General features: G+C 43.4%; 1 protein-coding gene across 2 annotated transcripts; it reads right to left on the reverse strand.

The window, feature by feature from the left end:
* Positions 1-12,515: 12,515 nt before the first annotated feature.
* On the reverse strand, positions 12,516-111,875 carry SCN10A (sodium voltage-gated channel alpha subunit 10). Of its 2 annotated transcripts, XM_032270674.1 has the most exons (27): positions 111,584-111,875; positions 109,981-110,108; positions 106,898-106,978; positions 86,051-86,179; positions 77,989-78,080; positions 75,710-75,901; positions 75,200-75,266; positions 71,289-71,430; positions 70,946-71,143; positions 70,074-70,244; positions 66,458-66,745; positions 64,822-64,933; positions 57,149-57,387; positions 54,393-54,566; positions 42,499-42,858; positions 40,540-40,986; positions 39,083-39,223; positions 37,340-37,463; positions 36,186-36,340; positions 32,675-32,848; positions 29,243-29,365; positions 27,417-27,701; positions 26,136-26,189; positions 25,090-25,227; positions 22,970-23,074; positions 17,536-17,806; positions 12,516-14,288 (listed from the first exon to the last, which is right to left on the reverse strand). In XM_032270674.1, the coding sequence occupies exons 1-27, from the start codon at positions 111,851-111,853 to the stop codon at positions 13,072-13,074; spliced, it is 5,877 nt and encodes a 1,958-aa protein (XP_032126565.1). In that variant the 5' UTR covers positions 111,854-111,875; the 3' UTR covers positions 12,516-13,071. The 2 variants fall into 2 exon arrangements, with proteins under 2 accessions (XP_032126565.1, XP_032126574.1); XM_032270683.1 differs by lacking the exon at positions 66,458-66,745.
* Between the last annotated feature and the right edge of the window lie 32,304 nt (positions 111,876-144,179).

Here is a 144,179-nt window from a genome sequence, read left to right on the forward strand (position 1 = left end):
CCGTAGGTGGTTACAGACTTGCTGAGAATCTTATCAGTTTACAAGAGGCCGTGAGAAGCTGGAACTTGGGCTTCTACCTAACCTTGTCTTCCTCACAGAACAGTTGAGAGGGGAGATGAGGCTCTACTTGGTCCCAAAGCCGTTGTCACCAAAATCAAAGCCTTCAGCAGTGTTTGAGAGGGTACAGAGAGGAGTGTCACCTGCCTCCTTGGTCAGAAGCAGGTGGGTGAGAGGTGGGGAGCTGGAGGTGACAATGTTATTTCTGGGGGGGACCCTTCAACACCCCTCACATAAGCTGGAGGAAGTGATTTCCTTTCTCCAGGAGCCATCTGTAGCAAGCCTGAGATGGGGGCGTGGGCATGTGGATGGCATGGGAAAGTGACTTCCCAGTTCTGAGCAGGGGCATGTCTAGGGTTTGTCTTAATTTGTGCTTCTTCCCAACAGGAGCTGAGACAAGAATTTGGGGAGAGTTAGCCATGAAGGAAGAAACTCCAAGAAATGCTGGTTAATGCCCTGGGTAACAGGGTAGGGCAGGGACTACAGTGAGCTGAGAGAGTGGCCTGCGGTACAGAAGTTAGTTAAGAAGGAGGCACTCACTCTCAGGTTCATGAAAACCTAGCCTTACCCTAGAGCCTAGACTTGCTGGGGATTCTCCGAGGAGTTCAGCTCAGAACTGCCTCTCCACGGGGATTAGGATATTTATATTCCAACTCTTGTCCTCCATGAGTAGAGGGTTGTCCTTAAGAGTGTCGACACCCCGCTGTACTCGCCCTGCCACCTGGGGCTTCTGGGATGCTGTGCCTGAAAATCAGCAGTGAGAAAAGCCCAATGGCTTTGGAGAAAGCCCTGAGGCAGAAGAGCTGCAGAGTTGCATCCCAAGTCAGATGAGGCCAGGGATGTCACCCACCCAACTGCCCTCTACTCAGTGGGGCAGAGACAGCTGAATTGCTCCTGGGTGGGGGGCACAGTGTGGCAGAATGTCTAATTGTCCCTCCTTTTATCTTCTGGCTTCTTTCTTCTGGGCAGGAGTGGAAGGCATCTCTTAGCATGAGAATGTTTAGAAGTTATGCTAATGGCAAGAAATGGTTGGCCTGTAGGTGCCCCTCCCTGAAGAATGTGGGGTGGGGGCCAATGGGACTCAGTGACCTGACATAAAAGGTGAGGGCAAAATGGGGCCATGGCTGACCAACTCTGTGTGAACTGCAAGGCAGCACTAAGTGGGCAGCGAAGAAGCGCCAGCATCATCCTCCGCTTTGGAGCAGTTTAGGGTCAGCTAGAAGCAAGCTTGGCCGTGGGTGGAGTGGGCAGGACTTTTCAGTCACTGTGGGTTGGGGGCAGAATGATGAGAGTTACAGCACTGGACTGAGGTGGAGGTTGTGAGGCTCAATACATTTCTAGGCAGTAAATTTAATATTTCAAAGAGATGGGGGGCATTAATCATAGTAATCCAGAGAGAAGACAAGACCCTGGCTTAGAGCAGTAAAATAACAGATGGAGAGAGGTAGAGACCCCAGAACCTAGTGGATGGAGTGTGTGGAAAGGCAGCGCGAACGGCTAGCTCTGAGTGTCCAAACTGGGTGGATTGGGAGGTGAGTGGTATCCTGAAAAGGGCAGGGAGGCGGCACTGGAGGCTTGTTACGGGAAAAGAGGAGCGAGTTGGAGTGATCTGAGGACATTCAGATGGACGTGACCAGGTGGCGCTGGAGCCAGGGGACGAGCGGTGACTCTGAACTCTGGGGAGCACTCACATTTTTATTCTGTAGAGACAGTGTCTCACACTGACACCGAGGCTGGAGGGCAGTGGTGCAATCATAGCTCTACTTCACTAGGAGGAAGCTCTGGGAATTAAGCACTCCCTTATCTGCTGAAGAATTTCATAATGATCTCACCATAACAACCCCTCCCAAAGTGTTTTTCTCCTTCAAATCTTACGAGGCATTTTCATCCCCTTTGAACTTCTTTCGTGGGTTTGGTAGGGCAGTAATCTTTCCTCCAATTGTGTAGACAAGAAAATTTGCTCAAGGAACTCATGACATGAGCAACAGAAGGCCTGGAATCAAATTGGGACCATCTGTCCTCTCATCGAGAGCCCTGTCTGGAGCGCCATACCGCTTAGCAGATGAGTTTGAACGCTTCTGCGTGGACCATTTGCGGACATCATCAGCTTCCAAGTGTTTCTGAGGCTCCCTGTTCTAGCTTCAAGAAGCATCATTATTCAACAGGTGGGTACACACGCACACACAAACACACCCATGTTTATATTGCTTTATAATGCAATTAAATCTGTAAGCTGGAAGTAGGGACAGCCACATTTCTAATAATCAATTAACTCAATTCTACTAAGGGAAAACAATGAGTCTTCTTCATGTACCACGTGTTAGAATTTATCAATGAAGCATATGGACCAAGTTTTGTTGTTGGTTCTGTGGTCAGAACTGGGGTTTAAAGGGTTAACAGTAGACAAGAATTTCCTTGGTATATATTTGATGCCCCCAGCAAATCCTGCCTTTTTCCACCTGAACTCAGGTGAGTCATGATTTATCTGGGTCTCCTCAGGAGGACACATTTTAAACATTTCAAGCAAGGTTTGAATGACTTTCTGGAGCCAAAGTTCATTGTCAGTGTTTGGGGCCTAGGGAGCGTTTATCTGGAGGAAAAGTACTTGGCTCTCTCCCCTTAGGTGACGATGGGAGAGGGAGCCAGTCCATGTCCTTGGCACCCTATCTGAGCAGGCTTAGTGGCTTTTAGTTTGCTTGAGACACTCAAAAGTCCCTAGATCAGGTCAGCACTAGACACAACCTCCTCCCTAATCGCCCTGCTCCTAAGCTCGGCTTTCATGTAATTTATAACTGTGGCCAGAAGGGTCTTTACAAGACATGAATGCAGCCTGTAACTTGTAATACTCACGGGGAGTTTTTGCCTGCCAGCTTCCTTCCTCCTTTTGGTAACAGCATCTTAACGTTTTTGTTGGGGGTGAGGGAGGGGGTTGGAGAGAGGAGGTGATTGCACATGGCCCTGTTGGAGCTGTCAGTCTAAATGCCCCTCTCTTCCTCACTGGAGCTGGGCTGATCAGGTGCTTTCTCCCTGAAATTTGAATCCTAACTGGGAGACTCACAAGGGAAAGCACTGGAGCTGATTGGTCTTGGTCTCCTAAAGAGACTTTTTATTTATTAGTGCCTGCTGCCCAGAAACCTACCTAGCCTGGGGTGCCATCCTCCTGGTTGTTCAGCATTTTGTTTCATTCTTGGAGCTTCCCATAGCCTTATAGTAGATTCTTTCTATGCTTGTAACTGAATAATTCTGATGCAGAAATTGATACCTGGAGATGAGTGTTACCGTTAGCAGATCCTAAAATGTGTCATTGGCTAATATGTCGTAGAGCACGGAGACTTTCCTATCCCCAGATCCAACTCTGGAAAGCTCTATTATGCCGTTAGCTGTAGCCCGTTGTATCTGGAGACTCAGATCACCTGCCTCCTGCAGCAGGACTTTTAGGACCTTGATGGAAAGATTCTAGGACTTGGAAGGGTGTGGGCTTTCTGTAGGCTTAACAAAGTCGTGCAAAGAAAGACAACTTACTTTGCCTAAGTTGGGCCATATTGAAGCAGAAGGAGAAGCCTTTTCTCTTTATGGCAAGAAACCTAGATCTTCTAGGCTTATGCGTTGTAGAGTGGAGAAAACAAATTTCTGTCCCAAGCTAATAATGGTAGAGAGAAGGCAGCGGAGTTGGAGATGGCGGTGTGCCAGAGCCAGCTCACAGTGGCTCAGGTCGACCGTGCACATCTCTTCCCAATTCTACCTTCAGGGAGGTCACATTAGTAGTTTCACATGGGCCATGGTGGAAGTATTTACACTGGACAAGTCAGAAAATGCTACATAGCGGGCTTTTTTTTTTTTTTTCTCCTGAAGAGCTGATTTTTTAAACTCTTACCAGCATACCACTGATTGGATACATCGAGATGGGGTAAGAACAGGAGCTGGAAGAAGCTGACACCTCCTCTCATCTTTTGCAGTCTCTGTAGGGCAAAGGAGACATTACTCCAATTTACAGAGCTGTCCAGGGGGATACCGACTATGGTTTTTCAGCAGTATTTTTATACAGTGGCTGGCTAAGGCCAGGATGAAGGCCACTTAGTTGAGAGCTGGAGGGAGGGAGGGCAAGAGGTCTATTGTCAAAAGACAATAATGTGCAGGTATAAGTCTAGATTGAATGGCTAGATCTGACAAGTTGGTAAAATAAAACAGAAAAATTCTCTTGTATTTTAAGAGACTGGGGTTTTGAGGGAGCTGCACTGCCAGAGAAGCTTCAGTTCAGATGAGAAACGGCCCACGATTGCTCAAACCTGAAGACAATTTCTAGGACCCATTGGTGCCAACAGAAAGTGCGGTAAGCTGCCTATTCCCAAGAAGGAATCTCTTCCCAGTGCTCTTGTTTCATGAGGCAATAGGACAGTGGATAAGGAATTCTTCCATCGATCAAGACCAAGAAGACCCTCCACTGCCAGGAAAAGGAGTACATGCTTCAGGGTACACTGTGGATTGGCACTTCAGGCTGTGGTGCCTCCTTTTCTAAAGAGGGTTTTTAAAAGGGAAGCTGACATGTTTATCCTATACTATTGCATATCGATTGCATGGTTAGCTTTTGGGTACTGGGCCATGAGGGGCTACCTCTAAACTGATCAAGAAGAAAGCATTTCACTCATTTGACAAATATCTTTGAATTTGCTTTGACACTGTTCTGGTGGCTAGGAATATATTAATGAGTAAAGTAGAGCCCTTGCCCTCACAGAGCTTACATTCTAGTGGAGAAGACAGGCCATAGCCAAGTTCATGTATGAGATCCTGGAGGGCGCTGAGTGCTGTGGGTGTGGCTGGTGATTAGCTGGGCTGGTCAGAGAAGAACTGAAGAAAGGGCAGGGCTGAGTGATATGGTTATACTGGCTGAGGGAAAGCAAGTTCCATGAGCTTGACACTGAGGCAAGAGCATGCCTGGTGTGTTTAAGGAACAGCAAGGAGGACAGCATGGCGGAAGCGCAGGGAGTGAGTGGAGGGGAGATGAGGTCAGGGAGGAGTGAGGGCCCAACGATGTGAAACAGTTGTAATGACATTTGCTCAGAGCATCTTGGAGTCAGGAGTGGATTTTGAGCTCTGGCTGTGGTTTCAGAATTGACCGTTGAGGGGTAAGAGTAGAAATTGAAATAAAACTTGTGAAAAATGATGGCCACTTGGATAAAGTTGAAAGTTAAGGTGGCAAGAAATGGTCAAATCTAGGATGGATTTTGAAAGCAGAGTTGACAGGAGTTGCTGATGTCTATTATTGAAACAGGCTTGACTTGCAGCTGAATGCGATACTTAGACAAGGCTCTGGAGTGTATGGTTTTACGTGAGAAAGCTACATTCGTGTTAGGAAGTTACTCTTATCACATGTCTGGAAAGAAGGAGGTTTGCTGACACTGGGCGGCCATGAGGTGGAATGCGGTGGGCAGCTACTGTTCATCATCGATTCCCTCTTCTTATGGCCACAGAGCTCTTTCATGTGGGAACTGCTCTCCACCCAACTTCTGATTCTGACTGAGCACATGATCCAGGAGTGGGCAGTGGGCTGCATGTTCTGGACACGTTTGCTTGGGAAAAGGGATGTAATACAGTCTGGGCCACTGACATGCCTTCCTGGATTTTTGCTGGAATCATTGGGTAGGAGTTAACTTTCTCCTCTGGGATCACAGATATGAACAACATATAGGCGATCTTGGCTACCCCATGGAGGGAGCCTGCCTGATGATGGAGCCAACATAGAAGAAACCAGAGTCAAGGGGGAGAGATGATGACCTGACGGCATCATGTGAGCTCCTGAATCCAGCTCAGCCTGAATCCAACCGCATCTTCCAGTTTAGTAGAGGAAAATGTCTTCTTTTATTTCTTCTTTTTCCTAGGAATTAATGTAGGTTGGATTTCTATCACTTGCAAGATGAGATAATATCTGGTCAGTATACCCAGGTCTAATGAGATATTTCTATACTGATTAGGAAATAGCAGCTGCTTCAAGTCTTCCAAGTGCTCCCCACTGCCCAGCTGTCCTGGTCCCTTCTTTGGGACCTCCCTCTAGACCTCCCCACAAGCCAACAATGAAAGGGTTAATACCTGGCACAGCAGGGGGCCTGCTTCAGGAATGTGGTCAGTTCCTGCAATTTTTTTTTTTTTATTTTTTTTTGAGAGGAAGTCTTCCTCTGTCGCTCTGTCCCTCAGGCTGGAGTGCAGTGGCATGATCTCGACTCACTGCAACTTCTGCCTCCCTGGTTCAAGCGATTCTTCTGCCTCAGCCTCCAGAGTAGCTGGGACTACAGGCAGGTGCCACCATGCCTGGCTAATTTTTTGTATTTTTAGTAGAGCTGGGATTTCACTGGTTTAGCCAGGATGATCTCGATCTCTTGACCTCATGATCTGGCCGCCTTGGTCTCCCAAAGTGCTGGGATTACAGGTGTGAGCCACTATGCTGGGCCTGTGAAAAGTTTTAATATCACCCATAGAACCATCCAAAATAATTCAGAGGGATACAAAACTTTGTCCCCCTTGTGAGCATATTCTACTCACTCCCACACTCCATGACATACTTGCATTACAATAGCTTGGTTACCTTTCCTCAAACTCTTCATCCACAGGCACATCTTCTGTGTCTTTTGCAGGTTTTATTCCTTTTTCCTAGAATTTTCTTTTCTATTACACACTATGGAACTCGTATGCCGTCTCTGACAACTCAGCTCTGATAATCCAAGTCCAAGGCATAAAATTCACCATGGAGAGTAGCAAATACTGACTACTTCTGTGAAGAGGGAGAAGCGTCCAAGCTGAACCATTTAAAATTTCTTTTTTTTTCTTAAAATTGTGAGATAGAGCGCCCATGCAGAAAATGCATGAGGTAAGTGTTTAGCTTAACGCATAAAGACAACACTCGTTAAGAGAACCACGAAGGTGAGTAATTTGAACATTGCCGATCTCCTTCACGAGCTCTATCTTCCCTCTGCCGGTAACCCTGACTTGTATGTTCACCAGTCCTTGCTTTTGTTTGTACATTCCTGAACAATATAGTTTAATGTTGCCTGTTTTTGAAACTCATATAATCATGGAGTAGATATAATTTTGTGTCTGGCTTCTTTCATTTAATAAGATTCATTTTTAGACTTGTTTGAGACTGTGTCTTACCCATTTTCATTACTGCATAAAATTACATTTAAAAATACCACAATTTATTAAATTATCCTACTGTTGAAGGACATGGGGGTTGTTTCTAACTTGGGTCCATCGTGAACAATATTGATAAGAAATCGTCTTGTAACTGTCTCCTGGAATATGTGTGCATGGATTTCTCTGGGTTTCATACCCAAGAATAGAAAACCTGAGCCATGGGCTTTTGTATCTTCATCTCTTCTAGGTAAATTTAAGCTGTTTTCCAAAATACAGTCATGCTCTGCATAATGACATTTCTGTCAATAACAGGCCACACATAAGACAGTGTGCCATAGATTATAAGGAGCTGAAAAACTCCTGTTGCCTAGTGATGTCATAGCCAACAAAACCTGGAAGCACAACTCATTACTCCTGTGTCTGTGGTGATGCTGGTGTAAAGAAACTTTCTGTGCTGCCACTCACATGAAAGTAGAACACATGCAATTATGTACAATGCACAATACTTGGTAATGGCAATACATGACTATGACTGGTTTATATATTTACTATACCATATTTTTATTATTAAAGTATATGTCTTCTACTTTTTTTTTAAGTTAACTGTAAAACAGCCTCAGGCAGGTCCTCCAGGAGGTATTCTAGAATAGGGCATTGTTACCACAGCAGATGACGGCTCCACCAGTGTTACTGCCCTGAGACCTTCCAGTGGGACACGATGTGGAGGAAGAAGCCAGTGATACTGACGATCCTGACCCTGTGTAGGCCTAGGATAATATATTTGTATTTTAGTTTTTAACAAAAAAGTTTAAAAGTTAAAAAAAATTAATAGAAAGAAGCTTGTGGAATAAGGATATAAAGAAAATACTTTTGTACAGCCTGTACAATGTTCTTGTGTTTTAAGCAAAGTATTATTTTGGAGTAAAGACATTAAAAAGAATTAAGAAGTTTATAAAGTAAAAAAGTTACAGTAAACTGAGGTTGATTATCATTGAAGAAATAAAAATATTGAAAACAATTTAGTGTAGCCTAACTTTATACAGTGTTTATAAAGTCTATAAGAAGCGTACAGTAATGTCCTAGGTCTTCACATTCGCTCCCCACTCATTCACTGACTCACCAGAGCAAATTCCCGTCTCACAAGCTTCACTTATGGCAAGCACCTTACAAAGGCATGCCATTTTTATCTTTTTTACCATATTCTTACTGTACCTTTTCTATATTTAGATACACAGTGTGTTACATTGTCTATAGTATTCAGTACAGTAACAGGTTGTACAGGCTTGTAGTTAGGAGCAACAGGCTACATGTGATACAGCCTAGATGTGTAGTAGGCTCTATCACCTGCGTTTGTGTAAATGCACCCTAGGAAGTTTGCCCAACGACAAAATCGCCCAATGACGCGTTTCTCAGAATGCATCTCCGTCGCTAAGCTACACGCGACTGTAGTTGTACCAATTTACACTCTCTTTAACGGGAATTCCTGTTTTCTCCATCTTTGCCATCATTTGATATTTCTTAGACCCTAACGTTTTTGCAGATCTAATAGATGTGTGCTGGTATTTCACTGTGATTTTAGCCTGCATTTCCCTGATTACTTAATTAGGTTGTGCACACTTTTATATGCTTACTAGTTGTTCAGATTTTCTTTTTTGTGGAGTGCCTCTTCCTGTCTCTTGCCATTTTTTTCTATTGTGTTATCTCTTTTGCAATGATTTGTAGAAGTTAATAAAAATCTCCTCTGAATATTATTTTGTCAAACATAAGTGTTTTAAATAGCTTCTTCCATTCTGTAGTTTGCCTTTTCATTCCTAATGGTGTATTTTAATACACTGATGTTCTAGACATTAATGCAGTCAAATTTATCAGTCTCTTCTTTATTCTATGATCATGTAGATGTTTTCCTCTCTTATCTTCCAAAACCTTTATAGATTTACCTTTCACATTTAGGTATTCTCTAAATTGATTTTTGAGTACAGTTTTAGGTGGGGGTCTAATATTTTCCTTTTTCTCCTGAAAACACACTCATCCTAGCAGCACTTACAGGAAGACTAGATTTTCCTCACTTCATGTTATCCCACCTTTACCATACATGAAGGGTCCATATATAAGCTTGGGTCTGCTTCCTTTGGTGATTGATTCTCAGCTAAATTGTACTATGATCTGAAAACATGCATATACTTTTAATCCCTTGAACATTGTTTGAATTTTATTCTATGGCCAGATACGTGAACTATTTTTGTAAATGTGCCCTATGTACTTGTATTTGGTAACCTTAGGTTAGGTGTGGCTCTCTGTAAACAGAATTTATTTGAATTTTTACAAATCCTGACTGATACTCTATTTCCTGGTGTCCATTTACATTTAATGTACTTCATGAATATATTTGTTTTTGAATATGCTACTTTACTCTGTCTTTTCTGTTTCTTTCTTTTATTCTGTATGTCTCTATATCCCATTTTTTCCCCTTACTTTTTTGATTGGCTAATTGTTTCTTAGCATAGTTCCCCCTTGTCCTACTTTGGAAATGATATACTCCATTTCTGATTTGTTACTGGCAACCCTAATAATTAAGCAATTCATTCTTAAGTTACACAGTCTAATGATAATAAAAACCTTTACTTTTCTTCTGGATGATAATAAATTCTTAGAACCCTTACCCTAATCATGTCCTCCCAACTTACATGTTTTTGTTGTCTGGTATTTAGCTAGCACTTCTGATATTTTAAATGAGAGGGGGATTCAAATGACCTGTGCTGTCACTGCTAGAAACCTTGGAATTGTCTTTTTAATGTATTTGCGAACCTTCAGCCTGTGTTCAGCTCCAGACTGAAGATCAGTCTTATTTTGCATCTCTAGCACTTAGGACAGTCTTAAGCAAATGCTTCAGCACACCAGGGCTCTGCCTATACCTACTATTCTGTGTTAACTGGATGTTCTGAATGTTCTTTGCCATTTGTGTCTATATGTTATGCAGTTTAATGGTATAAAAAGTTAAGGCAGTGTTTATGGTAGAGGCATATTTTTGAGAACTTGCAGGTTTCAGATATTTGTACAATCAGCATCGTTGTCCTGCCTCTTATGTCCCCTCGGTGCTAAGGTATCCTCCCATATTGTGGGCCAGAGAGATTCTAGTATTATCTCCTATGGGTAGGTTGAGAAGTTAGCTCTGGCTCTCACGTTGGCTCCTACAGAAATCTAGCTTCTACCTTGTAACTGCACCGCCAGGTGAACTTGGAAACTGAATATAGTGAAATTTTCAAGAGGTAATCTTGCATTTGCATTGGATATATTTCCAAAAACTCTGTGTAATGCAAGGCACATAGATTGCATTCGTTTTCCAATGGTTCCCATTACAATTCAGGAAATGCATTTGTGTAGAAAAAATTAGAGATGCATTAGTTTTCCTGGGATGCTGTAACAAATTACCAGAAACTAGGTAGGTCACAATAAGATACATTTATTCTTTTACACTTCTGAGGCTAGATGTCTAAAATCAAGGTATTGGCAGGGCTGTACTCCCTCTGAAGCCTCCGGGGGAGAATCCTGCCTTCTGTGCCTCCTCCTAGCTTCAGCAATCCTTGCCATTCCTTGGCCTGCAGATGTGTCTCTCTGATTTCTTCCTGGGTCTTCACACAGCTGTCTGGTGTGACACAACTGGTGTCTCTTTGTGTGTTTTTTCTGCATCTTCACATGGTGTTGTTCTCTCTGTGTGTCTCTGTTCAATTTTCCCTCATATTTTAATGATGCCAGTCATTGGATTATGGCTCACCTTCATCTTAATTTTCTTATATCTGCAAAGACCTTAATGTTAAATAAGGCCACAATCACAGGTAGTATGGATTACGACTTCAACATACCTTTTAAGGGAACATAATTCAACCCAAAGCATATTGTTTAGGGAAGTTGAATTATGTTCCCTAAACATAGGAACATAATACTTTTGCGAAATAGTATCATCTACTTTAATAGAACCAGTTTGATGGTTGGGCACACTTAACTCATCCATATATCATTGTAACAATAAACTTGTGCCCAAACACTCTGTCTACTTAGCTGTCTTATAAACACTTGGGCTAGTATCTCAGATGGCTTCTTCATCATCCACATGGGGTTTAGATGTTGAAGAAGCTGCACAGTCAACATCTGTGCTCCCTGGGTCAGTGGTATGACACAGGAAGAGCCGTTTCGTTGAACCCACCTTTTAGGATAAATCAGGCATTCAGAGAGTAGCTGATTTGTGATGAGATGGCTTGGGCCCTCTGCCATCCCATCATCATCTTATGCATCTGTGGGTGCTGCCAGCTCCCAACAAGCATCTTGAAAGCCTCTTTGGCTTCTGATGGGGTAATAATGACAGAAGGGGGAGCAAAGCCTCAGTAAATCTCTATCCTTGAGGCATGTGAGATGTATCAGCCACTGCGCCTTGTAATTATACAAATGGAAAATCTTACGAAATGATCAAATATATATCTGATGAACTGGCCTGGTCTTTGTGATTGTGGCTGGGAATAGCCCAAGAGTTAATGGAAGATCATGGTTGTTATTACAATCCCTATGTCCTGTGTTGTCATAGGGAGTCTTTGCTTTCCTGCATCTCAAAATCTGCAACATGCCTTTGGCCTAAATAAACTCCTCTGACAATTCTTACTCCATTCAACCCATATAATTTATCTTTTGGGGCTTAACTCCTATTTTATATCTTGTTATTAAGTACCATCATCTAGTAGGTACTTAATAACATTTGCAGGATGCGTGAAAGGAACTACTGGCCATACCTTATCTATGAATCATCATTCTCATGATTATACTTTTCCTTCTGATTATATGAACTATGGAGTTCTGGCCCCACGGTAATGTAAAAACTCTCCTTCTTAACATCTGATTATGAAATGTGAACGGACTCCGGAATGTATTCAAAAGCTGCCTTTTTGGCTACACAACAGAAAGGTCTAGCCATTTCAGCCTCAGAAAAGAGTGTTTGTCCCATATAAACGGGGCAGGCACCATTGAGTTCTACAACATGAGATGCGAGGGCTATAGAAAGCATTCACTTTCTTCCCTTCCCACCAATTTTACGAGCGAGGGAATTGGAGTTAAGAGGAGAAAGACTGACCCTGGTCAGCCAGGCAATCAGTGGAAGAGTTAGGATTCCAACCGGCATTTCCAGATGTGAGAGCAGTGCTGTTTCCTGCTCCACCCAGGCTCAATCTCAAACTGAAAAATATCAAAATCCCATAAAGTGAAAGGTAAGTGATTCATGATACATGTCAGTATCATAGAAATAAGAGAAAAATAAAACGATGCTTTAAGGTATAACATCTGGACATACCTTTAAAAATATTAATTTTAATGGATATCTCAAAGGCTTTTCATGACATAGGCCACAGGTGTGACCCTGAGTCACAGAAGGTGTCCGACAGCTCTCAACATGCAATCATGCAAAATCCTAAATAACATTGCCAATCTCTATGTGGTGCTTCACAGAGGACTACTTTGGACCTTCAGCAATGTTCCTGTTCTGTATCTTTGGAAGTTCTGGTCCTGAGAAGTTTGTCTCAGTAAATATAATCTCTGATCACAACCAAAATAAAAGGACCAGGGATATTTTCTATAGAGTAAGAGAACCCATCATCTGATGTTGAAATGCAGAAGGGAGATCACAGTGGAAGTGCTCGTGGCTTCTGACTCCTTTTTGTGTTTCTGACTCCTTTTGTATATGGGGGCTTTTTCAAAGGTGGCTACCAGCTGCATTCCCTGCCCAGTTTTGACATTGTGACCAGTGGCATGCATTGGTGAGGCTGTAGCTGGCTGTGATCTGTGGTGGGAAAGAGTTAACACAGAGCAGAAGCACACATCAGAACTGTACATGTCCAGGCTGGAGTGTCCTCACGAGGGTCCAGGGGCAGTCACCTCCTTACTGGTGGCTTTGTCTTCATTTTGCATTGAGCTAGATGTGCTCATGTTGATTCTGTCACTAAGGCCTCTAGTGACACTCTCATAGGATGGTGGGAAAGATGTGGCAGATGCAGTTTCAGATTTGTCTGGGAGGACACAGTTTTCATTTGCCATGAAAGCAACAAAGCCTTCATCTGGGAGTGACGCAGCCTCCTCCTCAGCTCTGGGCACATGTGGGGTGTTGGAGAGTGCCATGGAGCGGTGCAGCACATAGCTCCGATAGGCCTTTTGAATGACAGTGGCCGAAAGGTCTTCTTGCTTCCATCGGAGAGTAGTTGCTATTGGTTCATAGGATGATTTTGAAAGATTAGTTGCCATAAACTTCTCCTCCATATTTGCCTTCAGAGAATCCAGCTCTCCGGATTCTCCTAGGACATTCTTGGTGAAAGCAAAAAGGATGTCCAAGCAGTGGATCTTATCTCCAGGGACCAAAGGCAGGTCCATCTGGCTCAGTATGTTTCGATTGGGTTTTGGGATTCTCAGGGGGCCAGAGAGCGTGTCTGCAAAGTCTGAGAGAGCCGAAAAGGTAATAAACTGAGTGGCCTCTGGGTCGAACTTCTCCCAGGTCTCATAGAACATGTCAAAGTCGTCCTCACTCAGGGGCTCAGTGCTCTCCTCCGTGGCCACATTGAAGTTCTCCAGAATCACTGCAATGTACATGTTGACCACGATGAGGAAGGAGATGATGATGTAGGTGGTGAAGAAGATGATGCCCACGGCTGGGCTCCCGCAGTCCCCCCGAGAGCCATTGCTGTTGGGCAGATTGGGGTCGCAGTAGGGGGGCCCCGTGTTGAGGATGGGGCTGAGGAGGCCATCCCAGCCGGCTGACGTGGTGATCTGGAAGAGGCACAGCATGCTGTTGGCGAAGGTCTGGAAGTTGAACATGTCGTCGATGCCGGCCTCCCACCTCACATGGGGAAAGCTGGACATGCCGAAGATGGAGTAGATGAACATGACAAGGAAGAGCAGCAGCCCGATGTTGAAGAGGGCAGGCAGGGACATCATAAGGGCAAAGAGCAGCGTGCGGATCCCTTTGGCAGCTCGGATCAGTCTGAGGATGCGGCCGATTCGGGCCAAGCGGATGACTCGGAAGAGCGTCGGGGAGAAGTAACTCTGCAGTGACTTAAGAATTGCAGAGAAAACCAGGCCTTTAAAAGAAGAGGAAATGATCTAATTAGCATCTCCAGCCATGAGTCCTGATAAAGTTGGCCATGATGGCACTCTGCTCGGCGTGGTACGGACTGCCACTTGGGCATCCGTATATGAGGACTCTGGGCCCTCACAGCCTGGCATGGCAGGTAGCACAAAGTAGGAGCTCAGTAACTGTCCATTGCATAAGTCCTCTCTTCCCCATCAGTCTTACCCTTCCTACCATGTAATCTTTGCCTCCACCCAGAATATCCTCTTGGTCACCCTCCACAGTCAAAACCTTGTCTTCTGCAGCCAAGTTCAGCCGGAAGTGATTACAGTTTATTCCACAGGCCCACAGTCTTTGGCCTGTTTTCGCCTATGACTCAGACCCTGCTCCTCCCTGAGATTGCAGCCTTTGGGTCATGCCCTTTCCTGCACCCTGGTCCTGTGCTCTGGGAAGGCCGGGACCCCCTATGATTCCTCTCCCTACCTCCTACTGTGAAGACTGACTCTGTTTCTGGCACCCAGGCCTGTGGGTAATTGTACAGAGCCTGGTGTTAATTACAAGGGGGCCTCAGGAGTCATGCAACTTGATGACCGCCAAAGCAGAATGTCTTTGAATGACCAGCTGTCTGCACAATGGTTTAATTTGTTTCTTTCAGTTCCAGCTGTGTTTGAACTTTATGTTAGGGCCTGGAGGTAGGTTTTTCGGGGGAGCTCAGTTTCTGTCCCCGACTCCAACTATGAACAAAGTTGGAAATATAAAGAACGTGTATGTCCCTCGATATGATATCTAGCTTGAAGATTTTTGAAGCTTGGTCTTGGGGACCTGGGGAGTCCTATTGGTACCAAAGGCCTCCACCAAAGATGAGACAAGGCCTTTGGGTATGAGAGGGTTCAACATCTCGCAGGAAGAATGACGAGGGGTGCAGCAGCAAGCTCTCACTCCCTGCTGGGTTCCCTGGGCCCGCTCCCCTACCTGCCCTTTGCCATCGTGCACATAGGTCATAATATTGTGCTGGAAAGAAGAAGAAAGTAGAAGGAGACTTGGGAAATAATTATAATTTTGGATCATAAAATCTTTGTGGAAGACCTGTGAAATTCCAGTTTATCTAGGACATGTTCCCACAATGTAGGGTATATTATTTGTCTATATACTCTGGTAAAATTTTCTGTCAGACAACTAGTCTACAGTATATTTTAATTTGCTCCAGGATCTTATTTTAAGGGATAATGAGTCCTCATACTTGTAACAATTAAATACTCATCACCTCTTGCTGGTGGGAGGGAAGAAAGGGAGGTAAGGAGAGAGGGCAGAAAGATTGATATGTGGGTTTTTCTGCTTATTTTCCAGCTCTATAAGGGATTCCTACCCCAGCAGATGGTGCTACCCTGTAAGTTACGGGAACTGGTAGTTAAGGTAACCCCATCACATAACTAAGCACTTGGCTATGTTTTATTTCTATATAAATGATACATAGGCAAGCTCCCTCCTTTAATATAAAATCAAAATTGGAATCTTGGAATCTCTCACTTTGGAAGACAAAACAAAACAAAAATGAAAACAACCAACCAACCAAAACTCCTATTGTGCTAAGTGAGATAAGCCAGGCACAGAAGGACAAAAGCCACATGATTCCATTTATATAAGGAATCTAAAATAGACTCAGGGAAGCAGAGACTAGATGGTGGCTTCCAGGAGCTGGGAGGAGGAGACGTGGTGGAGGTACTTGTCAAAGTGTACAAACTTTCAGTTATGTGACATGAGTAAATCCTAGAGCTCTACTTACAGCATAGTGCCTATAGTCAGCAATACTGTGTTGTCTACCTAAAAATTTGCTGAGAGAATAAACCTGAAGTGTTCTTAGCATCCAATAAATAAATAAATAAGAGGGCAGGAGGAAATATTTGGAGCTGATGGACATGTTTCTGGCATTGATGGTGGTGATGGTTTCATGGGTGTATACTTAAACTCATAAAAAGTTGTGTACATTAAACATGCACGGCTCTTTACATGTCAATCATACCGCAATAAAGTGTCAAAAAATAGAGCAGCAATATCGAAACAAAACAAGAACAGAAACAAACTGAAATCCCCAGAAACACATGCAACCCAAGGCTGTGTTTCTGCACCAAGGTGGGGAGGCTGGTGACATGTTGGCAAGTTGTATTTAGATACCATCAGCTCTTGATAGTAAATCAGTGGGAAATTAAACCCAGGCTATGCCCTGACATAAAAAGTAAGCAGGTCAGGATATAACCAATCAAGACACATTTATAATTCCAGGTGAAGCTGGTGAGCTGTGATTTGGCCGTTATAGAGTCAAACTTCAGCTAAACCACAAGAAGTCCAGGGACAGTCTCTCGGCTGTTGGTGACAGGCAGAAAGTTCATTAGAAGAACAGAGCCTGGTCTAAATTCAGCTTCACCCCTTGGAAACTCTGTGACCTTGCATAATATTCTTGATCTCCAAGTCTCAATTTTAAATGTATAAAATGAGGATAATAACACCTGCTTCACAGGGCTGCTGTGAACATTCATGGAGCCCAGCTCAGTACTCAGAACTTAGTAAGTACTCAATCATGGCACCTCCATTCTCCCATGTTAGCCTCTAAGTCTAGTAATTCTCTCTGAACACCACTGGACCCAAAATACTAGGTCTGTCGTTCAACAGCACCCAGATTGGGCCTTAACAGTATTAATTTCTTGGCATTGATATCTTGACTTTTCCATTACTCATGTTCCCTAACAGAACAGTTGTATAGAGACTTAATTCCAGACTCTAGACTTGAGAATCTCCTTTGAACAATCGCCTCCTGGTCTTTCTTCATTTTGATGGCAATCCACCTCCTTTTCCAGGACATATTTTAAGACTCACCTCACATTACACCACTCACCCCCCTGCTTTCAAGACTGTAAAAATAAGGTCTGCTGGAAACTCCATCATCTTACACTCTGAGGTTCTCAGGAGGAGTGATTATTCCCTGTCAGCCCCTGAGGTTCTGGCCATGAGCTGCACACAGTAGGCGCCTGAAAACACTTCATGTGAGCATGGAGAAGGCCAACAGAACCTCTTCATTTCACTGAGAGAGAAGCCTAAGGCATTTAAAACCTGCTGCTCTTGGAAAGCTGCAAATACAAGCTTCTTCTAACATATAACATGTATTTCAAAAAGTTGGTTGGCTATTTCCTTGGTTTTAAAAGAGTCTCCAAAAGACCCCCAAGCAGAGGTGGGGCTTCCCCACCATGTGGCTGCCCACTTACTCGCAATGGAGAGAACCACGACAATGAAGTCAAACACATTCCAGCCATTGGTGAAGTAGTATTGCCTCAAGGCGAACATCTTCATGACACACTCGCCTGTGAAGACGGCCACAAAGAACTGGTTGATTTTGCCCAGAATTTTTGTCTTTTCTTCACTCTGCCCATCAGTCTCCACCATCATGGTGATCATGTTGAGGCAGATGAGGACCATGATGGTGATGTCAAAAGCTTGTCTGGTCACGATGTCAAAGACAAAACCCTGGAACTTGTTCTGAGAAAACAGGAGAGAGTGGCATCAGGGCCTTTCGGCCAACACAAACCAGGCACCTGTGTTATCCGTAGATGAGTTTTGTCTCCATCACACTCCACATCTGAACAGAAGCCAAATACTAGCCTTACCTCTTCCAAAATTTCACTTTCCGATGACTCTACCTCACTGCCCCAGTTCAAGTCCTTAATACCTCTCCTGGCCACTTGATGTCACCAGGCCGTTCCTTTGTCCTGGTCTGTGCCCTTACCTCTATTTTCAATGCCCTCCCAATCCTCTCTCTTGGCTGTCTAAATTCCAACACTCTTGAGTAATATACCTCTCTTAGTCCCCACGTACTGCATGGAGCTTCCCTTAGTCATGTGACACCACACTTTCCTGTCCCTTCTGGGCTCCCACAGCCTTTTCAACCAGCCTCGAGTTCTAGCATTTCATGTACGCATTTCTTCTTCTCTACTAGACAATGAGCTCTTTGAGGACAAGGGCTGTACCTTCCTCAACTTTGTTTTCCTGTAGTGCCCTGCACATTGCAAGAGTTCAAGAGCTGCTTGAAATATTAATTTGAGCTACTTTGCTGGGAGTAAAGTCAAGTGCAAAGGGGAAATTTATTCTTATAAATGTTCTCTCTTTATTTCTGGTGCTGGGCAAATGCCTAAGCAAATGCAGGTATAGGGCGTGGGGTCAGGTCTTGGTTGTTTACATCTTGGAAGGAGGCAGAGTGGTCTGGATAACCAAGAGATCATTTATGTCTGGTTATTTTTATGGTGCCTTAAAAAGGGTCCTAGTGTGATCCTCTATTCTTTTAGTGCTGTGAACATATTACTGCTCTGTGAGTCCTTAATCCCAACCCCATTCCCTGCTCTTCGACCTTCTCCAGACCTTCTCCTGACCTCTATGGAGCTCACTTGCCTTGGTCAGTACCAATCTCCCCCTTTTCAAAGACTGCCATTCTCCTCTACCCCATGTGCCTCTGGGGTTAGGCCTGGGGTCCTCCTTGTTCACCACTGGCCCTTCAACACCACTGCTCTTCCTGTGTCTTGTAAAACCCCTTCCTGTTTTGAAGCTTTGCCACCTCCTCATTACTGTTGCTTGCCAACACCCTGGTCCCTCTGCCTCATTACTGATGGGTGAGGCTCTTGGCCACATTTGCCCACACTTGGCTATCGTCCTAGGCAACATTAATGTCCATGTGCATTACCCTTAGTCTCTTGGTTTATTGTATAAATCTCTAATGACCCAGTTACTCCTAACTTAAAGCAGAATCTTCCAGAAACTTACATCTCCCTCCAGTTACCACCTTAGATCTCATCCCACCATCAAAGCAAAATTTCTTGAAAGAGTTGTGCACAATCGCTGTCCCTCATTCACTCTTCAGCCCATGTCAACAGAGCTTTTGCCCCTATCCTGACATTGAGATGGTTCTCACTAAGATCATGAATGACTTCCCATAATATTAGATCCAAGGACATTTGTCTGACATTGCCTAGTACCCCCTCCACCTTCAAATGTTTTCCTGGTTTCCACCATGCCTTATGTTTCCACTTCTTTTCTTGCCATTTGTGATGCTGTTTTATATTCAGTCTCCTTTATCCAACTTGTAGACATCAGAGCTCTTCAAGGCTCAGTCTTGAGCATCCTTTGCTCTTCACCTCAGTTTTTTGTCCCTTGACAATTTCTGCAGCCAGGAATTAATATATATGTGTAACTTTTGGCTGTTAGCCTCTGTCACCGGACTGTAATCCATGTAGGAGTGGGAACTTTGTCTATCTTGCTCACTGCTCTAACCCTAGCATGTGCATAGTGCCTGGCTGCAATAGATGCTCTGAAAGTTGGTAAATGAATGGAAGACAGAATGGGCAGCTCTGATTTAACCATAGCTCAAATAAAAATTTAAAGTCACCCTACCGTATTTGTTTAAATTCAATTCCGTAAAAAGGGTACATACTGAATGTATGAGATGTATAGGCCTCTGCATGAGTGGCTATGAGGGAGGAAGAGCGGAACCTGTCAGATCCCTGCCAGGGAGCCCACAAGAGCTGCACAGCAGGCAGAGGGGAAAGTGCTGTGATGAGGCTGGTCCCTGTCTTCTGCTTCACCGTGGGGATGGGTTGCTACCCTGTTAAGTTAGCCCAAAGAATCAGACCCAAGTGGCCCTGGCTCGGGGCACAACTTCTGGCTCACATCTTTCCTGGGGTGGGAAGGGGATTGCTGAGGCACTAATCCCTTCCATTTCATTACTGAAAATGGTGAAAGACTACAGGCCCATTCAGGGTCACATGAATTCTAATTAAACAGAGCAGGCAACAGCATCACTGAGTGGCTGGGTGTCAGGTTTGTCCTGGGTATTCTGACTTCAGGGAATGGAGCAGCTTGCTGGCTGCTCTTGGCTTAGCCCATGGTCAGGGGTCACACCTTTACAGCCCTTGGTGCTCTCAGAGATGATGAAGTGGGTGTTGGTGATGTGATATTCTCTAAAGCTTATTATGTTTCAGTAAAGTAGAGTATGTGAAACCTGCTTTTACTGATGTAGCAGGGAATGTGCTAGAACAAAATTTCCCAGTCTTGTGGCATCCTTAGGCTTTGCTTTGGAAGAAACAAGATTTAGAGCCTGAGCATCATCAGAGGTGAGAGGAGGCATGTGGGGCCCCTATGTGCTCCCAGGTAAGCTCTGTCATGAAATGGCACCATGCCCGGATGGGGCAGCAGTCCTGTGTCAGTGCTTTCCTGGTATGACCAGCTTGACCCCTGGGGCTCCTAAGGGGAGAAGGGGAACATTCCAGGGCCAATAATCTGGCCAAGAGCAAGCTGGGTCTGGGAAGAAGGGTCATAGTTGGGAGGGGGAATTTCTTTTTTCCTTGGGTTTCTTTCTTGGTTCTGGACTTTGAAGATGGAAGATGGTCAGGCTTGTGCCACTGGGCATGTGGGTGTCAAAAGATGTTGCCTGCTGTATGGGTGCTGGTGAGGAGGTAGGATGGGCCAAAGCCTATGGGTCCTGGAGAGCAACCGTCTGCAGTTGCTGATTGGACTCTGCTTTGTGCTGGTTTCTCTGTTGGCATTCTCGCGACTTCAAAGTTTTGTTTAAATGTTCCAGCCTTGCCTCAGCTGTGCTAAATTAGGGACCAAAGAAGAGAGTGTTTACCTTGCTTGGGCCAGAATATTAAGGGGAGAACCATGTTCCTCCATGAAGGCTAGCATAAGGTTGATAGTTAATTGGTAATCCACTCCCCCTTCATTCAAAGGAAGGAGAATCTCAGGAACAGACTTGGTTGTGAGGTTTCACTCCCCCGCCTCCACTGTGAAAGGGGGCGTCTCCAGCAGTACCATCCTCAGAGGATCTTGGTTAATTAGGAGAAATGGTGATTTTGTTGCAGGTCCTCCTGCCTGACCACTGGCTCCATCTCCCATTCCTACTTACTGCCTGGAATTTTAACATTAGCATCATGCCTTTGTAGGCAGATGCCCTCTCCAGGGTCCTTTGTTGAAATATGACTTATCTTGTCCTAAGAATGTTGTATTCCTTGAGAGGAGGAAGCTTTCTTTGGCAGCCTATGAGGTTGGGCGATGAGAAGGAAGAAGCGGGCTGTCAAAGAGCAATTGAGTGGTGTGTGGGGGAACGTGCTAAAAACCTTCATGATTTTGCCAAGGGTTGCCCCAAGCACACAACCTCCTTGGGCATCTGGTTCAAATCTGGATTTGAATTTGCTCCAGCCACCAGTAAAGGCCAGTGTAGACTCAGCTGCTTGCTTCTGAGTAAGTCTTAGGGTCCTCCTCGCATTGCCTGTGACTTGAATATGGTTGGGACTCAGCCCTTCACTTACGTCATATAATTTTGAGTGTGCTCCTGCGCATTGAACTTGTTGATGGAGGGATACCCAATGAGCCTAAGGACTGTTTTTCAGGTCCACTTCAATCCAGTTATCTTAGTCGTATGGCGGATTTAGGAGGAAAGCTCTGTCCCTACAGAGGTCTGAACCTCCTATCACTCCCCACTTCCCCTTGTAACACTTCTCATCAGAATCTAGACTAGTAATAAATTCATGACCACTATTTCGAAATAAAGTGTCAAAAGTCATCCCTTTTTTTCTCTTGTAAATGTTTTTGACTTTGTTCTGACAAAGTTTGAAGTAAATTATGCAAATCTTGTACCCTGATTTAAAAATTCTAATACCTTGGCCAACGAAATGCATGTCTCTAAAATTCATTTAGGGAAAGGCTTGTTCCTTTCTTAAAAGTCTTTGGACTTTTCCCTTGTGTGGGGAAGGGCTAACGAAAGTGTGCCACAAGCAATACCTGTGGTTTTCTTCACAAATACTGCATCTTAGCCACAAAAAGCTTATGTAAAGGGACACAGTGCCAATTCCATTCACTGGAGTGGATGACTCAGAAATTCTTTGAAGAAGATCAGCAATAATTGCTGACACATCAACATCTTCACCCCCAAACCTGTTCATCCATTCCCCCAAAAAGCACTATTTTGGGGCCTCTCAGAGGCTTGATGTTTTCTATCTTCTGGCAGAGGGCTGAGAACTTAGGTGATATTGCATGTGGTATGGGTAGTGGGTTTAGTGGAGGAACACAAAGCCATGTCTCTTGAGATTTTTATGAAAAAGGGAGTGAAACTAGGGTCTGCTCCTAATTTTTGGCCAATCTTTAAACTCCAGAGTGGGTTAACTTTTAGTTCCTATTGGGCCACTCGACCATGACCGTGACTGCATCTTGGGTTCTGGGTGGGGCTGAGCTGTGGCCATTTTCTCTCTGTACCTGTAGGCATGGGGTAGAATATACTGGAGATCAAAACTGTGACCTAGACCATGATGCATAACCACACAAGTTTCATCTCTGGGCTCTGACCACCCTTACTGTCAGTTAGCTTCATCTGCCTCCAATCCTGGGCTCGAAACCTAAAACTGTCAGAGAAACTCAGTGCTTCCCCAAACAGATTCATTTGAAACACCTTAGAAGGTATGTTTACTCCAGAAGACCAGGGTTGCTTCTTTTGAACTTCTCATTCCTTGGGCTTGGGAACCCTCATCACCCTCATCCCAAAGTCAATCCACGTCTTCCCCTCCACGAGCAGCATTCCCTCAAGCTCCTGCCTGGCACAGGCATAGACTGTCATGCTTGAATCACAGACAGGCTGTGCTAGAGGAAAGCTCTGAGGCTTACCAGGGGCCGTGGGATGGGCTTCTGGGGCTTCTTGGAGCCCAGCTTCTTCATGGCATTGTAGTACTTCTTCTGCTCCTCTGTCATGAAGATGTCTTGGCCCCCTAAGTGCAGAGAGGGCCACACTGTTTATTAAAGCAAGAGGAACCCCCCCAGGGATACCAAAATCAGAACAGGCAGGAGAGAAAGGATCACAGCAACCTTCTCCCCTCCTCTGCAGATAGACACACCAAGCCCAGCATCAAGCAGCATCTTGCCATAAGCAGTGTCAGAACAGTGGGACTCCCTGCCTGGGCCTCTAAGGCAAAGCCAGTTTCTGTTCTCCAGGGATCCAGAAATGCTGTCTGGATAGAGGGTGGGGAGGATTGGGAAACTGGACTCAATAAGGTACATGTTCGCTGAAGTCTGAGCCTCGGATCTGGTCTGTCCATTCAGGTGAAAGTCTTTGGGCTTCTAGAGTCACAGCCCCTTCCAGGGAGCAAGGGATTTCCTGAGGACCTTGAAGCAAAGACTCTAGGACAGAAGTCCTCAAATCCGTTCTGGAGAGGAGGAGCTGAGGATAATTACTGCCTTATCCTTGGGTCGTTGGTCTCAGAGGTACCTTTGGTTCACTTGAGGCCCTGCCAGTCACACTGCCCTCTGCTGTACCGTGCCAGAAACTGCCCCACCAAAGATGTCTTCCTCCCTTAGGGTTGGGCATGAGTTTTTCTTTAGGGACTCTTTGATTTTCCTTCATTCAAATTCTCACTTTTAACTTCCTGACATGATTTGAAAGCCACCCATTTCAACAGCATGCTTGTGTAAGTTAGTCCCTGCAAATGCTGGGAAAATGGGTTGAGATCTGTGGAATCTGAGAGGAGGTCTGAGAAGATCTGTGGACACAGAGTGCTTCCTGGGAGGACCATCTTTGTGGGGCAGAGAAGGAAAGAGCAAGGGCAGGGCGTAGGTGAGCTCCGGGTGAGGTCATGCTGAGAATTCTGACCAAGGATTCAACAGTTTATGAGTGACCCCAGCCCTGTCTTTGGCTCATCTCCCTCCATGACTAATATCTCCCTCTGTAATCTGTCTCTAGGCCTCAGTTTCCTCATCCTGTAAAGTGGGAGAAACGATTGCTTGAATAATCTCAAACTTCCCCAGGGTACTCGTCACACTGATCAACACTTCTTGTCGCAGACCTATCCTGCCCTCTTCTTATGCCCAGAACCCTGGGCAAGGATTTCCTGTGAGTGGGATGCCTGCCCCACTAGGTGTATTTTAAATTGTTAATAGTAACAGGTGCTCACTATACGCTTGGTCTTAATCGCAGTGCTCTTTGTTCAGGGTTTTGTTTACCCCGACCACAATCCAGAGAGTAGGTATTATTAGCCCCCATTGAATGAATGAGAAAACTAAGACTCAGAGAGGCTTGAAATATTGCCAGCACGAGCTTTCCACAAGTAGTTGAGTCAGGAATGCAAACCCAGGTTTGCATGTGCTCCGTGACTTACCCATACAGCTCCTTTTCTCTCTGGATCTCAGTTACACAAATCTAAAACAGCGCGTGTCTACTTCAGGGGTGTGGAGGGCGTTAAATGAAAGGATAATATGAAAGTGCTTTATACCTTTATTGCCCTGCTATTTTCTTGTAAACATAAGAGGTTATCTGGAATTCGATCCCTATTCATCAGAGTCGGCACCCTTGGAGCCACAAGCCTTCTTCCTCATCCCAAGGAGGGTTGGGATTTTGCCAGTGCTGGGCCATCGCCTTTCCTGAGGTGTCCTGACTCAGTCCTTTGTGGGGATCAGAGCCCCCAGCAGAGCAGCAAGTTCTGGATCCCTTTCTTTCCTTGTTTGTATTCTCCCAGGGCTTACCTGGAACACATCTAATACACCTGGTTCCAGCTGGGAGGACCGAGATCCCTTTGGGGTGGGGACCCTGGGTGAGGATGTTAGGGGGCATTGCTGGCAGACAGAAATGCTGCTCTTCCAGCAGCAGCAATTAGGGCGCAAGGGTTAGCCCTGATGTTAAAGTGAAGGGCTGTGAGGAGTGTTGGCTTTTGTTGGGAGGCCAGACCTGGCTGAGGAACAGGAAATAGATGGCTTACCACTACAGCAGAAACCAGAAACCCCTGAGCCCCACTTATCTTTTTTTTCTGTTGATTGAAGTTGTCAATTATGACCCCAACAAAGAGATTCAGTGTGAAGAAGCCTCCGAAGATGATGAAGATGACGAAGTACAAATACATGTACACGTTGTCCTCCCACTTGGGCTGCATGTTGACCTGTGACCAGACAAGGTACAGTGGGAAGGAGGGTGGGTGTCAGTTCAGGCACACTCTCAAAGCCAAGCCTGAGACAGGGACCTGGGCGCAGGTGATTTATTTGGGAGGTGATCCAAGGAAACAGGAATGAGGGAGTGGGGGAGAAAAAGCGGGAACGGGAGAAGAGCCGGTGAAGAAGCTGTTGGTAAGTAGGACGTCATTGTGGGCAACTGGATGGCAATCCTGCTGGGTCCTCTGAGTAACTGTGTAGAGCACATGCAGGATTGGATCACCAAGGGACAGGGAAGCTGGGGCATTTGTCTACAGATGCCAAAACTTATTGGTAAGGGTTGCCTCTGGGGACATTACATCCCTGTTCCTTGGGGGAGGAGCTGCTGAACATGCTCCTAAGCCCTGAAGTCTTCAAACAGAATCAGAAGTGCAGCCTGCAGGTGAAATCAGACGTGGGCTAAGGGAAGAGGCAGCAGGAAATCCACAGTGCCTGCCACAGGAGGAAGGGGCCATTCCCCAGCGGTGTCTCCCCAGCCTGGCTTTTTTGATAGTTCCTGAGATTCTACCTCATCCCTTCCGAAGCCCCTTGATTCTAGCCACTCCCCTTGCTGTGCTCCCACCCCTGTCCAGGGAGTGGCTCATGTGAACTCCGTCTTAGAGGTTATCTGATGCTTTCCTCAATGGTGAGCAGAGGCAGGCCTCGAGAAGCCTGGGGAGTGTGCATGAAAGGGAATAGGCTCAGTGGCTGAAACACCCATGGAGAGCCAGCTGGACAGTGCTGCAGGCAGGCAGAACGTGAAGCTGCGGGGTGATCGCCTCTTCCAGCACCAGGGTCATCTCCATTTCATTTCAAAGGCAGACCGATATGGGTAGGACGACGGAGGGTTAGGCTACAGGCACAGTGGGCTGAGACTCACCTCCCGGGAATCGACAGCTGCATACATAATGTCCATCCAGCCTTTAAAGGTTGCCTGGAGACAAGGAGCAGAGGCCACTCAGTGTCTGCCCATTCGTCTACACTGGACCCTTCCCAAGCCATGGTGACCAAGTGAGAGAGGGCAGAGTCCTGAGTCGGAAAAGGCTTGGGCAGAAAGAATAGCAGGGAAGGTTCCCTTGGGTTACTTGACTAATCCCATATGATGATCTAAAGTCATTCCACATATGGCTGTTTAAGGATAGGGTGGCATTAAAGACACAGAGCCTTCCAGAATCTAGTATGAACTGAGGACTGCATGTCTAGGTGTCTGGTTCTAGTGCCAACTGCTACCAGGCTGCTCTGTGCCCTTGCCTAAGTTTTCCCCTCTCAGGGCTGCCATTTTCTCAGCCACTTTCCCACCTCATGCACATGATGCAAGAATGGGACATCTTCCAGATGGAGCAGCTGAGAATAGAAGACCTCCACATTCCTGCCTTCAGCTTTAGCATTCTTGAGGTCTGGAGCCTGAGTGTGCCTTCCAGCATGTTCAGAGCATGAAACACATCTCAGGGCTTGCGCTCCTAGGCCTGTTACAGCACTTGATGAGCTGTTTTGATTCACTTATTCGCCTGTTTCTCTCATGCAGCATCAGTGTCCAAGGCCAGTTCTGGGCTGTATCTCCCGGGGCTGAGTTACCATGCCTGGCATACCAGAGCCACTCAGAGATTATTTGTTGAATACATGCAAGAACAATTGGTGGAATGTGGAAACTCAAGAGTAACTGCATGACAAATGTATAGGTAACTGTACTAACCCTTGAATGAACAGAGGACTGAAGGAACAGGTGGATGTGCAAGGAATAAATGATTGAATGGATGATGAAAGAAAGAAAGATGGTGTGAATGTGTTTGACTGTCATTGTCACTAACTTATTGCAATAGATATAATTAGATATAATTTATTACCATTTAGGAAATGATGTGAAGTTGAAGACTGAACACGCCGCTATGCCTTGTCTATTTTGTACAGGTACTGTGTTTTAAGTCACCACCTTTATACTATTCTATTAGCCCACACTGTGTACTTGCACCACCGTGAGATCATATTCACTAGGAAGGCCCTCTAGCCTCGTGGCGTGGTCTGGAGGAACAGAGAATGACCTTAGTTCACACTGAGTGCTACTCCTTGCAACTTCCCCACATAGCATCTTCTGGCCACCCAGACTCTCCATCTTACTGAGCAGCCAAAGCAAGAGATATGGTTGATGTCATGGTTGACTCACCACCTGCAGAAGTGCAAGGTAACCCATTGCAACATTATCAAAGTTGACTTTCACGTTGACCCAGAAGAAATTGTGGGTGGAATTTTGAATCTCGCACTCAGTCTTGTTATTCACAATTGACAAAGGTACAAGAGAAAACTCTCCATCGGTATAGTTGATGCATCTCCAAAACTTCCCTGCGAAGAGGTTCACACCCATGATGCTGAAGATGAGCCAGAAGATGAGGCAGACGAGGAGGACATTCATGATGGATGGGATGGCACCCACCAGGGCATCCACCACCACCTGGTGAGAGATAGAGAAGGACCTGGAATCTCCCAATGCCCCACCCCCTCTGCCGGATTCTAGCTCTTTCTATACGCATTCAGGCTGCTTCATGAGCCAGTGGCCTTTGGAAGCAGCAAGAGAAGTGGTTAATTAGTGCAGTAATTAAGACTCAGAAGACTGAGAGACACTGTGCAGCTGGAGATGGATTTAGACCTTCTTCCCTAATCCTCATTCAGGGCGGGTTGTGGTGAGGAGATGGGTGGGTTTACAAGCATATCCCGCTCATTTAGAGGTGTGTGTGTGTGTTGTACTTGCACATACAGCCTTCTAGAACCTTGACTTGCTCTTCTTAAATACCACACATAAAGCACAAATGCAATTTAAATACAATTTAAAGTATGCATTGGTCAAGAAATAGTGAAAACCTAAATCCATATTCACAAAATAGCTCATTTGTAAATAAGCAAATGATAATCTATTAGATACAAAATAAGGTAAATTTTAATCTTCAGCTCCTAGTGTTGTAAAGGCGCAAGTTAATTTCAAAAGCCCACTTTCGTTTCTGAAGCCATGATGACTGCTTACAGCCAATGATAGTGGAGCAAAGCAAAATCTTACTTTCTGCTGGGGAGCCTTTTGTACTTATGAAGAAGAGGTGGGTGTCAATCAGCAGTCCCTAAGACAAGGCTCAGGCTGTGAGCATTCTGTCCTGATGGAGGCAGTGAGGGCAAGGTGGAGGCTGACGGTGGTGGATAAGGTGGATGGAAGGGAAAAATCCGAAAACTCTTGATTGCATTAGGTTGGAGAGAAGAGGCATTCCAGTGGGTGGCAGCTGAGGCACTGAGCTGATGAGAAGTATCAGATGAAAGACTCATTTGTCATGGAAAGACGGAGAATTTGAGATGTTCTGGAGATGTTGGCAATAAAAGACAGAGTTGGGGGATTGAGATAATAGACGCTTGTGGAGCTGTGATTCAGGATCATTCAGTAAGAGCAAAGGGAGTGACGTCTGAGTCCTGGTGGCTGTGAAATTTATGGGTGACAAGGGAAAAGGGGGCCACAAAAGGACTTGAAAAAGAACTAAGAGAGTTAGGACTTGCAGCACCATCAAAGTCAGAGCAGGAAGTAAAGACTCAGAACCTACCTTTGGAGGTGGGGCCCAGAGCTCAGGGTTGGTGGGTTGGAGGGTAAAAATGGGGGAGGGTTACCAAAAACTGCAGATCAGGTAAGGTTTTTGTTTGTTTTTTGAGACGGAGTCTTGTTCTGTCACCCAGGCTGGAGTGCAATGACATAATCTCAGCTCACTGCCACCTCCGCCTCCCGGGTTCATGCGATTCTTCTGCCTCAGCCTCTCGAGTAGCTGGGATTACAGGTGCATGCCACCACGGCCGGCTAATTTTCGTACTTTTAGTAGAGACGGGGCTTCGCCATGTTGGCCAGGCTGGTTTTGAACTCCTAACCTCAGGTGATCTGCCAGACTCAGCCTCCCAAAATGCCAGGATTACTGGCATGAGCCGTGGTGCCTGGCCAGATGAGAGAAGTTTTAAGATCAGACTTACCCGCATGCCTTCAAACCGAGACAGAGCCCGCAGCGGCCGCAGAGCACGAAGGGTTCGAAGGGCTTTGATGGGAGCCACTTCAGAATATTCCAGGATCTTCGCTGTGAGACTTGTCAGTGAGATCTGAGTTCAGGACAGAGCAAACACACCATTCTAGGTTCCAGAAGGGTGGTTCTGGTGGAAGGAGATGGGAACTCCCTGCCGGCCTCCCATCAGTACATGGCTAGCTCCCACCTTATTCTGAACTCCAGTGATAGGTCTAGAAAGAGTTCAGTCTTTTCCCTTTTATTAAAAATTTTATTCATCACTCTCTTAACAATCTGAGCGAGAAAAACTCAGTCTCAAACATCACCAACCGTTAGTATGCAGGTAGCCAAGCTCCCAGTGTATTAAATCAACTCATCCTTTCTTCTCTCGGGGCAGCAGTCAGGCCTCAACAACCTTGAATCTGACTAGATATGTCTCTCATAGGGGCCATGCGGAGGATCTGTTCTGAGGAATATAGTAGCCTCAATTATATTTGCTCACAGAAGTGGGGTGGAAAGAAGAGTGGTTTGTGTGGGGTCTTGATATTTTTTGAGCCCTGATATTTTTGTGAACTTGGGTTAATGCCCTCCTAGTCCAGGGTAGTTCTTTGTAAAATGAAAAAGTCAGACTAAGAGAATTCCAAAGTTCTGATAGCTCTGTAGTTCTTCAAAAATTTCTGGTATGGGTCCATGAGATTTTATCGGCTTCAGTAGATATCTGAGATATGTTGATTGACTTGTGAGCCCCTGTTGGTCTGTCAGCTAAGTGGTGGTCCAAAGATGGGAAAGGACAAAAACTGATATAAAAAAAAAGGGTCATCCTTGCTAGGAACTATGAAGGTACCAGGGAGATGTCATGTACATGGGCTTGAGCCTGATGGGGCTATGACCCTGTCCTGTGAGATCTTAGCCACGGCATGGATGGCGGGCTGAATTCAGGCTCAGTTTATCCTGGCAGCTAGGTGGGATGTACACAGGAGCTTGGGAAAAGAAGGGCTTTATACTTGAGTGCCAGAGCCCCAAGCAATGCCTGTTCTTTGGATGAGTGTCTTATTCCACCAGGACAAAGAACTGGAATAGAAAGAACCCCCTTCCTTCATTCATGCAAGGCTCCAGACACCAGCAGATGAAACGCAGCTGCCTTGCTGCCTGAGGGCAAGGTTTGGGGTCAGTGCCACGCTGAATCCTATTCAGTCTTTTGCTCGGCCCCCTGGGAAGTCTGCCTCACATGGATAATCTGCAGCTGCGACAGACAGCTGCTGGTGCCTCTCCAGCAAAGTCCATCCACCCAAGCCCACTTCCATTCCTGCTGCTCAGCCCACCAGCCTCCCGAGTGATCTTCAGGCCCCAGTACTGCATCCAGGCATCTATTCTCCACTAAAAATCTGATTCTGATCATGTCTTTCTCTTACTCCCAAACTTCACTGGTACCTTATCACCCTTAGGATAGATAGTTGAATGGAAGGATGGAAGAAACGAAGAAAGAAAAAAGTATGAAAGCAGGGAAGAGTGGATGGATAGATGAGATGGGGGGACAGGAAAAGGATGGGTGTCTGGGTGAAATGGCTGATGCATGCATGGAAAGATGGGGAGTTGGATAGAACAGATGAATGGAAGAAATTAGTGATGAGTAGAAGGTTGATAGAATGGATGAATGGATGATGAATGAAAGCGAAAGCGATGATGAACAGATAAGTGGAAGAAAGGAAGGATGGATGGATGAAGCAAGAATGGAAAGATGGAAGCATGAGTGGAGAGAAGGATGAATGAGCAGAAGGATGCTTGGATGGAAGATGCATGAATGGGTGAACAGAACATTAGATGACTGGACAGTGGGTAGAAGAATGAATCAAAAGATAGAAAGATATGAGGGTTAAGGATGATGAATAGATGGCAGGAAGTTTAGGATAAATGACTGAGCAGAAGAGAAGAGGGAAAGAAGAATGGGAATGGATGGATGGATGGAAAGAGAGGACTGATGGAGATGTACAGCTGGAAGAAATAAAGATGGATCTTTGGGAGGAAGGAAAAAGGAAGACTGAATGGTTGGGTGGACAAAAGGAGAAACGTATGGAAGGAAGGGTGGATGGTTGGAAGGAAGAATCGGTAGGAGGATGGATGGAATGAGTGCGTGACTGTTTAAGGTGATTAGGACTGAGACTGGTGAGACTGACATCGGCAGGAGTGACCGCACCCCTAACAGGGGTGGGGCACCTGAATACATAATTTTCCTTTCATTTATGGATAATTATTTTATATGCACAGAATTATCGCTCGTGACTCAGGTTTCAGGCCTCACAGCTAATTCCTGTGGTACCGTGGCCTAAAGCTGATAGAGCATTGGCATCAGGGAAGAAGAGAATTGAATGCACAGGCCTGCTGTGGAGGACCTGCCAGCACAGGAGGCTGGACAGGATGTTCTGTGCTGGACGTCGTCCAGCTTCAGGAGGCAAGCACCAAATACAGACACATTTCCTGACACCTCTGCTTGCAGACCTTGCTGCTGGCAGCTGCTGGAGTTGAGCAGGCAGAGACAAACACAGCACATGCCTCACCCTGCTTGCAGGAACCCTCCGCTATGCGGCAGTGAACAAATAACTCAGGTAACCATGTCGCAAAGTGGAGAAGGTAGGGCCTAGACAGCGACTGAGCTATGTAGTAGTTAAGATGAGGAAGAGATGACTCTGAGGAATCACATGTCTGATGTGAGAAGCACACAGTACATTCCTTCCTGCAGGGGTTGCTGGTCACAGCTGAACACATGAACTCCAGCTCATTACCTCTCCAAATGGGCCCTCTGTTCCTTTCAGTGCTGCTGGGGAGGAGGCAGCAGTACAAGCCCAGTGGTTCTCACCATGGCTGCACTTTGGAAATGCCTGGAGCAGTTACAAAATACAGATGCCTGGGCCCCACCCAAGACCCATAAGATCAGAATCTCTAGGGTAGTGGTGTTCGTTCACTGCATATTTCAGAGCTCCCCAGGCGATTCTAAAGTGCAGCCAGATGTGAGGACCACAGAGCGGCAGGTGGGAAGATTCTCTGCGCTCACAGTTCACGGCTCCCCGAGGTCTGGAAGCCCCATCTGTGGATGCAGCACCAGAAGACTTCTGAGAGCGGCATGCGTCATCTCACGTTGGATGCAAAATGCAGAGGATTGCAGTGGTCTTTCTGAATGGAGACCTAACGACTCACCTAATGGTCACTATTGTGTCACAGTCATGTGCTGCCTGGACTTTGCCACTCGTGGGTGTGCAGGGCTATTCTCAGACTCTCACTAAATGCTCAAAGCTTTTCTTTGAAGTAGCCCATGAGGGCGGCCAGGTCTCTGAGCTTCTTTTGCACTAGCTGTAGCCTGGAATCAGAGGGGAGGACCCCAAACCCCACATGTTCCCACCGAGCCACTCACATTCACGATGAGGAAGTCCAGCCAGCACCAGGCATTGGTGAAGTACTTTTTGAAGCCATAGGCCACCCACTTAAGCAGCATCTCGAACACGAAGATGAAGGTGAAGACCCTGTCCGTGTACTCCAGCAAAGCTTTCACTGTGGGCTTCTGGTCCAGGTAATAGTCTTCAAAGGCCTGGAAGGAAGAAAGGATGCAGAATGGCAAGGTGCCTGGACCTGCAGCACTGGGGCCCAGACCCATAAGGACCCAGCCAGCCCTGTCCACAGTCCCCGGAAGGGGACTTGCTAGCCAGCTTGCCGGTAGCATTGTGTTTGCTGTGGGGAGGATGGTGGAGGAGGTTCTGTGAGCTACAAAGCATGGCTTCTTCGGGGCCAACAGGGACACGCAGCCCTGCTGATACGTGCAGCGATGCTGGATGCAAGGGAGAAAGAAAACTTTCTCAAATTGGATTTTGGAAGTGAACCAAAGGGATGCTAACAGTGACTTTATTTAAAAATAAAAGCATCAACGGATGTTCACAGGCAGTTTACAAAAATGAAAGTAAGAATCGCCAACACACCTCTGAAAAAGAATGTTCTATCTCAGTGGTAATCAAGGAAATTCAAATTAAAAGAAGATGCCGTTTTTGTTTTATCAGACCGGTGGAGATGGAAAAGAATGGGGGAAACCCTGGGACGCTGTGGCTGTGGGGAGCTGCCACTCTTCACATGGGCCAGTCCTGTGTGAAGCCAAGTTGGCAGTGTGTCTTGACGGTTTCGGGAACCCAGCAAGTCCTCCTTCAAGCACTTACCTCAGGACACTGGAGGCTGCTGGTGCCCACTCAGGTCCTCTCTAAGGGGCCAGTGCCCCTAGTCTTCATCTGCTGGGACTGTCGGCTGCTAATAGTTCATCGATGCAGACACCCCCTTTACCTAATGGCTTTGCAGGGCTGGAGGGAACTGTGTCCACCTTGGGAAATGCTTATCCTCCCCCCGGGGCCGCCCTCAGCCAGGGACACTGGCAGCCGGGTGTGCAAGGCTGCCTCCTTTCCCTCAAAGTGAGACAGCTCTGTGGTGCCCTCTGTGCTTCAGGGCTTTCCATGGGATCAGCCGAAGCCAGATTTCAACTGAACCCACATCTTTCTTTAGCTTCCAGTTATGTGCCTAGGATCAGGACTAAGACAGGAGATTATCCAGCGTGTCTGGGGGAGCACACATAGGGAATATTCCACGTGTATTAGAAGTAAACATAGTGATTGGTTGAATAAATTATAAAGGAATATGTTATAGCCATTAAATGACATAATATGAGAAAATTTACTGAGGCTATAGAATGCATGAATGTGGTTTTATTTTTATAATAAGTGTATATTTTATGCATAAGAAAGATGAGAAGGAGGTATACCAGAATGCTTTCAAAGTGAGCTTCTCTCTGAGTGATAGGGAAATGGATGACTTTTTTTTTTTTCCTTTACCTTTTCTATAATTTCCAAGTATTTTTTTGGTACTTTACTTTGTCAGATGAAAATGCATGTTATTTTTAAAAGGTACTCAGAGTGAAAGCCTAAAGAAGACTAAATTTGGTGCCAGCCTGTTCAGTCCCATGGGGAAGGAGATGGGAGGGAAGGGAGGGCTGCAGGGGGCGGGCTGGGCTGGAACAGTGCTGCTGGTCTGAGGTTCCTCCTGGGAAAGTGGCGGGGTGGGCCGAGGTGTGAGGAGAAGGGGGTTAGAGAGAGAAGAGAGGGAACAAGGGAGAGCGGAGAAGAGAAGTGAAGAGAGAAAGCCCACGAGCCAGTGAGGCAGTGAGGGCAGCATCTGGCCCACAGCACATGTGGTTATTATTTTAATCCAGGAGGACTGGAAGGACAGGACCGTAGGTGTGGAGAAAGCACTGCCCAGCCCCCTCTTGCCCTGCAACTTGACCTCTGCACTGTGCTGAGGTCTGTGAGGACAATGACCGCCCTGTGCCAGGTCACTGGGCACCTGCAGCCGCTGCCTCACCTTCCCCATTGAACCCAAGATGGCAGACCAGTTCCTGCCCTGAAACTCTCTTCTCCGTTGGCTTTGCACCATGGCCACCCTGGTTTCCCTCCCACCTCTCAGATCCTGCCTTCTCCTGCACCTGTGCTCCTCCCTAAGGCCGAGGCCACACACTGAACAGTTTTGTCACCCTTCCTGGCAATCTGACATTTAGGTGGAGGCCCAGATATTTAGTAGGTGTTTTTTTGTTGTTGTTTTTTGATATGGAGCCTTGCTCTGTCACCAGGCAGGAGTGTAGTGGCATGATCTCAACTCACTGCAACCTCCTGGATTCAAGCGATTCTCCTGCCTCAGCCTCCTGAGTAGCTGGGACTACAGGGGTGCACAACCACGCCCAGCTAATTTTTGTATTTTTAGTAGAGACGAGGTTTCACCATGTTGACGAGGATGGCCTCAATCTCCTGATCTTGTGATCCGCTTTCCTCCGCCTCTCAGAGTGCTGGGATTACAGGCATGAGCCAGTGCGCCCGGCCTAGTAGGTGGTTTTTAGAGAGTAAATGACATATGAGGCGTAAGATGAGTGAAATCACTGGGAGCCGTGAATCAGAAGAGTGGGGCTGTAGTTCCAGCCCTTCTACTAATTGCCTGTGACCCTCTAGTCCCAGTCCTTCAGCTAATTAGCTGAAGCCCCTCATGTCTTTGGGCTTCGACTTCTTCATCTAGAAAATGCAGACAACTGGGGATGGTAAGTCTCTGCCTGTGTCTGTGTCTACATTGGCCTATTGGAGGAGGAGTTGAGATTGTACAGGACGCCTAAGCCACAGCACAGAGAAGAACCTTCCTTCTTTGCTCTACAAAGCCCAGTATTCAGCCAGGGCCTTACAGATGTCTCCTAGCTCGGAATCTCTACTCCCATAAGGCCTTGTTATTCAAAGTGTGGGTCACTGAGGGCAGCAGTGCCAGCATCACCTGGGATCCTGTTGGAAATGCAAATTCTCAGGCTCTGCCACAGATCTATGGAATGAGAATCTGCATTTGAACAAGCTCCTGGGGGATTAAATGTTGAGAAGTGCTATTGTAATGATTTTCTGTGAGCTTTAAGGGAGTAATTAGTAGCATTTGGAAGTGGTTTGATAAGGAGAGATAGTCCTCTTTGTACTATAGGCCTTCAGAAAAGGCCGTGTATCTGTGTATCGGGGAGTCAGCGGGTGGGAAGCCAGGCAAAGCTGAGTTTTGCTACTGACAAGTTGGACCTTGGACAAGTCTTTTAAACATTTTGAGTGTCAGTTTCCCTGTCTATACGGTGGGGGCTTATACTCTCACTCAAAGGCTTGCAGCCAGGTTTGGCAGGCTATGGCACGGGCACCTTAAACACCCCCCATGCCCTGCTGCTAAGAGGGGCCCTACCCTGGGCTGCAGCTCTTCTTCTAGTGACAGGTAGGGGACTTTCTGCTCAGGAGTCAGGAGAACCCACCAACGCAGCTCCAGGGCCTTTGGATTGCAGGAGATTCCTATCTGGAGGATTTGGGGTCAAGGACTGTGCCTCCCCTTACCAGAGATCCACTGCTGAGCAGGATCATGAAGATGATGAAGCTCTCAAACCAGCTGTGCTCCACGATACGGTAGCAAGTCTTGCGCACCTGCCAGCCCACGTCCCATGGACCCTTGGTGGTATCCACTTTGCAGCAGGGACAGTGGCGAATGCATCCTGTGGGGAGAGGTGGCTGATGATGGGTGATGCCCACTGGGCAGAGGGGATAATTTCTGCTCCTGCTGCAGAGAAACCACTCTGCTAGGAAACCCACTCATCATCCCCTTGGAAAAGAATTCTTCCCTGGAATATTGGAGAAGAGGGGTCCCTTCCAGGCAGTCCCTCAATCCAGACCTGCAGGTGTTCCTCTCCATCATCAGTCTTGCCCACTCTGATGTTTTCCTAGCCATGTCCTTCTTACAGATGGTACCAGCAGTCCCTGTCCTTCTGCCTACCTATACCTTGAAAACAGACAAGCTATGAGGGTGTCTGAGCGGGGCTCGAGCCCAAGCTGAGCTGAGGGGCCATGACATGGCTGGGATGGGGATTGGGTCCAGCCCATCCCAGGATCAAATACAACTATTAATAGAAACTCAAGTGTTTAAAATATTTTGTCTATGTGTTTTTAGAAACCATTGAGGCCACAATTCCCTTCATAGAATGGACTCTTGGTTCATTCATTGCACAAGTATTTATTGAGAATATAATGTCCCTCACTGCTCTAAACACTGAGAAGAAAGATGACTAAGACACAGGTTCTGCTTTTAAGAGCTAAACGAAAGATTGAGGGGACCAGATATACCATGGCCTCCCTCTGGGTCCTTCATGGTCCAAATCAAGAGTTTTTGGTGGTGTTTATGGTGGTGACCAAGAGGTCTGGTTTAGAACTCAGGGAGGGGTTTTTGAGGGTAACAAGGAAGGCACACATTTCTCTGTGGTGTCTGGCAGGGCATGGGATGCAGATACCACAGCCAGGCTGCTGCCAGCTGGGGCATGTGTGTCTGATGCTGGCGCCCTCAAGCCTGGCAGTGAGGCAGCAAGTAGGCATGGCTTGTTTGCCTCCTGTGGACCCCAGGCCAGCGCCCTGGACCTAGAAGTGCCCAGATGAGTGTTTGCTCAACCGGATTCTGGCCCTAATTAACATCAGTGTGAGGGGGCCTGTGGCTGTCCCTTTACCTTCTGTGAAGCAGTCCTCTGGTTCTTCCAGGTCATCTGCCAGCTCAGGGATCTTCCTCAGGATCTCCTCAGGATCTGGGCAGTCCACTGTGCTGCCCTCAGAGGAGCTTGTCTCGTCCACTCCCTGCAGGGGAGAAGCCCAGGGCAGTGAGCTCGTCTCTCCGCCGGGCCTGGGGAATCTCATGCGGTCACGGCAGGTCCAACTGCACCCGTGTTTGGTGCCCCGCCAGCTGAGGCCTGGAACACTGCTGTTCTCCCTGGAGCCCCAGAGGCTTAGCTGTGTGAGGTTGTAAACCTTTGGGCCCCTGATGGAGTGCTGGCAATGGCCCGAGACACCGTAATTACACCCATAACGACTCTCAGCATTCACTGGGCTTGAATATTTAATCACGGAGTGCTGCTGCAGGGGCCTGCTGCCCTCCTGGCAGCTCCAGCCCTATAATGTCTCCAGATGAATTCAATTAGGAGTTGAAGCTGCTCTCCTATTAGTAAACCTGATAGCTTGGCTAATGGACCCAAATGGTGGGGCGGGTCCCCGTCTGTCGTTGTCAGGCCCCTCCTGCCTAGCCGGGGTCATGGGCAAGAAAACAAAAACAAAACCAACACCCAGAAGCTGTGTACTGAAAACATCAAGTAGGGACAACTAGCCAGGGGGGTCCTTGGAGCATTTAGGAAGAAGCACGACATCCGCGTGCGGAATGTGGCAGCCTTCGCCCAGTGGGACCCCAGCGGCTCATGCTCGCCCACAGCCCCCGGAGCCCTACTCAGCCCTCCCCCTTATCTTACCCTGCTGTGGCCAGCCTTGCCTAGGGCACACAGCCAGTAGCTGACATTCTTCAAGCTGAAGGGCTTGATAACTTTGGGGATGAATTATGTCTTCCTTATCTCTGCTGAGCCGGTGCCTGTCACACAGTCAGCACTCAGTGGCTAGGTGTCAAATTAAACTCTTGAATTGGAGGCAGTGTTATTAAAGATGCTAAACTTTTATAGACGCCTCTTTCCCTGTAGCTTGTTTTCTTCAATATTTGTAAGTGAAGCCACAGCATTTCTTTTTACCTGTTATAAGACAATCCTAAACCTCAAATCTTACAGCTCAGACTCTATGAGGCTGTCACTTGACGACTCACCTGTAGAGAGCCTCTCCTCAGCCCCAGGCTGTTTTTGCCTAGAGAAAAGGATGTGCACAAAATAAAGCAGGGAAGAATCACAAGGGAAGACTTCCTCCTCCAGGAGCACCTCCAACTCTTAGTTGCTGGCTCTGAAAAATATTTGACGTTCTTTGTGCATTGTCTTTTTGTTTCCTTTTTTCTTGGCTGTCATTTTCCGGGCACTTACTTGGTTTCAGGCAGCAGCTAAACATTTGACAAGCAGCATCTCATTTAAGCCTCAAAATAATCCTACCAAATAGGCATTACCATTCAGTTTCATGGCTGAAGAAATGGAGGCTCAGAGAGGTTTAGGAACTGGTCTTAGGTCCCACAGCTTGTAGAGTCTCACTCTTTCTTCCTCTCCCTACAACTGTCCTGGAGTGAGACTGTGGCGATGGCATGGTGAAAGTGGAAATTGTGCGGATTGGCAGGACAATTGTTGTTGTTGGGGGGAGGATGGCTTTAAAAATTCCCAGGATGAGAAATGAGGTTATGTGTTTGACTGCAGTCTGGAACACCCGACCCTCACCACCATCCTCCCACTGGTCAGTGCCTGGCTGGCTATCCGACCTCTCCAGGAAGCTCACATACCTACCTCTGCAGGGGCCTGAGGAATAGCCTCGTTTTTCCACGTCTCACCCAGGTATGGAGCCAGGTCCTCAGATGATGTTCCAGAGCATGGGCCCCTGGGTGTCAGGAGGTCCTCACACCTCTCGACTTGCTGCAGTTGCTCCCGCTAGTGACAGAGGGTTCCAGCTGGGTGCCTGGTCCCACCCTTAGATGACCAGTTCTAAATTTGAAGGGATCTTGCACATCACGGGCTGCCAGAGCCCAGGGTTTCATATATGCAACTCACATACAGACAGACAGACATACGCGTGCGTGAAGTAAGCATGAAGACCGTAGCTACATAGACCTGTGTTTTATCCTTGGCTCCATTAGTTATAAGATGTGTGACCTTAGGCAAGTTGTTTAACCTCTCTGATCTTCATTTTTCTCAGCTTCAAAACTGAGAAGGCTAGGTCTGCACCATTCAGCTGTTTTGATGACTAGACACATTAGTGCTTGTAAAACACTCTGCATGAAGTGCTTGGCTCAATAGATGTTAGCCATGACCATTGCTATTTGTTCAGAGGTCAGAATCGTTGGGAACTTGGCCACCTGGAGCTCCCTACGAGCCCCAAAGTAACTGAAAATGTTTCTGAGTGGCAGACAGCTGTCACAGAGTTCATGTCCTTTACTCTGGGGATGGTGATGCCCTGCCCTCTGCGGTCACCCAGACAAAGGCATGTAAAATATGGCAGCTGATAACAGCAGCTGTTGGAACGCAAGTGACAACTGCAGGGAAGAAGGCTACGGGGGAGCTCCAGACCCAAAGCACAGCGTTCCTAGACCACTTAGTGACCATGCCAGCAGCCCTGCGTGTTCCTGAGGCACCCCAGGGATCCTTGCCTTCCCACATCGGGCAGAGGCGCATGCCTGAGTTACTGAGAAGAGGTTAACGAGGGTTGATATACCAGCTTAAGGTAGTAAGGCATGGTGCCAAGTATTTAAAAATATATATTGTCAAGTGGTTTAAATGTGCTTTAAATTTGTTGGTGCCAAAAGGAATGTGTCATTTCCCTATGACATCACTTGTGGGGAAAAGCTGGCCAAATGAGTCACTTAAGAATCAGGACTTCTTAGGATGCTGGTGAAGATTAGATGAGCCTTGCTCTTGGACATCTTGTTCTTAGAGAAATCTCATCAGCATCTCATGCACAGAGCCTGGGCTGGGCGAAATGAATGCGGCAGCTGTGTGAAAGACAATCCCCACACACCTCAAGGTGGCCTGCTGCTCACCTGCTGCCCCAAGCCCCCGACTCCCTGTGCCTGGGGAATCCTGACCTTTTCGTCCAGGCCCTGCTCAAATGCCATCTCCTCTGGAAAGCTTGGCATGGTTGAAGCTTCTCTACATCAAGGTCTCCCGTGCACTTCCCTTTTGCCCTGTGTTCCTCGAGCCCTGAGGCCCCGCCCCACTGCCTGTGGCTGTTCCGTGGGGAGAACTCTTACCTGACCTTTGGAGATCACTTCCTGCTGGGAGCTCCGAGCATCTTCCTCACCATCATCCTCCAAGTCATCAAGATCGGATTCGCCCTCAGCAATGGGCACAGAGACCCACACAGTAGGATTAGCGATGAAGTCACTGTGCTCATCCCTGGGACCTCTGGGAGCTGGGAGCCTTCCAGAGCTCCCCCCGGCAGCATTGGCAGCAATGTGGTTCTCAGCCTTGGAGCTGGAGAGGGGGAGTTTCACCACCAGCTCCGGCTCTGCCTTGGGCCGGGGGAGCGGGCAGGGCCTGCTGAAGAAGTTGCAAAGGGCCTGCTTGGTTTGACGGCCAAAGACTTGGATCCGTGCCAGGGCCACCTGCAGGTTGTTCACCTCCCCATCATCTTCTGAGGCTGTGAGGTTGTCTGCACTGAAAGAGTTCAACAGCAGAGCGATGAACAGGTTGAGCACCTGAGGAGAAGGAGTGGAAGGGAAGATTGATCAATCACTAAGCTGAGTCCCACATTGGCCCACCGGGTTAGCAGCTGGCTGGCAGGTCAGCCATGGCCTGGGTTCTCCCTGCCTATCGGGGATACTGCTTCTTTTGGGTGAATGGACATTCTGAGAGCAGTTGAGGGGAGCTTTGAGGACATCCCAAAGTGACCTGCTTTAGTGGGCGAGGCTTGGAAGCACATTTTCCACCATAATGGAGGAGCGCCCTGCTGAGCAGAGGGACATTTAGGGACAACAGAGAGAAGGCACCGGCCCTTCCTGTGACCACCCTCATGTGCCAAAGTCCTGGGTTCTGTTCCCGACTCTGGAATCCTGGGCGTGTGTCGCTGCTTCCTGTTCTTCACTTGAGAGCAGGTGAAGAGTGGTTGTGAGGACAAAATGATGCGAGAAGTGATACGAGTTTGCTCAGAGGGGCAAACTCCCCTGTCTGGGGGTAAGGGGCACCTGTGGCTCTGCAGGGATGGTGGGCTCAGCCTGGAGGAACAGAGTTTCTGGGATGCCAGCAGAGGTGTCTCTGGCTCAGGGGCCAGTGTGAAAAAGACTAAAGAGTCTGGATTTGTTGTTTCGTGCCTTCTCTTGGTTTAGCTTCCTTCTGTCTATAAAAGTCTCGTGAGGAAAGAATCCGAGTTGGTTGATGTCCAGGGCAATAAGAAAGGGGCTTCTGGAAGACTGCATCTTCCCATACAGCCAGCCAGTCCCAGGAGGGCAAGAATCCCCATGATCAGAGTGGGTGGGGACAAGCAGAGGGCAGGGGGCCAGGCTGGGTCAGAGAAGGCGTACTGGGGCTAATTGGCAAGTAAGTCTCCAGAGCGGCTCCCTCCAAACCTGGAAGTAGATTTTGCTCTTAGCCCCATGGCCTTGGATGTTGTCTGTGACCAGCTTCTCTCTGCTGTCTTGTTCCGCTGTCCCCTTTGCTGCAGCCTCTCCCCCTGTTCCTAGCTAGGACCTGTTTAGCTTGGAGAAATCAGTCAGCTCTTAATTCCCTGAATAAAAATGTTTTCTGAGCCCCCCTAGTGTGGGGAAGGACATTTTTCTCTCAACAAATAATAGCTACCATTTACGGAGTTCCTGCCTGGCCCGGACATTGCATGAGGCAATTTGCATATGTCATCTCCTGTCACTTATTTCTTCTAGTAAACCCATGAGTAAGCACTATTTTCTTGATTTTAAAGAAATCAGAGCTTCAGGAGATTAAGTCTCTTGCCTGGTGTCACTACCTAGCAAATGGTGGAGCTGGGATTCTACACCAGGACTTTCCTTTTTAATCATATGTTCTCATTCCTGCAAATCAGGCTACCTCCCAAGGCACACTTCTTGTAATGAATCCCACATGAATTGGAAAAGTTTGAAGACTTTTCAACCAGAGAAGTACAATCTGGGCACGAAAATGCACACCGAAGCTTTTTCAGATAACCCAGAAGCCTCTCCTTTCCCCAGGAGGCAGTGCCCCCAGCAGGGCTCACCACTCACCACCAGGTTCCCCAGCACCATCACCGTCAGGAAAAGGACGAGGCATATGGATTTCTGGCCGACTTCCATGCAGGCCCACATGTTCTCGATCCACTCTCCACAGAGGATGCGGAAGACGATGAGGAAAGAGTGGAAAAAGTCGCACATGTGCCAACGGGGCCACTCTTCGTGGGGCGCAGAGATCTTTTTCCGATTGCTACGGTAGTTTTCCCCGAGGAGCTGCTTGCCAACCAGAGCGAAGACAAAGACAATGATGGCCAGGATGATGGTGAGGTTCCCCAGTGCCCCCACTGAGTTTCCGATGATCTTGATGAGCGTGTTTAAGGTGGGCCAGGACTTGGCCAGCTTGAAGACCCGCAGCTGCAGAGAAACAGAGACTGTCAGGTTTTGGTAGCTGTGCTCATTACCTTTTATCTAAAGTTTTGGCTGGAAACCAAAGACCTGGGAAAAACACACGGCATCTCATCCCATTAAATGAGGGTGTTTTCTGGAAGCTGCTTTTGGAGACCTTTCTTCCTAGGCTATCAATTACTCAAAAATATGAACAGCCTTCTATGGTTCCTAAGTATCAATGTGCTTCATTGACTGTGGCTGAGTTGGGGGTCTTACACTGGGGTGGTGGCCTTGCCAACTGGACTCTGTTCCATAGCCACAAGCCCGCTCCCTCCTGAATGTGGGCCTCTTCTGCAGAGGTGGCATGGGTATGATGGGGCTTACAAATAAGTAACAACAAGCTTATTCTTGACCTGGAGAGAGACCAGCCTCCTTCGGGTAGAGGATGACCCTCTGCATTTGATAGGTATTGGCAAACATCTCTTAGGGCATTTGTCATCTTGGGGCAATGGACAACATCTGTTGCTCTCACCAGCTTTGAAACTGCAAGTGTCCATGATTTCATGGATCCAGCATTCATATGTTCATCTGATTGACCAACCTACCTACGCCCCAGAACACCAGCCATGCATGTGCATGGTACTGTGCTAGCCTGTGAGGTGTATGCAGAGGGGTATGTGAGTTGTTGCTGTCATGGAACCAGTGGTTTCGTTACTGAGAAAAGATGAAGATCTGAAAAGTCTTCATTGTAAACTCAAATATGCTACATCTCACAAAATGGCAAAAGCATCAAGCATAAAAATGTATGAATGTTTTAAAATACATTTGTATGGTTCTCTAATTTGTTAGAAGAAAAAATCTGAGCTCAACTGTCAGCCTATCAATCAGGGTGTGTTTATGGAGCACCTACTAAGAGCCAGGCTGTGGCTTCGGTGCCAGGAGGCAATGCTGAACGGAACAGTGCAGCAACAGTTTTATCACCCACGTATCAGTGAGTAAATCCCACGGGAGGAGGTTTAATCCTCTTACACAGTAAGTGCTATATACACTTCTTTAGGTGATGGAGGAGAGGGAGTCCACGTTCACCTTTGACCTAATCTGGACATTACTCTCCGCATATGGGAAGCAGGGCTTATAACAACTCTGTGGACTGGTCGCAGAGGCAGCTGATAAACACAAATAAAAACTGAGCATTAGTAACTGGTATGGGGAGCAGGAAACATAGTGCATGGCCTGCCTAAGGATGTAAGCCTAGCAGGAATTTCTCCCTGCCTTAAGACTAGATCCCAAAGAGCTACACCCTTCATGTAAGGATGAGCCAGAAACAAGCCCAGGAGAATGCAAGGATGGCTGGTGCTAGGTACCAGCTACAAGAGGAAAGTTGACACTGAGAATCTGGAACAGCAAACTGGTGCTCGTACAGGATTTTAGCTGGAATTCACACTACCTAGGTATTTTAAGTTGAGAATTTAAGTTAAAGCAATTCTACGAAGTGCTCTGTAGAATTAAGTGCAAATGCTCTCTGGAGGAACCTGCCTTTATCCCAGATTTCAAAGCATTCCCTCAATGATCACTTAAGAGGTGCAGTAAAAAACAAAAAAATAAAAACAGAAGGAATGAGTCACCAGGAGTGAATGAGATCCGGAGAAACCACAGATGTGGAAATAGTCATTCCATTTCTTGAGATGATATAATTATTAGTCAGAGATAACAGTATAATTAGGTATAATATGTTAAAGAAATAAAATAATAGCTTGAAACTATGTGCAGAGAATAAAAAGCTGTAGATAAGAAGAAGTTGTGAAAAGTAAATACACTCTTAGAAATGAAAAATATAATACTTAAAATTAAAAACACTGTGGAGAAAGTTTGCATCAGATTTGACACAGTTTAGGAGAGAGTGAACTGAAGATATATTAGGATAAATTATTCAGAATGTAACTCAGAGAGACATAAGATGAAAAATATCAAAATAGTGTAAGAGACATAGAAGATAGAGCAAGAGAGTTTAACATCTATCTAATCAAAGTCCAGAAGGAGAAAAATTAGAATGGAGTGGAGGTTATAATTGTCCACAGACGTCTGGGAACTTTCCAGAATTGAAGAAAGTTACAAATCTTAAGATTCAAGAAGTCAATGCAGCTTAAGCATTATAAGTGAAAAGAATTCCATACCTAGACACATTACAGTGAAACTGCAGAACACCAAAGGCAGAGAGAAGAGTTTAAAAGCATCCAGAAAGAAAGGAATAAGAGTTAAATAGAAAGCTGACTGCTCATTAGCAACAATGGAGGCTAGGACACTGTGGAGTAATATCTTCACTGAAGGAAGATAAAATAAGCATCAATTAGAATTCTACATTCATATGAAAGACACTGGCAAACTGAAGAGCAAATTCCAGATAAATGAAACAGAGAGGTTATTGCCAGAAGGCACTTACTAAAAGAAATTCTAAAGGAGGTACTTCATGTAGATAGTCATCCCAGAAGTAATGTGTAATAAACAAAAGGTAAAACTGTGCCCCAAAGAGTTAAAGAAATCAATCACTAAATTTTTAGGCTTACAGGATAGCAGATAAGAAACAACTCACTGAAAAATCTGAAACTCAAACTGTGTTCCAAAGAGTAAGAAATCAGTAACTTTCAAAAATTCTTGAGTTTTTAGGATAGCAGATAGGTAAAGAAACAACTTGCTGGGACACTGAAACTCCCTCCCCTTGTGAGATGAAGAAAAAAACGGGCTGAAATCAGTTCGAACAGGATGGCTGACTGGAGTTTGTGCAGAATGAGCTTGCTGATGTCACTGCCTGAATTTCCATGTCATAGCGCATACTAACTTCCCCAGATTTGCATATGGAACCCATGAGTTGGCATGAACAGGTAACTGTGCGTGGCCAGGGACTCTCCAAATCTCCCCTTCCCTTCCACCAAACACCTGGAAATCCCGGTATCCACTCACTAAACATTTTCTAATAAAAATACTGCCTTGAAGACAGCACAGGGAGACAGAGCTGAGCTTGACCTCTTGTCTTCTTGTGAGCTGGCAATATGAAGCTTTCCTTTTCTCAAAAACCTGGTGTCATAGTCTTGGCTTCCAGCTTCATAGTGTTGGCTTCTGGTGCATTGGGCAGCGAGCCCCCACTGGCTCTATAACAAAGGTATAAAGAGCAAGAAAGTGCTAAGTATGAGAATGAATCTAAACATTGAGTGGACACAAGAACAATGTCTTATGAGATGTGGAAGAGACTGGTTATATGGTCTCCATTCACCTTCTCCTTCCAGACACAAAGGAAGACTGTTTTCCAGTTTTGCTTGCAAATGGTTGAGGTCATGTTAGTGGATTCTGGCTGGCGGAATGGAGAGGGAGACAGAAGTAATATACAGGACTTTTAGGCATAGTCGTTAAACTCCCTGCATTTTTTCCTTTTCATGTTCACCATAAAGGTCACTAATTGAAGATGGTGACATCCCAATATGGGACAATCCTAGATCCCTGAGTCACTACTTGAAGCTGACACTCTCAGGACAGCTTCCCAACAAGCACTGAATGTGCTGTGAGACACAAATCTCTATTATGTTAACTCACAGATTTAGAGGGCATCACTGCAGCTAGTCGCACTTATCTTGAATGATGGAGAAATTGGTTTGTTGAGAAAAGGTATTGCCTTTTCAAAAGCATCAAATACGTGGCACTGGCTTAATGATCATGTGGTGGGCAACAAGGAAACTGATAGGAGAAGGCTTGGAAAGTTAATCTATGTTATTCAGTCACAAGAATATTGCTTGCAAAAATTCTGAGGCAGATCATGAACCAGCAACTCAAGGGGAAGTGTTTGTTAAACCTTAGTATGGATCAGTTGTAATTGATTACGCTGGTCAAGGCAGTACAAGAAATAGATGAGCTCAGGAAAGATTTAGCTGGTTTATAAGAAATAAAAGGAAATATAATCCGGAAGTTTAGAGCCTTGACGATTTAGGGAACTGTACTGCTTCTAGATTCCAGGCAGTGAGCAATGAGATTAAGTCTTCAAATGTTGAAAACTAGTTAGATTTTCCAATTAAATGAAACAACTCTTGGCAAGGCTTATAGTAATGGTGTAGCCACTGTTTCTCTTGCAAGAGAAAAACGTGGGGAAAGTAAAGCAAAGAAATAAAGAACAATTGAGAACTTTGTCAAAGAGAGGACTTCGCGTAGCAAATGACAGGTCTGAAGCCATCTAAGTTTTTGAAGTAATTGTATTGTGAAATAAACCATAATCCCTGACTGAAAAAGCCTTTCACTGTCTAAACCTTAAAACAAACCTCGGCTTTCCATTTTTCCACAAGTGGGAGGCAAACTTTGAAGGTTATACTATCCTCTTCAGGCATGGCAAAGTCACTTCTTGGAGTCCCACCTAGAGCTGTCTGCTTGCATTAGGCTGTGATGTGAGTGAGAAATAAACTTTTATCGGGGTAAGCTACTCGGTTTTAGAGATTGCTTGCATAATAGTTAGCATCATTTCTCATTAATAAAAAGCTTACAAACAAGATAAAATTAAAAGGCTTATCATTATAATAACTTGGGAAAGGATACCCAGAATGGAAAACTGTCTTGGAGGTAAGGTAGAGATTTCAGCTAACTTTTGGCTTTGATTAAGTTAACTAATGGAGAGTTAATTTATGCTGTAATTTATAAGGCAAGCACTCAAAGAGTAAAAACAGAATATTTAGTTTCCAAATCAGAAGGAAAAAAATGAGTCAAGGAGAAACAAACAGTTGAAAACAAATATGTATACAGAGATCATGTGTGAGAGCATGAGCAGGTGAAATAAACAGCCTCAAATCTACAGACAGACACATATCCGAACAGATCAGTGTTCACAATACATAAGTGGACTCAATGCTTTGGCTAAAAGACAAATAAACCATAATCCCCAACTGAAAAAGCCTTTCACGCATAAATTTTCCAATGAAATGAAACAATTCTGAGCAAAGCTTATAGTAATGGTGTAGCCACGGTTTCTCTTGCAAGAGAAAAGCATGGTGAGAGGAAAGCAAAGAAGTAAAGAACAATCGAGAACTTTGTCAAAGAAAGTACTTTGTGTAGCAAATGACAGGTCTGAATTGTCAGAACTGAATAAGAGCCCAAAATTTGATTGTCTGCTCTGTGCAAGAGACATATAAAAATCTTAAGGATACACAAAGCTAGAACTCAGTGCCATGAAGATAACTAGAAACACCATGTGTTTTGAAATTTTTAAAAACCTATGCTTTTGGCTCATGCCTGTAATCCCAGCACTTTGGGAGGCTGAGGTGGGTGGATCACCTGAGCTCAGGAGTTTGAAGCCAGCCTGGCCAACATGGCAAAACACTCTCTCTACTAAAAATACAAAAGTTAGCTGGGCGTGGTGGCGGGCACCTGTAATCCCTGTTACTCAGGAGGCTGAGGTAGGAGACTCGCTTGAACCTAGGAAGCAGAGGTTGCAATGAACCAAGATTGTGTCACTGCACTCTAGCCTGGGCAACAAGAGAGACTCTGCCTCAAAAAACAAACAAACAAACAAAAAACAAACAACAAACAAACAAAAACCAACTATGCTTCTAGTTAACCCTTGAGTCAAAGAATAAATCAAAGTAGAAATTGGGAAATATTTAGAACCAAACAATAAGAAAGTTATACACATTAAAGCAATTTGCAGAAGGAAATTGAAGTCTTAAATGAAAATAATGGAAATGGAGATGAATGGGAAATTCCATCCTAAGAAGTTAAAACACAGCAAAATATGTAGAATGGATGATGTAATTAAGACAATTTGCAGGATTAATTGAAATAGAAAACTATCAATGACATAGAGAGGATCAACAAGTTAAAAGTTGGTTCTTGGAAAAAATTAAGTTGATGACCTTTGGCAAGACTGATGAAGAATGAGAGAAAGCACAGTCATGAAGGAAAAAGGTGATGTAAGTACAGGTGATATAGACTCTCAAAAGATAAGAGCTTCGTATGCACAAATTTATGCCAATGAACTTGAACATTTAGAAAAAGGGAAGTTCTTAGAAAAACATCATTTACCAAAATCAATTTGAAAAATAGCAAACTTGACTAGTTTCATAGCCATCAAGAAAATTAAATTGGTAGTGAAAAATCTTGAACTGCAAATGGCTTTACTAGTGAATTCTATCAAACCTGCAAGGAGCAAATAATTCAGTTTTCCTCAAGGAGCGTAGTAGCTGGATCTTGGCTCACTGCAGTCTCAATCTCCTCGGCTCAAGTCATCCTCCTACCTGAGCCTCCCAAATAGCTGGGACTACAGGTGCGTGCCATCATGCCCAGCTAACTTTGCTTTTTCTTTTTCATTTATTTATTTACCTATTTTTGAGATGGAGGTTTGCTCTTGTTGCCCAGACTAGAGTGCAATGGCACAATCTTGGCTCACGGCAACCTCCTCCTCCTGGGTTCAAGCAACTCTCCTGCCTCAGCCTCCCAAGTAGCTGGATTACAGGATTGTGCCACTGCGCCCGGCCTTCTTTCAATTTTTTTTAATGCGATGGAGTCTCGCTCTGTCACCCAGGCTGGAGTGCAGTGGCGTGATCTTAGCTCATTGCAACCTTTGCCTCCAGGATTCAAGCAATTATCTTGCCTCACCCTCCTGAGTAGCTGGGATTACAGGTGTGCGCCCCCACACCCAGCTAATTTTTGTATTTTTAGTAGAGATGGGGTTTCCTCCTGTTGGCCAGGTTGATCTCCAACTCTTGTTCTCAAGCAGTCCACCCACCTTGGCCTCCTAAAATTTTGGGATTACAGGCTTGAGCCACCACACCCAGCCCCCTTAGTTTTTTTTTTTTTTTTTTTTAATAAAAATTGGTATCATCTTGGTACCTTGATACCCAAACCTGGCAAGGACAATGAAAGAAGGAAGGAAGGAAGGAAGGAAGGAAGGAAGGAAGGAAGGAAGGAAAGAAAGAAAGAAGAAAGAAAGAAAGACAGAAAGAAAGAAAAGGAAGGAAGGAAGGAAGGAAGAAAGAGAGAAAGGAAAGAAGGAAGGAAAAGGGGGAGAAAGAAGGAGAGAAAGGGAGGAAGGAAGGAAGGGAGGAAGGGAGGAAGGGGACAAGAAAAGAGAGAGGGGGAAGGAAAGAAGGAAGAAAAAAAAGAGAGGGGGAGGGAAGGAAGGAGGGAGAGAAAGGGAGGAAGGGAGGGAGGGAGGGACTATGGCTTGTCCATTATTGTCAGAGTTTCTAATTTTCCATAAAAAGTCAGAAATTCAGATAAATACCAAAATGCTAGCCAAAAATGCTAGAAAAGAGTGTTTAAAAAGATATGCAAGATCCTATGGAGAAAATTACAAAAACATTAAGGAAACATTTTTAAACTTTATTGAAAGACTGGTGTAGAGAGTATACTATCCTCATAGATCAGAAGACTGCGTAATGTAAAGATGATGTGTCTTCCCAAATTGGCCTATCAATTATAGCAGTCCCTAATGGGAAAAATGATTAGAGTTTTGTGGCTATGTGGTTATGCAACTTGACAAGCTAATTCTAAAATGAACATGAAAGTGTGCAGGCCAAGATATTCTTGAAGTAAATGAGGTGGATTACTTGATTTACAGACACAGATATGTTTAAAGCTGCCATAATTAAGACTGATATTGGTACCAGGACAGACCAATGGACTAATGGAGCAAATGGAGCAAGGCTTTCAATGATGGGAAGAGAGAAGGAAGAGAGAATTCTGGGAGAGAAGGAAGACAGAATTTTTATTTCTTCCCTTTTCTCTCCTTCCTCCTCTCTTTCTTTCCTTCCTTCCATCAATCAACAGGTATTTCTTGAGTTCCTATGTATGTGCTGGGCCTTGTGCTAGGCCCTTGGGTTAAAACAGTAGATAAGAAACTGTTTTTTGCCTCATGGGACAGCAGGACATTGTAAATGCCAGGTTAATTTGATGAGGGAATCCAACTTTGGACAGTGTGTTCGGGAGGTCCCCGCTAAGGAGGTGACTAGTGCATTGAACCCAGAGGTTGAGAGTAAGTGAGCTAAGGGAAGACTAGAGGACAAGCATTCCAGGAACAGCGGAAAAAACCTAGAAGACCCAAAGCCAAGAAGATCTCTGTTATGTGTGAAGGGAGGCCTCTCTGGCTGGAGCAAAGTGGGCAAGAGGGAGGCTGGTGAACTGGGCAGTGCCTGGTTATGCAGAACTTTGTGCACCATCATGAGTCTGGATTTTATTCTCAGAGCAATGAGAAACCAGTGAAGTTACTTTTAACAAACGTAAGTACTCATATAAGATGTCGGTAATAGGGAAACTGTTTTTCTTTCTGAAAACCAAAAACTGTCCTGAAAATAAAGTCTATTAATTAAAACCATGAAACTGACCGGCTGGCGGTGATTTTTCTCCAGCATTTCTTATAGCTCAGGTGCAGGCAATGTGGAGAGAAATATTTGATTTAGCCTCTCCAGTGTGAGGTTTTGCCAAACACAAAAATGCAAAGAGGCAGAGGGAAAAGGTGATTGAGGTTGTTTTCAAGGGCATAATAATATTGGTGGGCCGTGAAATCTAAGCCAGGTCACGAGGAAGTGGAATAGACCCCAAGAAAGTGTGTAGTTGGTGGGTGTGCTTAGGAAATGTGCGTTGATCAGCATGGTTTTTTTTGTTTTTTTTTTTTTTTGAGACGGAGTTTCACTCATGTTACCCGGGCTGGAGTGCAATGGCGCGATCTCAGCTCACCGCAACCTCCGCCTCCTGGGTTCAGGCAATTCTTCTGCCTCAGCCTCCTGAGTAGCTGGGATTACAGGCACGTGCCACCATGCCCAGCTAATTTTTTGTATTTTTAGTAGAGACGGGGTTTCACCATGTTGACCAGGATGGTCTCGATCTCTTGACCTCGTGATCCACCCGCCTCGGCCTCCCAAAGTGCTGGGATTACAGGCTTGAGCCACCGCCCCCAGCCTTGATCAGCATGTTAAGATCAGTGAGGTGGGGACTGAGGGGCATTCCCCTGGAGAACTGTGTAGGGGGAGGTTGTGAAGTAAGCCTGCCTATTTTTGGTTGTTTGGGACTTTAGACTTTGTGGGATCAGAACAAAAGTGGCACACAGACCTTAAAACACCAAGCTTCTGCTTCCCCAAGCGTTCTAGAAATGTTCGTATTTTATTAGAAAGCTAACCATGGGCCTGCCAGGGCATGGGGGTATGGAATCTTGCTCTCTTGACGATTGTGCGTAGGTACCTTACACTGCCCGTAAGCTTAGGGGTCTGCCTCTTGTCATCATTTTCTAGATACCTGGAGAAATTTGTCTTTCTAAAAATGTGATTTAATTCTGATCTTCTAAAATTTCCTGGTTATGGATAAAGAGTCCTGCAGGTCTACTCTGCCCTTCTCCCCCCTGGGATGGTGACAGCACCATCAGCGCAGGCAGATGTCATCAACCAAGCGGTTCAAGGCACAGCTGTGTCTCAGGACATGCTTCATTTGGTCTTTAGAGTGTTTTTAAAAAATTGGATTAGTAGCCAGTATTAAAGATATTTGCATGAAAATCTGGATTTCTGACTTTTTATGGAAATCTTGTCTCTCTCTCTTTCTTTCTTTCTTTCTTTCTATGAGACAGAGTCTCACTCTCTTTCCTCTTTCTTTCTTCTTTCTTTCTTTCTTTCTTTCTTTTCCTTCCTTCCTTCCCCCCTCTTTCTTTCTCTCTCTCTCTTTCTTTCTTTCTTTTTCTTCCTTTTCTCTCTCTCTCTCTTTCTTTCTTTCTTTCTTTTTATGAGACAGAGTCTCACTCTGTCACCAGGTGCCGGGTTGGAGTGCAGTGGCATGATCTCAGCTCACTGCAACCTCCACCTCCCGGGTTCAAGCAATTCTCCTGCTTAGCCTCCCGAGTAGCTGTAACTCTTGCTTTCTTTCTTGCTTCTTTCTCTTTCTCTCTTGTTCTCTTTCTTTCTTTTCTCCCTTTCATCACTCTCTCTTTTTCGATCTCTCTCTCTGTCTCCTTTTTTTTTTTTTAGACAGGATCTCACTCTGTCACCCAGGCTGGAGTACGGTGGCACGATCATGACTTACTGCAGCCTCCACCTCCCTGGTTTCAGGTGATCCTCCCACCTCAGCCTCCTGAGTAGCTGGGATGACAGGCACGCACCATTAGGCCCGGCTAATTTTTTCAATTTCTGTAGAGATATGGTTTCACCATGTTGCCCAGGCTGGTCTCAAACTCCTGGGCTCCAGTGATCTGCCTGCCTCAACCTTTCAACATACTAAAATCACAGGTGTGAGCCGCCGCGCCCGACCCGAGATAGTCGCGTTGATCTCTATGGAAACCTCCCTCCCTAGAGTCATGCACTGCTTCAGGTCTGCCTGGGGGGAATGGTGTCATCTTTGCCTGTCTACCTGAGGCAAATACCCAGTGCCCAAATCTCTTCCGTGGCTGGCTCTATGACATTGCTCATGGGCGTTTGAGTTTGCCACCCCTAGACCATGCACGCCACGTTCAGGGGCTCAGCACCATCTCACTGGCTCCTATGATAGGGTCCCAGGCAGATGTGTTCTAGAGCCTCGCTCCCTGAACCACGCACCCCCGTCAACCTCTGGATGCCCAACACTTGTCAGAACCTTTTAGGTGGCATTTGGGGAGATTGCTGGACACCCCTCTTTGTTTTGTCACCTCTCTCCAAAGCTAGAAGCGGGGTTCCCAGTTAACACTGAGAGATTCCTGTGAGCAGGTGGCCTGTGCTAACAAGCCATGACATTCTCCAGCCCTCTTTCTTATTCCCAAGAGTCAGCGAGATGCCAAGCTTCCTCCACATGACCTGGAGACTTGGAAGAACCTAGTGACCCCAGACTGTCCTGGGAATCTGACACGTTTGGCTGGCAAACGCGGCTCTGATTAAAGTGGGTGGCCTGTGGCACTTCTCCTGTAGAGGGCGTCCTGGAGCTGAGTTTGGAGAACAGCCATCATTGCATGTCAGTGAGGCTAGTAGGAGGCGGCTTTGGGGGTGCTTGAGACATTGGGGCTGCGACTTGGGGCAACAAGGAATTGAAGAATGACCTCCTTGAGGCTGGAAGGGGCTGAGCTGTGGAGTCAGACAACCTGGATTTGAGATCCAGGTCTGTGGCTTATTCGCTTGCTTGGCAGATGGGAGACTTTGGGGTCATCATGGAACCCTTCTTTTTCCCCACCCAGCCATGGGGATCTTAAAAGCAACTGTCTCGCAGGGTTGTCGTGAGCATAAAATGAGGTACATTTTATCAGGTGTCCAGCGCTATGCCTGGCACATTGTGTGCTCAGTAAATATTAGCTGCTATGATCATCGCTGTTATTGTTATGTGATAAGAGATGAGGAAAGGGCTTGGAAGTCCCCTCTTGGTGCAGATGAGGGAACCAAGGCCCAGAGAGGAGAAGACATGTCCCCGATCTGAGTCAACGAAAAGCTGGAACCACAGACCCATGTCTCCAGTGGCCCAGGAGTCATGCCCAGCTCCCTCCCACAAGGACAGGAGGGGAAGGGGGAGGGGGCTGATGCAGTCCCCAGGGCCCAGTGTCTTCCCTGAGTCTGGGTGGGAGTTTCTCCAAGCCATCAGGAGAAAAACATTACCAAGCGGAAGCTCCGCAGCACAGACAGGCTTCCCTTCCTGGCCACGCCCAGCTCTAGCAGGCTGACGGTGACGATGACGCAGTCGAAGATATTCCACTTCTTCTGGAAATAATAGTATGGGTCGAAGGCAATGATTTTGAAGACCATTTCAGCGGTAAAAACTACGGTGAAGACCTAGGAGTGGAAACAAATTTTCATCACGGTGTGGTCTATGGGGTCTGGGGCAACGACAAAACTGGCAGCAAGAAAATGTCTTATTTACAAAATAGCAAGTCCTCTTGTGTTGTTCAGTTGCTGTGTTACCTGTGGGCTCCTGAGCATTGGCCAAGGTAACAGTCAATGTAGCAGAATGGAGAGATTTCTGCACCATTCTCAGGGGCTGTGCATGCCGCAGTTTTTCCATATGAATGGTGGTGGGAGTGGAGTAAGTGGACAGTCTTTAAGATCATTATTATAAGATCAGTACGTCTTTGAAGAGTCAGTCTGGTTCAGTGGTTAAAAAGCCTAGGTTGTGGGACATCACGGACCTGGATTAAAATCCCAGCTCAGACATTTCCTAGTTTATGTAAGCTTGGACAAATAACACATCTTCTCTGTGCCTCAATTTCCTCATCTGTATAATGGGCATAAAATAAGCGAATGCATGTGCAGTTCTTAGCAAAAGGCCTGGCAATAGTAATGCATTCATAAATTATAGTGGCTAGCAATGATTCCTTGTCTCTAAGATTCTTTTAGGCTCTGTGAGTCTTTAATTGTCTTAAACAGGACAGCAATCTGACATTGAGGGAGGTCAGAACCAGGTTCAGGTCACACAACACCAGCAGGGAAAGGAGACAGAGAAGGAGGAAAACAAAGAGCAGGGTCAGGCGCTTTTCCTTCATATCCTTTTATCCGAGCCCCTCACCAGCCTGAAAAACGGACGATGCATCCCTCTTAAGGAGAAGAAAGCAGGCTGAGAGTTTAAGTGACTTGCTCATGCCACAAGACTGCCTCTGTGTAACTCAAAGAGTATTTTTGGGGGGCCCCTTGTAGGCAAGTCAGTGTGGTATGGTGAGGGATGGGGTTGAGGTCTTGTGTCTTCCGGAGACCTGGGTTGACCCTGGTTCCACCCTCACCAGCTATACAATTGGGCAGGATACTTAACCTCTCTGAGTCCTAGTGCTCTCTTTTGTGACGTGAGGGCGATGATAATCTCATGTGTTGTGATAACATTCACAAAGCACCTGACTCGTTGTGGGCACCACACACATAACTTTTTTTCCTCGCTTAGAAAAAATGGTGCTGTGCTCTGACACGATGGGAAAGGCCTTTTCTCTCTCTTTCTTCAACTTCTCTAACTGTAGAATGAGGGTGTGGGCTCAGATGCCTATTCCATGAGGCCCTCTGTGGTCTTAGGCTGACTTCTTGGGAATAAGCATTGTCTTCTGTTTCCATCTTCCCTTTCCATATCAACTTTAGGATGTGACCTCAGCCTAGGTGCTGCCAAAACATGAGGCATGCTGCTTTCACCATGTTCCAGAACCTACTGCAGCCCCTTTCACAGGCCTGGATTATGGGGGAGGGAGTGGTTTCTAGGGAAGAGTAGTCATATTTCCTCTGGGCCTTTCCCCTCCACCTAAATCTGCAGCCTTTAAGAAGCTGGACCCCAAAGCTGGACAGTTTTGGTAAATCCAGTGGGTCACCTCCAGCGTGGTGGGCCCTGCTTTGGACATGAAGGCAGGACATTGACTCTTTCTAGCTTCTGCCTATCGTGTGTGTGTGTGTGTTTGAAAGCACACACACACACACACACACACACACACACACACACACACAAGCAGGTCCTGTGAGGTGGCTTAATCGGGGTTAAGAAAAGTGAGCTTGGGCGCTTGGGAGCCAGTGTGGCCACTAAGTCAACTCTATGACCTTGGGAAGATTATTTAACCTTCTGTATCTCAGTTTTTCCATCTGGGAAGGGAATAATAATAATACCTACCATATAGGGTTATTGTGAAAATAAAATGAGATAATCCCTGAGAAGCATCTGAGTATTACTACCGTCCCTGTGCGGGGGCAAGGCTGGAGCCGTTGCTCTCCCTCTGAGTCAGACACTTTATTCGGTATATAATGAAATCCAGGATGGACTGTATCTTGTTAAGAGTAACTAATACTAGCCAATGATGGAGGGAAATTTAAAGTAGCATCATGTCTAAACTTGAAAAGTTCCGACTTCCTGATGGTTTTGTCACAACAGCAACCTTGTTTCCATGTTCCCTCCCTCCCACTGCCTTCCCCTCCCCTCCCTCACTCTTTTTCTCCTTAAGTGACAGCATTGAAAATCGTGGCTACTGTTAATTGCAGTCATAAAAGTAATTATGTTGGAAGGAAATTGACAAGTTCAAAGATTGTCTTTAGATGAAAAAGTGACATTTATCCTCATTTCAAGGTAGAGGCAGCTGAGATCCAGAGAATTCAAGTGGCCGCCCTGTGTTCTATAAAGGGCAACTAGCTGCCTCTGGCTCCAGGCTCTCTTGGTCTACTTTTCTGTTCTTATTCATCCCAAAGCCATTCACACCAGCTCAGCCTGGGTCCTCCCACGCTTGACCTCCTGAACCTGGTGTCCACATGTGTCCTGCACTGCTGCCTTGCTGTCAGCTAACTGGCTCAACACACTAACCAATAAGGGCATGCGCCGCCGTACCCAAACCACACCCTGCTCCCTCCCCCATCCCTGCCCCGACCATACCAGTGAGGACAGTGCCAGCCAGAGCACTCACAATGTTGCCTATGTAAAGCATGGCTTCGAAGGTAGAGCTCATGCCATGGTACTCCATGGCCATGAAGACGGTGTTCACCACGATGCACAAGGTGATGGTGAGCTCTGCAAAGGGGTCCGTCACAAGCTCAAAGAGAATTGTCTTGAGCTTCACCCACATGGGGCAGCAATCCCAGATCAGATACTTCTGAGCCAAGCCGGTCAAGCAGGGTGGGCACCTCTGTTCAGACTCCTCGAGTTCTGCATTACAGGTATGGTCAATGACAGCTGTGAGCCATGTGTCACCTTGGACCCCAGTTCTGCGGTCATCCCCTAGACCTTGCCGTAACTAATAACTACCACCTCCAAAATCTTGACTTCAGCGCCCCACCCCCCCGGTGTTCATTTCCTATATTTTGAACTCCTTTAGTCTTGTAACTCCAATTAATCTCTGCCCCCTCCAGTCCTTGGAACCACTGGCATTCCATATTTTTACTGCCCATCACCTATATCATGTGCTTACTTCTCAATTTACCCAGCTTAGATTGCACATCCATCTCTCTGACTGCTCCCTTGCAGGCACCCTCAATTCCTTTGCCCCTCTCCTCCTTCACTGCACTTGCCTGGCAAAACCTGAACTCCAGATAGACCAAATTTGCAGACTACTCTGCCCTTGCACCCAACCAGCTGGACCTGGCTGGAAAAAATATACAACTGTGCTTACTGGTCCTCCTAGAGATCCGTGAGCCCAGCCTTGCCCTGCCCAGAAATCTGGCTGTTTCTGTGTTATATTCCACTCCTTCAGTCTTCCAGATGACTGTGTCTCACTTCCTCTTCCCGGCCTCTAACCTCCCGCTCTTCTTTCTACTCCTCACTCTGTTAATAAGCTCCCTTTTATTTCACTCGGAATATAGAAGAGCTCACAAAAGAACTTCCCCTTCTTCCCACCACTACATCTCTGGCATATCCACAAGTCCACCCCGTCTTCTGCCTTTGGGCCCCATGCAGTGCGGGCCCTTTCCTCTCCCACCCACTCAAGGCCTGCGTCGTCCCCTCTCCCTTCCTGACCATTCCCATCAGCATGTAAACATGCTTTAATTATCTCTCAGCTTTGAAAAAGTGCCCCTGGATCCCGTGCTCTCCTTCATTACTGCTTCCTTAACAGCAAAACTCCTCATAAGAATTTTCTACTCTTAACCTTCTACACCTCCTTACCTCTTTTCTTCTCTGCAGCCCCTGGAATCTGACTTCCACTGCTTCCAAATTCAAATCCTCAGTTTCCAGCTCCCATCGTACTCTTACAGCATTTGACAGAATTTACATTGTTCTCTTTGAGACCAGTGTTCGTTTGCCTCTGGGGACTGCAGTGTCGCTTCTTTTCCTCCCTTATCGGTGACTATTTCTTTTCACTTTCCGTTTTTGTCTCCCTCTTCCTTTCCTGCTTGTAAATGTTGGAGAAATCAAGCATTCTCACCTTAGCCCCTCTGTTTTTCTGAACCTAAAAAACCATCTTTATGCCTATTCCCACCAAATTATGTGTCCAGTTTCTGATCCCTTCCTGAACACTAGGCTCATCTCTCTGGCTGCCTCCATTAAATCCCCATGTGGATGTGTAATTGTGGCCACCTCGATGGCTTTGGGTTTACTAGAAATTTTGCAGCAAGACAAGCATCTTGTACAGATAACAGCCCATGTGGGCAAAGAAAGATGAGGTCCATTGTTTATAATAATAATAGAAAACAACAACCGATAAAGTATAATACATTGGGAAAAAGAATGAGGCAGACTTATTTGTGGTGAAGTAGAAAAATGTATATGCGTAATGTGTGTATGTGCATGTATGTGCTTATATATACACAGAACATTGCTTGAAGAATATAAGATAAACTGGAGCTGGTGTGGGGGAGGTGCGCATCAGGAGTCTGGGGAGCAGAAAGGGTCTGTAGTGGGAAGGACACATAGCTGTCGTGCATACACATTTGCAGTGTTTAGACTTTTTTTTTTTACTATATGCATTTGAAAAATGAGTTTAGAGAAATAATTGTATGCCCCCAAATTTTGTTAACTGCTTTATCCTGATAGGTAATTTAAAAATTTATATGTAGTCAAAATTTATCAGTAGTATTTTTATTTGTCACTGCAAGCCTTGGAAAATACCTTCTCCATGTTTTTTTCTTTCTTTTGTAGTTTCACTTTTTTCACTTAAAACTTTGGTGCATTTGAAATTATTTTGGATAAAGAGTAAGATACTGATCTGGCTTATTTTTTCCTATCTCTGGTTATTTATATCAGCATCACTTATTGAATAATTTCTCCTTTTCCAAAGATTTGAAATGTCATTTTTGTCATGTTATTGTTCATATGTTTTTATATATGTCCATTTCTCTTCCACAGATCAGACTATTTTCACTGTCATGCTGTTTCAATCACTGGCTGTGGATTTTAGAAACTACAGATGTCAAAACTGGCAAAGCATTGTTCTCTAAAGAAGTTAGAACATCCTGGGACCAAAATCAATAATGCCTGGTTGGAACAAAAGCAAGAGTTTCCCTGGACCTATTTTGGCACTAAAAAGAAGCACAGGAAGCAGCGATGAATGAAGACACTTTAGACATGCCATTTTGGCAGGAAGCAGCCACCTGTGAGGCATGATGGGGAAAGAGAGGCAGCCTTGACATTGCTGAACTTGACTGACTGGGGAGACACGGAGGCTAAAAGTAGCTACTTGCCAGCTTGAAACATGACGATGGCTCCCCTCAAAAGGATCTCCTCTAAAAAGCTGGTCCAGAAAGAACTTCCCTCCCTTCATCCTGTTACACTTAGAGAGGCTTCCCTTCCTCCTGTTAACATCAATGTCTCCACTTGTGCGTCCTCTCCTGCCACTGCAGGAGTCTGTCGAATCGCCCCTCTTCTCCCTGAATCTTCAGTCTCTCCTGTTCTCCCAGATCCTTCCCTTTAGCATGCAAATATGCTCAAAACAAACAAACCAACACTCCCCCTAACACAAAACCCAAAAATCTTCTTTCAATTCTACCTACTCCCTAGTGCCATCTTACTACCTCCTCTCCCTCACAGGCAAACTTCTTGAAAACAATTGTCTATACACAATACCAACATTTCTTCACCTCTCATTCATTCTTTAAGCCCCTCCAATATGCCTACCCCCCTACCGCACAAATCCTCTTTTGCTTAGATCACCAAAGACATCCACGTGACTAAAGCCCCTGGACCTTTTTGGGGCTTCATTTTACTTGACCTTTCCACATCTGTTGGCCTTTCTAGTCTTCCTGAAGAAATTTTTACTCTGGGGTCTGCATTGTATTCTTCTAGGTCTTCTCCTATTTCTGTACCTTCCTTCTCAGTCTCCTCTGCTGGGTCTCTCTCTTCTGCTGAACCATTAAACATTAGTTTTTCAGAACTCTGTCCTAGGCCTTCTTCTCTTCCTACTTCAACCCTTCTGTGTTATCTTATCCACTTGCGTCTTTTCAAAATTACCACCTACATGCAAACTGCTTTCAAATATATAAATGTATCTAGGCCATCTTTGTCATCTAAGTTCTAGACCCACATATCATAAAGCCAACTCCCTACTGAACATCCCTACCTAGATGTTTCAAGGGTACGTGAAGCCCAGTATGTCCCACACTCAACTCATGACCTTCTTTCTTCTTTCCCCAGGGAAACCCCCTCCTTTCCCTAAAATGCTCCCTTAACACCAGCGTATCTTTAGGCACTTATAAAAGAACCATATGAATCATCAAGTCCTGAATCTTCTATGAATTAGATAGCTCTCACATCCTCCCATTTCCCATCCTCCCCATGACACTACCCCAGAGTTCAAGCACTGCCATGTTACACCCCGTTTCCTCCTAAGTGGTTTCCCTGCCAACATACTTCCCCCCTTAATTTCATTATCTACGAGTATCCAGAGTAACTTTATAAAATGCAAATGTGACTTCCCTGCCTCCATTCCTTTAATGGCACCCCATCCCTCTTAGCCTGAAGTCCCATATTCTTAATGTGGTCTAGGAGGTTCCTGGGATCTCGCCCCAACTCATCCCTCTAGCCTTATTTTGAGCTCTCCTGGTTCTCTAGGTTATAGCTACATTAGGCTTTTTCATTCCTTCAAATGTGATTCTCTCTTCTGCTTTGCAGTCTTTTAAGCCTGGAATAATTCCCTGACTCCAGGCTAACCTTAGCATATTTCACTTGGTATCCTGCACTTCAACTTTAAGACACTCAGCACTCCAGTAATAACTTGTTTCATATCCTTCTACCCCCACTAAACATGAGGGCAGAGACTCAGCTGTGCTCGCTGCTGTGACCCAGCTTCTGGAATTCTGGCTCGGACAATTGTCAAATCTCAGCTGGCATGCCAAGCATAGATGGTTCCCATGTTTTCAGTTCAGTTAATTGTCAAGCTCCTGTTGGTTTGGGTCAAACTTTCTTAAGCACAATCCCCCTTAAAGAGGTGGCCTTTGTAAATCCTATTATGACTGTGGCAGTGCAAAGCATCCTTCAGGTATCTCATGTGTATAATTAATATAACATCCAATATAACATGAAAATAATGAATATAACATCCAACCAGGGAAGATGATGTGTCCTATGCTCAGACAACTTTGACCTCTTCAATTTCAACTAAGGCTTCCTCTCCCCAGATTTTCTTTAAAATGTCATTGTTTCTCTGGCCTCTCTTACTCTACTCTCACAGCATCTTCCTTGAGGGGAAGTCTGTCCTACCCCAAGATATTTGACTATTACTTATTTTTTTTCCTTTTTATCAGTTCACACTGTTATAAATTAGCATCACCCTCCCAAATATCAACTTTGTGCATGCACTTCTCTTCTAGGTAATGGAGATCAGTCTGTGAGCAAGACAGATACATCTCGGCCCTCATGGATTTTACAACCTAGTGAATAATCATAGCCGTATGTGATGAGTATTTATTAAATGCCAGTCATGGTTCTAAGCATTTTGCTTGCCCTAACTCGTTTAATCCTCACAAAACTCTACAAGATAAGTATATACTCACTATTTTACAGGCTACAAATCTGAGGCATAGAGAGCTTACTGAAGTTCTAGGGTCACTGTTTACCATAAACAGCAGAGCTGGGATGCAAACCCAGGCAGCTGGGCTCCAGAGCAGTGTTCTGACTGCTACCCTCTGCTGCCTCTCATTCATCCTATGACCTTCTTTGGTCTTCCCAAGCAAGGTTTGCCTTGGGCTCCTACTCTCCACCTTCTCTGCTCTCTCTGTGCCTGGGGACGGTGGCCTGTACCAAATGCATTGCCCTCACCCTCTGGTGCTGGCCAGGTTTGGTTAGTGGGAGGCATAGGAAGGATGTGTTTGGGACACACGTTTTGCTCGTTCCTGTCTCATTCTTGCAGAATGCATTGTGCTTGCTGTTCGTGTCTGCAAACTTTCTCCTCAGGTTCTTACATAGCTACAACTTTGTTTAATGCAGATTTCTGTTCTTCTTGGAGGACACTCTCCATCTCCTTCCCTACTTGGTTTTTTCTCCTACTCCTTATCACTGGCTGAATATCTATTCATGTTCATCTTTTGTGTTCCCTTCCCTGTTCACCACTGAATCCCAGCACCTGGAGCAAAGCCACACACACAACAGGGGCTCAACAAATGCTTGTTGATAAGTGAATAAATGAAAGGAGAGAGAAGGAGGAAGCTTAACAGTTTTGGAGAATAAATGAAAAACCAAACTGTATTCAATGTTTGCTGTTTGATGACTGGTAGCAAAACCAAAACCAAAACCAGAAAAAAACAAGAAACCTAACTGACCAAGAAAAAATTGTGGGACTAGCAGCCTGGTGAAATTCAATGCCATGAAAAATGTTAGAAGTGCAGACACTATTACAATGAACAGTGATATTAAATAATTATCAATGAGAAAAAATAATATTAGAGAGTCTATACATCTTGTTGAAAACCGGTACACATTTCTCAAAGCACACACTCAGGTATGCAAGAAATGTAACTCAGTTGAATTCAATTTATGCTTCAAGTCCTCACCATGGGAAATGTCTTTTGTTAAGTCAGTGTTGGATATTATTTCAATATCTGAGTCTGTGTCTAAGTTTTGTAGGGGTCAAGCCTGGTGGAGGGTTGAGCTGGTCCTTTGTCATTGCTAGCGTATTTTGCCTGAGTTGTTGTTCCCATCTGGTCCCTGGTGGGACACTCCATGAAGATGGCTCTTCTCTCTCTAGATTCTCTCTGTGGGTCTCACTCATCTTTTTCCATAGCCTTCACTGGGGGCCACGTCATCACCCAGTTCCTCTCTGCCATTCTGGAGCCACAGGATTTTCTCTGAGGCTGCTTCAGGTTTTCTCTAGCCTAAGGTTGACCTAAGCTAAGGTTGCCTTTTCCCAGATTTTCTTAAAATCATCATTGTTTCTCCTGACTATCTTACTCTACTCTCACAGTATCTTCCTTGAGTGGAAGTCTATCCTACCCCAGGATATCTGACTATTTCTTATTTTCTTCCTTTTTATCAATTCACACCACTACAAGTTAGCATCACACCCCAGATATCACCTTTGTGCATGCACTGCTCTTCTAGGTAACGGAGATCCAGCTGTGAGCAAAACAGATACATCTCTGCACATCTGGTATATTACTGGCCAGTTCTACTCTACAATTCCTGTGCATGTGAATCTCTCTCTAAGGCTTGCCACCTCTGGTTTCACCTAGAAATTAAGGCATACATTGGCTCTGTTTTTAAATCCCTCAAACTTTTTTTTTTTTTTTTTTTTTTTTTGGTTTCTGGTGCTCACCACTTCTTCCCCTCAAATTAGGATTCAGCCTAGGGCTGTGAGGAAAGCACACACGACTTCTTCTTAGGAGCACAGTGGCATTCAAGCTCCCTTACAACTCCTCCAGCCCAGATCAGTTTAATTTGTCTAGAGGAGTAAGATAACTGGAAATGACTAAGGTTGCATTATCCATACCCTGAGACCAAAAAAAAAAAAAAAAAAAAAAGGCTGGATTAGAACAGATCTCCTGCTCAGGGTTAGGGAGATGCAGTCATGCTCTGTGGCAATGTGTGTGGATAGGTGGCCATGACCATTACCACTCTCTTCCTCTACTTTTTGTCTTGGAACTTAGACACATCCCTGGTGAGACGGAATGGATTCCCACTTGACTGGTAGAATTCTGAATTAACAAGGACTTAGTTAAACTGATTAATTAATGGACTTAAATTGTCTTCCAATATTCAGCATAATGGGGGCTTGAAAAAGAAATTAAGTTACAGCTGCGTAAGTTACAACCATGAAAAATATAATTTTGAAACCATGAAAAGGATAATTTTGCCATGTTGGAAAATTAAAGATGGTTAAATTTCTTGCACACCTGAGAGCTGGCCTGAAATTCTCTGATGCCTGCCAGACCACCTTTGAAAATCTAGTTTTGTAATGCATGCAAAGCAGATGCTAATTTTAACAAGAGACGAGCTAGGATATTTTACTCATCAAATTATTTTGCTTTTGAAAAATTATGCATATAAAAAACCACATTGATAAAAGATGGTGGGGCCTAGGGCAAAAGAAAGAGGAGTGTTTGGAATCCCAGTACACAGAGATGGATGCTTTGACATGGGTTAGAGGCATTGCTTCTGCCACTCACATGGGAATTCATGATGGCACAGTGGATGAACAATGCAATAAGCAACACTTACCCTCAAGGACGGAGGTTATGATGCTGACAACACTCATTGCCCTTTGGGCTCGGAAAGGTTCATCTAAGTATTCTGCTGACAAGAAAATTTTCTTCTGTCCTGCATCAGATGCCTGCTGAGACACAGAGTCAGGACACTCCCTTAACCTGATGTCTTCATGGCAAAGATGGAACATTCAGCCTCTTATTGGCCAGTCTCATGTAGTCATGTGTCACTTAATGATAGGGATATGTTCTGAGAAATGTATTATTAGGTGATTTCATCATTCTGTGAATATCCTACAGTGTATTTACACAAACAAATGCTATAGCCTTCTATACATCTAGGAAAAATAGTGTGACCTATTGCTCCTAGGCTACAAACCTGTACAGCATATTATTGTTGAATACTGTAATTATAAACAGTTAATAAACATAAAGTTGGCCGGACGCGGTGGCTCACACCTGTAATCCCAGCACTTTGGGAGGCTGAGGCGGGCAGATCACGAGGTCAGGAGATCGAGACCATCCTGACCAACATGGTGAAACCCTGTCTCTACTAAAAATACAAAAAATTAGCCGGGTGTGGTGGCATGCACCTCTCTACTTGGGAAGCTGACACATGAGAATTGCTTGAATCTACGACGCGGAGGTTGCAGTGAGCAAATTGCTCTGTACCCCTAGCTAGCCAGAGAGGGCAAACGAAAAACACTAGAAACATCATTACTGAAACTGGACGGAGGACTCAAATTAACTCACACCCCTCAGTCCAGTGAGGAATCCCTCACTTGTCATTACACTCTGCGATTATTCTATTAAAGAGTGGTCAGCTAGTCACTCTTGCCTAATTTGTGCATTTTGGCAAATTATCTCTTCTGTGAGTAAAGCAAGTAATACTCTGCTCCTATTGAGATCTGTCCTGAGACGCTCCCAGAATTTCTCTGGGTTCCATTTGCCCAGCCTAAAGGAGTGTGCACAGAGCCATAGGCAGGAAGAGGCGGTCCTTCAGTTTTTCTCATACCTGTCCAGGAAGAAAGCAGGCCTATCACAGAGGCAGTGATGAGTGGGGACAGAGAAACACTGAGAAGAAATGGGGTCAAATGGAAAATAATTTGCATCACTGTACTGCAGAGTAAACCAGGAAACCTGTTTGACCTCAGGCCAACTTAGTCTCTCTCTCTCTCCGGGTCTCATCTTCTTTTTTTTTTTTTTTTTTTGAGACGGAGTTTCACTCATGTTACCCAGGCTGGAGTGCAATGGCGCGATCTCGGCTCACCGCAACCTCCGCCTCCTGGGTTCAGGCAATTCTCCTGCCTCAGCCTCCCAAGTAGCTGGGATTACAGGCACGCACCACCATGCCCAGCTAATGTTTTGTATTTTTAGTAGAGACAGGGTTTCACCATGTTGACCAGGATGGTCTCGATCTCCTGACCGCGTGATCCACCCGCCTCGGCCTCCCAAAGTGCTGGGATTACAGGATTGAGCCACGGCGCCCGGCCCTGGTCTCATCTTCTATGTCCGTAAAAAGGGAGTAGAATGGGGAGGCATTGGACAGGATGATGGCTAAGGATCCCTTCCATTGGTGACACTCAGGCTTCTTGGCCCAAGGCTTCTAGTTGGAAGACAGCCTGGGGGAGTCTGGAGATTCGCAAACTCACCAAGACTTCCACAGCTCCAGGGGCAAGCTCACTAGTGGGCAGCGGGGGGTGCTCATCTTCTCCATGCCTGGAATCAGGGTTGCTGGATTGTGGGCTTCTGGGGAGGGGGCCTTGCTGGCCAGCACCCCCACCCAGCAGCAGGGAGCCCCGATGGCTTTCGCGGTCTCCAGGAAAGGCTCCATCATCTGTGACTCCCTCGGGGAGTGAGATATCTCGGCCGGGGAGTCGGAAGTGGAACACACTGCCATGGCTAGCCCGGCGTCTTCCAGAGGTGAGGCCTAGAAAAGACTGGGCATTGCCCCGAAGAAGCAGGAAGGCTGGCAGCTGGTCCTCTGGCAAATCTAGAGCCCAACACTTTCCTCTACCTACTCCCATTTCCCTGCCCCTATTTTTATGACCTTTCAGTAGCTAAATAAAGGCACAAATCTAAGGCACAAATTCTAGGAATGCGTGGTGAGGGAACAAGAAAAAAAGGAGATTCTAGACAGACTGGGGGAAAGACCAGGAGGGAGGAGAGATTACAGGGCACCGATGCTCAGCAAATAGGTCATCATGGTCAGGAACATGTCAGAGGAAACCCTGTCACCTGGATAGTTCAGCTGTTTGCCAACCTTTGGCCACAGGGCTAGACAAAGCTGTCTGAAGTTCCCTTTTCCATATGCAAAGTTGTGACCTGAGGAGACCTCCATGCACACCAGTACTGGAACATTCTTGGTAAGTGGTTGTTGAGTAAACGAGTGAACTTCATTGTCTGAAAATTAGGTTGTACAATTCATTAGTCCCAGTCTGTATGAGTGTGAGTTTGTGTTGCAAAGGAGGAGACAAGAGCTGTACAGTGTAATGAGCTTCCAGGATCCCTTGAGGCAAGCTTTGAACAGTCAACATGGAGAGATTGAAGGAGGGTTGCAGCCTAATTTCCTGGAAGAATAATGTCATTCCTCCCAATCAATAAACATTTCTCATCAAAATCTTTTACTGAGGGAACTGTGTGGCTTAAAGTTGCCAGAGAAAAGAGCTAATTCATAAGCCCAGAGCCCTCAGAGAGTTAGTGTGCTGGGTTAGGTAGTTCCCATGACCATAGTGAAACTTGACCATAACTGACCATGCTTTCTGTCCTCAGGTGGTCTATAGTACGTCCGAAATCTAAACATTGACTTCATACCGAATTCTGATCATACTGATTTATTCCACTCACCTTCCTTACTTCCTCTTATTTACTAAACTACTAAAATGGAGAATCTTGCCAATTGGGGTCCTCCTAACTAATCAATCCTCTCATCTCACAGAACTGGTGTTTCCTCTCTTGATAATTTGAAACCCAATCTTGTTTAGCAACCATTATTAAAAGCCCAGTATTATAAACAGAATACTATGCCTGCAATGCATACCCAAGGACCCATAAAGAACTCATAATATGTAAAAGCCCTTCCCATTTTTGAAGCAAATGAGAAAAATTGACAAATCCATATTAAAGAAGGGAATTACTACATTATTTGCACTTGAGCACTAAGCAAACAATGAAGAAACTGAGAAGAAAATTTTGGTTGCGTATTTGACAGCAGTGTCTCCGTGGCCATGAGTTATTTTAGAATTAAGCTTTTTGACAAATGGTGAGCAATGTCTTCTGAGTACAAGCATTAGAATTGCTTTAAGAATTCATCCTCTAAGCAGGCCAACTGGTCTGTAATTTTCCACGAAACCCCTCCTGGGTCACTCCTGTATATTCTTCTATTTCATTTCTGGTGGTTAGAAAATGGCTTTATATAAAAACTGTGTAAGTTCTGTTTACCAGATGAATGTACCTGGGAATGGAAGAAAGACTGTACTTTCCTGAATGGCTCCAATCAATCAGTTAGCATTAAAGAAGTACTCAAATGGTGCCTCCCTGTCTTTCCACACACATGTTGTTCTTTCTGCCTGGAAAATACTCCTCCCCAAATTCTCTAAAGTCTTCAATTACTGGAAGAATCTCTACATGCTATTTGCAGTTGGCCCCAATTATCCCCTCCTCCAGGAAGCTTTTTCTGATACCTGTCTGGCCGCATAAGAGTGGATGCTTCTTCTTCTAGTCTCAAAATACCATGTATGTGTCTCTAGCACACTATTTAGCATATGGCTGTGTTTATATTTGCCTCCTCCACCCGAATGGAAATCCTTGGGGAAAAGAGCATGTTCTAGTCCTATCTTTATACCAAGAATCTAACATTGTTGAATGAACAAGTTGAAGTTCCTCTTTTTTTCCCTTTGAAAGTAAGTATCACTGGAGAGACAAGCACGCATACCAATTATTGGACATCCAGGTGCTAATTTGTGTGGGGCTGACAGAATAGGGGAAATTAAAGCCCAATTCAGAGTGTCATTGACATTTCCATGGAAGCTGTGATTCATCCTGTTCTGTGATTGTCAGAGCCCTAGTCAAATCCCCTTTGAAACATTGTCTGAACTGTGCCCCGTGTATGCCAGGTGCTGCTTAAAAGAGGCAAAGCAAGAAAGAGGAGGGCACAGAGGCAGATAAATGCTGAAGTGTGGGTGTGTCATGAGATTGGTGTGCATGCAAGTGTGTCCGTGTTTGTATATGCACACATAAATCTGAGGGTTGGAGAGATGGTATTGCAAAAAGGTAAAAATCCTTTGGTTTAGCACAGGGAAAGAGATTGAGAGGAAAGTGAGAGGCAGAAAGCATAAAAAGTAGCCATGCTGATCTCCTTTTCTACACTGTTAGCGGGGAACCATCCTCCCACACAACCAATATTTTCTGTCAGTCCTAGGGAAAGGGCATATTTGGGGTGCAAGGACTTTCAAGGGGCAGGAAGGTGGTGGGAGGAAGCGTGGTGAGGAAAGTTGCAGTGCAAATTTTAGAGGGGGAGGCAGAAAGTTATTATTGGGGGAACAAAATTGCTACAGGGCCTGAGGTGAGGTACTGAAGCCATTCCTGGCTGGCCTGTGTCAGAGAGATGGGTGCTGGGACATTTTCTGCTAACAACAACAGGTGACAGCTTGAATTGCAGGACCTTAGGAAGGAGGTCAGAAATTATACCCAATAATTATGCAAAATTGTGATGTTCTAATTAAAAAAATAACCAAGTAAAAAATAAAAACCACCTCAACGCATCAGAAAAAAAAAAAAGGCGTGTGAAGGATCTCAGCACCATGGACAGGAGGCCTTGAGCTCTAGAACTGCAGCTCAGAGCATCAGAAGGAAGCTGACCTTTAAGGTCCACAGACATCTTACGATAGGCATGTTCAATACAGGCTGCCCACCTTTCCTACAAACCTGCGTTTTTCCTCCAGGGTCCCCATCTTCGAATCACCACCCATTTGATTGCCGAATCCTGAAACCTGGGAGTCAAATTGGCCTCTGCTTTCCCTTTTCCACAGTCCACAATCCCAATCTTGTTAATCCCCTCCCCCAAAATGTCCTTACAATTCATTCCTTTTTCCCATCTATAATTACTCTCTCCTAGTTTAGCATATCATTTTGGAGGGGGTGTCTGGATCCTTCCAAGCTCTCTACCTCTAGCTCTTTCTCTGCCACAAACCTCCTCCCACTCCAATCCATTGTCCATGGCAGCTGCAATGGTGGGTAATCTTTAGAGCACAAACCTGAGCCCCTTACCATCCTGCGCTGGTTGTAAGGATCAGAGTGGGGTGATTTGTTGTCTTCTGTGGAGCCCTCTGACACCCTTGGCTTTATTCTGTGCCTTCTCTCACTGGCATATTTTGAGGTTAAAGGTGATCCATTGTGGGAGTGGAGAGAAGTTGTGTCAATCCCCAGTGCTGCCAACACCTGCAAAGAGGAACAGCAGCAGTAGTCAATAGTATTTGCTTGGATTTAGCACAAATGTGTCCCCCAGACATCGGGTGCCGTGGAGTGAGAGATCTGAAACAGAGAAACTCAAGGGTTAGGACCTGGGTGGTGGTGGGATTAGGCCATGGCAGGTACAGACACCTCTGGATCACCCCCCACTCATTCATGGGCCACTCTGTTGGTGCCCCACCCAGGTCGCTTTCACCAGGTCAGCACACTTGTCCCTATCTGTTTGAATGGCAGCGGCTAGTGGCTCAAACTTAACAGCACTCTGCAAAAAATCTCTTTTGGCTGCCTGCTTCTGGGATAGGTATGGGGAGGGTACAAAAAGCTGGCACCCTTGCCTCAAGGTAGGGCTAACTGTGGTACAGGTCATGCCCCAGAGTTCCCTATGGGATCAGGCTGAAGCTGGTCTCTGGCTGAGAACACTCCTTGTTTAGTTCCACCCTCTGCTGCATGCTGTTTTCCTTCACTAACTTTCGCCTGAGGGCACTCCCTTAATAGATCAGTTGCACAAGAATCCTCACTTAGGTTCTTCTTTGAGAAAACCTGACCTGATGTGGTCTGGTTTCTCCTATAGTTCCCTAGATGGCAGCCCTGATTGAAGTGGCTAGTCCAGAACTCTATCCAAGAATGGACAATCTGCAACCTTCTTCACAAAGCTTCCACTCCTCACAAACCTCCTGCTCCTTCTGGAGTATCTCGAGGGCCTCCCGGAAATTCTTCTCCTTTGCTTCAATTTCATCAATGGTTGCCTTGTTCTGCTCCTCATATGCCATGGTGACCACAGCCAAGATCAAGTTGACCAGGTAGAAAGATCCCAGGAAGATTACGAGCACAAAAAAGACCATATAGATTTTCCCAGAAGCCCTCAGGGTCTGCAGATTCAAGGGAAAGAAAAGAAACCTGTACCCATAGCACATGGACCCCTGAGTTTAATTCATGTCCTCCAGGGAAAGCACAGCCATGCAGCTGACCCACCAGCCTCCAACCAAGTCTGTGTGGGGACATGCAGCTCAGTACCTGCTGGTAGAGGCGTTCCCAGGAATCCTGTGTCATGAGGCGGAACAGTGAGAGGAAAGCCCAGGCAAAGGAATCAAAGCTGGTGTAGTTAAAATCCGGGTTGCCATTAGTTTTAAGGCATACATAACCATCAGGGCAGTGGCTGCAGCAAGAACAGAGAAGGTCATCCACTGCTTTTGGGGACAAGGCAGCCCAGGGCTGCAAGACGACCACAGAGTTTGATGTTAGAGATCAGAGTTCAAGGTCTCATCTTCCTCTTATAAGCAGGATGATGTTGGACACTTGGTCTGTTTAGGTCTCGGTTTCTGTTATCCATAAAATGGGGATGCTAATACATTTCCTTCAGAATTCCACTCACAGGGGAGTGGCCTGGGAAGGCGGCTGACTGCCCAGACACAATACCATAGGCTCTCTGCCAGTTCACGCCAGGGAAGGGAGAATCAGTAGCAATCATCAGACTTAAAACCTGAGCCTGTTGGCATCACCTGCAGAGTTGCCTATCAAAGGTGGTCTCATATGATCCAAGTTCACTGATTAATTAAATATAATAATGGAAATAACACTTTCCACTTACTGAGCACTTTCTGTGTTCCTCTCTCTCCCCTAAGTGCTTCACAAACACTGTAATTTAATCATTCAATATTCTTTCTTTACAGATAAGGAAGCTGGGGGTCAGAAAGAAGTCATTGCCTAAAACCACACAGGTGTCAATGTATTTATTAAAAGGAGTGATGTAACTGTCAAGTAGCCCAATACTTGAGTCAGCCTAGCCTCATCCTGAAGATGGCCTATGAAGGAAGGCCAAATTGAAAATGACTGCCTGGTGAGTATTGGGGTGGGAGTGCCGAACTCCTTCCTCTCTCTCACGATACGAGGAAGAGTTGATGTCAAGAAGTATCCGTCAGCTCAGCGAGTGTAAAGTGCTCTCATCCACCCTAGTGGAGATGGCTTGATCAATGAAGCAGGAATGCCTCACTTGAAGTTTGGAATTCTTTAAAACATTTTCTTTCTTTTCCTTTTTCCTTTTTTATTTACTTGCAGTCCTTGCAAATACATGGAATTCTTTTACTTTCAGGATTTCTCCATGAACACCAACCTCTGGAGCTCGCCTTATCTTAGACGTCCATGTGAACAACCCAGATCATGAATTAGAACTCTGACAACTTAATTCTAATCAGTTCCAATTCTATCTCCATCTGTATTGAAGATTGCAAGTTCTCTGGCTTTGTAGACCTACATTTAAAGGCAGGCTCTTGGTTTGGTCTCCCAAGGGGCTAGGCAAGCCATTACCTGTAGGTTTCCTAATTAATGCTAAGGGCAGCCTTATTTCTGTGTCTTCTGTAGAAACCCACTATATATATTCTGTAGCCACTATATATCAACAGCTCACCTCTCTGAAGATTAAATAAGATCATTGTACAGTGTCTTGCACTTCTGCATAGTAAATTTTTTTTTTGAGTCAGTGTCTTGCTCCGTTGCCAGGTGCCAGGCTGGAGTGCTGTGGCGCAACCTCGGCTCACTGCAACCTCTGCCTCCCGGGTTCAAGCAGCTCTCCTGCCTCAGTCTCCTGAGTAGCTGGGACTACAGGTGCCTATCACCACGCCCAGCTAATTTTTGTATTTTTAGTAGAGATGGGGTTTCACCATGTTGGCCAGGATGGTCTCGATCTCTTGACCTCGTGTTCTGCCCGCCTTGGCCTCCCACATAGTAAATATTGTACATAAAATGCAAAGGAAAATTCCTACTCTTTTAAACCTTGGAAGCTCCTGAAAGGATACAGTGGAATAATATATGTGGAAGAACACTGAAAATTATCGGCTATTTTTTGGTATCAGTTTTCTGCCTTGAGACTCCTGACTTTCCTCTCACGGTGACGTTGGTTAATGTGGGCCTTTCCTGAGGACTCTGGCTACTCTGCAGAGGACCCAGTTTAGCTTTCACAGCAAGCCCCTGCAGGGCTGACTCTGCCCATTGTCCTGAGCTGGCCTCTCTCTGCCATCGCAGCCTGGTCCACTCCCTGACTGCCTGGCTGGGACCTGCCAAGCAGCAGGCCTGGCCTCTCTGGGAGCTGAGCTGTGGGGGTGTGTAGTTGGACCCCACAACTTTACCACAATAAGGACTTGAGCTGCTCTGGAGCCACAGCCTTGAGAAATGTCATTATTTAGAAAGAAGAAGGGTGCTGCGGGGGCTCTTGGTTTACATTTAAGTCAAAGGCAAATGAAAACTGATGTCAGAACAACCCTCCCATGAGCCAGAGAAACAAATGCCAGGTGCATTTGAGAAAGAAGAGGCCAAGGAATCTGATGTTGACCAAATGCTCCTGCTTGTTTCCAGTAGTCAGCTCTGAGATGGTTTTCGTAGTGAGCTGATGAAGGTGGAGCCCCATGTAGGCTCCACAAAGGTCCGCTCAGGCAATATGGAGCTGTCAGCCTCTCAGGGAGTAGGGGCGTTGTGAGCTCTGCTCTTCCAAGCTCTCAGTCATTGAGGTGGGCCTTTCTGACCTTTTGCCTAAAGTCTTTCTACTAATACCTTTCTCCAGGGGCTAAAGCAGCAGGCAGAGCTGAAGGGTCCTCATCCCTTAGCTTTGTCTCACATTCTGTTCTGCCACCTGGAATGGCCTTCACTCAAACTATCTTGTATTCACCCAGCCTGGAACATCCTACCTGCCCTCGAAAGCTCACCTCAAACACCACCTCCAGGAAGCCTTCCCGAGTTTCTCCCTTGCCTCACACCACCAGCTCAGTGTTTCCCCAGCCCATGAAGCCTCTAGTAAAGAACTTGTTTTCCACAGAGTAGCATCTTTATGTCGATGCATGAGAAACTGCAAACTAGCAGCTTATAGGCTGGATTTGGCCCACAGGAATATTTTGTTTGGCCCAAAAATATGTAGAGAGTTTTTGGAATAGGTAGCCAATGTTTATAGTTGGGAGATTTTACATAAAAATCTAAATTTCGTATCTCTATTTTAAAAGTTGGAAGAGCTGGAAGCAATGAACCCACATTTTCACATGGTGACTAAAAGCTGGACTGAGCAGTGAGGCTGCCCCTTTAGAGGAGGCATGAACTCTCAGCTCCCAGGTTCCCGCCTGGCCCACTCCACTCATTTGCTGTTATGAATCTGGCCTCTTTAAGAACTTAAAATGGCAAAGTCTGATACATGTGTTTCTTCCTCTATTTGTGAGGATAATGTAGCTATAGAATGGAGTTAGCTGTGATGATTAAATGTAGAGCATTTGACAAAAATAATTATGGGTTCCTTTCTGGGGTAGATTGTTTACTAAAATGGCTACAGTTCTTCTCCCTGTGTATCCATACCCTTTCCAGTGTCACTTTTCAGCTCCTTTCATTGAATGATGGAGTCTATTTCTCTACTTCTTGAATCTGGACTGCCTGGGACTTGCTTTGGTCAATAAAATGTAAAAAAGGTACATTGTGTTCGTTCTAAGCCCAGGCCTGAAGAAGCCTTGCAAACTTCCACTGTTTCTCTGGAAACCCTGCCATGAGAACAGAACCAGGCTAACTTGCTTGGGGTGAGAGGCCACATGAGCAGAGACAGAACATCCTAGCCCAGGCATCTCCCAGTTAATCTGTCTTCTGTCTGCATAAACAAGAATGAGCCTAGTCAATGTCAGTCGATGCCCATATGATCCGAGTCCAAACTGCTGATGCACAGAATCATGAATTAAATAAATTGTTGTTTTAATTAACAAAATTTTGGAGTCATTTGTTACACAGCAAAAGCTAACTCATACATTCCCTGCCCATGAGCTCCAGGATGGCAAAGGCCATGACTTTTTTATTTAAACATCTTTCCCAGGACCTGCAACCCCATCCGTGCCCATAAAATGCCAAGGACAAGATGGAGAAAGAATTGTTGGGCATTGGTGCTTTGTCATAAGTTGGGCACTCACCCTGAGTCAGATCCATTGCCACACAGTAAGGGATCAGAAGTGCCTCGCTTATTTATGAAGATATCTGCTAAAGAAAGGAAGAAAAGAAAGCCTCACAGATGGTTCTGATCCCTCCAACCCAAGCCCTGTATGGTGAATGCAACACTCTCAAATCTCCCAAAGTGAGCTCCTTTGGCTACTTGTACTCAGTGGGCATGCTGGGCCATGTGGAAGGTGTAAAGTCACATCTGAGAAGAGAAGAGCTGAGCAGTGATTTCGGCTCTCAATCTCCCCCAGCAGAGGTAGAATGACTTGCCTCTAGATTTATGGCTGATTTCCTTGCAAGAGGGATGCTGAACAACAGGAAACAGAGTACCCAAAAGTAAAACACAACCCAAGAGAAGCATTTTGGCAGGAATAGGAAACAAAATACATATCTATATGCACACACAGGGACTCCACATCCCCTGTCTCTGTATGGTACTAAGGCCCCAACCAGACCTTGGTCCCTATGGGAGAAACTCCACTCACATTTTCTGTGAGATGAGTAGTTGGCTGTCTCATTGACAGCCATGTCATTCTTGACACATTTGTTCTTGAGGTTGCCCTTGAAGAGTTGCAGCCCCACCAAGGCAAAGACACTTAGGCAGAAGATGGTGAGGATGGTCACATCAGCCAGTTTCTTCACTGAGTGGATCAGGGCCCCCACAATGACCTTCAGCCCTGCGGGAAGATGACAGCGGTATGGCCACATGCATGAGTTAGACTCAGAGTCCTTCCTCATCTCTACATACGGGGGTGAAATAGTCACACACTCCTGGACAGTTCCAAGCCATTTCTCATCTGGAGCTTGATTTACTCGGAGAGGCAGGCAGGCAGGGACTGTTGTTCTCATTACAAAGATGATGAAGCTGAGACCCAGGCAATCTATTTTTTATGATCTTGAGGCTAATAAAATTCCTGACACTAGCAATTCAATTTAAATAATTTATGCTGAGTACTTACTTTTTTTCCAGGCACTGTGCTAGGCATGAGGCTACTAACTTCACCCCAGTAATTTGGGATCTATCTTTCTGCATGCATGTCTCAGTTCTGGGAGACAGCTTGAGACTTGGGACATATGAACCTCACTGTGTGTGTGTGTGTGTATGAGAGACAGAGAGAGAGAGAGAGGTGGGGGGGGAGATGGAGAGGCAAAGGAGATAGAATGAAACAAAAATAGAGAGACCAAGAGAAAGAAAAAGACAGAGACACAGAGAAACAGAGAGGTGAGTTTAGCAGCAGAGACTATGAGAAACACTGAGACAGTCACTGGGGCAGAAATGGAATTTGCGCCAAGCACAGCTGTCAGCAAAGAAGAAGGCACATGTTTGTTTAAGGAGGGATGATTTGTTGCTCTGGTAAGTAAAATCAACTTCTTTGGGAGAGCAGCTTCGCAGGTAGCAGAAAGAGCTCTAACCAGGGAAACAATCTAGGATTTATTTTTGGCTAGTCATTTCGGTGGCAAATAATCCACTGAGCGCTACATGTGTTGGTCCCTGGGCTGGGAGCTGAGTGATGGCTAAGGCCGCAGCATGTCGAGTGCTGTTGTCTGACAATTGAGGAGAAAGTCCGGAGCATTAGTGAGCAGACAGGCACAAAGAGGAGAAGCCCTGAACTGAAGTTCCAAGGGTGGGAATGGGGTGGGTGGAGTGTGAGGAAGGTGGGAAAAACCAGGGAGGAGGTAAAACCTTGGCAGAGCCCTGAGGAATGAGTGTGACTTGAGTAAAGAGAGAAGGAAGGATAATCCTGGAAGAAGCAGCAACAGAGTTGAAGGCCGGGAGGTGAGCAATGGTGTGGGCATCTGCAGAGCCATAGGTGGATTCCGGAGCACGGGGAGAGGTGAGGGGAGGTGAGAGATGAGGCAGAAGAGGGAGTCTGAACAGGCCAAGTCTCGCAAAGAAGACTCAGGGTGTTCCCAGTTGAGAGCAAGAGAGAGAGATACTAAGCGGCAGGACCAGGGCTCTCTTCAAGAAGTGCGTCCAGTGGGAGTTGGCAGAGTTTCCAACCTTTCCCTGCACAGCCAGACATGAAACCGTGAAAACACCCATTCCCTCTAGAATGGGTGTTTCTGTTTACAGATGAGAGAACGAATGCTCGGGGGTGAGAGGAGAGAACCCATCAGGCCACAAAGGGGAAGCGTCGAGTTCCACTTCAGAAAGTTTGCCTTTTCTCTGGCCTCCCCATTCTCACCATCAACCTCATGGGGGATAAGGAGTAGTCGCTGGCTACTGGTGATAATGGAGATCTTAGAAGGCACCATGCATTGAGCTTCGATGGAGCTCTACTTTTGTTTCTGAGTTCTCAGTAATCAAGGATTAACTAATTCTTTTCTCTTCTGGGTGTCTAAAGACAGGATTGTGGACCTATGGAAATAGTGAAGATACTGGGACTGCTTTCTCCCTTCCTCCCCATTTCCAAGTTTAATCCTTTAGTTTACGGTATAAATAAAAATTCAACTTGGGGGTCTTGCCTGAAAACCACAACCAGAACAGGAAGTGAGGGCATGCCCCTCCTGCCATGTATTGATTGTGAAGCCATGTGGTACTGGGAAGAGCCTGGCCTAGGAGAGGTCACACTGCCTCTTACTAGTCATGAGGCCTTGGGTTCATGCTTCCTATACTCCAGGCATCAGTTCCTTTGTCTCTTAAGTGAAGACAATTGTTCTTGCCCTGGAACCTTACAGGGTTCTTGTGAAAATTAAAGAAGGGATTTAGGGTGTGAAAAATAACATATCTCTGTGAATAAATGTGCTGGTTCAAGCAGCTCACCTGGGATCACAGAAACTGTTTTTAATGCTCTAAGAACTCTGAATGTCCGCAGGCCTGAGATCCCACGGAGATCTATTGCTGTACCAACATATCTGTAGGGCAAGAAGTGAGTCAGCATCTCTGCAAGCAAAGGTCCTCGGAATGCATGCACCATAAATAAGGACAATTTGAGGTATCATGAGCCTCGATAGAAAGGACGCAGAACAGACACTTAGACTCTAGTGGTACTGCCATCTATAGACTGATGCTGACACTGATTTCATTATTGCAGCATCTTTCCGAGTGGACCCTTTGAGAAGATGCATTGCAATCTAGGCAACACTGTGCATGTGGATGGATCTTCAAACAAAGGGGTTTGACCAACCAGTCTCCGCAGGCACTGGTTTCTCAGGAGGAGACCTCCATGTCCGGGGAGTACAAGGCTGAGCCTTGTCTGACCCACTGTGACAGGCCAGCTATTATCTAAGATTTGAGGTCTTTGACTTCTCCTCATGGGCATGGGACTAATCTTGGAAAGCAACCACCAAAGGGGTACTCTATGGAAAGAAAATCCCAGGCCGTACAATTTCAAATGAAGGAGCCGAACTGAGATGAGGAAACATCTTCAGAGTGTGAGCCTGGATACACCCATAAGCCCCACACGGACACACATGCAAATCTTTTTATTTTATTTCAACAGTTTTGGGGGAACAGGTGGTTTTGGGTTACATAAGTTCTTTATTTTTATTTCAACAGTTTTGGGGGAACAGGTGGTGTTTGGTTGCACAGAATAGTTCTTTAGTGCTGATTTCTGAGATTTTGGTGCACCCATTTCCCAAGCAGTGTATGCTGTACCCAGTGTGTAGTCTCTTATACCTTACCTTCCTCTCACCCTTCCCCACAAGTCCCCAAAATCTATTATGTCACTCTTACGCCATTGCATCCTCATAGCTTAGCTCCTGCTGATAAGTGAGAACATAAAATGCTTGGCTTTCCATTCCTGAGTTACTTCACTTAGAACCATGGTCTCCAACCCCATCCAGCTTCCTGCAAATGCCATTATTTCATTCCTTTTTACAACTGAGTGGTTTTTCCTGGGGTGTATACACCACATTTTCTTTATCGACTTGTTGGTTGATGAGCATTTAAGCTGGTTCCATATTTTTGCAGTTGCAAATTGTGCTGCTATAAACATGCACGTGCAATTGTCTTTTCATATAATGGTTTCTTTGCCTCCGGAAACCCAGTAGTGGGTTTGCTGGATCAAATGGTAGTTCTGCTTTTAATTTTTTATGGAATCTTCATAACGTTTTCCGTAGTGGTTGTACTAGTTTACATTCCCACCAACAGTGTAAAAGTGTTCCTTTTTACCACATCTGTGCCAACATCTATACTTTTTTGATTATGGCCATTCTTGCAGGAGTAAGGTGGTATCTCATTGTGGTTTTAATTTGTGTTTCCCTGATAATTAATGATGTTGAGCATTATTTTCCTGTTTGTTGGCCATTTGTATATCTTCTGCTGAGACCTGTCTATTCATGTCCTTTGCCCACTTTTGGATTTTTTTTTTTTCTTGCTGATTTGTTTGTGTTTCTTGTAGATTCTGGATATTAGTCTTTTGTTGGATGCATAGATTGCAAATATTTTCTCCCATCCTATGGGTTGTCTGTTTACTCAGAAGATTATTTCTCTTGCTCTGCAACAGCTTTTTAGTTTAATTAGTTCCCATCTATTTATTTTTGTTTTTGTTGGATTTGCTTTGGGTCATTGGTCCTGAACTTTTTGCCTAAGCCAATGTCTAGAAGAGTTTTTCCAATGTTATTTTCTTCCAATTGTTATGATTTCAGGTCTTAGATTTAAGTCTTTTATCTATCTTTAATTGATTTTTGTATAAGATGAGAGATGAAGATTCAGTTTCTTTCTTCTACATGTGGTTTGCTAATTATCCCAGTACCATTTGTTGAATAGAGTGTCCTTTCCTCTATATTTTTGTTTGCCTTGTCAAAGATCAGCTGGCTGTATTTGGCTTTATTTCTGAGTTCTTAATTCTGCTCCATTAGTTTATATGCCTATTTTTATACCAGTTTCATGCTGTTTTGGTAACTATAACCTTGTAGAATAGTTTAAAATTGGCTAATGCAATGCTTCCAGATTTGTTCTTCTTGCTTAGTCTTGCTTTGGCTATTTTGATTCTTTTTTTGTTCCATATGAATTTTAGGATTTTTTTTTTCTATTTCAGTGAAGAATGATGATGGTACTTCAATGGTAATTGCACTGAATCTATAGATTGCTTTTGGCAGTATGGTCATTTTCACAATATTGCTTTTGTCCATCTATAAGCAGAGGCTGTGTTTCCATTTGTTTGTGTCATCTATGATTTATTTCAGCAGTGTTTTGTAGTTTTACTTATAGAAATCTTTCACCTTTTTGGTTAGGTATATTCCTAAGGTTTTTTTGCTTTATTTTTGTTTGCAGTTGTAAAAGGGCTTGAGTTTTTGATTTGTTTCTCAGCTTGGTTATTGGTGGTGTACGATAGTGCTACTGATTTGTACATGTTGTTTTTGTATCTTGAAACTTTACTGAATTCATTTATTAGACCTAGGAGCTTTTTGGATGAGTCTTTCAGGTTTCCTAGGCATATAATCCTATCATTGGTGAATAGCAACAGTTTGACTTCCCCTTTACTGATTTGGATTCCCTTTATTCCTCTTGTCTGATTGCTCTGGCTGGGACTCCCAGTACTATGTTGGATAGAAGTGGTGAAAGTTATGGGCGGGGCGTGGTGGCTCACACCTGTAATCCCAGCACTTTGGGAGGCCAAGGCGGGTGGACTACGAGGTCAAGAGATTGAGACCATCCTGGTCAACATGGTGAAACCTCGTCTCTACTAAAAATACAGAAAATTAGCTGGGCATGGTGGCACATGCCTGTAATCCCAGCTACTCAGGAGGCTGAGGCAGGAGAATTGCCTGAACCCAGGACGCAGAGGTTGCGGTGAGCCAAGATCGCACCATTGCACTCCAGCCTGGGTAACAAGAGTGAAACTCCGTCTCAAAAAAAAAAAAAAAAAAAAGGTGGTGAAAGTTGGCATCTTTATCTTGTTCCAGTTCTCAGGGGGAATGCTTTCAGCTTTTCCCTGTTCAGTATAATGTTGGCAGTGGGTTTGTCACAGATAGCTTTTATTACCTTGAAGTATGTCCCTTCCATGCCAATTTTGTGGAGGGTTTTAATCATAATGGGATGTTGGATTTTTGTCAAATGCTTTTCCTGCATCTATTGAAATGATCATATGATTTTTATTTTAAATTCTGTTTATGCGATGTATCACATTTATTGACTTGTGTATGTGAAATCATCCCAACCTCCCTGGTTTGAAACCCCCTTGATTGTGGTGTATTATCGTTTGGATATGTGTTGGATTCAATTCGCTAGTATTTTGTTGAAGATTTTTGCATCTATGTTCATCAGGGATATTGCCTGTAGTTTTTTTGAATGTCCTTTCCTGGTTTTGGTATCAGGGTGACACTGGCTTCATAGAATGATTTAGGAAGATTCCCTCTTTCTGTATCTTTTGGAATAGTTTCAGTAAAACCAGTACCAATTATTCTTTGAATGTCTGATAGAATTCAGCTGTGAATCCAGTCTGCTCCTGGACTTTTTCTTGGAAATTTTTAAATTGCTGTTTCAGTCTCACCACTTGTTATTTGTCTGTTTAGAGTTTCTATTGCTTTCTGATTTAATCTAGGAGGATTGTATATTCCCAGGAATTTATCCATCTCCTCTAGATTTTCTAGTTTGTGCACATAAATGTGTTTGTAGCGGTCTTAAAAGATTTTTTTGTATTTATGTGGTATCAGTTGTAATATCTCCCATTTCATTCTAAATGCAATTGAGCTTATTTGCATCTTCTGTCTTCTTGGTTAATCTTGCTAATGGTCAATCAATTTTATTTATGTTTTTAAAGAACCAGCTTTTTGTTTCACTTATCTTTTGTATTATTATTTTTTTGTTTGAATTTCATTTAGTTCTGCTCTGATCTTTGTTATTTCTTTTCTTCTGCTGATTTTTGGTCTGGTTTGTTCTTATTTCTCTAGTTCCTTGAGGTGTGACCTTAGATTATCTATTTGTCCTCTTTCATACTTTTTGATGTAGGTATTTAATGCTATGTGCTTTTCTCTTAGCACTGTTTTTCTTGTATCCCAGAGGTTTTTATAAGTTATGTGACTATTACCATTCAGTTCAAAAACTTTTTAAACTTCCATCTTGATTTCATCATTAAACCAAAAATCATTCAAGAGCAGATTATTTAGTTTTCATGTATTTGTATAGTTCTGAGGTTTCTTTTGGAGTTAACTCCCAGGTTTATTCCACTGTGCTCTGAGAAGATACTTGACATAATTTCAATTTTCTTAAATTTATTGAAATGTGTTTTGTTATCATGTGGTCTATCTTAAAGAATAGTCCATGTGCTATTGAAAAGAATGTATATTCTGCAGTTGTTGGGTAGAATGTTGTGTAAATATCTGTTAAGTCCATTTGTTCTGGGGTATAGTTTAAGTTCATTGCTTCTTTGTGGACTTTCTGTCTTGATGACCAGTCTAGTGTTGTCAGTGGAGTATTGAAGTGCCCCACTAGCATTGTGTCACCATCTATCTCATTTCTTAGGTCTATTAGTAATTGTTTTATAAATTTGGGAGCTCCAGTGTTAGGTGCATATGTATTTAGGATTGTGATATTTTTCTGTTGGACTAATGATGTTGTCATTATATAATGTCCCTCTTTGTCTTTTTTAACTGTAGCTGCTTTACGGTCTGTCTTCTCTGATATAAGAATAGCTACTCCTGCTTGCTTTTGGTTCCATTTGTGTGGAATATCTTTCCCCCTCTCTTTACCTTAAGTTTATGTGACTCCCTCTGTGTTAGGTGAGTCTCTTGAAGACAGCAGATACTTGGTTAGTGGATTTTTATCCATTCTGCCCTTCTGTGTATTTTAAGCGGATCATTTAGGCCATTTATATTCAACCTTAGTATTGAGATGTGAGGTACTGTTGTATTCATTATGCTAGTTGTTGCCTTAATTCCTTGTTTTTTTCTTCCCATTGTGTTATTGTTTTATAGGTCCTGTGAGATGTATGCTTTAAGGAGGCTCTATTTTGGTGTATTTTAAAGTTTTGTTTCAAGATTTAGAATTCCTTTTAGCATTTCTTGTAGCACTGGCTTGGTAGTTGCAAATTCTCTCACCATTTGTTTGTCTGAAAAAAACTTTTATCTTTTTTTCACTCATGAAGCTTGGTTTCACTGAATACAACGTTCTTGGCTGGCAACTATTTTGTTTCGAGAGGCTAAAGATGGGACCCTAATCTCTTCTGTCTTGCAAGGTTTTTGTTGAGAAATCTGCTGTTAATCTGATAGGTTTTCCTTTATAAGTTATCTGAGGTTTTTTTTCCTCACAGCTCTTAAGATTCTTTTCTTTGTCTTGAATTTAGATAACCTGATGACTATTTGCCTAGGTGATGACCTTTTCATGATGCATTTTCAAGGTATTCTTTGAGCTTCTTGTATTTGGATGTCTAGATTTCTAATAAGGCCAAGGAAGTTTTCCTCAATTATTTCCTCAAATAAGTTTTCCAGACTTTTTTATTTCTCTTCTTCCTTGGGAACACCCATTATTCTTAGATTTGGTTGTTTAACATAATCCCAAATTTCTTGGCCACTTTGTTCATTTTTAAAAAATTTGTGTGTGTGTGTGTGTGTGTCAGTTTGGGTCAATTTAAAAGCTTTGTCTTTGAGCTCTAAAGTTCTTTATTCTACTTGTTCTAGTGTATTGTTGAAAACTTTCCACTGAATTTTCCATTTCTCTAAATGTGTCTTCCATTTCCAGAAGTTGTGATTTTTTTTTTTCATATTTATTTGTCTGGAGAATTTTCCATCCATATCCTGTTGTTATAAAAATTTCTTTAAGCTGACTTTTACCTTTCTGTGGTATCTCCTTGAGTCACTTAATAATCAGCCTTCTGAATTCTCTTTTTTTTTTTTTAGATGAAGTTTCACTCTTATTTCCCAGGCTACAGTGCAATGATGTGATCTAGGCTCATCGCAAACTCCACCTCCTGGGTTCAAGAGATCCTCCTGCCTCAGCCTCCTGAGTAGCTGGAATTACAGGCATGTGCCACCATGCTTGGCTAATTTTGTATTTTTTAGTACAGACGAGGTTTCTCCATGTTGGTCAGGCTGGTCTTGAACCCCTGACCTCAGGTGATTCATCCACCTTGGCCTTCCAAAGTGCTGGGATAACATGCGTGAGCCACTGGGCCCAGTCCTGAATTATTTATCTGGCAATTGAGAGATTTCTTCTTGGTTTGAATCCATTGCTGGGAAGCTAGTTTTATCTTTTGCAGGATGTTATTGAACCGTCTTTTGTTATATTACCAGAATTGCTTTTTTGGCTCCTTCTCATTTGAGTGGACTATTTCAGTAAAAAAATCTGGAACTCAAGAGCTGTTGTTCAGATTCTTTTGTTTCATGGGGTGATCTCTTGATGTGGTGCTCTCCCCATCCCCCTAGGGATGGGACTTCCTGACAGCTGGACTGCAGTGATTATTCTTGCTCTTCTGGGTCTAGCCACCCAGCCGGGCTACCAGGCTCTGGGGTGGTGCTGAGAAATGTCTGCAAAGGGTCCTATGGTGTGATTCATCTTGAAGTCTCCCAGCCATGGATATCAGCACCTGTTTTGGTGAAGGTGGCAGAGGAGTAAAGTAGAGTCTGTGAGAGTCCTTCATGTGCTGGCTTCCTGGAATGCTGGTTATGCTAGCAGTGAAGCTGTCACATGGACAGACTCAAGACCTCTTGTTAGCCAGGATGTTGCAGGCAGTGTAATTGGCTGTTGTTTTCTTCTTCCTGGCATCAAGATTATTCTGTCATGAGTTGCTTTAATGGCCCAAGTTGGTTGGCCTCCAACCAGGAGGTGATGCTTTCAAGAGAGCACTAGCACATTAGTAGTAGGGGGCATCTAAGCTCACCCGAAGTTGGCCAAGGTAAGTATTTTAGTTTCTCAGGTGATGAGCAGGGCCATAAAGCTTCCAAGACTTTCTAGTTTTGTGTTCGGCTACCAGGGCAGATAGGGAAATACGATCAGGTGGGGGCAGGGTTAGGCAGGTCTGGACTCGGACTCTTCTTGGGTGGCGCTTGCTGTGGCCAGTGGGGGATGGGGAGCTGGTTCTCAGGCCAATAGCATTGTGTTCCAGAGGGAATTTTGGCTGTTTCTACTGTGCCATAGAGCTCTCCAGGGAGGAGAGGCATAGCTGGTAGCTAGAGGCCTCACCTAGCTCTCATGTCGTTGGTGAGGCTGGTCTTGCTCCTGCAGAGCCGCACTCAGACCTTGCCCCAGGCTGTGAGCTTCCTCGCTGAGAAAGGAAGCATGACTTTTGGACCTTACCCCTCCCTGTCTGCTCACTCTCTTTAGTAGTGGCTCCTGCATTCACATCTACAGCAGTTCCCATTTGACCCCTGGATTCTACTCGAGAAAATCTGTGCCCAGTAGAAATCATTACTAATTTTAGTTGAGGCTTCTTTCACCCTGTGACCCCTGCCTGATATCACTGGCTCTCTTCCTCTTCCTCAAGGGCCCCTGTGAGATATAGCCAGGGATGGATTTCCTGGTTTCAAGCTGGAGACTGGGAGTGCCTACCACGCACTTCTCTCTGCTGCTTCTACTTTTATATTTTGTGTAGCTCGCTAAATTTATTTCCGTTCTAGGTAAGGGTGAATTCTTCTCCTGTGATCCGGATTTTCAGATTCCCCAGTGGAGATGTGTGTTTAGAGGCAGGATTCCCTCCCTCACCCTTTGGGAGCTCACAGTTTTTCACCTGCCTTGCAGAGTTTGCAGCAGTGTGCCACATATTTCAAAGGATCTGTGAATTCTCTCAGTTCTTCTGGTGCATTTCTGCAGTGGTTCTTGGAGCAAAAGTTCATGGTGTGAGTCTCCACACGCTGTCCAAGTGAGACATGCATGTTAGCCCTGCCTCCCATCCACCGTTTGTCCCCTTTCCTCTCGCACATGCAAATCTGCATAGAGAAATACTCACGCCAGGGTAATGACGCTGAAATCCAGCCAGTTCCAAGGGTCTCGCAGGTACGTGAACTCATTTAGACAAAACCCTCTTGCCAGTATCTTTATCGAGGCTTCAAAGGTGTAAATGGCAGTGAAGACGTACCTGAAAAGGAGGACAGAAAAGGAGTATCAACTGTGCCACGGAGAGTACTCAGGGCGTTCCTTCTGCTTCCAGGAGGGAGGGATGAGCTGCTGTGGTGGTTCCAAGAAAAGGCATGCAAAGAACATCACCAAGGTGATAAGGGGGAAGAAGGGAAGGCAAGGAGACAAGACACAGACTGAGGAACTAACAAGAGCCACACAAATAGATGGAGTCGGGAGGGGTTTGTGTGGCTGGGAGAGTCAGCAGTCTCTGCTGCTCTGGGGTTAGGCAGAGAGCAGTAGCAAGTGAAGAGCAAGGATTCTCTTGTTCTGTGTCTGCCAGGGTCTCCCTACCCTGCAGGAAGCTGGAGGCTTATCTCCTAACAGCATTTTTAGAAACTGGAGTGCAGACTGATGAATGGTAATTGACAGAGCAGACCTAAGAAAGCTGAAAACAGGCTGAAACAGGGAATGTCCTGAAGCAAGCCCAGCTATACTGGAGAGCCCCAGAACTTCTTGGGACTTATAGATACTAAGTATCCCTAAAAGTGAGGCTTGAGGGGGAGGGTGAGAAGTATGGCTGGAAGGGCTGTTTGAAAGTTTTTACAAAAATCAGTTGGGCTTTCTAGACGCCACTTTATACCATCCATTCAGTGAGAAACTGCTTCTTCTGCTCCAGAGATGGATTGGATGCTCATTTTCTGAAGAGTTGGAGAAGAGGGTAAGAGTTGCACACTGAAAAATATATGTAAAGTTTACATACTGAAAGGCAAACAACTCCCCTCCCTCTTCACTTCTGCCCCTCATTATGTTACCAGAAGATACGTTTATAGCCCATGAAGATGCTGCACGTTTAACAAGAGCAGCCGGCCAAGGAGCATCAGGAATCTGAAGGATGCTTCTAACACCAGAAACCAAAGCAACAAAACAACTGGGAAAAAAAAAAAAAAAGAAAAAGAGACAATACAGAGAGCAGGAGAAAAGTTAGAGGACTAAAACTGCATTAATATTTTTAGAGAGTTAAGAGGTGAGGAGAGGCTGCATGTGTAGAACAAAAACAGAAGGCTGTAAAAAGTACCTTCAAAGACAATATGGAATTTTGAAAACAAAAATATGAGAGCAAAAGTAAAACACTAATAAGAGGACTTGTAAATAAAGTTTTGGAAATCTCACAAAAAGCGGAACAAAAAGAAGTGATAAAAAGTTTGAAAGTTAGAGAATCAGACTAGGAGGTATATTGTCTGACTAATCAGAGGTCTAGAAATAAATTAGAAGACAATAAGCAGGCCCTTCAAAATTAAAAGGAAAATTATTTCTAATACAGAAGTCTTTCCCCAGCCAAACTCTCAAAGAAGAAGGTAGAATATATGAAGTCTCAGAAAATTTACTTCTTAGCTACCCTTCTAATAAAGTTACTAGAAGCTGGGCATGGTGCTGTGTACCTGTAATCCTAACTACTTGGGAGGTTGAGGCAGGAGGATCACTTGAACCCAGGAGTTTGAGGCCAACAGCCTGGGCAACACAGAGGGACTTGTCTAAAAACAACAAAGTTGCTAGAGGATGTGCTCCACTCAAACAAGAAACATATCTGCAATCCAAGGGAGAGGCAAAAGGAATCCAAAAAAAGGATGATGAAGAAAAAATCTCTAGAAAAGAGCTTGCATCAGGCCTGGAGAAGATCTAGGTCAGAATGAGGCAGAAGATAGAGTACTCTAGCAGTGATTTCCAGAGGAAAAAATGATATACATGCACCTGATGTGTGCAAATAAATTGAAGCAACAATTAAACATCTGGAGAAGAGTTTGGGAACGAATTAGGGATAAATAAAAAACTGAGCAAACAAACAAAATCCTTATTAACTCCAGGGAAAGCAAAAACATTGTGCAAAAAGTAAATATAATCAAAGTACACTGTGTGATAACAACTGTAAACAGGGTTTAACTTAATAATGTAATGTAATTATATATGTAGTCAGACAATGATATATTATCTAACCAAAGATTATAACTGTAACAGGAAGAAGAGGGTGAGAGGAAATGAGTGTGTGTATGTGGCCCCAAGGTTTTCTTATAATAGGAAGCCAAATAACATCAGAAATTGGAAAATTAAAAACTAGTAGTATGAGTATATTATTGGAGATAGGAAGGTATCAGAAGACACAAGCAAAAAAAAAAAAAAAAAAAAAAAAAAAAAGCTAAAAGTGGTGCCCTCTGGAAAGAAGAGGTGAGAAAAATGAAATTGCTGGGTTTTTTTGCCTGAATCTTTGTAGAATTCCGTGACCTTTTAATTTGTGAACATATATGTCTTAAATAAAAGTGAAAGTCAAATTAATAAGTGAATAACTTTTTTCACATCTGTAAGAGGAGAAATCGTGTTTGAAGTCATTCAGGAAGAAATCTATATCTGGCTGCATAGCTGCTTGAGCTGTCAGCTTCCACATCTTATTGGTTTTTCCCCCCACTCTTTATGTTTTCTAAATTAGAAAATCTTAACTCAGAATTATAGGTTGTTGGGAAGCTTTGACGGATATTTCTGGATGTCAAATCAAACACAGACCCAGAAATTATGGAGAGAGTTCTCTCTAAAGACTATTTTCAGTGTTTCGCCAGAAGGCAAGTGCCCCAGCTTAACAGCAGCTAATGGAGTCACATTCTCTCTTTGGTGGTATTTGGCTCTACAAGGTATTTCTTGATGTTCGATTGCAGCACTTGGATGGTAATTTTTAATAAGCCCACTGTGTTATTTCCTAAGTGCTTTTTCTGGTGAATGAAGAAAAATCATTGGGTTTTGGAAAAAGTCAAGCTTCCAGCCATTGAGTCAATTGCACCGCTGATATCTGATCATTATGAATCCTGATATTCAGGCCTGATATGAAGGCAGAGATCCATACTATTCAAATTCTGAATGGATCTCTGAGATACCCAACTTGTATTCACAAAAATGGTAATTTAAAAAATTTCATTCCTTATTTTTAAAAATCTGTGTGGGGAGTCAAGATGGCTGAATAGACACGACTCTGGTGTACAACACCCAGTGAGAGAGATGCAGAAATCCAGAGATCTCCTAGCTCCAACCGAGGTACCAGGTGCATTTCAACCGGTTTGGTCTGATGGTGAGCAAAGCCCAGGCACGGCAGGGAGGGGTGCCACCTCACCCAGAAAGTGCATCTGACTGGTGAGTCGGAGACTCCCCCTCTGGCACTCTGGTCCAGATATCGCGCTTCCCCCAAAGCCTCAGCAATACACAGAATCCAGGACGGTGTCCTGGATTGGCACACAGATCTAAGCAAGCCCATAAGCCAGCCGGGACAGCCTGTGGATGAGCTATCGCCCCCTCCCCCTGACCAGAGAAAGAGGGAGCTGAAGGTGGGAGGACAGATGGAGCAGCTGGGTGGACCCCTCCCCCATGACCGAAGAGAGGGAGCTGAAAACTGAGAGAGAGCCAGTGTGGCTGGGCGGGTCCCTACCCTCCCCCACAAACCCCAGAGGGCTGACGCACTAACTCTAGTGGGTTGCGCAGCCAGTGCCACAGTCTGAGCTGAACCCTGAATGATCCAGCCCTGTGGAGGAAGGACATAGCCCACAATTAAAGGAGTGGGACTAGGCCTCAGGTTTTAAGAAAAAACACATGAAACCTAGGTAGCATGAAGCCTAGGACATTGCCCTTGACGACCCAGCAGCACTTCCAGGTCAGCAGAAGAGGCGGGCTTAATCTCCCAGTATAAACAAAAAAGACTCAGGAAGCTTACCTAGCAACCTGAAGGAGTCCATAAAAACCAAGTAGTGCCTAGACAGGCAGACAAGCGACCTCATCAAGCAGCTCCCTGAGTTCACAGCCAGGAAAATCCACAAAGATGGGAAAAACCCAGCATAAAAACGATGAAACCATCAAAGACCAGAAGACCTCTTCTCCTTCAAGGGATTACAACACGGGAACACAACATGACTGAGAAAGAATGTGATGAATGATAGAAACAGGTTTCAGAAGGTGGATAATAAACTTTTCTGAACTAAAGGAACATGTTCTAACACAATGCAAAGAAACCAAAAACCTTGAAAAAAGGTTAGACGAAATGCTAACTAGAATAACCAGCTTAGAGAAGAACATAAACAACTTGATGGAGTTGAAAAACACAGCACAAGAACTATGTGAAGCAAACACAAGTTTTAATAGCCGAATTGATCAAGCAGAAGAAAGGATTTCAGAGATTGAAGACCAACTCAATGAAATAAGAAGAGAAGGCAAGACAAGAGAAAAAGAGTGAAAAGAAACAAACAAAGCCTCCAAGAAATATGGGATTATGTGAAAAGACCTTTTCTACGCTTGATCAGTGTACCTGAATATGATGGGGAGAATGAATCCAAGCTGGCAAAAATGCTCCAGGATATTATCCAGAAGAACTTCCCAAGCCTAGCAAGGCAGTCCAACATTCAAATAGAATAAATACACAGAACTCCACAAAGATATTCCTCAAGAAGAGCAACCCCAAGGATAATCATCAGATTCACCAGGATTGAAATGAAGGAAAAAATACTAAGGGCAGCCAGGGAGAAAGGTCAGGTCATCCACAGAGGGAAGCCAATCAGGCTCACAGCGGGTCTCTCGGCAGAAACCCTACAAGCCAGAAGAGAGTGGGGGCCGATAATCGACATCCTTGAAGAAAAGAACTTCAACCCAAAATCACATATCCAGTCAAACTAAGCTTCATAAGTGAAGGAGAAATAAAATCCTTTAGGGACAAGCAATTACTGAGAGATTTCGTTATCACCAGACCTGCCCTACAAGAGCTCCCGAGAGAAACACTAAGCACGGAAAGGAACAAGTACCAGCCACTGCCAAAGCACACCAAATGGCAGAGACCAAAAATGCAATGAAGAAAATGAGATGGCTAATGGGCAAGAAAACCAGCCAGTAACAAAATGGCAGGATCAAATTCACACATAACAATATTAACATTGAATATAAACAGTCTAAATACCCCAATCAAAAGACACAGACTGACAAACTGGATAAAAAGTCAAGACCCATTGGTGTGCTATATTCAGGAAACCCATCTCACATACAAAGACACACATAGACTCAAAATAAAGGGATGGAAGAAGATTTACCAAGCTAATGGAGAACAAAAAAAAGCAGGGGTTGCAATCCTAGTCTCTGATAAAATGGACTTCAAACCAACAAAGATCAAAAGAGGCAAAGAAGGACACTACATAATGGTAAAAGGATCAATCCAACAAGAAGAGCTAACTATCCTAAATATATACGCACCCAACACAGGCGCACCCAGATACATAAAGCAAGTTCTTAACGACCTAAAATGAGATTTAGACTACCACACAATAATAGTGGGAGACTTCAACGAAACTCCACTGTCAATATTAGACAGATCAATGAGACAGAAAATTAACAAGTACATCCAGGACTTGAATGCAGAGCTGGACCAAGAGGACCTAAGAGACATATACACAACAATACACCCAAAATCCACAGAATATACATTTTTCTCAGCACCACATCGCACTCACTCTAAAATTGACCATGTCATTGGAAAGAGGTCACCCCTCAGCAAATGCAAAAGAACGGAAATCATAACAAACAGTCTATCAGACCATAGTGCAATCAGATTAGAACTCAGGATTAAGAAACACACTCAAACCCACACAACCATATGGAGACTGAACAACTTGCTTCTGAGTGTCGACTGGATAAACAGTGAAATGAAGGCAGAAATAAAGATGCTTTTCAAAACCAATCAGAATGAAGACACAACCTACCAGAATCTCTGGGACACATTTAAAGTAGTGTTGAGAGGGAAATTTATAGCAATAAATGCCCACATGAGAAACAAGGAAAGATATAAGATTGACACCCTATCATCAAAATGGAAAGAGCTAGAGGAGGACGATCAAAAAAACTCAAAAGCTAGCAGAAGACAAGAAATAACTAAGATCAGAGCTGAACTGAAGGAGATAGAAACACAAAAAACTCTTCAAAAAATCGATAAATCTAGGAGCTGGTTTTTTGAAAAGATCAACAAAATAGACAGACCGCTAGCCAGACTAATAAAAAGAAAAGAGAGAAAAATCAAATAGATTCAATAAAAAAAGATAAGGGGATGTCACCACTGATCACACAGAAATACCAACTATCATCAGAGATTACTACAAACAGTTCTATGTACACAAACCAGTAAACCAGGAAGAAATGGATAAATTCCTGGACACTTGTACTCTACCAAGACTAAACCAGGAGGAAGTTGAAACCCTGAATAGACCAAAAACAAGGGCTGAAGTAGAGGCAGCAATCAATAGCCTAACAACCAAAAAAGTCCAGGTCCAGATGGGTTCACAGACGAATTCTACCAGACGTACAAAGAGGAGCTGGTCCCATTCCTTCTGAAGCTATATAAAACAATACAAAAAGAGGGAATCCTCTCTAATTCATTTTATGAGACCTACATCATCCTGATACCAAGCCTGGCAGAGACTCAACTAAAAAAGAAAACTTCAGGCCAACATACATGATGAACATTGACGCAAAAATCTTCAATAAAATGCTGGCAAACCGAAAGCAACAGCACATCAAAAAGCTTATTCATCACTGTCAAGTAGGCTTCATCCCGGGGATGCAAGCCTGGTTCAACATATGCAAGTCCATAAACGTAATCCATCACATAAATGGAACCAAAGACAAAAAACACATGATGATCTCAACTGATGCAGAGAAGGCCTTTGACAATTCAACAGCCCTTTATGCTAAAAACCCTCAATAAACTAGATATTGACGGAACGTATCTCAAAATAATAAAAGCTATTTATGACAAACCAATAGCCAATATCATATGGAATGGGCAAAAACTGGAATCATTCCCTTTGAAATCTGACACTAGAAAAGGATGCCCTCTTTCACCACTCCTATTCAATATAGTATTGGAAGTTCTAGCCAGAGCAATCAGGCAAGAAAAAGAAATAAAGTTTATTCAATTAGGAAGGGAGGAAGTCAAGCTGTCTCTATTTGCAGATGACATGATTGTATATTTAGAGGACACATCGTCTCAGCCCAAAATCTTCTCAAACTGATAAGCAACTTCAGCAAAGCCCCAGGATACAAAATCAATGTGCAGAAATCACAAGCATTTCTATATACCAATAACAGACAGAGAACCAAATCAAGAACGAACTGCAATTCACAATTGCTACAAAGAGAATAAAATACCTAGGAATACAACTAACAAAGGATGTAAAGGACCTTTTCAAGGAGAACTACAAACCACTGCTCAATGAAATAAGACAGGACACAAAGAGATGGAAAAACATTCCATGCTCATGTTAGGAAGAATCAATATTGTGAAAATGGCCATACTGCCCAAAGTAATTTATAGATTCAATGCTATCCCCATCAAGCTACTAATGACCTTCTTCACAGAACAGGAAAAAATCACTTTAAACTTCATATGGAATCACAAGAGAGCCCGCATAGCCAAGACAATCCTAAGCAAAAAGAACAAAGCTGGAGGCATCACACTGCCAGACTTCAAACTATACTACAAGGCTACAGTAATCAAAACAGCATGGTACTAGTACCAAAACAGAGACATAGACCAGTGGAACAGAACAGAGGCCTCAGAAGCAATGCCACATACTTACAACCATCTGATCTTTGACAAACCTGACAAAAATAAGCAATGGGGAAAGGACTCCATGTTTTAATAAGTGGTGTTGGGAAAACTGGCTAGCAATGTGCAGAAAGCAGAAACTGGACCCCTTCCTGTCACCTTACACTAAAATTAACTCCAGATGGATTAAATATTTAAATATAAAACCTAACACCATAAAAATAGTAGAAGAAAATGTAGGCAAAACCATCCAGGACATAGGCATAGGCAAGGATTTCATGACTAAAACACTTAATGACTAAAAGCAATGGCAACAAAAGCCAAAATAGACAAATGGGATCTAATTAAAATTCAGAGCTTCTGTACTGCAAAGGAAACCATCATTAGAGCAAACCAGCAACCAACAGAATGGGAAAAATTTTTTGCAGTCTACCCATCTGACAAAGGGCTAATATCCAGAGTCTACAAAGAACTAAAACAGATATACAAGAAAAAAACAAACAACCTCATTCAAAAGTGGGTGAAGGATATGAACAGACATTTTTCAAAAGAAGACATATATGAAGCCAACAAACATATGAAAAAATGCTCATCATCACTGTTCATTGGAGAAATGCAATTCAAAACCACATTAAGATACCATCTCATGCCAGTTAGAATGGTGTTCATTAAAAAATCTGGAGACAACAGATGCTGGAGAGGATGTGGAGAAATAGGAACACTATTACACAGTTGGTGGGAGTGTAAATTAGTTCAACCATTGTGGAAGACAGTGTGGCGATTTCTCAAGGGTCTGGAAATAAAAATTCCAATTGACCCAGCAATCGCATTACTGGGTATATACCCAAAGAACTATAAATCGTTCTACTATAAAGACACATGCACAAGTATGTTCATTGCAGCCCTGTTTACAATAGCAAAAAACTGGAACCAGCCCAAATGCTCATCAATGATAGACTGGACAAAGAAAATGTGGCACATATACACCATGGAATACTATGCATCCATAAAAAACTATGAGTTCGTGTCCTTTGTAGGGACTTGGATTAATCTGGAAATCATCATTCTGAGCAAATTGACACAAGAACAGAAAACCAAACACCACATGTTCTCACTCGTAGGTGGGTGTTGAACAAGGAGAACACGTGAACTCAGGGAGAGGAGCATCACACACTGGGGACAGTTGGGGGGGTGTTGGGGAGGGACAGTGGGGAGTGAGAAGGTTGGGGAGGTATAACATGGGGAGAAATGCCGGATATATTATGCACCTATGCAACAACCCTGCATGACCTGCACATGTACCCCAGCACCTAAAGTAAAATAAAATAAAATAAAATAAAATAAAAAAAAACAACAAAAAACTCTGTAAGCCTTTCCTGTTTGCCAGCCAATGCAATTCAGTGTGGGAGAGCAGTCTCTCTTACTCACTTTTCATTTCAGCCCAGTAGCAGAGGAGATGTACACTAAGTGGCCACATCAGCTTGTATTCACAATTTCCACTGCGTGCCTCAACAGCAAATCAGAATCTGGAGGCATGTTATGGACCCCCAGCTGCGTGCTGTGAATAAGGTATGCACTAGCACTGGGATTTGGAAGCAACATCTTCTATCTGAATAGTGATACCTTTCCTTGCTGACCATGTGGCTGGAGATTCTTCAATGGCAATTTAACACCTTTCCTCTTTTAAAAAGTTTTGGTAAAATATGCATAATATACAAAACATAAAATTTACCATTTTCACCATTTTTAAGTACACAATTTAGTAGCGTTAAGTATATTCACTGTTGTGGAACCATCACAACTATCTGTCTACAAACTTTTTATAATCCTAAACAGAAATGTACCCATTAAACAATGACTCCGCATTCCCCCTCTCTGGCAACCTCCATTCTACTTTCTGTCTCCATGAATTTGCCTATTCTAGCTACCTTCTAAAGATGGAATAGCACAACATTTGTTCTTTTGCGTTTGGGTGATTTTACTTAGCACAATGCTTCATCAGTGTTGTGGTGTGTATCGGATCTCATTCATTTTTAAAACGGAATGATATTCCATTGTTTATGTATATACTACATGTTCTTATCCACTCATCTGTTGATGGACATTTGGCTATTGTGAGTAATGCTGCTACAAACATTGGTACATAAGCCAACATACCTTTTAAAGTCTGTTTTCTAGGTTAAAACTAATTTTTAATTAAACCAGAAATCTTTCCTTTTAAAATTAGCTTCAGATAAATAGAACAAAATGTCACCAAGTCTTTCCCACATATATAGTGAACATATGCTGACAACTTATTTATTCATAGTTTTGCCCAACTACAAAATAAAATGTCTATTCATGTATATAACAATCATTGACTTTAAATGTCAGTTACATTATAAGGAATGTGATACTTCTAATTAAGGAATTATACCAATTGTTTTTCTTGTTTCTTTTCCAACTACAGTGTTTGTAATTGGTTTGGAAGCTGGTTTTGTATCTTACCAGCAAGAGTGCAGTTGTGCTTGTTTTTAATATGAGGATGAATGATAACTATAGCTTTGTGGTCTTCTCAACTTTTAACATAAAATTTTCACAGTTCTGTAATGGAAAGCCTTATTTTGTGCTTGTACTAGAGACAGTCGATTGGCTTAAAAGTGGGGTTGATAAGCTTTACTGGAAAATAATATGGAAGTTTTAATAGCTTTATATCATTACTTGACAAAAATATTAACAGATAATAAACTGGAGACTAGGACAAACGATCATTGGTCCAAAAAATTCAATTGTGATTCTTCATTGTCATCTTATATATTTTTGTCTGTTTTAGGGAGATTATCCACATCCATTATCCACTTGTCTCATGACAGATTCACGCTTTCTATTTTTATAATGGAGGCCATTCATTACTAATATTGTGACCTTATTTCACATTGTAGGATTTATATTTCTATTTTTGTCATTATTGTTATGCTTCAGAAAACCACTTTCGAAGTGATGACTCATTTTTTTTGAATTGTGATATTATGCAAGGACACAATGACAATGGCAAATGCAAGTCTGACAAGCGTAAACAACTGTCAGGTGACAATAAAATACATGAGTAAAGATAAACTACCTATGATTAACTCCATGTTAACCAGTATGAATGAAATCGGCTTTTGAAGCACATGCTCTGTTTTTAAAAACATAAAAAGTTAGAAATTCTATGAAAATCATAACCTTATATGTTAGATTTTAAAATTATATGTGCATAGAGATCCTTAGATCACTTGTTGAGAAACATTGCAGGAGATGGAAAGAGATGAATTGCTCTGCTAAACAAAGTAAGAATAAGTTGGAGTTCCCAGGGACAATTCAGAAGGAGAGCTGGAACATCCCAAAGGGACAGTTTATGAAAGAAGAGTGTAGGCCAGGCTCATTTAGCAAAATAGGTAAAATGAAATACGGCAAATTGAATCCAGTAAAATGATCAACTGGAGCCATTGAAAATAGACTAGCAAATCTAGTTAATATAGTAGTCTAGTTAATATAGCAGCTTATATTAGCAGATAAAAGAAGATATGATAACCTTAGTAAATATGGAAATACTGATAGAAGCCAAACCCATTCATGATGAAAGTCTCAACAAACAAGAAATGGAAAAAATTTCCATAACTTGATATAGAATAATTATGAGACTCTCATAAACAGCATAATGGTGAAACATTAGAAGCACACACTTTAAAATCAAGAGCAAAATAAACATGCTCATTGTTATAGTTTTGAATCAGCATCATGCTGAAGGTCCTGGCTGATTCAATAAGACAGAAAAAATAAACAGGTGGTAGAAGAATCATAAAGGACGAAACAAACTTGTCATTATTTGCAGGTAATATAACAGTTTGAGTAGAAAGTCCAAGGGAATCTACAGAAAAATTTAAGGAGCTCAGCAGTGTTGCTGGATGCAAAATCAATATGTAGAAATTAATAATATTAAGGTATTTTAGCAATAATAAGTATTCAACAGGGCAACCAAAATTCCAACGTACCTAGGAAAAAGACATTATAAAATGCTGTCGAAAAATATTAAAGAAGACCTGTGTAAATTAAAAGATCTGCCATGCTGATGTGTGGGAAGTCTTCATACTGTAAATGTGGTGATTCTTCCTCTGGTGATAAAGTCAGTGCATTACCAAACAAAGCTTTCACAGAGTTGGAAGAAAAGAGCTAGAGAATATGACCCTTAAACTGATATGGAAAAGTAAAGAAACAAGAAGAACCAAAATAGTTTTCAAGAAGACAAATAACGGTGGCTCATGCCTGTAATCCCAGCACTTTGGGAGGCTGAAGCTGGTGGATCACAAGGTCAAGAGATTGAGGCCATCCTGGTCAACATGGTGAAACCCCGTGTCTACTAAAAATACGAAAAATTAGCTGGGCTTGGTGGTGCAGCCTGTAATCCCAGCTACTCGGGAGGCTGAGGCAGGAGAATTGCCTGAACCCAGGAGGCGGAGGTTGCGGTGAGCCGAGATCGTGCCATTGCACTCCAGCCTGGGTAACATGAGCGAAACTCCATCTCAAAAAAAAAAAGAAGACAAATAAGGAGGGGCATGCAAGTCGAGCAGGTTAAGTCTTACTATAGAGCATTCAAGTCCATGTGGCGTTGACTCAAGATGTGACAATGATATTACTGGAAAAAACAGATTCAAGTAGACATGAGGATCTGGTGCATGGCAGAAGCAGTGGTAGGAACCACTTGGGAAATGACATATTGAAAATAATGCTGAAAAAATCCATATGGAAAAATATTGGAAGACTATCTCATACCACACACGTACAAAAATAAATTCTCGGAGGTTGAAACTCCTAAATGTAGAAAGAAAAACTGTGACTTTGAGGAGAAAACACAGGATAATATCTTTATGGAATGCTATATGGCAATTAAAAAATGAATGAATTAGGTCTACATGTATCCATTTGGACAAATCTCAAAAACATAATTTTTAAAACATCAGATAAAGCACACATACAACATGATAACAGTTACATAAATTTAAAAAGCTATAAATCAATACTTTTTGCATGCAGTGCCAAACACCCACTTTCTTGTTTGCAGTAGATTCAGCTTCATTTCACATGTTCTTTTCCAGGTGATAAAACATGTATCTTCCCTACAACCAAATTGCTATAAGTCATCAAAGATTTTTTTTAGAATATTGATATGGTTAGTGGTGGGTGTCCTAGGGTCATCAAAGAGCCCCTTCAATGATTATATGAAACCAGGGCATGGGGAGAGTAGGAAAGTTCTGGTCTTGTCCTTCTTAACAATTTTTGACTCCTGTTCTCTTCACCTTCTGGTGTCCAATCTGAGGAATAACCCCTAGTTTCTTCCTGAGCAAAAGAGGGGATTAGAGAACGGAAGATATATTTTTATCTTCCCACAAGCAGACAGATAGGCAGGCAAACAGAAAGACATAGAGCTCCATATCAGCAGGTAATCGTGCAAATTTTTAGCAAGGAATAGTGGAAGGGAGGGAAGATAAGGAAAAAGATTGTATTAAGAACATGGTAATGAGATTGGTTTCTTATTCCTCACTGGCTAAAATTTAATGTGTTTTTTTCAAAAATATACAGCATGATATTAGGAGCCCCAGTCTATCCCAAGGACATTTATTCTCTTCCTCTGGGCTCTCAGCAACATAGGAAACAACTGATGGCTGTTATCAATTTGCATTTCAAAAAGAAAATCTAGTCTGATCATTTCCACAAGGCCAAGAATGCTGAACATCATCTAATACCTGTCACACAAATTCCCAGGATCACAACCATATAGGTAGATTTGTATGTATTATATTTTTCATAGTGTGCATATAAAGGGAATTATGTCAACAATTCAGTTAATGCAAACTCTTATAAAGAATGGATTTGAAAATTAGTGGGAGTGGAAATGGATCCAACTTTGGAAGACGATTTGGCAATATCTCAAAAATTAAAATGTACACCCTTTTGACCTGGCAAGTCTACTTCTAGAAATTCATCCCTTAATTTTACACATATTATGTGTACAAAGAGACATGTGTAAGGATATTCACCAAAAAATTAATAGGTGGTGGCAAAATATGAGGATTATGTTAATTATGATAAACATGAATGTCTATCAATAGGACAATAGTTAAATAAATTTTGCTTCATCCATGCAAATGAAATCTGTTCAGCTAATTTCTACAAAACAGCTGCTGCTGGAATTTTTAGGGGATGACATTGAATTTATAGACTAATTTGGGCAGCACTGACACTTTAACAATAGTGAATCTTCTAATCTATTCACATAAGACATCCTTTAATTAATTTAGGTACTTTAAAATTTCTCTCAAAGATGCTTTATCATTTTTCGGTATAAAGGTCTTGTGCATATTTTTACAACAGCTTTTGGGTTTATTAGATCTACTGGTTTTTTATTTTCTAATTTATCTACTGTTTTGCTATTTTCTAAATTATTGCTTTTTTATAACTATTAATTTCTTCTTTCTTTTTTCTTTCATTAATTTTATTATTCTTTTTCTAGTTTTATGTTAGGTCTTTAAATAATTTCTTTCCAGTTTTTACTGATATATTTTATGCTTCAATGCTGTGAATTAATCCCTAAATATGTATGTCTTTAACTGCACTCTCTAGGCTCTGATTAAACTGTTTTTCATCTTTTCTTTCCTAGAAATTGTATAATTTTAGTTTGTAGTTTGTCTTCTGTCCAAGAGTTCTTTTAGAGAGATTTTAAAAAAAATTATTGAGTGGAAAGTCCTCTCATTTTATTAAATTTGGTTATTATTTTTAACTTTATTGCAATGTGATCAGAGAATGTTTTCTATGTTATTTCTACTTTTTGGAGATTATTGAGTTTCTTTGTCATGGCTTAATATTTGGTTTGATTTGTTTGGTTTTTTGAAAAGGAGGTTTATTTTCTGTTGTCAGGGAAGGTAGTTTGCTCTATATTAATCAGCTATATTATATTAATTATATTACTAGGTCATCTATACATACTTTTTATTTTTTAATACATTTAATCTGTTACAAGTATTGGCTAAAATAAATTAATTAAAATTTTCTATTCCTACAATGTTTTTATTTACCCTCCCACTCTAACAATTTCTGATTTATAAATATTGTTGCCATATTATTTGTTATAAAGATATAGATTACTGTATGTCTTTAATATTAATATGTCTGTAATAGCATTACAAAATGCCATTTTTGTTCTATTTCATGCTTTTGGACCTAAATTCCACTTTCTCTAATATTAAGATCATAGCTTCTGCTTTTCTTGTTTGCCTTTGCTTATATCTTTCAAATTCTATAATTTCAGTCTTTCTGTGTCACTGTGAGGAGTATCTTTTTTATTGAACACAGAGTTGGATATTGCTTTATAGTGTAATAGGAATTTTCAAAAATAGGTGAGTCAAATCCATTTATATTTATTGGATTTGCTTAGTCTTAGTTTGTTTCTATTATTTTATATGATGTATTTAGTAGTTTAAAAAATATCAGGTTGGTACAAAAGTAATTGTGGTTTTTGCATTGTTGAAATTTGCCATTTGATATTGGAATACAGTCTTAAATAAATGTGGCTATGTTATACATCATTTTAATGCACACTTCTCACTGTATTTTTTTGCTAATGGCTTATTACTTGCTGTTTATTTTATATTCATTTTAGACTATGGAAATGATGTTAGACAAAAAGCAAATTGGAGCGATTTTCTTTTCTTTTTTTTTTTATACAAATAAAACCTTGATTTATTGAGCCATAATGGATACGAGATTGACAGAGAAAATAAAAGTAAGGACCCTGCATCTAGTTATTGTATTTTATAGTAAATAGAGTAGATATTAGGATGACAAAAACAAAGCTATAAAGCCGACCATTGTTCATCAGCCTATAAATCAACATGATTGTTACCATTTCATTTTATTCATCCTTTTTCATTTACTCCTCTTCATTAAAAACTTTGTGCTGCATACTGACCATATGCAGTTGTGTTTTGAGATTTATCTGTCCATAGTTTCTGGGAGCACAAATTACCTAAGTGTGAATAGTAGAGAAATGGATGTGCTTTACCTTTTTGACCTAAGATTATTGTTTATTAGCAAGAGGATCTTTGGACAGTATGGCACAGCAAAGCAGATTCATATTATCCAGAATACTTGTTTCAAATATACTTTGTATTTTAGAATAGTTTTTAACTTACAAAAAGTTATAAAGATAATACAAAGAGTTCCTGTATATTTTCTTATTCAAGTTCAAAATGGGTTGTAAAGCAGCAGAGACAACTCACAACATCATCAACGCATTTGGCCCAGGAATGCTAACGAGGGCACAGGGCAGTGGTGGTTCAAGAAGTTTTGCAAAGGGGATGAGAGCCTTGAAGACGAGGAGAGTAGGGGCTGGTCTTCTGAAGTTGACAGTAAATAGTTGAGAGCAATCATCGAAGTTGATCCTCTTACAACTATACAAGAAGTTGCCGAAGAACACAACGTTGACTATTCTATGGCCGTTTGGCATTTGAAGCAAATTTGAAAGACGCAAAAAAAAAAAAAAAAAAAAAACAACTCCATAAGTGGATGCCTCATGAGCTAAGGGAAAATTTTTAAAAAATCGTCATTTTGAAGTGCCATCTTCTCTTATTCTGTAAACAAACTATTTATTGATCAGATTGGGATGTGCGATGAAAAGTGGATTTTACAGGACGACTGGCAATGACCAGCCTGGTGGTTGGACTGAGAAGAAGCTCCAAAGCACTTCCCAAAGCCCAGCTTGCATCAAAAAAAGCAGTCATGGTCACTGTGGGGTGGTCTGCTGCCCGTCTGACCCACTACAGCATCTGAGAAGTTTGCTCAGCAAACTGATGAGATGCAGGGAAAACTGCAACACCTGCAGCTGGCATTGGTGAACAGAAAGGGCCCAGTTCTGACTCTCCACAACAGACTGCACGTCGCACAACCAGCACTTCACAAATTGAACGGATTGGGCTATGAAGTTTAGCCTCATCTGCCATATTCACCTGACCTCTCAACAACTGACTATCACTTCTTCAAGCATCTCCACAACTTTTTGCAGGTAAAACACTTCCACCACCAGCGGGATAGAGAAAATGCTTCCCAAGAGTTTGGTGAATCCTGAAGTATGGATTTTTTTTTTTTTTTTTTTTTTTTTTTTTAGACCAAGTCTCACACTGTCGCACAGGCTAGAGTGCAATGGCACGATCTCAGCTCATTGCAGCCTCCACCTCCCCGGTTCATATGATTCTCCTGCCTCAGCCTCCCAAGTAGCTGGGATTACAGGCACATGCCACCACACCTGGCTAATTTTTTGTATTTTTGGGAGAGATGAGGTCTCCCTATTTTGGCCAGGCTTGTCTCCTCGAACTCCTGACCTCGTGATCTGCCTGCCTCAGCCTCCCAAAGTGCTGTGATTACAGGCATGAGCCACTGCGCCTGGCCTACACGGATTTTTATGTTACAGGAATAAACAAACTCATTTCGCATTGGCAACAATGTTGATTGTAATGGTTCCTACTTTGATTAATAAAGATGTGTTGGAGCCCAGTTACAATGACTTAATATTCATGGTCTGAAACCCCAATTACTTTTGTATCATTTTATTATTCGGTGTGTCTTGTTTGCTTTTTGTTTTTTGATGTACAATTTTCCAATATTTAGAGTTTGTCTTATTATTTGTTGCAAATATACAGATCACTAAAGAGTTTGTATCTTTATCCTAGTTGTTTCCTTTATAAGCGAAAACTATTATAAATTTATTATTATAATTAAAACCATGTAATGCATTGTGCTTAGTGTGCTATTTCTTTAAACAAAATCTCTCATTTCAGTTTGGTAATTCTCTTTCCATTCCTCACTGTTTCATCCATCATCTGACTTATTTAATAATATCTTTTTGTGCTTATCTTTGTACTGTTGAATATAATCATTTTGTCCATTTTTTTTATCAACTTTAAATAATATTCTTTAACTTCTTGTTATTATAGAAGCAGGAATAAGTGAACATACTTGGCTCCCACATTCTTTCCTCTTTCTGCTTCCATTTCTTGCTATTTGTATCATGTCAACATTTGTAGGGCCTCTGGGGATGGTAGAGGGTAAAATGCTTTTATTCTCATTTTTATCCTCCTCTGGAGGTCCTGTGGTTTAACAAGCCCTGGTCTGCTAAGTGATTTACCACTTCTCCACCCACTTTTGGTCTTCCAATTGTTTTGACATCTTTTGTCCTCTGTGTTTTCCATTCTCTTTCTCTTTGTTCTTGTATATTTATACGGTTCCTTTCCCCATGCTGTCATTCTGTTGGCATTTTGAGAGGGTGAGGTAAAACACATGCATTCTATTTTCCATATTTAACCAAAATCTTCAAATAACTCCCAAATAACTCATTTTGAAAAACAAAAGTTTTGCATTAAAAGCCCAGAAGCACAGACATTGTACATTCTATATGATCTCAGCTATATTAAATATAATTTCATGATTTTGTGATTTCTCTACCTAGTTACCATCTTCTGATTTATATTTGTCAATGTTCTGCATTTTATGCAATGGTCATTTATGCAATGGTGGCCACATGCACATATTTCTGTTGAGCATGGGTACTTAAGAGTACAATACAAGGATACAGTATACGTGTGCCTTCACCTTTACTGGATAATGCCCATTGATTTCCAAAGAGGTCGCCCAAATTTATACTCCCACCAGCAGTGTGTGAGTTTCTGTTGCTCCATGTTCCCAATACTTGGTATGTGACACTTTAAAAAATGTTTCTCTTGTGAAGAATGTGTAATAATCTCTCATTCTGATTTTAATTTGCATCTCTTTGATTTTAAAAAAAGGTTAAGAATACTATCATATGTTTATGGCCTTTGGGATTTCCACTTTTGTAAAGTGCCTATTCAAATTTTGTGCGATTTTGCAAGTGGTTGTTCTGACATTTTTCTAATTGATTTGTGGGAGTTCATTACTCTGAGTATAAGCACTTGCTTTTTCACTCCCTTAAAGTTGTCTTCTGATGAACATTCTTAATTGTAGTATACTAAATCATATCAGTTTTTTCCTCCATAGTTAGTGCTTATTGTGTCATATGTAATAAAGTTTTCCCTAATTGGAAGTCATAAAGACATTCCTCTTTTTTTTTTTTCTTTTAAGAGCTTTATATATTTGTAGTTTACAAAGGAAATGAGGTGTTGATCTACCTAGAATCAATTCTCGTGTGTGGTGCAAAGTTGGATGTTTAATGTAGTTTTTCCAGTGGGATTCCTAATTTTTCAGCATCATTTACTGAAGGCCGCATTTTTCCTAGAACAGGGTACCACCTTTTCACACATTATATGTTTATATATGTGTTAGTCTGTTTATGGACTGTCTATTCTGTTACATTGTTCTGACCAGTCTTACACCAAAGGTGCACTGCTTCAATTAGAGCTTCATAGTAAATCTTGACATCCAGTAGAATGTTCTCCCACCTTGTATTTCTTCATCAAAAGTTTCTTGGCTTTAATTTGCTCTTTAAAATTTTACGTAAACTTTTGAGGGAGAAAATTTAAAGTTTAAAGTTTGTCAGGTAATACCAAAAAAAGCCTGTTGAAATATTGATTTGAGGATCACATTAAACTCATTAGTCATTTTGGGGAGTCTTTACAATACTGAGACTTTGAATCTGAGAACATGTCTCCCCACTGATTTGGTTTTTAAAAAAATTTACACAATACTTATCATAATTTTCCTTATAGAGATCTTACTCATACTTCGATAATCTTATTTCTAGACACTTGACATTTTAAAATGCCAGCGTCAATGGTATTTTTAAAAACTATTTTCTATTTGTTGATAGTGCATATACACAATTGATTTATGTATGTTAATTTGTACCCAGCTACCTTACTATACTCTTTAATTCTGACAGTTTATTTCTAGGTTATGTTGGATATTTTATGTATACAATCTTATTATCTGTAAACTATATCTTTGGTAGTTTTTTTCTTCTTATACTTTTTTCTCCCTTGCTTTATTATGCTGGCTAAGTCCTCCTTTACAAAATGGAACTGAGAAGAACAGACATCTTTGTTATTTTTTTCTGTTGATTTCAAAGGGAAAGCTTTCCACATTCACAATTAAGTATGAGGCTTGATGCTTTAAAACAATGAATGCCCTTTATCAGAGTGATGCAATTCCCTTCTATTCTAAATTTCTAAGAGTTTAAATTCATACATGGAAATTGAACTTTATCAAATGACTTTTAGCATCAATTAAGAAGACTATGTGATTCTTCTCCTTTAATCTATTAATAGAAATAGAACATATTTTTGTTGTGGCATGCATTACTGTTATGGTTAGCAAAAAAAAAAAAGTTGGAAAAAAAGAAACCTCTGCAAAACACCTATTATTATACCCACAGGTATGTTAGGTCCAAGCTGGAGTGGGGGCATCCCTCCCAGATGTGTAGATATGGGATATTTTTGGAAAGTTCTCACATTCTGAAACTATACAGGTTTCATCTACTAACCTAGGGAAATGGAACAACCTCGAGAATACTAAGGTTACTTTGAGGCATATGAAGCGTGATAACTTAAACAGATTCATTTACGAGCTATTTCGTAAAGATATCTCAGAGCCATTTGTTCTTAGCTCTGTCTCAGTTTTGTTCCTGTCTCTCTTTCATAGTAGGCCTTCTCAAAGGCATATCTTCACTAAGAAATACACTTGTGTGTGCATCTAGCAGGTGTGTGTGTGTGTGTGTGTGTGTGTGTGTGTGTGTGTCTCAGAGGCGAAGGGATTCATCTTCCTAGACCATCCTAGACTAATGAAATTAGAAATTAAACTTTTTGGGGCCGAGACTCAGGCATTTAAAATTTTTCCCTGAAAATTCCAATATGCAGTCAAGGTTGAGAACCACTAATCTGTATCTCCTTGAAGCTGAAAATCATATGTGTGTTTATGAAACAAAGTTCGCAGAAGAGACCTAGTTACTACAAAGACAAACAGATAATAAGATTCAGCATTATCCACATGAGGCCTGGTAGGGTAAATAAAAGACAAAGACTGCCAAGTGAAGGAAGAAAAGAAAGCAAAAAGAGGAGGTACAACAATGATCGCAAATCTACTCACTCAATTTTCTCTGGAAGCTCAGTTTGGGTCATGCACACACAATTGACCAAAATAGTGACGGTAATAAATAAGCTGAACCACCTGGAAGGCCTGTGTTAAGGAAAAGCTGAGATCACCAAGTCTCTGTGATGTCATCTGGGATCACTTTGATGCTGAATGATTACATTCATAACTCTTAGCTAATATTAGCTTTATGATCTTGTCACATAACAACCACTAACATTTATTGAGTGCCTGAGCTAGGCTGAGTGCTTTGCCCACGTTGCTTCTATTACAACTAATCTACAGGTGGCTATTATTATCCACATTCTGGAGCTGAGAAAACAGGATGACAAAAAATAAAAGTTAAATAACTTTTCTCAGGTCACGCAGCTATCAACCATGCTGCAGAGATGTGAACTCTAGCTGTCTGAGAACAAGCTCTGAGCAAGATGGAAGGAAACATATTCTGTTTTCCAAAATGCCCTTCTGCCTCAAACCCTTCATTTCACTATACAAAGTGGCCTGAAATTTTATCTGGAAAATGTGTTTTTATTCTAAACGACAAAGAGAAGTTAGAAACTTGGAGATAAGTGAAGGGAACAAGCTTTGGTGGGGATTAGTTTCATCAGATTGCTTGTATAACTTAGATGAGATGAGTTCCACCAAGGAAATGGTCTTCTTGCTAGGAACGGTGGAGGCAGACACAGGGAAGTGAAATACTGGCTCAGGAAGAAAACCCCAAAGAGGATTAGGCTGCAGTGGAGAACTCTGAATAGGCAGAGCAGAGAATATTGACAGCAGACAATGGGCCAAGGGATGACCAAAACGGGAAGGCGGTGTTGGAAGGAAGGCAGGTGGAAGGGGTAAATAGAAGGGAAGAAACATTGGTGGGGGGAATCTAAAGGTAAATTGTTCCTGCTTGGGCATTTTTCTCAGGAATGGCTGGGCTCCTGACAGTACTTCCCAAGGAAGAACAAAGCTTGAAAATGAGCTTGACCTACAGAAAGAGTACAATACTCGTTTTTCATAATTTCAATGTGAGTAGAAGTATTTAAATGTATTTTAGTTTTCTGTAAATGCCTTGATGTGTCTGGTTTTACAGTTACTTAGGAACACATCTATTTTGAAAAGGAAAATTCTATTAATTAAAGCACATTTTCCTTCTGACTTACAATTACATTAAGAAAGATGCTCACATTGGAGGAAATGTTAACCCAAGGATTAAATTAAAATTGTGTCTCCAGTTCTACAAACCTTTAAAAGTAATATATCTTATGTATAATATTGCTTGTGAAAATACTCAAAGCAAATGTGGTTGGAGTTATATTTTTGGTGAAATATTAATAATAGGGCCCTGAGAATTCTAGCATCTTTTGGGGCTGGAGTTACCAAATTTATGAGATGTAAATGCAGACTTTTGTGAGTAAGAGACCCCCTCTACAGCTTTTCTGTCCAGCTAGGACTCTACTAAGCAATTATTTACTCATCAAATCTCAATATGAAGAGAATATTCACTGGTCACTTGGTTCTTTTAAAGGGATTTTATTTCTAATTAGCTGTTTCTTACCTATCCAAATGTGTCAACCAGAATCCACAAAGACTAGTTTGTATGTTTGCAATTTCTCTTTATTTGTAATTTCCATGTAATTGTATGTATTTTGAAAAAGCAACAGCTACCCAAGCAGAGATGACACATTGAGAGAATAATTACCCTGATTACTTTCCATTAACTGCCTACTTCCTCACTGCAGATACTGCTCTATGTAGGATGCAGGCCGGACTTCTTAACTAGCTGCGTGGTCTTGGATAATTCACTTAGTGCCTCTGTGTGTCAGTTTCATTATCTGTAAAATGGGGATGCTGATCTCTCCTTCAGAGGCTTTTGAACCAACGATAGTGTTGACATTTAGAAAGTATTTAGCAAGTGGGGGACTGCTATTGTCCTTAAATATTCTTCTGTCGATCTGAAATTCCAAGATTCAGCTCAGAAAATATAATTCTTACTGGTTACCCATAAAGAAAAAAATGTAAAAAGAGAAAATGTAATGCAACTTCATCAAGCATGCAGCTTCATGTTGAGTGTGCAGATAGATGATTGTGCCAAGGTTACCAGCTCAATTGTCTTGAAATCCAACAATCTGCCTCAGAGTTAGGGCGCAGGATAGAGCTCTTTTTTACTGGAGCCTTCTAAGAAGAGGCTGGTTACCATCTGTCAGGCAACTGAGGCAGGCCTATTCTTGCACATCAACCTCCTGGAATCCAGGGCTAAATTCATCATAAGGAACTTCCAGTCCTTCCAGTGACCAAGGATCCTAGGTCATTAGGATCTTTCCATTAGGACCAGCAGGGAAGATCAGAGGAAACCAAACCAAAGTCTCTTTTTTCTGCTAGTTTGGCTTGCCTTGCAAAATCCCCCGAAGGCAGCTTCCAACACTACCTAAAACAATTAATATAATAGGCATTTGACCAATGTGTCTCTAATCTTTACATTCTTGTGCAGCATGAACCTTGGACTGTCGACATTTTAAACCTGCTAGTAGTTTTCAAGTAACTTATGATGTTAACAGCGCCCCATGACCAATGAGGTCCCTTTGAGACTATGTGTGCTCTTCCCATAAAGGTCTGTTTTCCCTGCCCTCTGGGAGGTACTGCTCTTTTGCCCAGTAAGCAGCTACTTCACAACATGGCTATGGCACAGAATAACAACCCATGCCTATCTCATCTGCCCAAAGAAGGCTTGCAGCCCTCTTACTGCCTGTTACGTGGTGGGGAGAGTGGGCCACACACGGTGGTGAGAATGTTTCGGGGGGCATCAGCAAACCTCCCCTCATAAAGAGGACATTTTTCAAGTTGTGCATCCACAGGTGTGTCTAGATTAGTCTGAGGTGAATCCAAACCCCCTGTGTGCTGCATGAACACTTCCTCTGTTGGGACTGCTTTGGGGTATGGCACACATTAAAGCTACAAACCATTTTTTCAGTCTAATGACCTCATTGTCTTTTGGGGATTCAATTGGAGAAGCGCTCTGTTGCTACCTCTAGCGCAGATACCAGACACAGTGCTCAAGGTCTAATTCTAACACATGGAAGAGGCAATAGTGCAAAGGATATGAGTGGACAGACACTTTGATGGCCGTTCTTCTGATCAGGTTGAAAGGACTGAATAGCCACAGGGCCCGAGTGGCACTAAACCGGGAAATGGTCCTCCCTTTGTTCAGCACCATAAATGTCTAAAACAAAACAAAACAGAAAGGGACCTCCAATGAGAAACAAGATTCCTTATGCAATCATGTTTTTCAACGTGAGTGGCATCATCTGAGGCTCATGAGCAAGAAGGGCTCTGGAAACCACAGGTCAATGAGAGCCAAATGGAGGTACAGAGAGGTAGAGAGGACCGAGGACTAAAAGCTATATCCTCTCCCTCTCAGCAAGATCCTGGTCTTTGGAGCTGACAGGATGATGAGCTCCAAGATGAGCATACTGAGGGTGCTTTAATGGACAGACAGCTGATCCTCAGGCTGGTAAGATGTAGTATGCCCAGGGGAGAATTGTAGCAGCAGGATGGTGAAGTTCTGATTGGATTTAATTTTTCTTCTGACTAGAGAACCATCCCAGTTTTGTAATGTTCCTTCTGTCTCCATCTCCTAGGTCTTTGCCTCTTAAACCCTCTCCTATTTTCTTACTCTGAGCATCTAGGAGGATATGAGCTCTTGGCATGGGAGAGGAGGGAAAAAGACAGTCCAGTGCCTTTTTATTTACTCTGCCAGCCGTATTTGAGATGGCTGATTCCTGGCCTCCTAACTCCCAAACATGTATTCACCATTTCTCGGCTGTGTAGAACACCTAAAATACAATATAGGTGAGATAATTGTAATGAAGAAGCCCTTGTTTAAACTTGTGATTCTCAAACTTTTTGATTTCAGGGATTATTACTCTCAAACCTTATTGAAGACCCCAAATAAGTTTTGTTTATGTCTATACCTTTTTGTTTATGCCATATATATGTATATCATATCAGAAATTAATGCATATATAAGTATATATGTTTATATACATATATACATATTATATATGTGTGTGTAAATATATCATATTAGAAATTAAAAAATTAGGAAATTTTAAAACACAGGAATATACAGGACACATTCCAGTAGTTGTTAGAGTGATGACATCATCCCCCATCGATAGTTTATATTCATCAATGTATGATCATAAGAGAATGTGTGTGAAAAATACAAATTACAGCCAAGTATTGTTAGGAAATAGTTTTGATTTTATAAACCTACTGAAAGAGTTTTGGGGACACCAGGGGTTCCAAGATCACAGTTGAGGACCACTGGCTTAAATCATCCTGCTTTCTGTCCCCATCCCCACACTCCGCCCCCAACCTCAAGACGTCTGCTCTCTACCTGCGAAACGAGCCAACTCCTCTGGAGGCCCCAGGCCAGAGCTCATCCAAGGGAACCGTCAACTTTCCCTGCAAGCTCTGCAGCAGTTACCTGCTTTTGGAGGTGTGGGTTTAGTTGGCTTCTATCATAAATGTAAAAGATTCAAAGAGATCATCAAAGAAGTTAGATATTGTTTTGTTCATGGAGTCTTTAGCAGACTGCAGCATCACCCAGGGCTCAGGGGGACTTCCCGGGCTGGGTGGCTTGAGACTTCCTCTCCAAGAGCTGAGAGTAGACATTCCCACCGTAGCTCTTACCCGGTGTGTGCTGTAGAAGGGGTCTAGATCCTCCAGGGGCTCCCCGATCAGTTCTGCTGGGAGCTCACCATAGAACTTGGGCAGCTGGTTGCAGGCTTTCAAGACTAGCTGGGGCCGAAGCTTCTCCTCCTGGTCCTTCTGCCCCCTGTGCTTCTCTCTGGTTTTCTTTGCCGCCTGCTTGGCAGCAATTTGCTTCTCTATCTCCACCAGCGACTCCGGAGTAAAGCGACGGAAGTTGTGAGTTTCGAGGGACCCAATGGGGAGTTCCATCTTCTCATTCTTCTTCAGGAAGTAGTTGTACTCTTTAAGAGCGGACATAACCACAGAGAGGTGACAGTTTGCCCACTGGTCCTGTCCCTCTCATCTGTCCCATCTCCCTCCCACCCTCATACCTGGCTCCTCCCTCAGCTCACACTGACCCCTCCCATTCCCCTGCAACGCTCTCAGGGAAGGCTTTTATTCCACCCTACTCCAGGTGCCTCAGGGTTAGGTCTTTGCTCCCCATGTGCTTCTATGTCATTGTTTCTTCACCACTTTGTACCATCCTACCGCCACTACCACCAGATTTAGCCATGCTGTCGTCTCTCCTTACTTCCAGGGCCGCTGAGTTCCAGGCACTCTCCCATATTCATCAAATACCTTGGTTTATCTTAAGTCTCACAGCACTTTCATATCAAACCTTTTATTTATTGGCATTGTCAACATTTCTCCCCCTGTCTGAATTTCATTCAGACCACCAAGTTACTGGAGAACTCAGGATTACTGGAGAATTTCACTGGGACCTCCAAGTTCAGTCTGTGGCTGAACACTTCTCTCCATAACAAGATCAGACCTGTGTTCCACAATTTTAGCCACTCCCTCACCCTTATCCTAAATCCCAAGGGGAAGTCAACCTAGAACAATTCCCCTGAACTGCTGAGGGGTGATGGTGAATCTCTTTACCACCTGAGAATTCTATGGCTTCCCTAGTGAGCAGTTTCTTCTAGTCTGAGGTTTCCAATATACTCTTTTATGACTGTTCCCTGTCTTCTCTTGCAGTAAGCCAATGACCACATTTCCTAGTTCATGGAGAAAAACGGAACTCTGGTAACTTCATGCCATCAAACCTCCAACTCACCTGCACCTGCAGCCTTCTCTTCTTCCCTTCTGTTACAACATGAGAGGTGTCATCCCACATTCTGAGGACCACACCTTTCCCCTTGCTTAGAATCTTATCTCCTAGCCACCTCATTTTTTTCTCTCTCTCCTTGTCTCCCAGCTCGTTCCTATCAGCATTTAAAGATGCTTAACTTTCCTTCAACTTTAAAAACTCTCCCTTGATACTGAGCCCATCCAGGTCTTCCCTCCTCTCTCCTCCTGTTCTCCGCTGGGTTTTAATAAAGAAGTTACTTCTACTCACTTCTTCCAGTCACTCTTCAGTCTTTGAGGCCTGGATTTGCCCTCATATCTCACTGAAAGTCCTCCTTGCAAGAATACAAGAGACCTCCTTGTGGCTGAAGTCAGGGGGCCCTTCTCAGTTCTTAATTTTTTTTTTTTTTGAGACAGGGTATCACTGTCACCCATACTGGAGTGTGGTGGTGCAATCTTTGCTCACTACAACCTCTGCCTCCTGGGCTCAAGCAATTCTCCCACCTCATCCTCCTGAATGGCTGGGCTACAGACTCAGCTAGTTTTGAAAAAATTTTTGTAGACACAATATACCACTATATTGTCCAGGTCCATCTCAGTTCTTGTCCTGACGGTCCTATTGGCTGTTTTGACAACTTCCTCCTTAAAATACTGCCTCTCCTTGGCTACCACGACACTCTCTTGGTTTTCCTAACTTTCTGTCTTCTCCTTCTCAGTCTCTCCTTTCTCAGCTTCTCCCATACATGATTGTGAATATTGGCACTCTATCTTTTGTTTTCAGAATAACAACAATAGTAACAACTTCAGCAGCACTAACTAGCATTTACTGAGATTCCACTGTATTTAAGACTCTTGATTAAGTAATTTTCATGCATTATTACATCAACTATCACTGTACCTGTGAAGTGTTATTTCCAATATATAAATAAGATACCAGAGCAGCAAAGTTAAATTTTCCAAGATCACAGTACTAATGAGTGGCAGAATGGTACTTAACCTCAGGGACATTTGCCACTATCTCTTGGGGGCATCCCATCATTCCCATGTCTCTGCTTCTCATTTATATGCAGATGACTGAGTCTTTATCTGAGGCCCTCAGAAGTCCATGGGGCTCAGATCTTCATTTGACCTCTCCACTTGAGTATCTCATGAGCACCTCAAACTCAGCATGCCCCAAATGAAACTCATTAGCATCTGCCCACTTCTTTCTAATATCTGCCTCTCCTCTATGTCTTTTTACTGCCATTAGCCCCAAATAGCCTGTTTCTGTGTCTGTTCACAACCTGGGTACCATAATTATGCCCTTTCTATTTCATTCCTACATACAATCAGACATCCAGTGCTGTTGCTTCTGCCTCCTTAGCATCTTCTCTTCATGTCTCTCCAGCCTCTCCATTATACTGCCAGTCCAATCACAGTCATCCCACTGACCTCCTCTGTGTTATTTTTATTCCCATTTAGTCCTTTCTAACCCATTCTCCAACTGTAGCCAAGTGATCTTTCTAAAATGCAAATCTGGTTATGTGATATCTTTATTTACGATCCTTTTAAAGCTCCCCATAACACTCAAGATTACCCAAACTGTGCTGACCTCTCCAGCACGATGGTCTCCAGCCACACTACTTTTATAAGTTTCTCCTTGAATTTGCTCCATTCTTTTTTATGTTAAGGCCTTTCCATATTCCACTTCCTTTGCCTAAAATTATCCTCCCACTTTGTTTCACCCGGCTAATCCTCTCTCATTCTTGTACTCTTGGCTTTTAGACAATTTCTTGCATTTCTGACCTATACGAAGTCTATGTTAGGATTCCTGTTTCACGTTTCCATAACTTTCTGCACTTTCTCTATAAACCTCTGCTCTGGAATTTCTGTTTGCCTTTCTATTGTTGCTACCAGTTGGAAGCTCAGTGAGGACTAAACTCATATCTATTTTGTTCAGCATCAATTCTCCAGAACCTAGCACAGTGCCTGGCATGCAGTAGACACAGAATAGACATTTGTTGAATGAACAGAGGTAACCACAAAGCTTAATAGCTGAAAAAGCGAAAGAACATTTTGTTTAGGAAAATGCAGCAAAAATCACAGATCCAATCATAGGAATATAAGGATTGGCATTTTAAAGCTAACACACCCCAAAGTCAAGCAGATGGTGACAGAGGCAGTGCTCAAATCAAATACCCCTGATGGAGTTCTTGCTTGCTCCCGCCATACCTAGATGTATCTCTTGAATCCAATGCCTTGTGATGTAGACCCTGCTTATTGTCACCAGCCCTAGAGGCAGCTCTTGTCCCCAGTACCTATATGTGGGAGGCTCTGCTGGTTGTTACCAGTTCTTCCATGCATTGAAGTCCTGGGAGGAGCTCTCACTGCTCTGACACCATTCCTCTTCCTTAACGTCCTCCATGACTTTCTTCTGGAAACTTTCCCTGACCCCCTTCTTCTCCGCCTGCCTATTTGTATTTGATCTGTCTCTTAGTGAGCTTTTCATAGTCAACCTACATTACATAATTGAACATCTGTCTTCTATTTTCTTCTAACTTAGTTCTATGCGCTGTGTGCCCAAGTCCTGATTAACATGGTGTATTTATGTAATGACCGTTGAAACACTGTTGACTTCAGTGTCTTTAATTATTCCCTTCTGAGAAACAAGGACTAAGTTAACTTTCTCTTCCTTGTCTAGAGGAGAAGAGATATTTAGGGTTTGGAACCACATTTGAATCCCGGGACTCAGCTGTTTAGTAACAATGCAGGAATTCCTGGATTGTTGTGGAATGCAATGTTGAGGATTGAAAACAGGATTAAGCCAGAATTCCGGGTCCTAGAGCTGGGGCTTGAGGTAAAAGCAGACTCGGCCATGAGACTGACTTGGTGCCAAATGTCCATAATTCTTCTGGGCTACCATAAATCCCTCTGGTAAAGGACAAGGTTGTTTTCAACATTGGGGTGGGAATTGGCAGCAATGTAATGTAGGTATGAGGGACCAGTCCTTCTTTTAAGACTTTCCTATCAGAAGTAATAGCTCTGGACTTGACATCCCTTGATTGAAGTGGTTCTCTATCTTTCCATCTGTTACCCAGTGTATTTATATGACACTCTGAAAAAAATATTGGGGTGCAAGTAGTTTATCTGAGAGCTATTTCTAGGAATGTCATGGAAGAGTGGAAAAGTAAGATTGGAAGAAGAAGGCAGTATTTTTATGAGCAGTTTACTCTTATGGGCAAACCAGGCTCAGAATTGTTTCACTGAGGGGTAAGGATACTAGGGTTTTATCTACCAGTCCTGCCCCTTGTTGGTTGGGGTCATCCAGGGATATTAGCTCTACAGAACTTACTTCAGTGGCCAGAGAAAGACCTGGGCAGAGAGAGGCAGGAAGCCAATATGCAGGAAGTGTCTGCAGGGGACTTCTCAGCTAGGTCCTGGGGATATGAGCAAGGTGCAGATAGTGACTGCTACAGTCCTTGCAACCTTGATTGGGAATCCTTATTTTAGGGTTCATTTGAATGTAGTGGGGAAGGCACATCCTTTGTGATGGCTGAGGAGGAGACAATCCAAGAAACATCTATTCTAGTTTGGCTCCAAGCTCAGCCCTGGCTTTTAAATAGTCTGCATGAGTTTTTGCAGGCATATTCCCTTAAGTTTAGTAGCTGTTTCTGCTAAGCAAGCCTCTCTATTCGGTGGGCATTCAGCCCTCCGAAGCTGAACAAACAGTGATATTTGGTTCCTTTTGCCTCCTTTTTTTTTTCTTTCTGTTGCCCAGGCTGGAGTGCAGTAGCACAATCACAGCTCCCTGCAGCTTTGATGTCCCAGGTTCAAGTGATCCTCCCACCTCAGCCTCCCAAGTAGCTGGGACTACAGGTACAGGTGTGTGCCACCATGCCTGGATAATTTGTATTTTTGACTGGGTTTCACCATGTTGCCCAAGCTGGTCTTGAACTCCTGGGCTCAAGCGATCTGCCCATCTCAGCTTCCTGAAGCGCTAGGATTACAGGCATGAGCCACTGTGCCCAGCCCCTTTGCCTTCTTACTATCAGGTGGGAGAGGATCTTTCTTTATTGATGTTCTCTAAAGATCCCATGTCTTCCAGAACCTGTAGGATCTCTTGTGGAAGGTTGAGCTTCCTGAATACTAACCTGAATGATGGCAAAACAGATTCGCTATAGGGCCAATGCTTTCCTCTCTGCAGTCGTGACCCTCTTTGGTCCCAGATCCTGAGGGCCAGACCCAGGCCTACAGAAATTCCTCTCACAGGCAGTCCCCCATCACTCACACTGGCTGATCAATTATAGGGGTATTGGCTCAGAGCTTTCAGAGAGGATTGTCTAACCTTGTGTTTCCCCCAGTGTGTTCTGCAGAATTTGTAAACTAGTGTCCTATGGGAAAAGCAATGTAGGTAAAATTTTCCCATTTATAATGCATGTGTGGAAAAGTATAGAAGACTCTAATATGTTTTATTGTTCTTTTTATTATATAATGGTATGCTTTAAGAAGGGATAGCCAACCTTGAATGTGCCAGGGAGATAAAGGAGAAGACCCAGCTCCTTGAATATATGGCTGTACTTGCCAGTTGAGAATGTGCTTCTGCCTGACTCTCTACAGCTTGGCAGCACAATTGCAGTCTTTCATTCTTCATAAAATAAATTATTTAATTTCTCTAACTGGTTACTTTTCCTTCTCATATGATGTTTTTCTTTTAAAAAATCATATGCATAATATTTTTATTATTCTTCAGGTGGTTTGTTCCTGAAACCATGTTTGCTGTGTTATTTTACTCCAGGTGTGTCTTGCATCCCCTGATGGCCAACGGATGACTTAATAGTGTGTGATGATTTTAAAATTGTTCACTGGTCCTATAAGCTTGCAAAACTCTGTCCTAAGATATGTTCCCTAATGCTTCCAGAAAGGGTCTCTGGGATCCCTGCTCCATCGTGGTCCAAGCAAACCCGAAAATGCAGTCCATTGACTTTCTAAGTTCTCTATGGGTTACAATATTCTCAGAAATCTTGTCTGTCCTACGGCTAGTCTGGAAGCACACAGGATGGTTTGCCATCGCAGATGGATAAAGGAGTATCTACGTGGAATTTTTTCTGCTTGCTTTAGGGAAGCTCCTGCAACAGGCACTAATCCTCTTAGTTCTCTGCAGTAACCACTGGCTTTGTGATAACATAGCTCTTCCACCTTCTCTGGTGCAGTGATCTTCACTTGCCAGTCCACAGTCTGGCACTGAGCTAGCTCTATCACCAGCACAGGGTGCAAATGGGCTAACATGCAGATTCCTGGACTCCACCTGCAAAGATTCTCATTCAAGATGTCCGAGGTGAGGCCCAGGGAGCCTCATTTTCAACAGACTCATGGCTGAAGCTGCCAAAGATGTTCTCCCTTTGAGAAGCACTGAAATTCTCGGCAACTGTGAGATGAAGCAGGACAATGTTATAGAATCTGGTAAAGCCACGATTTACTCCCACAGTCCTAGGGCCTGGGTGGAAATCTTTCTGGATTTTGGAGGTAGGTCAGAAGCCCGTGTTTGGGTGCTAGGGAAAAAGAAACCTGGCACCAAATGGCAGGTACTCTTATTTGTTCTAGGACACTTTGACTCCCCAGAGGTTTTGTTGGGGCAGTTCTTAGGACCTCCTCTTTCTGTTGTCAGAATCAGGGCAACTCCTGGCCAGGAATGTCAGGAAGTTTACACCCAGGGAATAGAACAGAGTGGAATTTGGTTATTTCTGAGGATTAAGTTTCTGTACATATTTACCCCGTTTCTGGGATTTCTGGGTCTTTTCTTCATGGGCTATAGTAGCATCTTGACTTGAATTTCTGAGACCTGATGAATGAGCAGTTTCTAAGAAGGTGATTAAATGTAATTGAACAGATAACAGGTGCTTCACAGTTGCCATTTTGATGGTGATAAAAATAGCTGTGGTTGGTCTTTAATTAAAATCTATGGTCTGGGAAAGCCAGCTGACTCACAGCTTCTTGGTAGAGGCTGGTGTGAATAAGGGTGACAACGAGAGTCTCCATAAGATTACAGTGGGCAGGGCAGGACAGAGGGTTCTTTCTACCAGATTTTGTAGATCTTAGCAGGATGTTTCTCTGATTACACAGCAATCACAAACTCCCTGTATCCTGAGTGTGTACTAGTTAAGTCTGATCACAGAAATGACCAAGCCTCATGAGATGAGTTACTCAAATCCCCCATCTACAGCAGTATCAACAGCACCTCATTTATGTACTGTGAGTTTACAAAGTGCTTCTGCGTAATTATCCCTTTTCGTCCAACGAAAATTCTGTAGAGTAGGTGAAAGGTATTCCCTTAAATAAGGAAAAACTAAGAACCAATGTGGATCTGTGCTTACTGTGTTATAAAGATGTTAATTAGACTGAACAAGCTTATCTCTGAGTCTTTTGATTCCAGACTCAGAGCTTTACCATCTCTGGGACAGGTCTGGCTGATTGGAGCAGTTCTGGAATCCTACTGATTGGGGCATCATTGCAGATTTCTGGGACTTGAGAGAGGGAGCAACTGATCTGAATGTGTTCAGATTTGGTGGGACTTCAAGGGGCCTCAGAGAGCAGTGTTTTTGTCTCATAACTCATTGAGGTCTTAAGAACCCAAATAGAGGACTTTCCCTACTAATGTAGCATTTGTCTCTGTATAGCAGATATGATGTGGATAAACAGGTAATCATAGTTTTTCCAGAGAGCTTAGTTAGTAAGCAACATGTAAGATTTTACTTGTGTAGGATTGTGCCTTCTCATACTTCCCGTGGTTGCTTTCATCTACTTATAAACAACTACGGTTAGCATTTTCATGTAGGAGACTCCCAAATCTAGAGTGTTCTGAGTTCCAGTCACACTAGCCCATTGCCTTTGGAAGTATCCCCCGTAATGCTCCTTAAACACCTCAAATCACTGTCTTCCATGATCCCATCATCTTCCTCCACCAAAACCAAGCTTCTCTTCCTTCTGTGTTTCCTATCTCAATAACTTGCATAGCCATTTTTTCAAGTCAGAAACTTAGGAGTCCTCCTTTATGTTTCCTCAAATATTCCTCCCTTTATGCCTGACACTTTTTTACACTCTGGGGTGTGGCAGTACACAGACTATAGGTTCATAACCTTTGGAAGCTTAAATGTAGCTCTGGGCCTCAGTCAACGAATCTGGCAGCTTCCCAGACCATTATTTTTCAGAGGAGAAAAAGGCTGAAGTTATGATGACAACCTAAGCAGTCTGTGGCCACATTTGAAACATTAAACTTATTTCTCTAGCCGAAGTCTTTCAATTACATTCCAAATTCTTGTATTCAACCATCTGTTCATCACCACCCACCTAGATGTCTGTCTGACAGAAGTATAAAGTGAAATTATATTTTACCCCCAAAATAGTGTTTCCTTAGCCTTGCCCCATTTTAACACATTGTAACTTCATTATTCTAGTAACTTAGGTCCCAAGCCTTGAAACTTTTAAATAACCCATTACTTCTCTCTCATATCTCCTATCCAGTCCCTCAGAAAACTCTGATTCTGAAGTGTCGCTGTCTAATTCTCATCACAGCCACTGTTAACCATGTCGTCCAAGCCACTATCTCCTGTTTCCATCGCTGCTGCCACAGTTCAACCCACCATCAGCTCTTAATTGGACTGCTATTATTTCTTCTTAACTTGCCTCACTGCTAGCATTCTCTCAGATGCTTGAAGCGTATACTTTCTGTAGCAGTCAGAATGACCTTTTAAAAATATACCCTGTAGTGTGTTCCCATAAACGTAATCTCTGAACTCACTTCATATCGTTCTCTTTCTTGTTCACTGGAACCCAGTCCCACAGACTTCCCTGGCTGTTTCTTGAACACAGCAAGCACAATATTGCCTCTGTTTTTTGACTTGCTAGTCTCTCTCCCCATATTCTCTTCATATTTGTAATTACATATCTCATTCAATTATCACCTTGCTAGAGAAGACTCCCTGACCATCCTTTCCCAAGCAACAGCCCCTGGCCACTTTCTACCCCTTTATTTCTGTCTTCATTTTTCTTCATAACACTTTTACAACTTAATGGTTAGCATTTTGCATTCATTATTTATCTCCTTCAGCTAGAATGTTTGTCCCATGATGGTACAGATTTTGTCTATTTGGTTAGCTATTGAATCCCAAACACTGAGAATAATGTTTAATACATTGTAGGTAATCAACAGATATTTGTTGAATAAATAAATAAATATTCAAGAAATCTGGATAGGTATGCACCAGATATTTATAATAAGAGCTTTTCATCTGACAGCAAAATTGAGTTGAGGGAACACTGGGAAGAGAAAGCATGTGTACCTGAACTGTGAGTCCAGGGTGGATAGAAACTGACCATATTCCATTCTACTGGAAAGACCAGTGTCTTATGTTCAATATCAACTTACTAAAATCCACCATGATCTGGATAAAAGTTGTTCTCCAAAGTGAGAGGAGAACAATAAAGGCTGAAACCAGGAGGTTTGTGGGGGTGGAATGGCACTGAATATTACAAAGATGCGATAGCCAAAAATGAAGGAGAAGAAAAAGGATATGTCAGTATCATAGAAACAGCAGGCAGAAAAGTTTCAAGAACTGCTGAGTCTTGTTCTAGTTGTGGGAATGATTTTAGTCATGAAGACTGAGAGGGAGTGTGAATAAGTACCGTGGAGTGGAGAGAATGTGACTAGATTTCTTGAGTTGCTGGAAGAGGGTGTTTGGGATATTAGTGTGACTGACTACAAACATGACTAAGCTAATTATAAGAGATACCAAAAGAGAAGGCCATGATAAGCTAAGTCATTATCTGCCTGGTATGACTTAGCTGCTTTGTGGAGTAATTAACATGTTGTAAGCATGAGAATGTGGCTGGAACTTTCATAGCATTGGGTGAAAGTGTGACTGAGCTGGGGCTGAGAAATACTAACTGAACTATTCATATATCTGAGTAAAACTGTGTTATGCATGGTACGGAGAGTGTGATTGGGTTCTGTAATACATGGAACAAATAACGAAGCTAGCCTTCGCACTGAAGATATTGCTGGGCTCTCCATGGCAACAGGAGCGGGAGATTAAATGTTCCTGGTTTTGCAGATGCGGCCAGACTGGTCAAGACTTAAAGGTTGTCTCCAAGATGTAAGCATTTCATATAGCCAGTGATACTGATATGTGTTAAGCTAAGCAGTCCATTGCCTCGAAAATTGTAATTTTTAGACACCTGATGGCAGCAACAGGACACTGGACATATGAGTAAGCTGTCCAGGAAAGAGATAGCATTTTTAATAGATATGCCACTGAGAAAGCGTAATAAGCTGTTTGTGGTGACGAAAGTAAGACCGCTCTCTACATGATCCTGCCCGTGGATCGAGATGCGTCTCAGTAATCTGTGACACTGCAAAATAGCACTTAGCTATCTTTGAAGCTGAACAATTCTTTGAAGTTGCCTCTGATACCAAAGAATGGTGCTAGGGAACTATTTGCTTAACTGAATCACCTTTGAATGATTTCAGAGATAGCAACTAGGTAAACTGTTGTTGGAGCAGGACCAAAGTATAGGGTGGAGAAAAGTGTGTGCGCTATCCATGGTTCTGATATAACCAGCCGGTGTCCAGTCTGGATTTGAGCTGACCGTGGTACTGAACAAGAGAGGAAGGAATGGGTGAAAGCTGAGTGGGTCTGGTTTTCTGTGGGGCTTCGTGAATGACTGATCTGTTTGTAGTGCTGAATGAGTGTACCAGGCTGAAGTGCTGAGAATAAGTGTATTTCTATGGGTGCTAAAAGGGAAGAAGAGAGCAATTTAAGAAAGAAAGCTGGAATATGGAGAAGAAAGTGCCTAAAACAGCTCTGCCACCAGAATGGAGATACAAAGTTGAAGAGGAGAAATGTTACCTTCTCATGAGTCTTTACCTCCATATCATCTGCTCCAACCCATTGAGAATGGGATCAAAAAGAAGGAATAAACTTTTGTGTCTAAGGAAGAAAAGAAGTTCCTCACCACATGATCTGAAAGTGTCGTGAACCAAAAAACTCAGGATGGTGGATTGAGTCAGTTACAGAAACCTTGAGTTACAATCATTCCAAAAACCCAGAGAAATAGTGTGATTTAGCCATTGGGCTCGAAGACAAGAAGCATGAGTTCTGACATTGACTGGGTCTTTTGAATTCTTTGACCCTCATTTCTGTGATTTGTAAACTGGAGATGATTATCTCTGCCCCACTCACCTAACACTGTTGCTGGTAAAATCAAATAATTTATATAAAAGCACTTTGTAAGATAAATTATAGACAAATGCATAATATAGACCTTAATATTTCTATTACATATGTGATTTAATAGCCAATAACCACTTAGCCTATTTCAGTTCCACACTGCTAGCTCTCAGTGTATAAACTAAACAAACATGTGAGATCATTTGCAATTAAATTCAATATAAAGAAGTTACAGTGTTCCACTTTATTTCTCCATACCCCACCATTAGTTTTCAAATACTTTTGAATATGGTTCAGTTGCCCCCAAATAAAACTGCCTATTTAATGAGGGATGTAAATGACAATAGACTCAAAAAGTTTAAGGAGATTCATGCTGTGGATATTAATTTTAATTTAAAAATTTTTAAATGTACTTCCTTTCTCCTATTTCTAATTCTCCCTCTCTCCAAAATTTTTGTTCTATGATATCCTTAACAGATATCATAGTATTTCTTCAGAATTCTTGGATAAGGAGGCTTGGAAAATAGCATGAGTTCTTACAATTTTTAAAACTGTGAATTTTTAACTGTGTCTGAATTCATTCACATCAGGCATAAGGCCTGGCATGATCTGGTCCCTGCCCATCACTTCCTTGTACATCACCCTTTCCCTTATTTTCCCCCTGGTAGTTACCCTGTTCTTCTTTCAGTTACCAAAATCCACCAACTTGCTCTCTGCTTTGGTCTTTTCACATGTGCTTTTCTCTCTCTCAGCAATGTGGCTTAACATTACCGGGTATATTTAAGTAAGCCAAAGATTTTGTAAGGATGAAAAATAGGTTTGATTCAAGGAGAATATTGAAATCACTAATGTAGATAATTATTTGCCATTTATAAAGTTGTGGTGGACAGTAGAATTTGGGTAATCAATTTAATAACTGATTAAGGTTTTCTAGGGATGCTGAGGACACAGGTTTAACTAGGTGACAAAATATCACAAAAGTCATACATGAAAAATACATCAATGCATGTTTTTGCACCTCATAGCACTGTAATATGTCTCTCCCAGCTCCCTTTACCAAAGCTTTTGCTAAGATGCAAGTGGCCTCCAGGCTGACAATTTCAAACAAACTTTTAGACTTCTACTGACTTGACTTTCCAGCAGGATTTGACATGGCTGACCATTCTATTTTTCTTGAAATCCTCTCTCTGTTCCATATGAGGCTTTGCTGAAGGCTTTTACATACTGGAAGTCATTAAATATCAGAGTTTCTTGGGGTTCTGTCCTAGTCCTCTTTTATATCCCCTTGCATCAAAATCTAATCTCCTCTCATGGGTTTAACTCCCACTCAAACCTCTTTTCTGTTCCAGACCTGGCTATCTGCCTGTTCCTTTTGGATATCTCTCCCCTATAAATTGGTTGCTTATTTTATATTCCCTATTTGGTTAAATGGCACCATCAAGCAGCCAGCTGCTCACATCATAAACACTTAGACGTTCCCTCTCCTCACCTCTTTACATGTGCCCCAACCACAAAGCCACAATAATCTCTTATCTGGTCTCTTACTAGAAACTTGCTTATTAACTGGTCTCTCCCCATATTCTTTTTTTGCCTACTTTCATAGCAACCAATCGAATCTTTTAAAAATGCAAATCTGATAGTATCACTTCTCTGATGATGCCTTTCAAAGCCTTTCCAACCTCTTTGGGTTTAGACATTCACATTTCCCCGTGTGAATGTCTGAATTCATTCACATGGGGCATAAGGCCTGGCACGATCTGGTCCCTGCCCATCACTTCCTTGCACATCAACCTTTCCCTTATTTCCCCCCTGGTAGTTACCCTGTTCTTCTTTCAGTTACCAAAATCCACCAACTTGCTGTCTGCTTTGGTCTTTTCACATGTGCTTTTCTCTCTCTCAGCAATATTTTCACCTTTCTTTCCCCTGGGTGACTTCTATTCTTCTTTCAGTTAAGGGTCACTTTTTCAGAACAGCCATTCCTGACTCTCTGAACTAGACATATTTTCTTCATTATGTATTTGCATAGCAGCCAGTATTTCCTGGTGGCCATTTATTTTGATAATTATCTGTTCAGTGTCTCTGTTCCAATGCTAGAAAGTAAGCTTCCTGAGCCACAGACCATGTTTATATCTTTCTCTGTTGTATCCTCAGCATCTAAGACAATGTGACGCATGTAAGTGTTTGATAAATATCTGTGAAGTGAAAGAGCAAATGAATGAATGATGATGGTTCTCTCAGAGAGAGACTACTTGAGAGAATCATCACAAATGTGCACTGTGACTGTTAAGTGTAGAATTTCTGCTGTCAGCATGCCTGGTTTGACCTTAGAATGAAAGAGATTGTTCCCATGCCTCAAGGACACTGAGCATGACTGGCCTTTTCATGTGAAGAAAGAGGAGCCTGATGCTGAAATATGAAGACAAGAAAACTAAAATTGGGGTAATGACTGAAGGGAACTCAGAGACATTTATTAAGAAGGAGTCATTACAATGCAGTGAACTATGATTTGTGAATGAAGGGTTCTGGGTTTAGGTAGCCCTGGATCTTCTGCTGACTTGCTTTCTGATGTTGGATATGGTTTCTTTCGTTGTTGTTTTTGTCTTTGAGAGGCAGTTACTACACAGGAAGATAAAATGCTCTGAGGTGACCTCTGTAAACTCTGGTGCTTTATGAACCTGGAATTAATGTTATGGCTCCAATTCACCCTGATTATGATCTTGTGAGGAAACTAAGGCTTTGTCAAATTAGAGACCAGGCAGGATCTATTGAGACAGATTGACTTTGCAATAGCAACCATCAGGGCTGGGTCTGATCATACATCTGGCAGAAGTATTTCTGCCAAACATCATTGGTCTGTTTAGTTGCTTTCTGAATGCAACTTTTGGAGGAATTAGAAGCCTGCTCTTCAGAGATACTTTGTTACTGACTCCCTAAAAATTGAGAAACAACAGATCTGTGTGTTCTTGGCTTCAATCAAATGTGGACATGGCCTTGCGTTTTTAAGGTTCAGGGGCTTCTCTCTTGAAACTGTCATAGCCTGGAAGTGCCATCTGGGCTGCTAGAGGTTATGGGGTGAGTCAGCAAGACAGCTCCTTCTCATTCTGTTGAATATTTTAAAATGCTTTCATTATCAGTAGTTGCCAACAGCCTACTGTGAATTTATCACAATTAGGTGCTGTGAAAGATGATGTGGTGTAATGGGAAAAGCAATCGGCTAGCAGTTAGGAGACTTGAGTCCCAGCCACAGGTCTGTAATAAAGCATTTTCAGTCTTTGAGCGTCTTCTCTCTCTGGATCTTAGTTTTCTCATTTGCACAATGAGGGGATCGGTCTGGGTGTATAATGAGGCCCTTCTATCTTGACAAGAAGCCGTTTTTCTAATTTTTGAGGCCTCTGAGTCTACTCAGGGAGAAAAGAAGTCCTAGTAACCAGGAAATCATAAGAAAAATAAGAAAGGGCTGTATTATATGGTTCTGATCGTGGAGTCTTAAGTAATAAAGATAAGTGACTAAAGGTGTTAAACAAGGGATGGATCAACGTAGCTTAGAGAAGCTGATGAAGGCTTCCTAGGAACCTGTTGTTGGCAGAGTGTTTTTGTGACTGTGTTTGTCACAATATGAATGTCACATCCTTTAGCGGGGAGAGGCACATTGCACACTGGGCTCTGGGACACTGAAAAATACACAAATGCATGCCCAGACTGAAGGCCCCCACTGGGCACTTTCGCTCCGTGCATGGCTTTCATTGAACACCTACCAAAAGCATGAGCCCCTGCTCGTGAAGCAACTCTGTGGTTGTTAATCTTCTTAAACATTAATTATTTCAGAGCCAAAATGTTTCTCATGAACAATAATCCTCCTTTTCCTCTGCTAAGTTTCTAAGGAAAAAAATATGCAAATTCTAATAAAAATTGACAGGTAAAAATGGGTTTTGGGCAAGGTTCTAAGGCAAGAGCACTGTGAACATTATGTAAATGCCAACCAGTATAATGCAGCCCTTCAGTTTATTCCAGGGAAGCAAAGGATACGCAGGGAATCCAGTGTTGCTGCATAGTTTCTGACATTGAAGGAATCCGTCTTTTGTTCACCAGTCACATTCTGATTTGGTCCTGAAATTCTGCTTCTAAATGGCAAATTCAGACAAAAGTACTGCATCTACTTTTAGGCTAAAGCTTAAATGTCACCTCCCCAGGGAGGCCTTTCTTGGTCTTGTCTGTCTAAATTAGGTGCCCCCAACATCTCCCAAAGAAGCTAGTTCATTCCTTTCCTGGCAATTATCACAGTTTAAAATTATATTTATTTGTGTGTTTGTTTAATGTCTGCCTGCCCCACTAGACTGTAGGTTCTATGAGGGCAAACATGAAAATCATTCTGTCCACAGCTCTGTGCCCCTGGTGCCTGGCAGTGAAGAGCACATAGCACATACCCCATGTACGTTTGTTGAATGTTTGCATGAAATAGCCTCTATAAGTAAAAATGATATCTCAGTGGAACGGTCACGTTTTACAAACGTTGTAGCATATGCTTACTGTTTCAGATTTTTCAAAATGCGTTTGATTGCATCTAAAATTTGAGTCCTCCCAATTTTCTTCTACACATTTTTATACTTATCACATCTTTTCTCCAACAGAGTAAAATATTTTCCTTTGGTTAAGAAACCAATGTTTCAAGAGGATAGGGTGATGCTTACAATCTTGAATACTGGAGCCATACCTTCTGGGCTTAAATCCCCACTCTACAAATTACTAGTTGTGGGACTATTGGAAGATTATTTAACTTCTGTGTGCCTTCATTTTCTCATGTGCAAAATAATCACAATAATAGAACTATGGGCCAGGGATAGTGGCTCATGCCTACAATCCCAGCACTTTGGGAGGCCGAGATGGGTGGCTCACTTGAGGTCAGAAGTTCAAGACCAGCCTGGCCAACATGGTGAAACACCGTTTCTACTAGAAATACAAAAATTAGCTGGGCATGGTGGCATGCACCTGTAATACCAGCTACTCAGGAGGCTGAGGCAGGAGAATTGCTTGAACCCAGGAGGCAGAGGTTGCAGTGAGTTGATGTGCCACTGCACTTCAGCCTGGGCAACAGAGTGAAATTGTCTCAAAAAAAAAAAAAAGAACTATGAAGTAGTCATGAAAATTAAATGAGTGCAAAAAAAGATATGCTGCCCTCAAGAAGTAAGAAAACAATATATTAATCTTGCTATTAATACTATTATCTCCCATGGTAATATAATTCAGTAGTTGACTCAGAAGTGATATCCACTTTTCCTGATTTCACATCAAAACATGCAGTCTCCCTGATGTGCAACTTTTCCAACCAACAGTTGCAGAATCTGAGACAAAGGTGGGTAATGGATCTTGACTGGGTCTCCAGCTAATAAGAGGCAGAGCTAGGACAACAACCCAGATTTTCCAGGATTTTCTACTGTCCAGGGCCAAGGCTATCAATTTCCCCAGGATTCCCTTTTACCTGCTCTCATACTGATTTCCCACAAAGCCAGAACTGGAATATATTGGAGCAGGGGAGAGAGTGAGGTGCCTGACCAGCCCCTGGTCAGCCACTGAACCAGTGGGCCAACCAGGACATCCTGAACCCCCTGCCCCTCACTTGGTTTACGGTGGGGGAATGAGCCGGGCAATCAGTCAATACTTCCTGAACACCTTGATCCATGGTGCCTTCCAACAAGCTCCAGAGCAGCCTGAGTGCCACTGACCCATGCTTGGCCTATGATCATCCACTAAGCCAGCCAGCACTTTTAATAAATGTGATCACAGCTTTCCTTGTTTAAAACTTGAACAAAAAAAGATGGTTGTCTTACTAATACATGTATCTTCTTGCTTGCTTTCTTCATTTTGGGCATCATGCTAAGTACTTTATGAACACTGTCATTTGATCCCCTCACAATCATAGAAGCATATCCTATAGTTAACCCATTTCTGCAGAGAAGCACGAAAGCCGTGAGGCTAACTTAGTGAAGGTCATAGCCTATCAGAGACCTAAGGTGATGTTCTTGTCTCTTCAAGAATAAAATATTAACACATCATTCTTGGGGAGTGGTAGTACTGGTGATTTTTTTTTTTAATTGAGGAATATCCATACACAAAGTGCACCAACTTTATATTAAGTTTACAGTTTGATGCTTTTTAAAAAAACATATGCAAACACCTGTGTAACTACCCCCAAGACCAAGATGTAGAAAACGAGAAGACTCTCCCGCGCCCCTTCCCAGTGGCTACCCCTCTCCCTCCTGGAGGGAACTACTGTTCATCTTCTGTTGTCAGAGTCAGCACTTGTAGATGTTTCTGATTCTTTGCCTGTCACTGCACTCTGGGCACAGAAACCTGCCCTCTCTTCCATCTATCTAAAGTCTACCCGTGGCTGGGCATGGTGGCTCACACCTATAATCCCATCACTTTGGGAGACTGAAGCAGGACGATCACTTGAACCTAGGAGTTTGAGACCAGCCTGGGAAACATGGCAAAACCCTGTCTCTATCAAAACCACAAAAATGATGCAAGCATGGTGATGGCCAGCTGTAATCCCAGCTACTCAGGAGGCTGAGGTAGAGGGATCACCTGAGCCCTCAGCTGAGATTGCGCCACTGCACTCAAGCCTGGGTGTTGGAGTGAGATTCTGTCTCAAATAAATAAATAAGTGTACCTATTATTCACAACTTCCCTCAGTTCTCCTTCTTCTAAAGCATCCTCTGATTTGTGCTGCTAATCAGCTCTATGAGCACCTGAAAATAATCACAATCAAAATCATAATTACCATTCCACCTTAATTCCCAAAGGACTGTGCCTCATGTAAGTCAAGCTCACACCTGCTGATGAATTCATGCTGGGCTTTGAACACCTTGGCTCCTCCTATAGAGTATGCACAAAGTGTCTGCAGCAGGACTCCCCTCTTGTCACCTCACTTTGTGGGCGGGGGACTGGGGTTCCTGTTCCTCGTGCCAGTAACCAGCTGCATGGCCTTGAGTAAGTCACTAAAGCTGAAATTCCAAGTCTCAGTTTCTTTATCTGTAAAATGAGGGCAGCAGACTAAAGGATAATAGGCATAGGAGATAATAGACTAGGCCAACCTTCAAGTGCATGTCCTTGTTTAATATTTACAGTAGTCTTGTGACATAGGTATTATAATGGCCATTTCACAGTTGAGGAAACAGACTCTCACCAAGGTCCAGCTGAGTTCGCAAGGCCTGTGCTCTTGGCCACCATACTCTGTACCTGGCCATGGCTGCTCTGACCCCTTCCTACCCTCATCAACTAGTTCACAAAACATGGCTCTAGTTATCTTTGGAGAACAGAGAAACGCACAGCATATAAATACCAAGATAAGAAGAGCGACCATGGGATCTAATGAGCAAGACAGACCGGAGTGACATTCTAAGGAAAAATGTTAATAGTGCTAAGCCTCTCAGAATTGGTGCTGGCAGGCAAGGGACAGAACACATTTGCTTGAGCAGGGAGAGTGAGAGAAGGTGCTGCCACCTTTGAATCTTATTCCCAAATGACCCAGGACACCAAGCCATGATCTTTATTCAGTAAGTACTTGCTGAGCGGCTAATATGTGCAAAGTTTTGACGGGGTGTAGAAGTAAAAGAGGGGGAGACCCTCATAAACGCACACTCTGGTGGGGAGAGAGAGACACATGCAAGCAGCACTCTAAAATGAGACATGCACCATGTAAATAAACACAAATGAAGAGGTGAGGTGGAAGCAGAGAAAGAAAGGGAAGGCACCATGCCTTGTGGGACAATGAGGTCTATCCAGGAGTTGGAAACGCAGGTAAGATTTGGGCAGAAAGTGATTGTACAGAAAGGGAGAACCCAGTGGAAACAAAATGAATGAGAAAGAACATGGCAATTGAAGTGCGGGGAGGGACAGCGTTTCTCTCACGGGCTCAGGAGTTGTGGACAGTAAGCTCACAGTATCACTTTGTATCTGGGGACCATGGGGCTGGTCTGTGTTCTGGGAGAGGTGGGGAGCTAAGGGGAATCTTGGGCTGACACTCACAAAATAAGCTGAAGGTCTTAGGAGCCTTCTTGACTTAATTGGGTGCTGACAGAATGGAATATGTGCCTGCACATGCCCAGAGTCAGTGATTAGCGGGTTTCTCCTCCCTCCTGGAATAACACTTTCTTTTCCACCATTTACCATCACAGACCATTCTCAGATTTCTTTTGCATTTCCTTCTGATGATTATTATCTTGAAATCATCCTTAGAGGTATGAACTCTTTCAAATGCTTAGGACAAAAACATGCTGATGTTTCAATTTATATGCTTGTCTATTATTACTACCATTATTTGGCTGAGTGGACAGGGAACTGGGAAATTACTTTTAAAGGCCACTCTAAAACCTTCCTAACATTTCAAACCAACTTTATGCCATTTCATAAGAAAAAATTTCCACCAGTTTAAAAGCAATTCATTTATCTGTGCCATTTCAAACCTCCTTCCACACCATGTGGCTAGAAAGCCCAACCTTTGGCTTTTGTTGCTCAAAATACATACATGTGGTTGCTTCTCCCTGCTTCATTTTGCAAGTCCAGTAAAGCTGATTCAAACTACATTTTAAAATCATAGCAAATGTTTCTCTTTTCTGGCACAAATCTAGTCAGGTAATTCTGCAGAGCAAAATCATGATCAAGAATCAAATTTACACTAAATGTGCTAGACGTAGGGGGAACAAAAAGCCAAACAAAGCCAGAACCACAGAGATTTCTGAATGAGGCTTTCCGAATTACAGAGTTAGGGTTGAAAACAAAGAATAGGTGCCTTTCGTCCTGCCTGTTGTCACGTCTCTGAACATGTATAAATGCTATATTGAAGGTTGGATAATACCCTTGGCTACCTGAGTTTGTCTTTTTTTCATCACAATATCTGAAAACAAAAGTTTCTCAACCTTGTTGTCAGTCCAAATTATCTGGAGAGCATTGGAAAAATACAGATTTCTGACTCTCACCCCCTAGACATTCAGATTCAATAGGCCTAGAGTGGGGTCCAAGAGTCTGTGTTTCTAAAAACTTCTCCACTTTATTCTGATGTGTGATTAAGAATGAAAACCACTGCTTTGCCCTGACCCTTACTTGTCTAACGAGATGAGCTATTGCCATAAGTTTGAGGCAAAACTTCTCACTGAAGCTCTGTATCACCACCAACCTGGAGACCATGCGTTCTCTGCTTTCTGTGCCCCATTTTATTTAGTTTTAACAACTTCATCAATACTATCAGGATGTTTGACCTTCTGTTATCACAGTTTCCATTAAATTTCTGAAATCACATCTGCTAATAAAACATCTTTTTTATATCAACGTGACTTTTTGAAGAGTATAAACTTGACGTTGATGTAGCATGTTGAACTTGACAGGTTTTGGATTTAGCTATATTTTCACCCTTATCCTCCAGCGGAATAGATGCAGTGGGGGGATCTCCTATGCAAATAGATTAATAGTATTTTTCCAAGAACTATGGGTGTTTGAGGAAGGCCATATAGTCAAACACCCCACAAAACATGCTTCGTTTTTGGTTTATGAATAAAATCTGCAATTGTCCTCAAAATACCCCAAGCATATATCTTTACACTGTTAGCCACAGACTAACGAAGTCCCACAGCCAAACCTTTGCTGCTCAATCTTGCTCGTCTTCTACGTAAGAAGTGTCTTCTCTTCTATCCCAGACTGCCTCTACTAGAGACCGCGGCTCCCGGAACATACATTCAGCTTAACATTCAGGCACAGCAAGAAGAAGAAACACCATCTGATGTCTGTTCTCCAGCCAAGAGGCTAGTGTGTGAAGCAAGGTAGGAGAGGCAAGCCTGGGATCCCAAGCCCTGCAAAGACTTGCACTCGCTTGTCCTCCTCAGTGACGGTGGCTCAGCTTGTCTGATGGGAGCCTTGCTGTCATTCACGAAACTACAAGAAATCATGCTTTCTTGGGTGCCATTCCCATTTCCCGTTACGAGTTCCACCCTGGTTGCTGGTGCTCCAGAAAGTGCACTCCTTGGATGGAAACAGGGCGGGGGGAGTGTGGGGAGAGGCTTATGCGTGATTAGATGGTAAAATAGCAAATGTAATTTTAAATGATCTCATGGGAAATGCTGAAACCTGAGGAAGCAAAGAGGCTGCACTTAGATCACAACGCCTCCAGCATCCATGATGGCCTCGTAGCCTGGGCAAGGCTGCCTTGACTGTGGGACGGCGTGTTTCCAACCGTTGACCCAAGATAGCAGAGGTGCGCCCATTCACATGGCACCTTCCTGTCTCTATATGCCCATTCCAGAATAAACACTCTCATTTACTGAAATGCTTTTGTTCCTCTTCCAGGACTGAAATTTTAAAATTTCACTTTTTGCATCTTGAAAGTTTCATGTAAAAAGTTTTGGAGTAATTTTCATATTCCGCATGCATCCTCAGCAATAGGCCAGGTCTTATAAAATAATAGTTTGAAATGAAATTACAAAAAAAAAAAGAACTTGAAACCCCCGATGAGATTACATAAAACAAAGAGCAGGAGAAAATAACCTGTCCACAGGGCCATAGGACCAGGGAGAGGCAGGCAGAGGAGGTGCTGCAGGGGTCCCCGGCCAAGCCAACTCCCCTGCAGCTGCTTGATTCATCTTGTCCTTTAATGCCAGTTGACAGAGAAGGAAACTGGCTCGGTGCTTAGTACATTACAACTCTGTTTACTCAAAACATCCCAAGTCAAACAAAAACAGCTTCTTTGGGTCAGGGTTCCATTCTTATAAAGCTTTGACCTTTTCCTGAAGGGACTGCAATTTGTGAGGGGACAAGCCAAGGATAGCCACATCCCTGCTCCAAGGCTCAGCTCAGCAGAAAGGGTAGAGATCAGAGGGTCTGGGCATCAGACAGCTCCATGAAGGGTAGAGAGGAGGAGAAGGAGGAGGAGAGTGCTGCCCCCACCCCAGTGAGCTTTGAGAGGTGCTTTTCCTATCGGTCTATCCAAGCAATGAAAACTGAACTGCCTCGAAAGATGATGGTTCTGAAATATTTATGGGTGGAATGACTTGAGGTCTGGAATTTGCTGCAAAATAACTTATGGGCTCTGAGTAAATAATTGTAGAATTGGAGTAGGTAAGAACTTATTATATTATTTTTTCTACTTTGGTATATTCTTGAAAATTTCTGTAACAAAGTGTTTTTGAATTACGATGCTCATGTAAAGGCATTAACGCGAGGCTGTTACATGAAAGTTGGATTGTGACACTCTGCTGATTCTCACTTTATGAAAACAAAATTCTAGCTATATGCAGAGAATATTGTCTGGAAGGAAAGACAGTCAAAGTTTAAGCGTGTGTGTGTTTGTAGTAGAATTATGGGTAATTCTAAATTTTCTTTTTTTTTCTCCCTTTTTGTAAACTTCTCTCCATATTAAATTTGGTAATCTCAGGCAATTTAAAGAGCACAGTGAGGGCTCTGTCAGGATTTCTGCCCCCTTGTTCTGGTGACTAAGAAGGAGCAGCCGCTGGGCGTGTTGACTGGGAGAAGGGAATCCTTCATTCAGAGGATATCCCTTGAGCACCCTGGACATAAATTAAGTCCTGTCATCCTCTCTCAAGCGAATCTGCACAGGTAGAAAAGGGCTTCTCTCTGCTTTTTAGATCCACCCTTTCCACTGGCTCTCTCTCTTCCTCCCATCCTGGAACCATGGCTTCCGGGCTCTCAGAAGGGGCATTGTAAAGGGAAATAGTTGTGGAGTCTACGTCACTGAGGGCCAGTCCTGCCACTGGTAAGTTTTGTGTCTTAATTTCTCTGGTCCTCATTTTCTCCATCTGTGAAATAAACACATTGTTCAAGAAGACCTCTTAGCTGCCTTCAGGCTCTGTAGTTGGGTTTGAACTTGGATACGTCATAAAAATCATTAACCATCTTTTTCCTTGCAGATGTTCAGAAGTCTTACTACACAATTGGGATGATGTGATCTTTCCCCTCCTGTAACTAATTACCACATTCAGGGTTCATCTCAATATACTTGAAGATTGATGGTTCAGCAGAAGCTGCCAATTTTGTTGTTGGTCGTGTTTTGTTGTTGTTGGTGGTGGTGGTGGTGGTTGTAGCAGTGGTGTTTGTTGTTGTTAGGGTTTTGCTCTGTCTCCCAGGCTGGAGTGGAGTGGCATTATCGTTGCTCACTGCAGCCTCGAATCCCTGGGCTCAAGTGATATGGTTCCTCAGTATCCCAAGCAGCTGGGACTACAGGCATGCCCAGTTAATTTCTTAAAAAAAGCTTGTAGAAATGGGGGTCTCGATTTGTTGCCCAGGCTGGACTTGAACTCCTGGCTTCAAGCACTCCTCTCGCCTCAGTCTCTCAAAGTGCTGGGAGTGCAAGTGTGAGCCACTGCGATATGGCTGTTTTTATGGTGGTTCCATTTGGATGGAAACACTTTTGCTCTTTGGCCTGCAGGGTCTGTGCCAAACGCCTTCACCATTGGAGGCAGAGTGGAAGCTGAAGGCACAGAGAGGGAAGGCATGTGGGGAAAGTGGCCTCCTGGAACTTCATTTCAACCCTCACAACTGCCCTCCTCATTCTTGGTCCACTTATGGATGCTGGTCAGAATCGTGGGAGTGCAGTTGGCAGATTGAAAAGAGTCATTCCAGGAAAATCTCTCAGCTCTGCACTGGATACTCATCCAAAAATATGTTGCTAGAATATTGCTCAGCCATAAGAAGAAATGAAGTACCGGTAAGTGTTACAACCTGGACAAAGCTTAAAAATGTTATATTAAATAAAAGAAGTCAAACACAAAGGGCCACGTATTTTGTGATTCCATTTATATGAAATGTCCAAAATAGGTAAATTCATAGACAGAAAATAGTTTGGTAGTTGCAAGGAAGGGGAGAAAAAGAAGTGAGTGCTAATGAATATGGGGTTTCTTTTTAGAGTGATAAAAATGTCTGGAATTAGACAGTGGTAATGGTTGCACTACTTTGTGAATATATTAAAAACCACTGAACTGTACACCTTAAAAGTGTAAATTTTATGGTGTGGGAATTATATCTTAATTACAAAAAAACCCCCAAAAAAGCTGTGTTAAAATCATGTAGAAATCTACACCCACCAAAAAAAAGAATAAGACTGATAAGAAGAAAGCACATGTAAAAGCTGGTGCTCTCCAAATAAAGCTTATACCTGAGTTAAAAATATTGTAGCCATATCAATTTCCTGGTTTTTACGATGTGCTATGATTATAGAGATATTATAATTGGGGGAACGTGGGTTAAGAGTACATGGAAACAATACTATTTTTGCAACCTTTTGAGAGTTTTAAACTATTTCAAAATAAAATGTTACATATATATTTTTTATTTTGAATATATATATATATATATATATATATATATATACATTTTTTTTAATTTTTTGAAACAGAGTCTTGCTCTGTCTCCAGGCTGGAGTGTAGTGGTGCAGTCTTGGCTTACTGCAACCTCCACCTCCCGGGTTCAAGTGATCCTTCTGCCTCAGCCTCCCGAGTAGCTGGGACTACAGGTGCGCACCACCACGCCCAGCTGATTTTTGTATTTTTAGTAGAGACAGGGTTTCACCATGTTGGCCAGGATGTTCTCAATCTCTTGACCTTGTGATCTGCCCGCCTCAGCCTCCCAAAGTGCTTGGATTACAGGTGTGAGCCACTGCGCCTGGCCAAAATGTTATATATTTTTTATTTTTACTTTTATTATTTTTTTTTGTTTGTTTGAGATGAAGTCTCACTCTGTTGCCCAGGCTGGAGTGCAGTGGCACAATCTCAGCTCATTTCAACCTCTTCCTCCCGGGTTCAAGCAATTCTGGTGCTTCCGCCTCCCAAGTAGCTGGGATTACAGGCACACATCACCATGTCTGGCTAATTTTTGCATTTTTAGTAGAGATGGGGTTTCACCAAGTTGGCCAGGCTGGCCTCGAACTCCTGACCTCGGGTGATCTGCCTGCCTTGGCCTCCCAAAGTGCTGGAATTACAGGTGTGAGCCACTGTGCCCAGCCTAAAATGTTATATATATATTTTTTAAGTGTTAGCATAAACCTGATAGCAGGTGAAAGATTGGCAGCATACAGGGAAGGTAGGGAAGCTCTGGATTCACTGAACACCCATGCGAGTGACCTAATTGCTTCAGTACCAGCTAGTCATGGTGATACCTAGGATTCTGCTGTGGGTTACAAGGCTCTGTGCCTGTAAAATACCATAGGCAGCCCTAAGCAAACCTTCTTTCTCAAAAACACACTGCTGGTTAGGAGGCCAAATCTTAAATGATGAATCTCTTTAAGCTACCCAGAAGGTTTAAGGTACAAAAGAGCAAAGGAAGTGGGTGTTCCACATTCTGATGATGTCTGGTCCACTCTAGTGAGCCTGTTGAAGGTGGCAGGAGGCCCATTTCTGAAGGGCCCAGCTTCCTGTTTTAGGAAACAACAGGAAGTGTCTACAGCAGTGATGATGTTGGTTATTATTCCAAGGGACCTCGTAGTGCCTCCAGCTGCTTACTCCTCTCACCCCCTCCAAACTCCAGTTAAAGAGGAAAATGGGATGACTCTTCAATACCTATCCAGAGGGAGCAATCTGGAAGGGGGAGAGGAATGGGTATATCCAAGGAAGGAAGAAGTTTTCATGGGGGACCAAGATGAGATTCCCCAGAATCCTGAGGGATTTCCGTTTTTTCCTTGTAGACTCATGAATCTTTTCAATTGATCCTTATAATTGGTGTTCAGCATAATCGGCCACATTCACCTTACAGAAGCAATCCCTTCCCTTGGCTCTTATTGGCAGAGGATCCCGTTCTACCTCCATAGCTGGTTCTCCATCCTCTGACTACTGAAGCATGACATTGCTTAAGGTATTGTCCTAGGCCCTCTTTTTGGTGATTTCATTCTCTCCTATAGCTTCAATTACCTCATACCTAAATGACATCTAAGCCCTTATTTCCAATACAAATCTCTCCCCTGCATTCTGGACTCATATATCCATGAACACAACAAAGTCTAAAATCTTCATTTATGGGTATCTCACAAGCATCTCCAGTTGAATATGTTTAAAAATGAGCTAGATATTTCTGTTATCAGGCCCCACTCCAAAGTGATTCTCCTTCAGATCTCCTCCCCAGTCATCGTCTAGCTGGACACTCAGGCCAGAAGTCTGGAGGTCATGCAGGAGTCTCTCCTATTCCTCACCCTACCTCTATTCTCTATTCCCTACCAAGTCCTTTAACTTGAATTCCTAGAAACTCCCCGATTCTTCCTGGCCATGAACACGATACATCACCGTCTTCTCTCCTAGATGACATTGGTGAGCTCCCAGCAGGCTTCCCCGCTATCATTTCCCCACTCTGCAGCACATTCTCCAGCCAGGTTCTTTATAAAAATGAACATCTGGTCAGAAGATGCCTCTACTGAGAGCTCCTAAGTGCCTGCCCACTGTTGTGGCAATAAAGCCCCCAATTCCAGAAGTAGTTTATGAGTTCTCCGTGATCTCTCTTTGACAATGCCCCACCGTATCCTCTCTTTCATATCCTGGTGATACTGGGCTGCTCTCAGTTGCTTGAACACACCACCCTCTTCCAATTCAGAGTCTTTGTAAATGTTCTTCCTTGTATTCTCACATCCCTTGTGTTCCCTTCCCTTCACTTACCAATTTTGAGTCATCCTTCTCTCCTCAGACTCAGCACTCCCTGACCCTCCAAACCAAGCTGGAACATTCATTTTCTACTCTTGTATGAATTCATTTACTTATTCATTCAATACATATTTACTGAGCACTGCCCATGTGCAAGGAGCTCACAGGCTAGTGGGAAAACAAAGACTGAACAGCTAATTCTGAAAATGACCACATGAACGTGTCTTGTGGTGACATTACCCAGAATAATACAGCTCACATAGACAGGAGGTGGCAATTGGTTCTCATCCTGGGTGGCTGGCTCAGCCTAGTCACTTCATGGGCCTCATGACAATGCAACACATGTTCTCCACAAACGAACTTTTTGGGCTCCGCATAGGGCATCATGGCAGGATTTTACCATGCTACCAACTGCAACAGGAGTTTTGGAGGAAAAATAAAAGAAGAAGTGTTTATATCATTGTGGATAGAAAGCACTTCTTCAAGCCACTTGTTGAATGCCTATTGTCCCTACTATGTCATTATTTAGGTAGTGCTTCATGAAGGTGTGTGCTCAGGGCTGAAGATGCCAAAATGAAAAGATGAAGTTCTGCACTCATGAAGCTTACATTCTGGAGGGAGGGAGAGAAAAAATATGCAATTAAATGAATTAACAAAGGCATATTAAAAGAAAATAATTATTCCTCAGACGACAACATGTTTTGCAAATTTTTTTTAACTTCTCTAGTCAACCAGAGAATTTTGTGATGCAGACTAGTGTTTGCCCCTTTGACGCAATCTCCTCTGTCCATGCTATGTTTCAGGAACCTTCCTGTACCCACTGGAGACATGCATTAGAGTCTTATTCCCAGGCAAGTTACAGTCTTCCTGCCCTGTTTCATAGGTGTATGTCTTGTGTTCATCTCCCTAAAAAGTTTTATTTGTGCTCCTTCGGGAAAGTGTGACCATGTCTATTCTGGTATGCTTCACAGTGCTAGGCACACAGTAGGCCAATGAACAGCACTTCTGTGAGGCCAAGAGTTCCTCCAGAGCAGGGCCCATGGCTTGTTTCTAGATCTCCAGCCCTTAGGGCCAGGCCTAGCTAGGTAGAGAGGCTCTGACTTAAGAAAGGAATCAAGGAATTGCTCCTTCTCATAATCCACCAGCGTTTATCACATGTGCATTCATTGATTGAATTCTTTTGAATACAGGTAATGTTTTAACCTGGATAGGAACAACTCCGTATACACACAAGGTCTTTATAGCTTGCATTTTATCTCCAAGTAAAAAAGTCTGATGAAAATCTGGTAGATAAAATGGTCCTTACTTTACATGTGGAGAAACTGGGCTTAGAGAGGTTGAAAGGCTTCACCAATGACACACGGCTATGATATATCAGAATGAGGTCAAAACAAGATTTCCTGGTCCAAGGTTCCTGACACCAAAATTCCCCAGATGTGACTCTGGCCTTCTGTGGTTTCTACCCCTTGGGTAAGTCAACTCCAAACTGTAGCAGTGGTCAGATGAGGTGGAAGGGAGAAAATCATGGCCAGTTTCCTGGTTCCTCTGCTTTCCCTGCACCTCCCAGCCTCTTGATCCAGCTCTGTGTTCATCATGTGCCCTGGACAGGTTGAGGAGGAGTCCGGGAATGAGGATGCTTTGGTGGAGCTTGGCGTTCCTGTCAGAACTCCAGACACCAGAGAGAGATGAGCAGCTTGGTTTCTGTGGCAACCTGCCCACCCAGGTCCCTGCAGCTGCAGCCCCTGTGGGCCCCTGAGGTGGGGGCTGTGGGTACCCTGCTGTGCCCTGGGGCTGCAATAGGCAGGAGGGAGTGCACACCGGAGGTAGGCTGCTTACTCAGAGTTTGAGCTTTGCCTGACACGGTTCCCATGGGGACGGCTGTGGGCACATGCTACCTGTAGTCAGATGCCCAAGTTAAAACTGCCCTGTAGTTCTGGTAGCTCCTCTTGGGCTCAGGGCCTTCAGAAGAAAGACTGAGTTTTGGTTGCCTTAGCCTCTCAAACCTTCCCCACCCCAACCAAAGGTAGATTTGAGAACTTGGGGCTGTGATGTTTCTGTTTCATGAACAGAGCATTCCCTCCGTGCCTGTGCCTAGAGACACCAAGATGACAGAGGTGCAATCACCATCCTTAGGGAGGGGCAAGAAAGACAGGCCATAGAGCTGAAAATTACAACACAGTAGGGCCTGGCGACAGTGGAACCCAGTGCAAGAAACAGAGGAGGGATCCATCAGCTCTGGGAAAGTTTCATAGTAGGAGGGAGCAGCACTCCATGCAGAGGAAGGGGCTCCTGCAAACACTGGATACAAGAACATTCTCTGTGAAGTCACAGCGCGTGAGGTGAAGTGGAAAGGGAGGAAGGGAAGCACAGCTGGGGGATGGACAGGAGATCCAAGCTGCGGAAATTGTGAAGCCTGGGTTGTGTCCATAGGGAAAGATGGGAATCATTCTATTCAGGAAGGCAGCAGTGGGGCTGGATTCATGATTTAGAAAGGCCTTTGTGGATGCCATCAGAGGACTGATTTAAGGGGGAAGAGGCATAGTTGCAAAGGGTCCTGAGACTCTTCAGGGTCTTGAATAACCATTGCTCTGGAAGAAAGTATAATGCCATACTTGTTTGGAAGCCTGGGGTTCTGTAGGCATGAGATTCATTGAACCACCTCCCACCTCAAACTCCTGAGACAGGAAAGTTTCTGAAATGAAAGAGGGACACTCCACATAGGGGTCATGAAGTCATTTGGGAGGAAAGGGTATAACGGAGTTATAACACACCAATTGACACCTTGACCCCTGGGGTTCCAAATTACCATCACATGGATGAACCAAGTTCAGTGAATCATCAAGATTTGTGAACTTTGTAGAGCAAGTGGCTCTGGGGAAGAGGGACACCCTCACAGTGAACAGAACAGAGCTTGAAGGCATGCCAACCTGAATACTAAAAGAGATGTGATTTTGTTTTGTACCCCAGCTCCTAGTTCTGGTAGGATTGAATGGGGGTGGTGCTGGTGGGAGCGATGCACCGTTGCTCACATTATCTTCGAAATGGATTCACATTCATTAAAATGACAATTCTTTTACAGTCATAATTGATACCTGTTTTCATAATTTCAAAGTAAGAAAAAAATAGGTGGAAGAAAAGACGCTTAAATCAGCAAAGGCAGTGAAATCTGTAGGCACTGTTCTTAGACAATAGCACTTCATTTTACTGAGCGATGTTCAAAGTAAAATGTCTTGCCTGATGTGGATTCAGCACAAGCTGGACAGAAAGGTTTTTAGAAGAGAAAACATTTGAGACCTCAAACCTCTTAGCCCTCAGCTGGAGGAAAAACTCAGAGATGGGCTGAAAGAAGTGGGGTGTGTTCTAAGAGCTATGCCATGCCCAAGAGAATCAGGAGCTCGGAATTAATCTAAATGGACAGAGGAAATACGGAATGGATGTTAATGGATATTTCAATTCGAGATGAAATATGAGCCCGATGAGCATTTCAATATAATATATATTTAATTGAAATGAACTACATATCTTAAATCAAAAATGATGTTAGCATTTCCATGCAGGGTGAGAATTGCTCTGTGACCTTTATTTTCTCTCTCTCTAATGCTTATTTGGGGAGAAAACTGTTAGCCAAATATTTGCTAGATGAATGAATGAATGAATGAATGAATGAAGTTGAAATTGGCAGAGGAGGGTTTCAAAAATGTACTTGTAATAATGCAGTTAATTTCCTGTGCTTTCCAGGTTTTCTACAGTGAAAGATAATTACTTTGATAAGTAGAATAAGACGAAAATCTGGGTGGGGAACTGGTTAGGAGTCTGTTCTCTTGGAGGAGAGTTTCCTGAGAGGAGCGCCAAGGTGCGGTGTTCCCCTGGGCCAGAGATAGTACTCTCCTGACCCTTGAATCAACCACCAGCTGAGAGATGAAGGCAGGTGCTGGCCACAAGGCTGGGGCAGTGAACCAGCTGGGGATGTGTTTCTCTGTATCAGAAGTTGTATGTGGAGCTGGCATTCCAGGGGAGGACACCCAGATGGCCTCTCCCTCAAAGAGCTCACAGTTTGGCTGGGAAGGCTCATGCACCTGACACCTGTAACTCCAGAACAATCTGTCTGTGGCTATGGCCAATAAAGAACAGAGTGCAGGAGGGGAGCTGGCAGCTACGTGGGAAAGGTGTCTTTTGAGAAGCCACTGTGGTGGCTGGATGTCCATGCTGCTACCCTGCTTCAGATCATCTGAAGATCTGTGTGCAGCATAAAGTGCGCACCTGTCACTGACCTTTGTCACCGTCAGAGATGACTGCACACAGCAAACATCTCTGCTCTCCCCAGGAGCACTTCCTGGCATTCAGAGCAGAACATCCATCCGGAGAACTTCCTGGAGGGGGTCAGGATGGGCTGGAACTTTCTTGGAAGGGACATTGTTTCATCTGGACTCCTTGGGGTGTGGGGGGTAGGGAGGGGAGATAGGAAGACCTAGACATGAATGCCTGTCAAACTTTGGAAGTCGCCTGGGGTGATCCTAAATTGCGTATTCCAGAGTCCCATTTCTAAGATCTTTCTTTTTTTTTTTTTTTTTTTTTTTTTTTGCTTTTTTTGGCAAGTTTGAAGTAGATTCCAAGAATCTGCATTTATTACAAGCACTCTGGGTGCTTCTGATGTAGAGGCCGAGCATTGCAGTTTGGGTACTGTATTAGTCAAGCTGGGCTGCCATAACAAAACACCACAGACTGCAGAGGAGAGAGCTCTCTCTTCCTCTTCTAAGGTAACCAATCCTGTCGGATCAGGGCCTCAACCTTAAGACCTCATTTAACCTTAACTACCTCCTGAAGGCCTCACCTCCAAGTCCTATTACACTGGGGTTTAGGCTTCCATCTATGAATTTTGGCAGGACGCAATTCAGTCCTCAGTGGTACCACTCCTTCAGGAGAGTGGGGCCTGCACACCTGGCTGAAGGTGGTGGGGGATGTTCAGTGATTGGGGCCAAAACCCTGGTGAAGGCTCTTGTGCCAGCAGATGACTGGCTGTCCATGCTGCCACCCTGCTTCAGACCATCTGAAGATCTGTGTGCAGCATGTAGGGATTTTACTTCACCACAATGCTCTGGTGCTAGAATTAGGTGCATGCTATATCTGGCACTTCTCCCCATGTTATCCCTTCCCACCCTCCCCTCCCTCCCCACTCCCCTACCAACTGCCCCCAGTGTGTGATGCTCCTCTCCCTGAGTCCGCGCGTTCTCATTGTTCAACACACACCTATGAGTGAGAACATGTAGTGTTTGATTTTCTGTTCTTGTGTCAGTTTGCTGAGAACGATGGTTTCCAGACTCATCCAAGTCCCTATAAAGGACACGAACTCATCGTTTTTTTATGGCTGTGTAATATTCCATAGTGTATATGTACCACATTTTCTTTGTCCAGTCTATCATTGATGGGCATTTGGGTTGGTTCCAGGTCTTTGTTATTGTACACAGGGCTGCAATGAACATACGTGTGCATGTGTCTTTACAGTAGAGAAATGCTACATTATTTCTGTAAAATTAAACTAAATGTCTCTCTGAGCCCTCATTCCTCCAACGAATGAGAACACCCCGGTCATCTCTGGAGCTCTTCCTCTCTCCACCTCCTCTCAGGAGCAAATGAAGCTCTCCC

This window comes from Sapajus apella, unplaced genomic scaffold, assembly GCF_009761245.1.
Source record: "Sapajus apella isolate SASKATOON/1434 unplaced genomic scaffold, GSC_monkey_1.0 scaffold4, whole genome shotgun sequence".
Classification (NCBI taxonomy): Eukaryota; Metazoa; Chordata; class Mammalia; order Primates; family Cebidae; genus Sapajus; species Sapajus apella.

Excerpts from the sequence above, each read along its gene's own strand:
- SCN10A (XM_032270674.1), bottom strand. The coding sequence starts at position 111,853 with ATGGAACTCCCCATTGGGTCCCTCGAAACTCACAACTTCCGTCGCTTT. Across the intron at positions 32,849-36,185 it reads TGCTCAGCAGTGGATCTCTG|GCCTTTGAAGACTATTACCT; the intron begins GTAAGGGGAGGC and ends TCTTCCTTCCAG. Across the intron at positions 29,366-32,674 it reads TGGACTTCCTCATCGTGAAT|ATCTCACTGACAAGTCTCAC; the intron begins GTGAGTGGCTCG and ends TCCTGAACTCAG.